Source organism: Phyllobates terribilis, unplaced genomic scaffold (assembly GCF_046119375.1).
Source record: "Phyllobates terribilis strain yellow unplaced genomic scaffold, ASM4611937v1 Scaffold_2348__1_contigs__length_138815, whole genome shotgun sequence".
Lineage (NCBI taxonomy): Eukaryota > Metazoa > Chordata > Amphibia > Anura > Dendrobatidae > Phyllobates > Phyllobates terribilis.
This window is the reverse complement of record NW_027365106.1, coordinates 1-138,816: the sequence shown is the minus strand read 5'-3', so window position 1 is coordinate 138,816 and position 138,816 is coordinate 1. Positions and strand designations below refer to the sequence as shown.

The 138,816-nt window shown below is 46.5% G+C and overlaps 50 non-coding genes and 6 pseudogenes across 50 annotated transcripts; all 56 read right to left on the bottom strand.

Annotated features, from left to right (window-relative positions):
• Nucleotides 1-24,724: 24,724 nt before the first annotated feature.
• LOC141246218 (U2 spliceosomal RNA) lies at nucleotides 24,725-24,923 on the bottom strand. The gene has a single exon (XR_012309832.1). It is a non-coding gene; the product is annotated as a U2 spliceosomal RNA (small nuclear RNA).
• A 6,097-nt stretch (nucleotides 24,924-31,020) lies between these two features.
• On the bottom strand, nucleotides 31,021-31,211 carry LOC141246198 (U2 spliceosomal RNA). Its single transcript, XR_012309813.1, has one exon. It is a non-coding gene; the product is annotated as a U2 spliceosomal RNA (small nuclear RNA).
• Nucleotides 31,212-32,320: 1,109 nt separating this feature from the next.
• LOC141246166 (U2 spliceosomal RNA) lies at nucleotides 32,321-32,519 on the bottom strand. Its single transcript, XR_012309788.1, has one exon. It is a non-coding gene; the product is annotated as a U2 spliceosomal RNA (small nuclear RNA).
• Nucleotides 32,520-34,956: 2,437 nt separating this feature from the next.
• On the bottom strand, nucleotides 34,957-35,176 carry LOC141246224 (U2 spliceosomal RNA; annotated as a pseudogene).
• Nucleotides 35,177-41,280: 6,104 nt separating this feature from the next.
• On the bottom strand, nucleotides 41,281-41,471 carry LOC141246197 (U2 spliceosomal RNA). The gene has a single exon (XR_012309812.1). It is a non-coding gene; the product is annotated as a U2 spliceosomal RNA (small nuclear RNA).
• A 1,114-nt stretch (nucleotides 41,472-42,585) lies between these two features.
• LOC141246203 (U2 spliceosomal RNA) lies at nucleotides 42,586-42,776 on the bottom strand. The gene has a single exon (XR_012309817.1). It is a non-coding gene; the product is annotated as a U2 spliceosomal RNA (small nuclear RNA).
• Nucleotides 42,777-43,891: 1,115 nt separating this feature from the next.
• LOC141246216 (U2 spliceosomal RNA) lies at nucleotides 43,892-44,086 on the bottom strand. The gene has a single exon (XR_012309830.1). It is a non-coding gene; the product is annotated as a U2 spliceosomal RNA (small nuclear RNA).
• Nucleotides 44,087-52,154: 8,068 nt separating this feature from the next.
• LOC141246195 (U2 spliceosomal RNA) lies at nucleotides 52,155-52,345 on the bottom strand. Its single transcript, XR_012309810.1, has one exon. It is a non-coding gene; the product is annotated as a U2 spliceosomal RNA (small nuclear RNA).
• Nucleotides 52,346-53,460: 1,115 nt separating this feature from the next.
• Nucleotides 53,461-53,651, bottom strand: LOC141246205 (U2 spliceosomal RNA). The gene has a single exon (XR_012309819.1). It is a non-coding gene; the product is annotated as a U2 spliceosomal RNA (small nuclear RNA).
• A 1,115-nt stretch (nucleotides 53,652-54,766) lies between these two features.
• Nucleotides 54,767-54,957, bottom strand: LOC141246204 (U2 spliceosomal RNA). Its single transcript, XR_012309818.1, has one exon. It is a non-coding gene; the product is annotated as a U2 spliceosomal RNA (small nuclear RNA).
• A 1,115-nt stretch (nucleotides 54,958-56,072) lies between these two features.
• On the bottom strand, nucleotides 56,073-56,263 carry LOC141246209 (U2 spliceosomal RNA). Its single transcript, XR_012309823.1, has one exon. It is a non-coding gene; the product is annotated as a U2 spliceosomal RNA (small nuclear RNA).
• A 1,115-nt stretch (nucleotides 56,264-57,378) lies between these two features.
• On the bottom strand, nucleotides 57,379-57,569 carry LOC141246200 (U2 spliceosomal RNA). The gene has a single exon (XR_012309815.1). It is a non-coding gene; the product is annotated as a U2 spliceosomal RNA (small nuclear RNA).
• Nucleotides 57,570-58,684: 1,115 nt separating this feature from the next.
• On the bottom strand, nucleotides 58,685-58,875 carry LOC141246194 (U2 spliceosomal RNA). Its single transcript, XR_012309809.1, has one exon. It is a non-coding gene; the product is annotated as a U2 spliceosomal RNA (small nuclear RNA).
• Nucleotides 58,876-59,990: 1,115 nt separating this feature from the next.
• LOC141246193 (U2 spliceosomal RNA) lies at nucleotides 59,991-60,181 on the bottom strand. The gene has a single exon (XR_012309808.1). It is a non-coding gene; the product is annotated as a U2 spliceosomal RNA (small nuclear RNA).
• A 1,115-nt stretch (nucleotides 60,182-61,296) lies between these two features.
• On the bottom strand, nucleotides 61,297-61,487 carry LOC141246192 (U2 spliceosomal RNA). The gene has a single exon (XR_012309807.1). It is a non-coding gene; the product is annotated as a U2 spliceosomal RNA (small nuclear RNA).
• Nucleotides 61,488-62,602: 1,115 nt separating this feature from the next.
• On the bottom strand, nucleotides 62,603-62,793 carry LOC141246190 (U2 spliceosomal RNA). The gene has a single exon (XR_012309806.1). It is a non-coding gene; the product is annotated as a U2 spliceosomal RNA (small nuclear RNA).
• Nucleotides 62,794-63,908: 1,115 nt separating this feature from the next.
• Nucleotides 63,909-64,099, bottom strand: LOC141246189 (U2 spliceosomal RNA). The gene has a single exon (XR_012309805.1). It is a non-coding gene; the product is annotated as a U2 spliceosomal RNA (small nuclear RNA).
• Nucleotides 64,100-65,214: 1,115 nt separating this feature from the next.
• LOC141246201 (U2 spliceosomal RNA) lies at nucleotides 65,215-65,405 on the bottom strand. Its single transcript, XR_012309816.1, has one exon. It is a non-coding gene; the product is annotated as a U2 spliceosomal RNA (small nuclear RNA).
• A 1,115-nt stretch (nucleotides 65,406-66,520) lies between these two features.
• Nucleotides 66,521-66,711, bottom strand: LOC141246188 (U2 spliceosomal RNA). Its single transcript, XR_012309804.1, has one exon. It is a non-coding gene; the product is annotated as a U2 spliceosomal RNA (small nuclear RNA).
• Nucleotides 66,712-67,829: 1,118 nt separating this feature from the next.
• On the bottom strand, nucleotides 67,830-68,020 carry LOC141246213 (U2 spliceosomal RNA). The gene has a single exon (XR_012309827.1). It is a non-coding gene; the product is annotated as a U2 spliceosomal RNA (small nuclear RNA).
• Nucleotides 68,021-69,135: 1,115 nt separating this feature from the next.
• On the bottom strand, nucleotides 69,136-69,326 carry LOC141246187 (U2 spliceosomal RNA). The gene has a single exon (XR_012309803.1). It is a non-coding gene; the product is annotated as a U2 spliceosomal RNA (small nuclear RNA).
• A 1,115-nt stretch (nucleotides 69,327-70,441) lies between these two features.
• Nucleotides 70,442-70,632, bottom strand: LOC141246186 (U2 spliceosomal RNA). The gene has a single exon (XR_012309802.1). It is a non-coding gene; the product is annotated as a U2 spliceosomal RNA (small nuclear RNA).
• Nucleotides 70,633-71,747: 1,115 nt separating this feature from the next.
• On the bottom strand, nucleotides 71,748-71,938 carry LOC141246184 (U2 spliceosomal RNA). Its single transcript, XR_012309801.1, has one exon. It is a non-coding gene; the product is annotated as a U2 spliceosomal RNA (small nuclear RNA).
• Nucleotides 71,939-73,053: 1,115 nt separating this feature from the next.
• Nucleotides 73,054-73,245, bottom strand: LOC141246167 (U2 spliceosomal RNA). The gene has a single exon (XR_012309789.1). It is a non-coding gene; the product is annotated as a U2 spliceosomal RNA (small nuclear RNA).
• A 6,155-nt stretch (nucleotides 73,246-79,400) lies between these two features.
• On the bottom strand, nucleotides 79,401-79,591 carry LOC141246182 (U2 spliceosomal RNA). Its single transcript, XR_012309799.1, has one exon. It is a non-coding gene; the product is annotated as a U2 spliceosomal RNA (small nuclear RNA).
• Nucleotides 79,592-80,706: 1,115 nt separating this feature from the next.
• On the bottom strand, nucleotides 80,707-80,897 carry LOC141246181 (U2 spliceosomal RNA). Its single transcript, XR_012309798.1, has one exon. It is a non-coding gene; the product is annotated as a U2 spliceosomal RNA (small nuclear RNA).
• A 1,115-nt stretch (nucleotides 80,898-82,012) lies between these two features.
• LOC141246180 (U2 spliceosomal RNA) lies at nucleotides 82,013-82,203 on the bottom strand. The gene has a single exon (XR_012309797.1). It is a non-coding gene; the product is annotated as a U2 spliceosomal RNA (small nuclear RNA).
• Nucleotides 82,204-83,318: 1,115 nt separating this feature from the next.
• LOC141246222 (U2 spliceosomal RNA) lies at nucleotides 83,319-83,508 on the bottom strand. The gene has a single exon (XR_012309836.1). It is a non-coding gene; the product is annotated as a U2 spliceosomal RNA (small nuclear RNA).
• Nucleotides 83,509-84,295: 787 nt separating this feature from the next.
• Nucleotides 84,296-84,387, bottom strand: LOC141246173 (U2 spliceosomal RNA; annotated as a pseudogene).
• A 1,115-nt stretch (nucleotides 84,388-85,502) lies between these two features.
• On the bottom strand, nucleotides 85,503-85,693 carry LOC141246179 (U2 spliceosomal RNA). Its single transcript, XR_012309796.1, has one exon. It is a non-coding gene; the product is annotated as a U2 spliceosomal RNA (small nuclear RNA).
• Nucleotides 85,694-86,808: 1,115 nt separating this feature from the next.
• LOC141246178 (U2 spliceosomal RNA) lies at nucleotides 86,809-86,999 on the bottom strand. Its single transcript, XR_012309795.1, has one exon. It is a non-coding gene; the product is annotated as a U2 spliceosomal RNA (small nuclear RNA).
• A 1,115-nt stretch (nucleotides 87,000-88,114) lies between these two features.
• Nucleotides 88,115-88,305, bottom strand: LOC141246177 (U2 spliceosomal RNA). The gene has a single exon (XR_012309794.1). It is a non-coding gene; the product is annotated as a U2 spliceosomal RNA (small nuclear RNA).
• Nucleotides 88,306-89,420: 1,115 nt separating this feature from the next.
• On the bottom strand, nucleotides 89,421-89,610 carry LOC141246221 (U2 spliceosomal RNA). Its single transcript, XR_012309835.1, has one exon. It is a non-coding gene; the product is annotated as a U2 spliceosomal RNA (small nuclear RNA).
• Nucleotides 89,611-90,397: 787 nt separating this feature from the next.
• Nucleotides 90,398-90,489, bottom strand: LOC141246171 (U2 spliceosomal RNA; annotated as a pseudogene).
• Nucleotides 90,490-91,604: 1,115 nt separating this feature from the next.
• LOC141246176 (U2 spliceosomal RNA) lies at nucleotides 91,605-91,795 on the bottom strand. Its single transcript, XR_012309793.1, has one exon. It is a non-coding gene; the product is annotated as a U2 spliceosomal RNA (small nuclear RNA).
• Nucleotides 91,796-92,910: 1,115 nt separating this feature from the next.
• Nucleotides 92,911-93,101, bottom strand: LOC141246175 (U2 spliceosomal RNA). The gene has a single exon (XR_012309792.1). It is a non-coding gene; the product is annotated as a U2 spliceosomal RNA (small nuclear RNA).
• A 1,115-nt stretch (nucleotides 93,102-94,216) lies between these two features.
• On the bottom strand, nucleotides 94,217-94,406 carry LOC141246220 (U2 spliceosomal RNA). The gene has a single exon (XR_012309834.1). It is a non-coding gene; the product is annotated as a U2 spliceosomal RNA (small nuclear RNA).
• Nucleotides 94,407-95,193: 787 nt separating this feature from the next.
• On the bottom strand, nucleotides 95,194-95,285 carry LOC141246170 (U2 spliceosomal RNA; annotated as a pseudogene).
• A 1,115-nt stretch (nucleotides 95,286-96,400) lies between these two features.
• LOC141246174 (U2 spliceosomal RNA) lies at nucleotides 96,401-96,591 on the bottom strand. The gene has a single exon (XR_012309791.1). It is a non-coding gene; the product is annotated as a U2 spliceosomal RNA (small nuclear RNA).
• A 1,115-nt stretch (nucleotides 96,592-97,706) lies between these two features.
• On the bottom strand, nucleotides 97,707-97,916 carry LOC141246223 (U2 spliceosomal RNA; annotated as a pseudogene).
• Nucleotides 97,917-108,942: 11,026 nt separating this feature from the next.
• LOC141246165 (U2 spliceosomal RNA) lies at nucleotides 108,943-109,133 on the bottom strand. Its single transcript, XR_012309787.1, has one exon. It is a non-coding gene; the product is annotated as a U2 spliceosomal RNA (small nuclear RNA).
• A 1,115-nt stretch (nucleotides 109,134-110,248) lies between these two features.
• Nucleotides 110,249-110,439, bottom strand: LOC141246199 (U2 spliceosomal RNA). Its single transcript, XR_012309814.1, has one exon. It is a non-coding gene; the product is annotated as a U2 spliceosomal RNA (small nuclear RNA).
• A 1,115-nt stretch (nucleotides 110,440-111,554) lies between these two features.
• On the bottom strand, nucleotides 111,555-111,745 carry LOC141246207 (U2 spliceosomal RNA). Its single transcript, XR_012309821.1, has one exon. It is a non-coding gene; the product is annotated as a U2 spliceosomal RNA (small nuclear RNA).
• A 1,115-nt stretch (nucleotides 111,746-112,860) lies between these two features.
• Nucleotides 112,861-113,051, bottom strand: LOC141246212 (U2 spliceosomal RNA). The gene has a single exon (XR_012309826.1). It is a non-coding gene; the product is annotated as a U2 spliceosomal RNA (small nuclear RNA).
• A 1,115-nt stretch (nucleotides 113,052-114,166) lies between these two features.
• LOC141246206 (U2 spliceosomal RNA) lies at nucleotides 114,167-114,357 on the bottom strand. Its single transcript, XR_012309820.1, has one exon. It is a non-coding gene; the product is annotated as a U2 spliceosomal RNA (small nuclear RNA).
• Nucleotides 114,358-115,472: 1,115 nt separating this feature from the next.
• On the bottom strand, nucleotides 115,473-115,663 carry LOC141246172 (U2 spliceosomal RNA). The gene has a single exon (XR_012309790.1). It is a non-coding gene; the product is annotated as a U2 spliceosomal RNA (small nuclear RNA).
• A 1,115-nt stretch (nucleotides 115,664-116,778) lies between these two features.
• LOC141246219 (U2 spliceosomal RNA) lies at nucleotides 116,779-116,969 on the bottom strand. Its single transcript, XR_012309833.1, has one exon. It is a non-coding gene; the product is annotated as a U2 spliceosomal RNA (small nuclear RNA).
• A 1,115-nt stretch (nucleotides 116,970-118,084) lies between these two features.
• Nucleotides 118,085-118,275, bottom strand: LOC141246208 (U2 spliceosomal RNA). Its single transcript, XR_012309822.1, has one exon. It is a non-coding gene; the product is annotated as a U2 spliceosomal RNA (small nuclear RNA).
• A 1,115-nt stretch (nucleotides 118,276-119,390) lies between these two features.
• Nucleotides 119,391-119,572, bottom strand: LOC141246214 (U2 spliceosomal RNA). The gene has a single exon (XR_012309828.1). It is a non-coding gene; the product is annotated as a U2 spliceosomal RNA (small nuclear RNA).
• A 1,115-nt stretch (nucleotides 119,573-120,687) lies between these two features.
• Nucleotides 120,688-120,878, bottom strand: LOC141246196 (U2 spliceosomal RNA). Its single transcript, XR_012309811.1, has one exon. It is a non-coding gene; the product is annotated as a U2 spliceosomal RNA (small nuclear RNA).
• A 1,115-nt stretch (nucleotides 120,879-121,993) lies between these two features.
• LOC141246210 (U2 spliceosomal RNA) lies at nucleotides 121,994-122,184 on the bottom strand. The gene has a single exon (XR_012309824.1). It is a non-coding gene; the product is annotated as a U2 spliceosomal RNA (small nuclear RNA).
• A 1,115-nt stretch (nucleotides 122,185-123,299) lies between these two features.
• On the bottom strand, nucleotides 123,300-123,490 carry LOC141246211 (U2 spliceosomal RNA). The gene has a single exon (XR_012309825.1). It is a non-coding gene; the product is annotated as a U2 spliceosomal RNA (small nuclear RNA).
• A 1,115-nt stretch (nucleotides 123,491-124,605) lies between these two features.
• On the bottom strand, nucleotides 124,606-124,789 carry LOC141246217 (U2 spliceosomal RNA). The gene has a single exon (XR_012309831.1). It is a non-coding gene; the product is annotated as a U2 spliceosomal RNA (small nuclear RNA).
• A 6,191-nt stretch (nucleotides 124,790-130,980) lies between these two features.
• Nucleotides 130,981-131,175, bottom strand: LOC141246215 (U2 spliceosomal RNA). Its single transcript, XR_012309829.1, has one exon. It is a non-coding gene; the product is annotated as a U2 spliceosomal RNA (small nuclear RNA).
• Nucleotides 131,176-136,719: 5,544 nt separating this feature from the next.
• Nucleotides 136,720-136,817, bottom strand: LOC141246168 (U2 spliceosomal RNA; annotated as a pseudogene).
• A 1,112-nt stretch (nucleotides 136,818-137,929) lies between these two features.
• On the bottom strand, nucleotides 137,930-138,120 carry LOC141246183 (U2 spliceosomal RNA). Its single transcript, XR_012309800.1, has one exon. It is a non-coding gene; the product is annotated as a U2 spliceosomal RNA (small nuclear RNA).
• Between the last annotated feature and the right edge of the window lie 696 nt (nucleotides 138,121-138,816).

The window sequence follows — 138,816 nt, the reverse complement described above, 5'->3', positions numbered from 1 at the left end:
CTGACACCTTTTGATTATATAATACAGACCAAAAGTTTGGACACACCTTCTCATTTAAAGATTTTTCCGTATTTTAATGACTAAGAAAATTGTACATTCGCACTGAAGGCATCAAAACTATGAATTAACACATGTGGAATTATACACTTAACAAAAAAGTGTTAAACAACAGAAAATATGTCTTATATTCTAGGTTCTTAAAAGTCGCAGGTTAACAGCAGCTCAGATTAGAGACCAGGTCAATGCCGCACAGAGTTCTATCAGCAGACACATCTCTACAACAACTGTTAAGAGGAGACTTTGTGCAGCAGGCCTTCATGGTAAAATAGCTGCTAGGAAACCACTGCTAAGGACAGGCAACAAGCAGAAGAGACTTGTTTGGGCTAAAGAACACAAGGAATGGACATTAGAGCAGTGGAAATCTGTGCTTTGGTCTGATGAGTCCAAATTTGAGATCTTTGGTTCCAGCCACCGTGTCTTTGTGCGACGCAGAAAAGGTGAACGGATGGACTCTACATGCCTGGTTCCCACAGTGAAGCATGGAGGTGTGATGGTGTAGGGGTGCTTTGCTGGTGACACTGTTTGGGATTTATTCAAAATTGAAGGCATACTGAACCAGCATGGCTACCACAGCATCTTGCAGCGGCATGCTATTCCATCCAGTTTGCATTTAGTTGGACCATCATTTATTTTTCAAAAGGACAATGACCCCAACACACCTCCAGGCTGTGTAAGGGCTATTTGACCAAGAAGGAGAGTGATGGGGTGCTACGCCAGATGACCTGGCCTCCACAGTCACCAGACCTGAACCCAATCGAGATGGTTTGGGGTGAGCTGGACCGCAGAGTGAAGGCAAAAGGGCCAACAAGTGCTAAGCATCTCTGGGAACTCCTTCAAGATTGTTGGAAGACCATTTCAGGTGACTACCTCTTGAAGATCATCAAGAGAATGCCAAGAGTGTGCAAAGCGGTCATCAAAGCGAAAGGTGGCTACTTTGAAGAACCTAGAATATAAGGCATATTTTCAGTTGTTTCACACTTTTTTGTTAAGTATATATTTTTTCACATAGTTAATTCATAGTTTTGATGCCTTCAGTGTGAATGTGCAATTTTCATAGTCATGAAAATACAGAAAATCTTTAAATGAGAAGGTGTGTCCAAACTTTTGGTCTGTACTGTATATACTTTTTTTTAGTTTTTCAAAGGGCTGGCATCATCGGGAGCATGGGCGTGTTTTGATGAGTTTAACCGTATTGAGCTGGAGGTGTTGTCCGTGGTGGCCCAACAGATTCTCCGCATCCAGAGAGCCATCCAGACGAAGATGGACATGTTCAACTTCGAAGGAACAGAACTGAAGCTTAACCCAAATTGCTTCGTAGCCATTACCATGAATCCTGGCTACGCCGGACGTTCTGAGCTGCCGGATAACCTCAAGGTAAAGAGTCCCAGTGCTTTGCATCGGGTCCTTCCACAACATTTCTATAGGATTCAGCTCAGGACTATGACTCGGCCATTCCAAAACTTTATGTTTATTCAACCATTCTTTTGTAGAACGACTTGTGTCTTTGGGCCATTGTCTTGCTGCATGACCCACGTTTTCTTGAGATTCAGTACATGAACTGATATCCTGATATTTTCCTTTAGCATTTGCTGATAGATTTTAGAATTCATTGTTCCATCAATGATGGCAGCCGTCCTTGGCCAAGTGCAGCAAAACAGGCCCAAAGCATGTTACGATTACCATCTTTGTGTTTCATAGATGATAGGAGGTTCTTATGCTGTAATGCAGTATTTTCTTTCTGCAAACATATAGCTTTTCACTTAAAATCTCTATCTTGGCCTCATCCTTCCACAAAGCATTATTCCAGTTACCTATTGATGTGCCCAGGTGAGTTTTAGCAGTGACATTTTAAATCGCATTGCCGTTCTCATTGCAATCCTGCCATGCTCGCCATTGTTGTTCATTGTCCTTCTGATGGTGGACTCATGAACAATTACATTAGCTAATGTGAGGAGAGGCCTTTAGTTGCTTAGAGGTTACCTTGAGTTCCTTTGTGACCTCACAGACTGATGTAGCTTTAACCACTTCGCTCCAGAGCCTGTTTTTGCCTTCGTGACCGGGCCAATTTTTTCAATTCTGACCACTGTCACTTTATGAGGTAATTACTCTGGAACGCTTCAACGGATTCCCCTGATTCTGAGATTGTTTTTTCGTGACATATTGTACTTCATGATAGTGGTAAAATTTCTTCGATATCACTTGCGTTTATTTGTGAAAAAATCGGAAATTTGGTGAAAATTTTGAAAATTTTGCAATTTTCAAACTTTGAATTTTCATGCCCTTAAATCAGAGAGATATGTCACACAAAATAGTTAATAAATAACATTTCCCACATGTCTACTTTACATCAGCACAATTTTGGAACGAAAATTTTTTTTTGTTAGGGAGCTATAAGGGTTAAAATTTGACCAGCGATTTCTCATTTTTCCAGCAAAATTTACAAAAACATTTTTTTATGGACCACATCATATTTGAAGTCACTTTGAGGGGTCTTTATGACAGAAAATACCCAAAAGTGACACCATTCTAAAAACTGCACCCCTCAAGTTGCTCAAGACCACATTGAAGAACTTTATTAACCCTTCAGGTGCTTCACAGGAATTTTTGGAATGTGGAAGAAAAAAATTAACATTTAACTTTTTTCGCAAAAATGTTACTTTAGACCCAATTTTTTTTATTTTCGCAGGGGTAACAGGAAAAAATGAACCCCAACATTTTTTGTGCAATTTCTCTTGAGCGCGTTGATACCCCACCAGTTTGTAAACTAGACCCCTCAGGGAACTTATCTAGATGTGTGGTGAGCACCTTGAACCCCCAGGTGCTTCACAGAAGTATGGAACATTGAGCCGTAAATATAAAATTTTCACATTTTTGCAACAAAAATGTTTTTCAGCCTCCAATTTTGCATTTTCATAAGGGTAACAGGAGAAATTGCTCCATGCAATTGTTTGTGCAATTCCTCCTGAGCACGCTGATACCCCATATGTGGGGGAAAACCACTGTTTGGGCGCACGGCAGGGCTCGGAAGGGAAGGCGTGCCATTTGACTTTTTGAATGTAAAATTTGCTTGAATAATTAACAGACACCATGTTGCTTTTGGAGAGCCCCTAATGCGCCTAAACAGTGGAAACCCCCCACAACTGACCCCATTTTTGAAACTAGACCCCTTAGGGAACTTATCTAGATGTGTGGTGAGCACCTTGCACCCCCAGGTGCTTCACAGAAGTTTATAATATTGAGCCGTAAAAATAAAATTTTCACATTTTTCCCACAAAAAATGTTTTTCATCCCCTAATTTTGCATTATCATAAGGGTAACAGGAGAAATTGCACCATTAAATTTGCTGTGCAATTTCTCCTGAGTATGTCGATACCCCATATGTGGGGGAAAACCACTATTTGGGTACACTGCAGGGTTCGGAAGGGAAGGAGCACCATTTGACTTTTTGAATGTAAAATTTGTTTGAATAATTAGCGGACCCCATGTTGCATTTGGAGAGCTCCTGATGTGCCTAAACAGTGGAAACCCCCCACAAGTGATACCATTATGTAAACTAGACCCCTTAGGGAACTTATCTAGATGTGTGGTGAGCACATTGGGAGACATAATAAACAAATCAGTAGCAGGTGAAGAATTGGTTTTATTTTTTACGCCATTCCTCGTGCGGTATAAGTGATGAGATTACTTTATTCTTTGGGTCGGTGCGATTACAGAGATACCAGATTTATATCGGGTTTTTATGATTGACAGCTGTCACTCACTAAAAGACGCTTTTTTTTTGCAAAATCTAGTTTTTGCATCGCCATATTTTGAGAGCTATAATTTTTCCATATTTCGGCTGACAGAGTCATGTGACGGCTTGTTTTTTGCGGGACGAGTTGACATTTTTATTGTTACCATTTTTGGGTACGTGACATTTTTTGATCGCTTTCTATTCCATTTTTTGGGAGGTAAAATTAACAAAAACCAACAATTCATTGTTTTTTGAGGTTTTTTTTTATGCCGTTCTGCGTGTGGTAAAAGTGATAAGGCAGCATTATTCTTCGGGTCAGTAGGTTTACAGCGATACTACACGTACTGTATATTTTTTTTATGTTTTGGCGCTTTTACACAATAAAACAATTTTATAGAAAAAATATTTTTTTTGCATCACTTTATTCTGAGCGCTATAACATTTTTATTTTTCGGCTAATGGAGCTGTATGGCGGCTTTTTTTTTGTGGAACAAGATGACGTTTTCAGCGGTACCATTTTTATTTCCATTTTGCTTTTTGATCGCATTTTTTTCCACTTTTTGTTTGGCGATATGAGGAAAAAGCATAGTTTTTTGCTCCGTTTTTTATTTATTTTTAATTACGGTGTGCACAGAAGGAGTTAATTAGTGTGACAGTTTTATAGCTCGGGTTGTTTCGGACACGGCGATACCAAATATGTGTACTTTTTTTGTTTTTGCATAAATATACGGATTTATCGGTTTAATATTTTCTTTATTTATTTTTATTTATTTTGTGAATTTTTTTTTAACAATTTCAAAACATTTTTTTTACTTTTTTTTTACATTTTTACTTAGTCCCTGTATGGGAAATTAATTTTTATATTTCTGATCACTGATCTCATGTAATGTAATAGACATATATTACATTACATGAGATCTTTGCTGACTGTTTCACAGTCAGAGTCTCCTGCCAGGCTTCTGCTGCAGGCTGAGCCAGGCAGGACACCATATATGGCAGATCTGGAGGCGGTCATGTGACCTCCAGCTGCCATAGCAATGTCAGGTCCTGGAAGTATCAGGGGTCTTCGGAGAGGTAAGTATACGACCCCCTCTCCTCCTGCTGTCTTCTATATGCCGCGATCACTATAGATCGCGGCATATAGAAGACAGCAAAGGGTTAACATCACTGGGACCTGATCCAATCAGGTCCCGATGATGTTCCCTGTCAGAGCTATCGCTCTGCACCGCTCCCCCAGAACTTGCAGGACCCTCGGGGTCCTGAGCGCTGCGGGACCACTCACCGTTTTTAAACGTCGGCGCTGCACAGAGCCCAGGCAGCGCCGACGTTTATCTACAGTGGGCCGTCGCGAAGCGGTTAAGTCAAACTTATGCAGTAATACAGAAATTTTTGAGGGGTTCACAAACTTTCAAGTAAATACTAGGTTTACAAAAGAAACATAAGATTTCATCAAAGGGATTATTCTCCCCCAAACCTCTATGAGATTGTACAATTCCAATGTATAATCACAACACCTGATGCCCTCATTTCTGCAAGCTCCTTAATATTGATGTCCCATTCTCCTATTTTCCAAAATGGACACAGTAGAGGTGTGGAGAGAGATTTGGAAAGTGTTAAAGGAGCATTCCCATCTCCAAGATTCTATCCCAAATATGTAATAGGTGTAATAATAATATTAATAGCAAATACCTCCAATTGGAAATGTAGTATAGTTCTTCTGATTAGCTATGTTGCTTAACCCATGTGCAGGGCATAGCAGTAGCTTAGGTATCCATGGTTACGACCACTAGCAAGTAACTAACTGTTACTATGAGTGGTCGTAACCATGGATACCTAAGCTACTGCAATGTCCTGCACATGGGGGTAAGAAACATAGCTAATCAGAAGAACTATACTACATTTCTAATTGGAGATATTTGCAAACATTAATATTATTATACCTATTACATATTGGGACAGGATCTTGGAGATGGGAATACCCCTTTAACCACACTTTGACTGACTTTCCTCTGATGTGGAATAGACACATCACTTTTAGGTCTGGGGTGGAGGATAGTGTAAATGGACATAATGGGTTCCCCGGCTCTATGCCTGGTTTACAGTAATTTAGTTTCATTTGTTGACTGACCCATCTGGTTTGCGCATTTCAGGTTCTTTTCCGGACTGTAGCAATGATGGCCCCCAACTATGCTCTGATTGTGGAGATCTGCCTTTATTCTTACGGTTTTCTGCACGCTAAACCTCTAAACATTTACAAACTCCCCGTCAGCCAGCAAAAACGAGTTCACTGACAGTATCTCACTTAACTCATTCTGCAGCCGGCAATTAACAGTGCAACACAGAGGCCACATGTATTCCCTATGGAAAAACAATTCTGCAGCATATTTTAGTGCAACTCAGCAGCGTTCCATTCCTCTTTTATCATTCCTGGAAATGTAGGAATTAATTGAAATCTGTCAATAACGAGTACCCTACACAGTCTGACAATGTCACCACTGTTTGGGCACAGTCAGATTGTATAGGGTTGTCCCCTATATAGATTATATATATGACGCGCCCCCTGGGCCATGTTCAGGGGATACCCGGAGCCGGATCTGGATAGGGGTAGTAGTCCTTGTGGCGGTGACCCGGTCCGTGCCCAGGGTGTCAAACTAGGAGGCAGTATATTAGCAGTAGATGTAGGACGACTACGCCACCCGTTGAATGCAGCTATGGAGCTGCCGCTGCAGGGCAGACCGCTGAGGCCGGTGGAAGGATGGTGCAGCGTGGATGGTATAACCCCCAACGGGAGGGGTATGGCCTCAGGGCAGCCGACGTGGATGATGGGGGTAGCAGGAACCACTCAGAGACGATGCGGTGTAGTTCAGGGTCTTTACTGGTGACAAAGATAGACCCTCCCGGAGTACTTGCTAGCAATCGGGGCCTGGTCAGTCCTTGAGCAGATGGGATTTCCCCTGGCCAGGCGGAGTTGTAGGCCTTCCCAACTAACTGTACTCTTCTGGCTACCTTGCTAGAGGCGGGTAAAAGTAGCCCACGTCCCTGAGTGTACCGTGTGGTGCTCACCCGTATGGCCGGTGACTCGGGGCCTTCTAATGGCTTCCGCTCCACGACGGCGGTGCTGGTCCCACGCGTGTGACCGTGCCTTCGGGTTTCTGGGCCAGAGGACCTGCAATCCCCTGCCGGTCGGTTTCTGCTGCTGGGTAAAGATTAGTCCCCACAGCCTCGGACTCCGGGTCCGGTGATAACTTCTCAGTCAGGGCGAGCTCTGCAGCTGCCAGCCCCTGACTCCTTGTAGCACTGCTCCCACAGAGCTCCTGTTGTTTCTTCCTATGGCTGCTTCTCTTCTCTCTACTCTAGTCTCTAACCCTGCCTCAGCCCCAGGTTTATATAGGGGAAGTTCTTCCCCTCCCAGGACTGGGCAGGAGGTGTGGCATGCATAGGATTCCTGACCAAGAGACCTCCCACCTGCTCTCAGACATAATATTGCTATTATTGTGGAGACCAGACCCCTGGGGTGCCACATTCCCCCCTAGTGAAATTTAGTACTCCGGGACTAAACATATTTTTGTATACATAACAGGGTATAACAACAACAATAAAATACATTAAATGGTCACGGCGTGTCCGCAACCGGGTGCAGTCTTTGAAGAAAACAAAGGTGTCCATTTCACCAAAACAGGGAGACGTAACCAGGTAGGGGTCTGTCCTGCCCCGAGTCCTTAACAGTCTTTAGTCCGTCCTGGGTTACGCTCCAACTATACACAAAGGATTCCCGGTAAATCCACCAAAGACTCCTATAAATAACTAGAAACACAAAATTATACACAAGCAACAATAAACAGGTAAACATTAATAAAACAGCTTAAACACTTAGATCCTCCACCGTACGGGCAACTGGCCTCTAGTGACCCTAGTGGACCTACGGAGCTGGCTGACTGGTCCTGAGCTACAGGGTATAGGAGCTGTCAAGGGTAAACTGGGCAGCCGTCTACGGACTCTTTGGGTCACTAGGGGTATGGCAGGCTCACTATAAGCAGAGGGTTGATCCTCCTGATCTGCTTGTGTGGAGTCTTCTGCCTCCTGGACCGGCTGTTCTTCCAGCTCTACCGGTTGCTCCGTAAGTACTTGGGATGCTGGTTGGAGGAACGTGAGGACGGGTACCACAACTGCACCATTGACTTGAGTCCAGGACCGAGGGAAGTCTCCGAGCACAGTACTAACCATATCTTCCCTTTCCTCTACGGGTCGAGGGTCTTCTTGTTCCTCTTCAGGGTTCCGTAGCTGTTCGGGACACTTCTTCAGGTGATCCCGGGATACAATGGCTGTGGTTTCCCCTCCGTCTTTGCTGATGGTACAGACCTTCGGGTTGTCGTGGCTTGAGGGCAGTACGGTGTACGGGTACTTCTCCCACTGGTCGTCCAACTTGTGGAGCCGTCTTTTCCTCTTCAAGACCTGCTCTCCGGGCACCAGGGGAACAGCGGGAGCATACTGGTTGTAAGTTTTCTCTTGTCTTTCCCTAGCTTGACAGAGACTACGCTCCACGCTCTCCTGTACTTTCCGGTACTGCTGCTGCCTCTCTGTATCCCAGTCTGCTTCTGGTGAAGTGTCCTCGGGTGTCAGGACTCCCATCTCCAGGTCAACAGGTAGCTTACCAGGTCTTGCCCTCATCAGGTAAGCCGGGGTACAGTTGGTGGAACCTACCGGGATGTGGTTGTATAGGTCCACTAGGTCGGGCAGCCTCTCGGGCCACAGACTGCGTTCTTCCAGGGGCAATGTTTTCAGAAGATCTATCACCACCTGGTTCATTTTCTCACAAAGTCCATTAATTTGCGGATGATAGGGTGTCGTCCTTATCTTCCGGCAGCCATACAGAGTGCAGAATTCTTGGAAGACCTCCGCTTCAAAGGCAGGTCCCTGATCCGTCAACACTTGGTCCGGGTACCCGTGTGGACGGCAGAAATGCTGCTGGAAGGCTCTAGCTGCTGTTCGAGCTGTTAAGTCCTTGACGGGGACGACAACCAAGAACCGGGAGTAGTGATCCACGATGGTTAGCGCGTAGACGTAGCCACTTCTGCTTGGGGTCAGTTTTACATGATCCAAGGCTACCAGTTCCAACGGCTGCCGGGTGACGATGGACTGCAGGGGAGTCTTCTGGCTGGCACGGTCCTTCCTTCTTAGGTTGCACGGGCCACAGTCTCTGCACCACCTCTCGATGGTTCCCCTCATGCCTACCCAATGGAACCGCCCGCGCAGCAGGAACTCCAGCTTCTTCCATCCGAAGTGCCCAGCTCCGTCGTGGTATGCCTCCATCACCATAGCTGCGTCTCTTCTTGGCACCACTACTTGCCAGATTAGTTCATGCGTCCGGGAGTTAACCATTCTGCGGCACAACTTCCCCTTGTAAAGGAACAGTCGACTCTTCTCAGCCCACAGTTGCTTGGCTTCCTCCGGAGCGTCTGGGTCAAGGCGTGCATCTGGCCGAGTCAGCATCTCCTTTACCAGTCGGACGGGAGGGTCACTGTCTTGCGTCTCCGCCCAGTTGTAATGAGGTAAAGGGTTGAACGTAGCGGATTTACTCCTTACACGGTGGGAATACTGGATAGTCCCATGACGGTGGAATGCGGGGAGTTCAACTTCTTCCAGTCCCTCTGAATCTTCCCCTACGTCCGGTAGATTTGGCATCCTGGACAGGGCGTCCGCGTTGGTATTGGAGCGTCCTGCCCGGTACTTGATTGTGAACTCATAGTTGGACAAGCGGGCCATCCATCTCTGCTCTAGGGCACCGAGTCTTGCAGTGTCCAGGTGTGTCAACGGGTTGTTATCCGTGTACACGGTGAACCGGGAAGAAGCGAGGTAGTGCTTAAAGCGTTCGGTGACTGCCCACACCACTGCCAGGAACTCTAGCTTAAATGAGCTGTAATTTTCAGGGTTTCTTTCGGTGGGTCGCAGTTTTCGGCTGGCGTAAGCAATTACCCGTTCTTTCCCCTGCTGGATCTGGGACAGTACGGCTCCTAGCCCGATGTTACTGGCGTCGGTGTAGATGATAAAGGGCTGGCTATAATCAGGGTATGCCAGGATTTCATCCCCCGTGAGGGCCATCTTCAGCTGGCGGAAGGACTCTTCTTCTAGCTTCTCCCATCTGAAGGGTGGCTTCTGGTTCTTGGCCTTCCTGGACTGGCCTATCAGGAGGTCCTGCATAGGAGCTGCCTTTTTGGTGAAACCGGGAATAAACCTTCGGTAGTAGCCTACCAACCCGAGGAACTGCCTCACTTCCTTTACGCTGGAGGGGCTTGGCCATTCCTTAATTGCGGTGATCTTATCAGGGTCGGGAGCCACTCCGTCAGCACTCACCACGTGTCCCAGGTACTGCACCTTTGGCTTCAGGAGGTGACACTTAGAGGGTTTCACCTTCAGGCCGTAACTTGCCAGGGCTTCGAACACTTCCGCCAGGTGTTTCAGGTGGTCCTCATAAGTCTTGGAATATACGATGACATCGTCCAGGTACAACAGGACCGTCTCGAAGTTTCTGTGTCCCAGACAGCACTTCATTAATCGTTGGAAGGTTCCTGGTGCATTGCAGAGTCCGAACGGCATACAAGTAAACTCGCTGAGTCCCATCGGGGTGGTGAATGCGGTTTTCTCCCGGTCCGCCTCTGCTACAGGAACCTGCCAGTACCCGCTAGTGAGATCCAAGGTAGAGAAGAAGTTAGCAGATCTTAAAGCAGCCAAAGACTCCTCTATCCTTGGTAAGGGGTACGCATCCTTGTGTGTGATACGGTTGATTTTCCGGTAATCTACACACATCCTCATGGTGTTGTCTTTCTTTTTGACTAAGACTAGTGGGGCTGCCCAGGGGCTACAGCTATCCCTGATTACCCCAACCTCCTTCATGTCTCTAAGCATCCCCTTGGCGTGTTGGTAGTGTGCAGGGGGTTCGGGTCGATACCTCTCTTTTATGGGAGGATGGTCTCCCGTGGGGATGTGGTGTTCTACCCCCTTGACTCGCCCGAAGTCTAACGGGTGTTTACTAAACACTCTCTCGTACTCTTGAACCACCCGGTAGACTCCCTGTTTCTGGTTGGAGGGAGTGGAGTCAGTACCCAAATGTAGTTGCTGACACCAATCCTCCATTATTTTCTTAGAGCCGTTACCTTCCTCCGGGTGAGATGGAGGCAAGGGTTCCACAGACTCTATAGAGTTTTGGTTGATGGTATATAATTTGGCTAGCGTGGCATACCGGGGCAGGTATACTTCCCTTTTCCCGATATTTATTATGCGAACGGGCACCCTCCCATGGCGTACATCAACTACCCCCCGGGCTGTCAAAATGGTGGGCCTACTGTCTGAATAGACTGGTTCTACCATTGCCTGGTAATCTCTACCTCTCAGACCAATAGCTGCCCGGCACCAAATCATCATTTCACTTTTCGGGAGCATAGCAATAGGGAAAGGGTCACACATTCTTACGCTACCAATCTCACCGCCGGAGAGTTCCACCTGTTGCCGTCGCATCAGTGCCCGGATCTCTTTCTGGAGCACTCGCTGCTGGCCGGAGCTGGCGTTCTTGGCAACCTGCTGTAAAATGAAAATCACCTCTGCAAGACAATTTTCAATCACATTAGTTCCTAAAGTTATCTTTGGGTGACTCTCGCGCTTGTCAATGTCTACAATGATCAGTCCCTGTGCTGCCAGTTCGACTCTACCGATTTTAATGGTCATCTCTTTAAATCCGATCTGCGGCACGGGTTGACCATTGCTGGCGATGATACTCAAGTCGTCGTCAGGGTAGCGGGTTATATCCGAGTCATTCCAGTACTGCTTGAAGAGCACGTACGGGATGGTGGTGACCTGTGACCCGGTGTCCAGTAGGGCACTCATAGGAATGCCATCCAGTACCACAGGCAAGACTGGACGTCCTCCTACATATTTGTCGCGCCAGTTCGATGGGCCTGGTGATCTTTTTAGTGGGGGTTGGCCCTCTACCCCAGGTTGTGCCAGTTTAAAGGACAGTACCTTGCCATATGTCCGGGTTGATTGCAGCGGCGGCAGATGGGTTGTCTGTCCTCGTTGTACCTGTCGCTGGGTCTTCCTCTGGCCGGTGGGGTCCTCTTTGGTCGACGCCACGGGATGTCCTCCGGTCCGGATGCCAGCTGGATCTTCCCTGGAGTGGAAACCTGTAAAGACTGCACAGTTCGGGTTAGCGCAGCAACGCTTTTAGCTAGCTCTTGGACCTGATGGTGCAGGTCTGGAGCCGGGTCATTGTTCAAAGCCTGCGCATCAGCTCCCACTGGCCCTGCCGACAAGGGTGTCGCCTCCTGGTGGTAAGCGGTAGCAGGGCGCCTGTGGGCCACAACGCCACCCGGTGCCGGTTCTCGGAGCACCCGGATGGCTCTGTCCTTGAACTGTGCAAAGTCCAGATGAGGATCCTGTAAGGCTATGGCCCGCAACTGGGTTCGGTAGACATTGCAATATAGTCCCTCTATAAATTGTTCGGTCAACAGCCTGTCCTCGTTTCCCACGCTGTCAGGGTCGGTCTGCTTAATGGCTCTCAGGGCCTCTTGTAGGTTGAGTGCATAGTCCCTTATACTCTCATGTGCTCGCTGCTTGCACCCATAGAATCTAAGCTTAATCTCGGCTGAGGTGCGGGTATCAAAGGTGTCCCTCAGCCGGGTTAGTATCCCTGCGACAGTCCTCCTCCCAGGTGGCCAGGACTTTACCTCCCTTTGGGCTGCCCCGGTTAGTTGGGCCACCAGGATGCTCACTTTTTGCTCTTCTGTGAGGGGGTACACCTGGAAGAGGCTATCCAGCTTCTCTCTAAAGTCATTCAGGGTATGTGACTCCCCTGAGTATTGGGGTAGCCAGGCTGCTCCCGGGATATAGGGCATGGTGAAAGGCATGACTGCAGCAGCGCTGGCGCTGGCGGGGGTTGAGGCAGTGAAGCTCTCCTCCGTATCCGACATCTTCCTCCCCCCTAGTGGACCGTGGCCTACCTTGCGATGATCCTCTTCCGTAGGCCGCGGTTCCGCAGTGGATCGTCAGGGTTGAGGACCTTCCGTCGCGCTCCTGTGACGTCAGCGTCTGCTGGGCTCCTTCCAGGACCTTACGCGACGTCCGGACGTGAGGCGGGGCTTCAGTTCTCGCGCGCTTTCGGAGTCCACGCCCCTCTTCTTCCCGCGCGGCGTCTTCAAGATGGCGTCCAACGGCGGGAAAACTCCACGGATAGCGGGAAGAAGGCTGAAGATGGCGCCGGATGGCGGGAAAACTTCACGGATGGCGGGAAGAAGGCTGAAAATGGCGCCGGATGGCGGGAATCTTCACCGATGGCGGGAAGAAGGCTGAAGATGGCGCCGGATGGCGGGAATCTTTACCACAGGTAAGTTTTAAAAGTCTCTTTTTCAGGCACGCAGTACCCGGTGGTTGCGGGCACGAAATCCTGCCGACTACGCCAAAAGTTGACGCGCCCCCTGGGCCATGTTCAGGGGATACCCGGAGCCGGATCTGGATAGGGGTAGTAGTCCTTGTGGCGGTGACCCGGTCCGTGCCCAGGGTGTCAAACTAGGAGGCAGTATATTAGCAGTAGATGTAGGACGACTACGCCACCCGTTGAATGCAGCTCTGGAGCTGCCGCTGCAGGGCAGACCGCTGAGGCCGGTGGAAGGATGGTGCAGCGTGGATGGTATAACCCCCAACGGGAGGGGTATGGCCTCAGGGCAGCCGACATGGATGATGGGGGTAGCAGGAACCACTCAGAGACGATGCGGTGTAGTTCAGGGTCTTTACTGGTGACAAAGATAGACCCTCCCGGAGTACTTGCTAGCGATCGGGGCCTGGTCAGTCCTTGAGCAGATGGGATTTCCCCTGGCCAGGCGGAGTTGTAGGCCTTCCCAACTAACTGTACTCTTCTGGCTACCTTGCTAGAGGCGGGTAAAAGTAGCCCACGTCTCTGAGTGTACCGTGTGGTGCTCACCCGTATGGCCGGTGACTCGGGGCCTTCTAATGGCTTCCGCTCCACGATGGCGGTGCTGGTCCCACGCGTGTGACCGTGCCTTCGGGTTTCTGGGCCAGAGGACCTGCAATCCCCTGCCGGTCGTTTTCTGCTGCTGGGTAAAGATTAGTCCCCACAGCCTCGGACTCCGGGTCCGGTGATAACTTCTCAGTCAGGGCGAGCTCTGCAGCTGCCAGCCCCTGACTCCTTGTAGCACTGCTCCCACAGAGCTCCTGTTGTTTCTTCCTATGGCTGCTTCTCTTCTCTCTACTCTAGTCTCTAACCCTGCCTCAGCCCCAGGTTTATATAGGGGAAGTTCTTCCCCTCCCAGGACTGGGCAGGAGGTGTGGCATGCATAGGATTCCTGACCAAGAGACCTCCCACCTGCTCTCAGACATAATATTGCTATTATTGTGGAGACCAGACCCCTGGGGTGCCACATATACATTATATATCATTTACACATACATTTCCAGGAGGTATAACAGAGGGACGATACAATGTAGCGTTTTAGGAAAAGAGGTTTCATACTTATTTTTTGGAGAATACTATTCTTTACTAATACAGATGTGACACCCCAGGGGTCTGGTTGCCACAGTGATAGAGATATTATGTCTGAGAGCAGGTGGGAGGTCCTTTGGTCAGGGATCCTGTGCATGCCACACCTCCTGCCCAGTCTTGGGAGGGGAAGAACTTCCCCTGTATAAACCCGGGGCTGAGGCAGGGTGAGTGAGACAAGGAGAGTGGAGAAGAGAAGCAGCATAGGAAACAGCAGAGTTACAAGGAGTCAGGGGCTGGCAGCTGCAGAGCTCGCCCTGACTAAGAAGATTCTTTACCGGACCCGGAGTCCGAGGCTGTGGGGACTAACTCCTACCCAGCAGCAGAATCCGTCGGGCAGGGGATTTCAGGTCCTCTGGCCCAGAAGCCCGAAGGCACGGTCACACGCGTGGGACCAGCACCGCCATCGTGGAGCGGAAGCCATTAGAAGGCCCCGAGTCACCGGCCATACGGGTGAGCACCACACGGTACACTCAGGGACGTGGGCTACTTACATCAGCTTCTAGCAAGGTAGCCAGAAGAGTACAGTCAGTTTGGGAGGCCTACAACTACGCCTGGCCAGGGGAGATCCCATCTGCTCAAAGACTGACCAGGCCCCGTTTGCTAGCAAGTACTCCGGGAGGGTCTGTCGTTGTTACCAGTAAAGACCCTGAACTACACCGTACCGTCTCTGAGTGGTTCCTGCTACCCCCATCATCCACGTCGGCTGCCCTGAGGCCATACCCCTCCCGTTGGGGGTTATACTATCACGCTGCACAATCCTACCATCGGCCTCAGCGGTCTGCCCTGCAGCAGCAGCTTCCTGGCTGCACTCAACGGGTGGCGTAGTCATCAACTATTTACTACTAATAGACTGCCGTCTAGTTTGACTCCCTGGGCACGGACCGGGTCACCGCCACGAGATTACAACCCTCCACGGATCCGGCTCCGGGTAAGCTCCCGCGTGCGCACCGCAGCACGACACAGGCCCAGGGGCGCGTCAATTTTGGCGTAGTCGGCAGGATTTCGTGCCCGCAACCACCGGGTACTGCGTGCCTGAAAAGCAAAGACTGTTCAAACTTACCAGTGGTGAAGGTTTCCCGCCATCCGGCGCCATCTTCTACCTTCTTCCCGCCATCCGCGAAGTTTTCCCGCCATCCGGCGCCATCTTCGACCTTCTTCCCGCCATCCGTGGAGTTTTCCCGCCATTGGACGCCATCTTGAGGACGCCGCGCGGGAAGAAGAGGGGCGTGGACTCCGAAAGCGCGCGAGAACTGAAGCCCCGCCTCACGTCCGGACGTTGCGTAAGGTCCTGGAAGGAGCCCAGCAGACGCCGACGTCACAGGAGCGCGACGGAAGGTCCTCAACCCTGACGATCCACTGCGGAGCCGCGGCCTACGGAAGAGGATCATCGCAAGGTAGGCCACGGTCCACTAGGGGGGAGGAAGATGTCGGATACGGAGGAGAGCTTCACTGCCTCAACCCCCGCCAGCGCTACCGCTGCTGCAGTTATGCCCTTCACCATGCCCTATATCCCGGGAGCAGCTTGGCTACCCCAGTACTCAGGGGAGTCACATACCCTGCATGACTTTAGAGAAAAGCTGGATAGCCTCTTCCAGGTGTACCCCCTCACAGAAGAGCAAAAAGTGAGCATCCTGGTGGCCCAACTAACCGGGGCAGCCAAAAGGGAAGTAAAATCCTGGCCACCTGGGAGGAAGACTGTCGCAGGGATACTAACCCGGCTGAAGGACACCTTTGATACCCGCACCTCAGCCGAGATTAAGCTTAGATTCTACGGGTGCAAGCAGCGACCGCATGAGAGTATAAGGGACTATGCACTAAACCTACAAGAGGCCCTGAGGGCCATAAAGCAGACCGACCCTGATGGGGTGGGAAACGAGGACAGGCTGTTGACTGAACAATTTATAGAGGGTTTATATTGCAATGCCCACCGAACCCAGTTGCGGGCAATGGCCTTACAGGATCCCCATCTGGACTTTGCACAGTTCAAGGACAGAGCCATCCGGGTGCTCCGAGAACCGGCACCAGGTGGCGTTGTGACCCACAGACGCCCCACTACCACTTACTACCAGGAGGCGGCGCCCTTGTCAGCAGGGCCTGTGGGAGCTGATGCGCAGGCTTTGGACAATGACCCGGCTCCAGACCTACACCATCAGGTCCAAGAGCTAGCTAAGAGCGTTGCTGCGCTAACCCGAACTGTGCAGTCTTTACAGGTTTCCACCCCAGGGAAGATCCAGCTGGCATCCGGACCGGAGGACATCCCGTGGAGTCGACCAAGGAGGACCCCACCGGCCAGAGGAAGACCCAGTGACCGATACAGTGAGGACGGACGACCCATCTGCCGCCGCTGCAATCAACCCGGACATATGGCAAGGTACTGTTCTTTAAACGGGCACAACCTGGGGTAGAGGGCCAACCCCCAGGAAAAAGATCACCAGGCCCATCGAACTGGCGCGACAGATATGTGGGAGGACGTCCAGTCTTGCCTGTGGTACTGGATGGCATTCCCATGAGTGCCCTACTGGACACCGGGTCACAGGTCACCACCATCCCGTACGTGCTCTTCAAGCAGTACTGGAATGACTCGGATATTACCCGCTACCCCGACGACGACTTGAGTATCATCGCCAGCAATGGTCAGCCCGTGCCACAGATCGGATTTAAAGAGGTGACCATCAAAATTGGTAGAGTCGAACTGGCCGCACAGGGACTGATCATTGTAGATATCGATAAACATGAGAGTCACCCAAAAATAACTCTAGGAACTAATGTAATTGAAAATTGTCTTGCAGAGGTGATTTTCCTTTTACAGCAGGTTGCCAAGAATGCCAGCTCCGGCGAGCAGCGGGTGCTCCAGAAAGAGATCCGGGCACTGATGCAACGGCAACAAGTGGAACTCTCCGGCGGTGAGATTGGTAGCGTAAGAATGTGTGACCCTTTTCCTATTGCCATGCCCCCAAAAAGTGAAATGATGATTTGGTGCCGGGCAGCTATTGGTCTGAGAGGTAGAGATTACCAGGCAATGGTAGAACCAGTTTACTCAGACAGTAGGCCCACCATTTTGACAGCACGGGGGGTGGTCAATGTACGCCATGGGAGGGTGCCCATTCGCATAATAAATATCGGGGAGAGGGAAGTGTACCTGCCCCGGTATGCCACGCTAGCCAAATTATATACCACTAATCAAAGTTCTATACAATCTGTGGAACCCTTGCCTCCATCTCACCCGGAGGAAGGTAACGGCTCTAAGAAAGACATGGAGGACTGGTGTCAGCAACTACATTTGGGTACTGACTCCACTCCCTCACATCAGAAACAAGGAGTCTATCGGGTGGTTCAAGAGTATGAGAGAGTGTTTAGTAAACACCCGTTAGACTTCGGGCGAGTCAAGGGGGTAGAACATCGCATCCCCACGGGAGATCATCCTCCCATAAAAGAGAGGTATCGACCCGTACCCCCTGCACATTACCAACACGCCAAGGGGATGCTTAGAGATATGAAGGAGGCTGGGGTAATCCGGGATAGTTGTAGCCCCTGGGCAGCCCCATTAGTTTTAGTCAAAAAGAAAGACAACACCATGAGGATGTGTGTAGATTACCGGAAAATCAACCGTATCACACACAAGGATGCGTACCCCTTACCAAGGATAGAGGAGTCATTGGCTGCTTTAAGATCTGCTAACTTCTTCTCTACCTTGGATCTCACTAGCGGGTACTGGCAGGTTCCTGTAGCAGAGGCGGACCGGGAGAAGACCGCATTCACCACCCCGATGGGACTTAGCGAGTTCACCTGCATGCCGTTCGGACTCTGCAACGCACCAGGAACCTTCCAACGCCTAATGGAGTGTTGTCTGGGCCACAGAAACTTCGAGACGGTCCTGTTGTACCTGGACGATGTCATCGTATATTCCAAGACGTATGAGGACCACCTGAAACACCTGGCGGAAGTGTTCGAGGCTCTGGCGAGTTACGGCCTAAAGGTGAAACCCTCCAAGTGTCACCTCCTGAAACCAAAGGTGCAGTACCTGGGACACGTGGTGAGCGCTGACGGAGTGGCTCCCGACCCCGATAAGATCACCGCAATTAAGGGATGGCCAAGCCCCTCCAGCGTAAAAGAAGTGCGGCAGTTCCTCGGGTTGGTAGGCTACTACCGAAGGTTTATTCCCGGTTTCACCAAAAAGGCAGCACCTATGCAGGACCTCCTGATAGGCCAGTCCCGGAAGGCCAAGAACCAGAAGCCGCCCTTCAAATGGGAAGAGCTGGAAGAAGAGTCCTTCCGCCAGCTGAAGATGGCCCTCACGGGGGACGAAATCCTGGCGTACCCGGATTATAGCCAGCCCTTTATCCTCTACACCGACGCCAGTAACATCGGGCTAGGAGCCGTACTGTCCCAGATCCAGCAGGGGAAGGAACGAGTAATCGCCTACGCCAGCCGAAAACTGCGACCCACCGAAAGGAACCCCGAGAATTACAGCTCATTTAAGTTAGAGTTCCTGGCCGTAGTATGGGCAATCACTGAGCGCTTTAAGCATTACCTCGCTTCTTCCCGGTTCACCTTGTACACGGATAACAACCCGCTGACACACCTGGACACGGCAAGACTCGGTGCCCTGGAGCAGAGGTGGATGGCCCGTCTGTCCAACTACGAGTTCACAATTAAATACCGGGCAGGACGCTCCAATACCAACGCGGAGCCCTGTCCAGGATGCCCAACCTGCCGGACGGAGGAGAAGATCCGGAGGGACTGGAAGAAGTTGAACTCCCTGCGTTCCACCGTCATGGGACTATTCAGTATTCCCACCGGGTAAGGAGTAAGCAGGCTGCTACGTTGAACCCCTTACCCCACTACAACTGGGCGGAAACGCAAGACAGCGACCCTGTCGTCCGACTGGTGAAGGAGATGCTGACTCGGCCGGAGGCTCGCCTTGAACCAGACGCTCCGGAGGAAGCCAAACAACTATGGGCAGAGAAGAGTCGACTGTTCCTTTACAAAGGGAAGTTGTGCCGCAGAATGGTTAACTCCCGGACGCATGAATTACTCTGGCAAGTAGTGGTGCCACGAAGAGACGCAGCCATGGTGATGGAGGCATACCACGACGGAGCTGGACACTTTGGGTGGAAAAAGCTGGAGTTCCTGCTGCGCGAGCGGTTCCACTGGGTAGGCATGAGGGGAACCATCGAGAAGTGGTGCAGAGATTGTGGCCCGTGCAACCTGAGAAGGAAGGACCGAGCCAGCCAGAAGACTCCCCTGCAGTCCATCGTCACCCGGCAACCGTTGGAACTGGTAGCCTTGGATCATGTAAAACTGACCCCAAGCAGAAGTGGCTACGTCTACGCGTTAACCATCGTGGATCATTACTCCCGGTTCTTGGTTGTCGTCCCCGTCAAGGACTTAACGGCTCAAACAGCAGCTAGAGCCTTTCAGCAGCACTTCTGCCGTCCACACGGGTACCCGGACCAAGTGCTGACGGACCAGGGACCTGCCTTTGAAGCGGAGGTCTTTCAGGAATTCTGCAATCTGTATGGCTGCCGGAAGATAAGGACGACACCCTACCATCCGCAGACTAATGGACTTTGTGAAAAAATGAACCAGGTGGTAATGGATCTTCTAAAAACGTTGCCCCTGGAAGAATGCAGTCTGTGGCCTGAAAAGTTGCCCGATCTGGTGGACCTATACAACCACATCCCGGTAGGTTCCACCAACTGTACCCCGGCTTACCTAATGAGGGCAAGACCTGGTAAGTTACCTGTTGACCTGGAAATGGGAGTCCTGACCCCCGAGGACACTTCACCAGAAACAGACTGGGACACAGAGAGGCAGCAGCAGTACCGGAGAGTACAGGAGAGCGTGGAGCGAAGTCTCTGTCAGGCTAGGGAAAGACAAGAGAAAACTTACAACCAGTATGCTCCCGCTGTTCCCCTGGTACCCGGAGAGCAGGTCTTGAAGAGGAAGAGACGGCTCCACAAGTTGGACGACCAGTGGGAGAAGGACCCGTACACCGTACTGCCCTCAAGCCACGAGAACCCGAAGGTCTGTACCATCAGTAAAGACGGAGGGGAAACCACAGCCATTGTATCCCGGGACCACCTGAAGAAGTGTCCCGAACAACTGAGGAACCCTGAAGAGGAACAAGAAGACCATCGACCCGTGGAAGAAAGGGAAGATATGGTTAGTACCGTGCTCGGGGACTTTCCTCAGTCTTGGACTCAAGTCAATGGTGCAGTTGTGGTACCCGTACTCACCTTCCTCCAACCATCATCCCAAGAACCTACGGAGCAACGGGTAGAGCTGGAAGAACAGCCGGTCCAGGAGGCAGAAGACTCCACACAAGCAGAACAGGAGAATCAACCCTCTGCTTATAGTGAGCCTGCCGTACCCCTAGTGAGACAAAGAGCCGGTAGACAGCTGCCCAGTTTACCCTTGACAGCTCCTACACCCTGTAGTTCAGGGCCAGACAGTCAGCTCCGTAGGTCCACTCGGGCCACTAGAGGCCAGTTACCCGCACGCTGGAGAATTTAAAGTGTATAAATTGTTTTATCTATGTTTTTCTGTGTCTTGTTGCTTGTGTATAATTTTGTGTTTCTAGTTAATTTTAGGAAACCTTGGTGGATTTACCGGGAATCCTTGTATATAGTTGGAGCGTAACCCAGGATGGACTAGAGACTGTTAAGGACTCGGGGTAGGACAGACCCCTACCTGGTTACGTCTCCCTGTGTTGGTGAAATGGACACCTTTGCTTTTCTTCAAAGACTGCATCCGGTTGCGGACACGCCGTAACCATCTTATGTGTTTTTCTTATAGTATTGTTATTGTTATATTTTGTTATGTTTTTCTAAATGTGTTTAGTCCCGGAGTACTAAATTTCACTAGGGGGGAATGTGACACCCCAGGTTTCTGGTTGCCACAGTGATAGAGATATTATGTCTGAGAGCAGGTGGGAGGTCCTTTGGTCAGGGATCCTGTGCATGCCACACCTCCTGCCCAGTCTTGGGAGGGGAAGAACTTCCCCTGTATAAACCCGGGGCTGAGGCAGGGTGAGTGAGACAAGGAGAGTGGAGAAGAGAAGCAGCATAGGAAACAGCCGAGTTACAAGGAGTCAGGGGCTGGCAGCTGCAGAGCTCGCCCTGACTAAGAAGATTCTTTACCGGACCCGGAGTCCGAGGCTGTGGGGACTAACTCCTACCCAGCAGCAGAATCCGTCGGGCAGGGGATTTCAGGTCCTCTGGCCCAGAAGCCCGAAGGCACGGTCACACGCGTGGGACCAGCACCGCCATCGTGGAGCGGAAGCCATTAGAAGGCCCCGAGTCACCGGCCATACGGGTGAGCACCACACGGTACACTCAGGGACGTGGGCTACTTACATCAGCTTCTAGCAAGGTAGCCAGAAGAGTACAGTCAGTTTGGGAGGCCTACAACTACGCCTGGCCAGGGGAGATCCCATCTGCTCAAAGACTGACCAGGCCCCGTTTGCTAGCAAGTACTCCGGGAGGGTCTGTCGTTGTTACCAGTAAAGACCCTGAACTACACCGTACCGTCTCTGAGTGGTTCCTGCTACCCCCATCATCCACGTCGGCTGCCCTGAGGCCATACCCCTCCCGTTGGGGGTTATACTATCACGCTGCACAATCCTACCACCGGCCTCAGCGGTCTGCCCTGCAGCAGCAGCTTCCTGGCTGCACTCAACGGGTGGCGTAGTCATCAACTATTTACTACTAATAGACTGCCGTCTAGTTTGACTCCCTGGGCACGGACCGGGTCACCGCCACGAGATTACAACCCTCCACGGATCCGGCTCCGGGTAAGCTCCCGCGTGCGCACCGCAGCGCGACACAGGCCCAGGGGCGCGTCACAGACATACCACAAGAACTGACTGCTCCTTTGTAATGGGGTTCTTCACTTTTAATATTGTTTCATGTCATATTGTATATGAATTATTTTATCATTTAATCCTTTTTCATTCTATTTAGCTCTTGCGGTCAATTAAGGATGTAAACGAACCCAAATTTTTGTCTCATGATATTCCTCTGTTCAATGGGATTACCAGTGACCTGTTCCCTGGCATTCAACTTCCGGAAGCCGACTATAAGGTATTAAAATATAATAGTGTCTTAAAGGGGTTTTCCAAGACTTAAAGAGGACTTGTCCCTCGCCATAAATATGTAAATGCCGCTGTTCTCCTGACTCCGGCATTGTTTTTCTTTTCTTCCTGCTCCTCTCCGTTCCTGACATCTGTCACTCTCCTCTAGCCCTTTAAGCCAACTGGGCAAGGCCTTCCTGAAGACTCCCACAGAGAGGACTTGATGACCACGCCCACTTGGCTATTAAAATTATGAACTACATTTCTATAAAGCGGCTATATCTCAGGAATGGAGAGACGCAGGAGCAAAAGAAAAACAACACCGAATTCAGGAGAACAGCGGCATTTACACCAGGTAATAAAATTGCATATTAATGGCAAGTGATAGGTCCTATATAGCGGGCCAGCTATCATTAGGATGACAGTTATCTTTCCCGGCTCCCCCATATTCAGGAATGCTCATTCCTGTTTTCTCTAAGACAGAGTCGCTGCCAGAATCTTATGTCAGCTGCTAATTTCAGGGTCAGAAAGTAAGGATTGGGTGATTAAATTCCAACCGCCCGATTTTTATGTCCCCCAACATAATCTGTCATGAGGCCCCCATACACAGTAGAGGGTAGACCAATCCCATTGAAATCACCCAATCCTGGTCCACTGCTTTGGAATTGGGTTACATGACCTTGTCACTCATCGTCCGGTCCCATTAGTGCAACCTGGGCAGCTGCACAGGGGCACCAGAGGTAAGGGGGCTCACGTATACCTCCAATGCAGGATGATCTGATGTAGAAAAAAAATGGTTAAAACATCTGTGAGTGATTTATCGCTAGTTTAGTTGTAGGTTATGGAGACATTTTTTTTTAGATGAATGAATCGATTCGCAGGAGACTGATCCAATGGCCAGGTGTCATGGGTGCGTCAGATGTGACAGACAGTCGCCCTGCAGTTGGTTGCAGGAGATCCCTTCGTTTGGCATTACGGACATCTTCTTAGCGGTCTCACTGTAGGACCCAGCGGCTACCTCCCTCCTGTTCTAATTGACAATCAGGCCTGGGTGTTTAAATATTTCCAGGTTGCTACACAGAGGTGCCAGTGATATTCACATGACCCCTTGTGAAGGCTTGGAGCAAGTGCAGTTCTTACTTCCTCTCTGGTGCTAAGAGGATGTGTGTGCCATCTCTCTGAAGTCGACTCAAGCTAAGCTACTTCCCCTGTGTCTGTCTCCCCTTGCTGTCTTTAGTTGTCAGTGGGGATCGACTAGTGCTCACCCCCCTTCCCTATCCAGGGTCAAGCGCTAAGGAAATACAGGGATAGGTTCCTGTGCGGCAATTGGTGAGGAACCAATATAGAGTCGGTAGGGGAGACAGGGTGATTGCAGATCAGCCTAGGAGGTCTCCATTTCCCCCTTTCCCTAGTATCTGGGCTCCCTTCCCCTCATCCCTTTGTGTCGCACTTTGTCTTTCCTACACTGTGCGTGACATCAGGTCAGTGGTGGGCACTGAATGAGACCCCTGAGAGCCACCTTATTTCTTCCTGCCCCCCGTCTCTTCTTCAGATTAGCCGGCCTGGCATGACAGTATGGTTGCAGCATGATGTACACCAGGCCATATAATCAGAAGAGGAGCCGGGGATGCCGGCAGCTAAGAGGCGGCTCTCATGGGTCCTGTCCAGCGGCCACAGAATACTGATCTGGGTCCTGAAAATGTATTCTCCCACCTCTAATTGGATCCACTGTAAACAGACTGATGAAATATTTTACCTTCCTTTTGCTCAGGATTTACTGGAATGCGCACAGGAGAGCTGTGCTGGACACAACATCCAGCCCGAGAAGGTCTTCCTGGAGGAAATGATCCAGACGTATGAGATGATGATTGTCAGAAACGGGTAAGCTGTAACTACAGAAGTCCATGGGACGGGGGATTTATTCTTCGCTGTTTCCATTTTATACAATGGACCATGCTGCATTTTGTTTATCCCGTACAGTTTTATGTTGGTTGGAGAGCCGTTCTCTGGAAAAACGAAGGTCCTCCACGTCCTCGCTGATACGCTGTCTCTTATGAATGAGCGAGGGTGCGAAGAAGAAAAAGTGATTTACCGGACAGTGAACCCTAAAGCCATCACCATGGGGCAGCTGTTCGGGCAGTTTGATCCAGTGTCACATGAGGTTTGTCTATGATTGGAATTATTGTTTACTAGATGGTGGCCCGATTCTAACGCATTGTGTATTCTAGAATATGACAAAATCCGACAAACAAGCAAAATGAACAAAAAGCATTGAATTCAATTCTTTCTGATTTTAGAAACTGCATTAAAGAAGGGGTGCACCGGTCCTGGAGATACTGCAATACCAGGTCAATGCGTGGAGTGGACAGAGCAAGCTCTTTTTCCATCTCCCTGTTCTAAAAATCCATTTAATATATGGTCCCCAGATAGGGGACGTATCAGATATTAAACTGATAAGAACAGATTTTTTTATTTTTTTTATTTTTTTTATACTATTCAGTAAAATTTTTCAAGCAACAATCAATAGTATAAAAACTCACACTACGTTGCCCAGTCTTACATCATAATGGTACTTTCTTTATTTCATATTTATAACTTTATACTGAAACAGTTGTAAGACCTTTTGAATGGACAAAAACTATAAAAACATACCATTGTCATAAAAAATGACAGATCACAACACTTAAACAAGGACTTACTGGTACTTTACCAGTGACCTCCATTTTTTGACTTTCCAAAAACCTTCTGAATCAGAGCCACCACCGCCACGGCTATCCCATAAATAAACTATGTATAACCTTGACAAAACCATCCTAACACAATTATTAACTGAGATTATTTTCCTTTTAAATAAACACAAATTCCTAACGTCCCACAGACTTTCTATTACACATGCCATTATCAACCACAACAATCTCTCTTTCACCCGGCTACTTGCACCCATCCCAAACATTACCACTCTCCAATTTATAAAATTCACGCCCGCTAGTTCCTTGCATAAACCACCCACTCCCTTCCAAACACTCTGAGCATAATCACAATTCCAAACCAAATGCATAACAGTTTCACTCGCCCCACATCCATCCCTCGGACATACCTCTGTTCTAATCAGATCCCTCCTCTTCTGTACCTCTCTCACAGGCAAAATCTCATGCAAACTCATCCATACGATATCACGCTGCCTATTCGATATTCCTTTTATACTCAGGTTCCTCCATACACACAACGCTTCACTCGATCTCAAGCCCCTAATGTTACATTCAAACTCTCTAACTCGCATCCTTCTCCTTACATTCCTTATCACTTTGAAATCACCCATAGGAACATCCAACAAATCATGCTTGACAACAAATTTTTCAACAAACTCATACCACACTGGACATTTAAACGAAACAGGCACTCTTGCATCCCTTCTCATCCATTTCAACCCAAACAACATCCATCCAGCCATATATTTAATCATATAAGCCGTCTTGTTATCCCTACCTAACAGAACAACCACTGTTTTAATAAAATTTAAACCAAGACAAATTTCAAAATTTGGGAAATCCATTCCCCCATGTTCACGTAACTTACACAAATATTCCCTTTTAAGTTTTTCCATCTTACTTCCCCAATAAAACGTAAAAATTAGCTTCTCAATCCGCCTAAAACCCCTATAAGGGGCTGGAAAAACCACTGACACAAAAAGTAACATAGGAAGAATCACTGACTTAATAATAAGGACTTTGCCTGACAATGTCAAGTCCCGCAACCTCCAAAAATTTAACTTCTGTTCAATCCTCTTACCGCATTCATCCCATCTCTCATTCCCTTTCAGATCTTTGTTAAACCACACCCCCAAAACCTTAATAGCACCTTCTTCACATATCACACCATCCATCCTAACACTCGAATCCCCGAAACACTTAAAGCTACACTTCCCCCAATTCACCCTAAAACCAGATGCACCACAAAAGAAATCTAAAAGCAACCTTGCTCGATTCATAGCAGCCATATTATCACTCACCACAACAACATCGTCCATATACCCCATTACCTTTACAGTCTTTCCACCACTCCCTGGGATCAGAAGACCATTCATCACTTTCTCTTTCCGAATCATGCACAACAGGGGCTCAATCACACTTATAAACAGGACAGGGGACAACGGACACCCCTGCCTGACCCCTGATTTTATGCACACCTTCTCACTCAAACATCCATTCACTAACACTTCACTCACCACACCATCATACAAACACCTTATGGCATTCACAAAAACACTAGGAAAACCCATCCTAACTAACACCTCAAACATAAACGCATGCGACACTCTATCAAAAGCTTTCTCAAAATCCACACAAAAAACCATACATTTCCCCTTCCTAAACATACAATCTCCAATTACGTCCCTCAACAACAAGAGGTTATCAGTCATACACCTACCTGGCACCGCGCACACTTGATCATCACCAACCACACTTCCAATCACCCCACGCATACGGTTAGCCAGAATTTTGCTAAAGACTTTATAATCTGCATTGAGTAATGTAATCGGCCTCCAATTACGCAAATTCTTTTTCTCACCCTTCTTATATAGTAAACAACTACTCCTTCTTTCATGGAATTACAAAGTACACCATTCATCCACATATATTGACATACCTCCACAAAATCAACACCAATCACATCCCATGCTTTTACATAAAACTCCACAGGCAACCCATCTTTCCCAGGTGTTTTATTCTTTTTCGCACCATCCACCGCCTTTTTAACCTCATCAAAAACAATATCTTCACTCAAACACTCACGTTCCCCTGATTCAAGCTGACTCTCCAACATACCTAACACATGCTTTTTCAAACCCCCATCCACCCATTTAGACTCAAATAAACTACTATAGAAACTATGTACCTCATCCAACACTTCCCTTCCAACCACAGTCATACCATTATCATTTACAACCTCATCCAACTCATCTTTTTTACTGCACATTTTTTTTAAAAAAGTACCTCGTACACTTCTCATCCATATCCAAATGCTCAACTCTCGTCCTAAAACTAATTTCCTTCCCACGCTTTTCCAAAACACGCTTCATCTCATCTCTCGCTCCTCTGAGTTGATCACTAACATCAATTCCTTTCATACTCATTTTATGTAACCACTCAATCCTCATATTTAAATCTTTAAATCTGCCTCTTTCAATTGCTGCTTTTTTATAACCCCACCTCCTAAAAAAAATCTTAATTTCCACTTTCACCCAATCCCACCATACAGTCACATCCACAAAATTATTTTTCCTAGACCTCCACCATTCATACTTACTTTCGAAGTCTCTCATAACCCTAACATCCTCTAACAACCTAACATTTAGCTTCCATACCCCAACACCATGCACCATTTTTTTATCACCTTCAAACATACCCCACAAACATTCATGGTCTGTGAAAGAAAAAACATGCTGTTTAAAAAATTTACACACCAAACCTCTATTTGTATACAGCATGCGGTCAATCCTGGACACTATTCCTCCCCTATCAGCTCTATATGTGGCCGGTGGTGGCTTACTCAAAAATTCCGCTGCATCTAAAAAAGAAAAATCAGATGTAATTTGATTAAGGACCTTACCCGTGACATCAATTTCCCCTTCAGAAACACAATTGAAATCACCAACTAATAATATTGGAATCCTTCCAGGCAAAAATAAACGTATTTTCTCTAATAGTGCTAACCTATCCCCTTTGTTAATTGGACAATACACGTTAACAATTTTCACCCTCCACCCTCTCCCCTTAACCACTGCCATTATACAACGACCTGGCTCCACCACCATATAATTTTCAAAACTTAAATCCCTATTCCCCAACAAAATCCCCACACCATCATTTTTGTTTGTCATTGAACCTGACCAAATGCTATACCCATATACCCAGTCCTTTTCAGGAGGTGACTCTTCAATTCCGCACTCTTGCAGACAGTAAATATTTGCTCCAAGATTTTTTAGTTCTTCCAGTATAGCCAATCTTCTAGGCTTAGATTTTATAAGCCTTACATTTATTGACAGTACACTACAGCCCACGTTGGAGCCCATTTTTTAACCATATTCGGTAAAAAAGAACATACCCCCCACCGAAGAGTCAACCTTTCTCGTCTTGAAACTCGATTCCTGATGTTAAGCAGAGAATGCTGGCCCCCTCCTCCAAAAAAGACCTCCTAGGAGAGGCACTGTAGCTCTCGGGATAGCTCCTATCACTTAAGGGGCTGATGCTCCCAATACTGGCAGGTGAAAAATCTGGCCGGAACTTCTTTGCAGAAGACACATCAGAGTCCTCATCAGGGGGCCTCACCACAGCCCCGGTGAAGTCACCCTGGCCACCACCACCTTCATGAATTGCCTCTGAGCTTTCCAAAGCCAACACCGGCGTTGTGGAGAGTGAACCGCTCACTTCTCCCTCACCACTCACATCAAGCAGAATTGACATATCTGCAGGCTCTATCTCAACAGCGCTTCCACCAGCAGGATCGGGTGCTTGCTCCATCTCTTCCATGAAGTTCCTTACTGCCTCGATCGCCTCACCAATAGTGGCGGCAGTAGTAGGACGTGGGGACACGGCCTCTGCATATGACCTGGAACGATGGGGACAGTCCTTGAAAGCGTGTCCCTCCTCGCCACATGCATTACAAACCATGGAGTTAGTACACTCCATTGCCAGATGACCCTCTTTATTGCATTTCCCACAAAACTTCTCCACCGTGCAGTCCTCTTGGTAGTGTCCAAAGGATTTACACTTCCTGCAAAAACGCGGAGCACCAGGAAAATACATATACCCTCTATCCCTCCCGATGGCAAAACTGAGGGGAGGGTAGTGGATACCCCCAGGTCCCTGGGGGTCCTCCTGGAACCGTACAAAAAATTTGTGTTTGCCAGTCCACAAGCCCACCTCATTCCTCACCTTGTGTGAGTAGGACACATAGCTGCAATGACGGTTCAGGAATCTAGTAATGTCCTCCACATCCACAAGGGGGTTGTGCATAAACACAATAACTGGCACTTCCCCCTTAGTATACAATACCGTGAATGTAAGCCCATCAAGAGCCGGATGATCCAAGGCTTGCTGATCCTTTAGAGTCTTGAAAAGATTCTGGCAAGCTGCCATACGATCAAGGACTAAAACGTACCGGCCATTCTTTGGGAACTCCTGTAGGCAAATGATGTCTCCACGACCAACATTCAAAATCTTGAAGATGACGACTTCCACCAAGAACCGCAGGTTAAAGAAATTCCTCCTCGACTCCTCAATATCAATGCGAAAAGCATTTTTGACCCGAATATCATCGGTCCCGGCATAGCGAATCTTGACGCCCATTATCACCTCTCGTTTCCTCTGGACCCCCCCCAATAGCAGCAGGCAGCTTAAGCCACCTAAGTGGCGATGCTGCAAGGCCGAGGGGGAGACACTATAGGATCCTTTTGACCAGATACAAGATCTAAGCCAAAAGGCCGAGAAGCGATAACCAGAATTGGTTTCGGACTACGGTGCCACCCAAGGATCCTGAAAAGTCCATTTGTGGAGATGTCCACCTGGACTCCCGTTAAGAAGACATGCTGTCAACCTCTAGATCCCTTACATGCCTGCACTTTTCAGCTTGCTGCTGCTGCAATCCACGCGTTTTAGATCTGCATAACTCCACCTCTTTTAGCACAGCACCCTCACCCCCGGCTGTTCCCACCCGCCTCAACACCGTTGGAAGGGAGGAGAACCAATTAAGGCGGGGGGGGGGGTGGAACGAGCAGCTGTCTACCCTTAGCAGGAGGGTTGCTGATTACTTACCTTTCCTGCTGCTGCTGCTGGCTGTCCAGCAGCAGACTGAAGGTGGCTGCTGCTGTGCGCAGGTATATAAAGGCTCAGAGCCTATTATGACACGCGCAGCCAGCGTTCCATTGCCACATTCCATCTACTGCAGGCGGGATACCTGGATGGCTGAATGTCACTGAGAAGCTCACAGAGACCGCCATAAGCAACAGTTTAAAAGAATGCCACAGACTAATCAACCAAACTTTTTGGGTTGGTTTCTCTTTTATAGTCTGCAGGCATTAAATGAAAGAAGTCAGTGTTCCAGCAGAGGGAGACAACGTTTCACAAAAGGCATTGTAGCAAACCAAAAAAGAAATTTTAAGCGCAGCAGAGTAACCAGCTCACATACCTGTTAGCTCAGGTGAGTTTAAAAGGCTGCTGTTGATAACAAGGGCATTTGCTAAATAGATGGTGTGTGTGCAACAATATACTGAAAGGTCAATTATATTGTGCAGCTTATCTCACCACCTGTAGTTATTTAGGTGAAAGCTCCAAAATGCTTGCCTAATATGTCTGTTTATCCAAAAGGAAGTAAAGAGGGAGAGCTAGATAGATAGCATTGCATTACATTACATGGCAATGCAATGCACAGTTGCTGAAGTTGAACCAAAATGAGCTTGTCATCTGGCATCTGCAACTTTTAACGTGAAAAATCCAATGAGGAGAAGAAAAGCAAAGCCAAAGAGTCCATCCCAAAATCCGACAAACAAGCAAAATGAACAAAAAGCATTGAATTCAATTCTTTCTGATTTCAGAAACTGCATTAAAGAAGGGGTGCACCGGTCCTGGAGATACTGCAATACCAGGTCAATGCGTGGAGTGGACAGAGCAAGCTCTTTTTCCATCTCCCTGTTCTAAAAATCCATTTAATATATGGTCCCCAGATAGGGGACGTATCAGATATTAAACTGATAAGAACAGATACTACACTTGATCTTAGCCAAAAGGCCGAGAAGCGATAACCAGAATTGGTTTCGGACTACGGTGCCACCCAAGGATCCTGAAAAGTCCATTTGTGGAGATGGCCACCTGGACTCCCGTTAAGAAGACATGTTGTCAACCTCTAGATCCCTCACATGCCTGCACTTTTCGGCTTGCTGCTGCTGCAATCCACGCGTTTTAGATCTGCATAACTCCACCTCTTTTAGCACAGCACCCTCACCCCCGGCTGTTCCCACCCGCCTCAACACCGTTGGAAGGGAGGAGAACCAATTAAGGCGGGGGGTGGGGTGGAACGAGCAGCTGTCTACCCTTAGCAGGAGGGCTGCTGATTACTTACCTCTCCTGCTGCTGCTGGCTGTCCAGCAGCAGACTGAAGGTGGCTGCTGCTGTGCGCAGGTATATAAAGGCTCAGAGCCTATTATGACACGCGCAGCCAGCGTTCCATTGCCACATTCCATCTACTGCAGGCAGGATACCTGGCTGGCTGAATGTCGCTGAGAAGCTCACAGAGACCGCCATAAGCAACAGTTTAACAGAATGCCACAGACTAATCAACCAAACTTTTTGGGTTGGGTTCTCTTTTATAGTCTGCAGGCATTAATTGAAAGAAGTCAGTGTTCCAGCAGAGGGAGACAACGTTTCAGAAAAGGCATTGTAGCAAACCAAAAAAGAAATTTTAAGCGCAGCAGAGTAACCAGCGCACATACCTGTTAGCTCAGGTGAGTTTAAAAGGCTGCTGTTGATAACAAGGGCATTTGCTAAATAGATGGTGTGTGTGCAACAATATACTGAAAGGTCAATTATATTGTGCAGCTTATCTCACCACCTGTAGTTATTTAGGTGAAAGCTCCAAAATGCTTGCCTAATATGTCTGTTTATCCAAAAGGAAGTAAAGAGGGAGAGCTAGAAAGATAGCATTGCGTTACATTACATGGCAATGCAATGCACAGTTGCTGAAGTTGAACCAAAATGAGCTTGTAATCTGGCTTCTGCAACTTTGAACATGAAAAATCCAATGAGGAGAAGAAAAGCAAAGCCAAAGAGTCCATCCCAAAATTCGACAAACAAGCAAAATGAACAAAAAACATTGAATTCAATACTTTCTGATTTTAGAAACTGCATTAAAGAAGGGGTGCACCGGTCCTGGAGATACTGCAATACCAGGTCAATGCGTGGAGTGGACAGAGCAAGCTCTTTTTCCATCTCCCTGTTCTAAAAATCCATTTAATATATGGTCCCCAGATAGGGGACGTATCAGATATTAAACTGATAAGAACAGATTTTTTTTTTTTTTTTTTTTTTTTTCCAAACACTCAGAAATTAAGTTTTATAATCTTAAATCATATATCACCAAACTCAAGATTTTAGTTCCATCATCGTGTTTAGATATTATATTTATATTTTTTCATTTGAATTAATATATATAAAGTTAAACATAACAATTCGTTTGCAGTTTCAACAGTTTCCAAACAAATCACAACTGACATTACTTCACCCGGTTTTCCAAACTAAATATCCCCTTTTTCTCTTTTACTTTCCTCCCAACAAAACCCCTTAACTTCTTTTCTTCCTCCTCATGCTCTAACCGCATCTGTTCCCAATCATACTCTTCCTCATCATCTCTGAAAGTCACCACCTTCTCCAACACTTTACCCTTTTCCTCTTTTACTTCTTTCTTTTCACCAGATACTTTCCTTGATCCACAATTTTCCTGTACCGTTACCTTTTTCTTCAATTTCACCTTTAAACTTTCAACTTCTTTTCCCTGCTTATTCTCCTCTATAATTATCGCATCAACTTCCTTCTTCATTTTATCACCAATATCTTCCTTTTGTCCTCCAAAGTTCTTTTCAAAAGTTCCTTTGCTGCTTTCCATGTAACAATACCCAGAACTCCCGTTTACCATAATCCTCCCATTATGCAAATTTTCTTCTCCTGTTGTCCACACCAAAAAACGTCTCTTTCCGTTCCAAATACCAACTTTGTTCCTGTATAATTTCTGAAACTTTACCATCTTACATTTAGATTCCAAAAAAACCATTATCTCCTCTATTTCCACAAACGGATTGTCCATGTAAATTATCACACTCTTCGGTTTCCCCATGAATGATGCACTTACTCCAATTTTCCCAGAATCCTCTTCACTCCAGCCTTTGAAAAAATGAATGCACTTTTCCTCAGAAACTAGAGTCACATCACAAACTTTACCTTGCTTTATTTCTTGCATACAGTAGATATCCTTCTCCAAAACTTCATATTTCCTCAAAATTTCCAGAATCCATTTTTCTTCCAAAAAAGTTTCTTCCGTCTCCCGTTTCACAAAAAAACGTAAGCATCTCTTCTTTTTCCAAAACTCCATCTCAACGATCCGTTTTCCTTCCGTTTTTTCCTTTTAATCCTCCAAATGTTGCCACCACAGCTATGTGTGGCGACAGTTGCCCCCCACAGCTATGTGTGGTGACAAGGTGATCGCCTCTCGTTGCCCAGGGACTAATCCGACTCCCTAATAGCAGCAGGGGGGTTTAGCTCCACCGATAAGTGTAGCGATCCCCCCAGGCCAAGGAGCCGGGTACCCCAAGCGCCTCCCAGCCAAGACCAAGGCAGAAACCGCTAGATCACTGCACTTGATCTTAGCCAAAAGGCCGAGAAGCGATAACCAGAATTGGTTTCGAACTACGGAGCCACCCAAGGATCCTGAAGAGTCCATTTGTGGAGATGAGCTCCTGGACTCCCGTTAAGAAGACATGTTGTCAACCTCTAGATCCCTTACATGCCTGCACTTTTCGGCTTGCTGCTGCTGCAATCCACGCGTTTTAGATCTGCATAACTCCACCTCTTTAAACACAGCACCTTCACCCCCTGCTGTTCCCACCCGCCTCAACACCATTGGAAGGGAGGAGAACCAATTAAGGCGGGGGGTGGGGTGGAACGAGCAGCTGTCTACCCTTAGCAGGAGGGCTGCTGATTACTTACCTCTCCTGCTGCTGCTGGCTGTCCAGCAGCAGACTGAAGGTGGCTGCTGCTGTGCACAGGTATATAAAGGCTCAGAGCCTATTATGACACGCGCAGCCAGCGTTCCATTGCCACATTCCATCTACTGCAGGCAGGATACCTGGCTGGCTGAATGTCGCTGAGAAGCTCATAGAGACCGCCATAAGCAACAGTTTAACAGAATGCCACAGACTAATCAACCAAACTTTTTGGGTTGGGTTCTCTTTTATAGTCTGCAGGCATTAATTGAAAGAAGTCAGTGTTCCAGCAGAGGGAGACAACGTTTCAGAAAAGGCATTGTAGCAAACCAAAAAGGAAATTTTAAGCGCAGCAGAGTAACCAGCGCACATACCTGTTAGCTCAGGTGAGTTTAAAAGGCTGCTGTTGATAACAAGGGCATTTGCTAAATAGATGGTGTGTGTGCAACAATATACTGAAAGGTCAATTATATTGTGCAGCTTATCTCACCACCTGTAGTTATTTAGGTGAAAGCTCCAAAATGCTTGCCTAATATGTCTGTTTATCCAAAAGGAAGTAAAGAGGGAGAGCTAGAAAGATAGCATTGCGTTACATTACATGGCAATGCAATGCACAGTTGCTGAAGTTGAACCAAAATGAGCTTGTAATCTGGCTTCTGCAACTTTGAACATGAAAAATCCAATGAGGAGAAGAAAAGCAAAGCCAAAGAGTCCATCCCAAAATCCGACAAACAAGCAAAATGAACAAAAAACATTGAATTCAATACTTTCTGATTTTAGAAACTGCATTAAAGAAGGGGTGCACCGGTCCTGGAGATACTGCAATACCAGGTCAATGCGTGGAGTGGACAGAGCAAGCTCTTTTTCCATCTCCCTGTTCTAAAAATCCATTTAATATATGGTCCCCAGATAGGGGACGTATCAGATATTAAACTGATAAGAACAGATTTTTTTTTTTTTTTTTTTTTTTTTTTTTTTTTAACCACTCAGGTTTAGATATAAGCAAACAGTTAACCAGACTTCGTCATAAGTTATACTGCCACTTCATAAACATCATTGTGGTTTCTTTATTAAAGTATTATTCAACAAAAATACAAACAAGTAATCCTATGCCAGAGACATTTCCAGAAAAAATATCAACGGTATTTAACCATATCCTGCCACTTAAGGTATTTCCACACACCTTCAGAATCTGTTCCACCACCACCACCTTCTCTTGTATCCCACAAATAGATTACATATAGTTTTGCTAAGATCAACCTAATACAATCATTTACTGTTAAATTTACCTTTTTAAACACACACAAATTTCTCACATCCCATAAGCTCTCCTGCACACACACCATAATAAACCACATCATCCTTTCTAGGCCACGACGACTAGCACCAAAACCAAACATAGCCACTCTCCAATCAATAAACTTCACACCAGCAATCCCTTTACACAGTCCACCCACACCTTTCCACACATCATACGCAAAATTACAATCCCACATAAGGTGCCTCACCGTCTCATTCGCTCCACAACCATCCCTTGGACATACTGCAGATCTTATGAGATCTCTTTTCTTCTGAAAATCCCTCACTGGCAAAATATTATGAAGGCCCATCCAAACTATATCTCGCTGTCTATTCGACACACCTTGAATGCTTAACTTCTTCCATACCCGCGCAACTTCCATAGAACGCAATCCCACCACATTACTCTCACACTCATTCACACACATCTTCCCCATCACCTTCTTAACAAACGTAAAGTCTTTCATTGCAACTGCTAACAAATCATTCTTCCTCACAAACTTCTCAATCAAACCATACCACTCAGGACACTTAAAAGCAACAGGCACATTCTTATCACGCTTCACCCAATTCAGACCATACAGCATCCATCCAGCCAAATACTTACACATAAATGCCCCTTTATTATTCTTCCCAATCAAAATGACCGTAGTCTTAATAAAATGCAATGTTAGAAACACTTCAATATTCGGAAACTTCAGTCCCCCATACAAATATTGCTTAAACAAAATCTCTCTCTTAAGTCTTTCCATCCTACTGCCCCAAAAAAACACAAAAATTAGTTTCTCCACTTTTTTAATTTTCCTATAGGGCACTGGAAAAATACAAGAAACATAAAGCAAAATAGGGAGAATAACAGCCTTAATAATAAGAACCTTCCCTACCAAAGACAAAGAACGTAACTTCCAAAAATTCATCTTCCGCACAATCCGCTCACCACATTCATCCCAACTCTCATAACCTTTCAAATCATCATTAAAAAAAACTCCCAACACTTTAATTGCACCATCCACACCAGCCACACCATCCATCTTAATCCTATTGTCACCAAAACATTTAAACATGCATTTGTTCCAATTCACACGAAACGCTGACGCGCCACAAAAAAAATTCAACAACAATTTTACTCTCTCCATAGAGGCCACACTCTCACTCACCACTACTACATCATCCATACATCCTAACACTTTCACAGTCATTCCACCACTCCCCGGCACTAACAAACCACGCACCACTTTCTCTTTCCGAATCATACACAGCAGTGGCTCAATCACACACACAAATAATACCGGTGACATGGGACAACCTTGCCTCACACCAGACCTAATACACACTTTCTCACTCAAAAACCCATTCACCAGAAATTCACTCACCACCTCCCCATACAATCCTCTCACGGCACGCACAAATTTCTCCGGAAAACCCATTCTACGCAAAACCTCAAATAGAAACACATGAGACACGCGATCAAACGCCTTTTCAAAGTCAACAGCCATCACCATACACTTCTGCTTTCTTACTTTACAATCCCACAACACATCTCTTAAAAGACACAGATTATCTGTCATACATCTACCAGGCACTGCACACACTTGATCTTTACCAATCACATCAGCTATAACCACACGCATCCGACACGCCAAAATTTTACTGAATATCTTGTAATCGGCGTTCAGAAGCGTAATTGGCCTCCAATTACTCAAACACCTTTTATCCCCTTTCTTATGGATTAAGACCACCACTCCCTCCTTCATTGAACCCGCAAGCATCCCATTCTCCCACATAAACTGACACACTTCCACTAAATCCATACCCATCACTTCCCACATCATAACATATAGCTCCACAGGCAAACCATCCTTCCCAGGCGTCACATTTTTCCTTGCACCAAACACCGCTTTCTTAACTTCCTCCTCAATCACTGCCTCACATAGACCAGAACATCCATCCTTATCCACCTTACAATCCAAAGTCTTAAGCACTTCTTCTTTCAAACTCTCATCCACCCACTTCCTGCCAAACAACTCAGCATAAAACGTGACCACTTCCTTCATTACATCCTCGCCACTCACACAAACACCATCCACATCAAAAATCTCCTCCATACCCTCCTTCTTACCATTTATTTTTTTAAAGAAATATCTTGAACACTTTTCATCTTTATCAAGATGGACCACCTTTGACCTAAAAATTATTTCCCTTCCCTTCCTCTCCAAAGTCCTCTTCAAATCCTCTCTCGCACTTCTTAACAAATCATCCACATCCACACCACACATCCTCATTTTCTCCAGCCATTCCACCCTCATCATTAAATCTTTATATTGACTCCTAACCATGGCAGCCTTTTTATAGCCCCATCGACGAAAAAACTTTTGCACTTCATACTTCATCCAATCCCACCACACCAACACACTTTCAAACTTACTCTTTTGAGATTTACACCAACTATATTTTTTCTGAAAATCATTCACAATTCTCTCATCCTCAAGCAAACTCACATTCAATTTCCACACACCTCTCCCATGCACCCGCCTTAAATCCCCTCTAAACTCACCTTTCAGGCACACATGGTCCGAAAAAGGAACTGAAAATTGAGAAAAACCATCACATATTATATTTTTAGAAAAAAACATCCTATCAATCCTAGATGTTATCCCACCCCTGTCAGCTTTATAGGTTGGTGGTGGTGGCTTCCCCAAATAAACCTCAGCAGCATCAAAAAAGAAAAAATCAGAAATAATGTTTGCCAATTTTTTTCCTGAGGCATCAACTTTCCCCTCAGTTACACAGTTAAAATCACCTGTTACTATCACAGGGATCCTACCAGGTAATTCTAAACATAATTTATCTAATAAACTTAACCTGTCTTCTTTTTTTGTAGGACCATAAATATTTATAATTTTAACTTTCCACCCCCTCCCACACACAACTGCAGAGATGCAACGACCCACCTCTATTACCTTACAATATTCAAAAACAAAATTTCTATTATTTAATACTATCCCAACTCCATCATTTTTATTCCCACTAGAGCCAGACCAGATATGCTGGCCATATGGCCAATCAGCGTCTTCCAGGGGTTCTTCTATACCACACTCCTGTAGACACATAATATCAAAAGAATGGTTATGTAAGAAGTCCAGAATCACAGATCTTCTAACTCTAGACTTTAAAAGTCTTACATTAAGGGACGCAATGTCCCAATTTGGATTAGAGACCATTCTTTGGCTCAAAAACCAGAAACACCAGTCTCAGCAAAAAAACATGCCTTCCTTATCCTTTGTCATCCGGCGAACTCCCACTTAGCTGAAAGATAGTGGACTCCAAATTCTCCTCCAGGTAAGCCGTTGACGCAGGAGAAAGAGAAACCACTGGGTAATCCCGCTCACTCACCGGACTTGCCACGCATTGGCTACTTGATGGTTCAGACAACCGGGCCCTTTTATTCTTAGCGCGGTCCGGTTCCTCAGAAGACCTCACCCCAGTCTCAGTGAAGTCTCCTTGACCTCCAGCTCCCTCTTCATCCATACTTTCACTGCTCCAACTGAGAGCCGGGTCCCCTGGGATTTCCAAGGCTCCCTCACGTTCTTCACAAAAGGAGTCAATGAAACCCCCCTGATAGGAAGAAATGTCCATCTCAGCTGCCAGAACCTCTTCCACTCTCCCGGGCTCCACCAGTAGGTCAGCAGACGCCCTCACTGGAGCAGTCTCCACACGCTGTTCCACTACCTTCACCCTGGAAGAAACTGCGGCCTCAGGTGCCACACTCTTAGGCCTCGGAGAGTTCGAGACCACCTCAGAGTATGCCCTTGCCTTGCCCTCGTTCGCACGACGAGTACAATCCTTAAAGGCATGCCCCTCCATACCACAAGCATTGCAAACAATTGGATTGGTACAGTCCTTAGCAACATGCCCACTTTGGTTGCACTTGGAGCAAACAGGCACAGCAGTACAAACCTCTTGTAAGTGTCCGTACTTCTTACATTTCCTGCAAAAAACTGGGGCCTCAGGAAAGAAGAGAATACCCCTATCTCTCCCGATAGAGAAACTTTGGGGAGGGTAATGAACACCTCCAGGCTCCGAAGAACTTTCCCCAAATCTGACAAAATATCTGTATTTGCCAGTCCATAAGTTCTCCTCGTTCATGATTTTGTGACTGTTGCTCACAAAGTCACAATGCCTCTTAAGAAAAGTCGCAATGTCATGTTCGTGCACAAAGGGAATATACATAAATATGACTAGGGGAACATCACCTTTGGAGTACAAGACTGTAAAAGTCAAACCATGCAAGGTTGGATTCTTCTCCTGCTCCCTCAACTTCTTATACAGGTTCCGGCAAGCCGCCATAGATTGCAACACCAAGACATACCATCCTTCTTTCCGGGATTCCTGCAGGCAGACGATGTTTTCTCTTGTCACTTCCAGGATTTTGAAGATCACCTCGTGCACCATATACGACAGATTGAAACGCTCTCTGACAGCAGCATCAACTTCAATGCGGAATGCATTGCGAACCCGATTGTCATCGGTCCCAGCATAGCGTATCTTCACGCCCATTATGATCACTCTCTCGTTCCTCCTCGTTCTCCCCCTAAAGCAGCAACCGGCTTAAGCCATCAAGATGGCGATGCCGGAAGGCCAAGGGAAAACACTCAAGGACCCCAGACAAGACACTTGGTCTTAGCCAAAAGGCCGAGAAGCGATAACCAGAATTGGTTTCAAACTACGGAGCCACCCAAGGATCCTGAAAAGTCCATTTGTGGAGATGAGCTCCTGGACTCCCGTTAAGAAGACATGTTGTCAACCTCTAGATCCCTTACATGCCTGCACTTTTCGGCTTGCTGCTGCTGCAATCCACGCGTTTTAGATCTGCATAACTCCACCTCTTTAAACACAGCACCTTCACCCCCTGCTGTTCCCACCCGCCTCAACACCATTGGAAGGGAGGAGAACCAATTAAGGCGGGGGGTGGGGTGGAACGAGCAGCTGTCTACCCTTAGCAGGAGGGCTCCTGATTACATACCTCTCCTGCTGCTGCTGCTGCTGGCTGTCCAGCAGCAGACTGAAGGTGGCTGCTGCTGTGCACAGGTATATAAAGGCTCAGAGCCTATTATGACACGCGCAGCCAGCGTTCCATTGCCACATTCCATCTACTGCAGGCAGGATACCTGGCTGGCTGAATGTCGCTGAGAAGCTCACAGAGACCGCCATAAGCAACAGTTTAACAGAATGCCACAGACTAATCAACCAAACTTTTTGGGTTGGGTTCTCTTTTATAGTCTGCAGGCATTAAATGAAAGAAGTCAGTGTTCCAGCAGAGGGAGACAACGTTTCAGAAAAGGCATTGTAGCAAACCAAAAAAGAAATTTTAAGCGCAGCAGAGTAACCAGCGCACATACCTGTTAGCTCAGGTGAGTTTAAAAGGCTGCTGTTGATAACAAGGGCATTTGCTAAATAGATGGTGTGTGTGCAACAATATACTGAAAGGTCAATTATATTGTGCAGCTTATCTCACCACCTGTAGTTATTTAGGTGAAAGCTCCAAAATGCTTGCCTAATATGTCTGTTTATCCAAAAGGAAGTAAAAAGGGAGAGCTAGAAAGATAGCATTGCATCACATTACATGGCAATGCAATGCACAGTTGCTGAAGTTGAACCAAAATGAGCTTGTAATCTGGCTTCTGCAACTTTGAACATGAAAAATCCAATGAGGAGAAGAAAAGCAAAGCCAAAGAGTCCATCCCAAAATCCGACAAACAAGCAAAATGAACAAAAAACATTGAATTCAATTCTTTCTGATTTTAGAAACTGCATTAAAGAAGGGGTGCACCGGTCCTGGAGATACTGCAATACCAGGTCAATGCGTGGAGTGGACAGAGCAAGCTCTTTTTCCATCTCCCTGTTCTAAAAATCCATTTAATATATGGTCCCCAGATAGGGGACGTATCAGATATTAAACTGATAAGAACAGATACTACACTTGATCTTAGCCAAAAGGCCGAGAAGCGATAACCAGAATTGGTTTCAAACTACGGAGCCACCCAAGGATCCTGAAAAGTCCATTTGTGGAGATGAGCTCCTGGACTCCCGTTAAGAAGACATGTTGTCAACCTCTAGATCCCTTACATGCCTGCACTTTTCGGCTTGCTGCTGCTGCAATCCACGCGTTTTAGATCTGCATAACTCCACCTCTTTAAACACAGCACCTTCACCCCCTGCTGTTCCCACCCGCCTCAACACCGTTGGAAGGGAGGAGAACCAATTAAGGCGGGGGTGGTGTGGAACGAGCAGCTGTCTACCCTTAGCAGGAGGGCTCCTGATTACATACCTCTCCTGCTGCTGCTGCTGCTGGCTGTCCAGCAGCAGACTGAAGGTGGCTGCTGCTGTGCACAGGTATATAAAGGCTCAGAGCCTATTATGACACGCGCAGCCAGCGTTCCATTGCCACATTCCATCTACTGCAGGCAGGATACCTGGCTGGCTGAATGTCGCTGAGAAGCTCACAGAGACCGCCATAAGCAACAGTTTAACAGAATGCCACAGACTAATCAACCAAACTTTTTGGGTTGGGTTCTCTTTTATAGTCTGCAGGCATTAAATGAAAGAAGTCAGTGTTCCAGCAGAGGGAGACAACGTTTCAGAAAAGGCATTGTAGCAAACCAAAAAAGAAATTTTAAGCGCAGCAGAGTAACCAGCGCACATACCTGTTAGCTCAGGTGAGTTTAAAAGGCTGCTGTTGATAACAAGGGCATTTGCTAAATAGATGGTGTGTGTGCAACAATATACTGAAAGGTCAATTATATTGTGCAGCTTATCTCACCACCTGTAGTTATTTAGGTGAAAGCTCCAAAATGCTTGCCTAATATGTCTGTTTATCCAAAAGGAAGTAAAAAGGGAGAGCTAGAAAGATAGCATTGCATCACATTACATGACAATGCAATGCACAGTTGCTGAAGTTGAACCAAAATGAGCTTGTAATCTGGCTTCTGCAACTTTGAACATGAAAAATCCAATGAGGAGAAGAAAAGCAAAGCCAAAGAGTCCATCCCAAAATCCGACAAACAAGCAAAATGAACAAAAAACATTGAATTCAATTCTTTCTGATTTTAGAAACTGCATTAAAGAAGGGGTGCACCGGTCCTGGAGATGCTGCAATACCAGGTCAATGCGTGGAGTGGACAGAGCAAGCTCTTTTTCCATCTCCCTGTTCTAAAAATCCATTTAATATATGGTCCCCAGATAGGGGACGTATCAGATATTAAACTGATAAGAACAGATACTACACTTGATCTTAGCCAAAAGGCCGAGAAGCGATAACCAGAATTGGTTTCAAACTACGGAGCCACCCAAGGATCCTGAAAAGTCCATTTGTGGAGATGAGCTCCTGGACTCCCGTTAAGAAGACATGTTGTCAACCTCTAGATCCCTTACATGCCTGCACTTTTCGGCTTGCTGCTGCTGCAATCCACGCGTTTTAGATCTGCATAACTCCACCTCTTTAAACACAGCACCTTCACCCCCTGCTGTTCCCACCCGCCTCAACACCGTTGGAAGGGAGGAGAACCAATTAAGGCGGGGGGTGGGGTGGAACGAGCAGCTGTCTACCCTTAGCAGGAGGGCTCCTGATTACATACCTCTCCTGCTGCTGCTGCTGCTGGCTGTCCAGCAGCAGACTGAAGGTGGCTGCTGCTGTGCACAGGTATATAAAGGCTCAGAGCCTATTATGACACGCGCAGCCAGCGTTCCATTGCCACATTCCATCTACTGCAGGCAGGATACCTGGCTGGCTGAATGTCGCTGAGAAGCTCACAGAGACCGCCATAAGCAACAGTTTAACAGAATGCCACAGACTAATCAACCAAACTTTTTGGGTTGGGTTCTCTTTTATAGTCTGCAGGCATTAAATGAAAGAAGTCAGTGTTCCAGCAGAGGGAGACAACGTTTCAGAAAAGGCATTGTAGCAAACCAAAAAAGAAATTTTAAGCGCAGCAGAGTAACCAGCGCACATACCTGTTAGCTCAGGTGAGTTTAAAAGGCTGCTGTTGATAACAAGGGCATTTGCTAAATAGATGGTGTGTGTGCAACAATATACTGAAAGGTCAATTATATTGTGCAGCTTATCTCACCACCTGTAGTTATTTAGGTGAAAGCTCTAAAATGCTTGCCTAATATGTCTGTTTATCCAAAAGGAAGTAAAAAGGGAGAGCTAGAAAGATAGCATTGCATCACATTACATGGCAATGCAATGCACAGTTGCTGAAGTTGAACCAAAATGAGCTTGTAATCTGGCTTCTGCAACTTTGAACATGAAAAATCCAATGAGGAGAAGAAAAGCAAAGCCAAAGAGTCCATCCCAAAATCCGACAAACAAGCAAAATGAACAAAAAACATTGAATTCAATTCTTTCTGATTTTAGAAACTGCATTAAAGAAGGGGTGCACCGATCCTGGAGATACTGCAATACCAGGTCAATGCGTGGAGTGGACAGAGCAAGCTCTTTTTCCATCTCCCTGTTCTAAAATTCCATTTAATATATGGTCCCCAGATAGGGGACGTATCAGATATTAAACTGATAAGAACAGATTTTTTTTGATTGAATATATCTTTTATTAGCACAAAAAATAAGTTAACAGACAGTGTACAGTGCCGCAGCCCAGTACACACAGAATTCTACATCATATTTACATAGCATGAGGATACGACGCACTAACTAGACACATCACACCCCTATGCTACACAAAACACTCAATATGAAAGAAAAAGCATGTCAATCAATACAGTACGACGAACCGTGATAAGGGATGGGGATTGGGAAAAAGGGGATGGGGAGGGGAAAATCACAGGCCCGAAGCTTTATTGAAAGACAAGACACATAAGGGGAGAGGGGGAGGAGGGGTTTAGTCCTCGTCCTCGTCCTCCGGACCGTCCATGATGGAATAGTCTCTGAGCAGGCTGTGGATCAGCCTGCGGCAGTCCTGGATGGACATCCTCTCCCTCCTCAAGATGAGCCGGTTCCTGGCGACCCAAACGGCATCCTTGAAGCAGTTCATAAGGCGCCAAGCCTCCTGGATGGCTCCGACGGTATGAACCCCAGGGAAGAGTCCGTAAAGCACAGAATGGTGCGATAGGCTCGCCCTGGGGACAGAGTTCCTCAGGTCGTCCTCAAGTGCAGTCAATAGGCGCTGTGCAAATCCGCAGTCCCAAAAAGTGTGCAAAGATGTTTCCTCCACGAAGGGGCACCTTGGGCAGTACCGGGTCTTGCACAGGTTCCGGGCATGCATGAATGACCGGACGGGCAGTCCGCCCTGAATCGCCATCCACGACAAGTCCTTGTGCCCGTTGGTCAGCCTGTCAGACGACACATTTGTCCACACAGTCTCCAGCGTGTCCTGGTGAAGTCCTGTGATGTTCTCCACGTCATCCTTGGCTCTGATTAGCTTGTGGATAGTTTTGGGCTTCCACAAGTCGGGCTTGAGTCCCTCCAGTTGATGCTCCCCCACAAATCGAACGACGTCTCCGTAGAACCATGGCGTCGTCCAGTTGTAGGGGAAGGAGCTGTCCCACTTGTCCCAGCCGAGTCGCCTCCAAAGAGGAAGCAGGAAGAAGCGAGACATGGACCTGCCCGCGGAGCCATTCTTGACTTGAAAAGTCCGGCGGACACAATCACACACAAAAGAGGATCGCAGGAGGGTGGGGATATCTGGAACGCCCTTCCCACCCTTGCGAGGCTCCTTGTACATGACGGCCCGCCTGACTCTGTCCATCTTGGATCCCCAGACAAAGTGAAACACTGTCCTGGTAATGGCCCTGCACACAGTGACGTGTGGGGGCCAGGCCTGCGCCGTGTACTGCAAGACGGGCAGGACCTCATTACGCAGGACGAGTGCCTTACCCTCACAAGTGAGGTGTCTGAGGCTCCAGAGTCCGATCCGTTGCTTCACCTTGGCCAAGCGTTCTTGCCAGGACTTGAGGGCCGCTCCTTCCTTCCCGAACCAGACTCCCAGCACCTTGAGGAAATCCGGTTGAATGTTGAAGGGGAAGGGGGCGGAGGAGGCCGGCTGCCAATCCCCGAAGAGCATGGCTTCCGACTTCCTGCAGTTGACTTTGGCCCCTGAAGCCCGGCCGAACCTCTCACATGTCTGGACGAGGGCGTCGACTGAACCACGATCAGCGCAGAAGACGGTGACGTCGTCCATGTAGAGCGAGCACTTGACCTCGTGTCGTCCCGGACCCGGTGCGGTGATCCCTCTGATCTCTCCATTCTGCCGGATAGCCTCTGCGAAGAGTTCTATAACACAAACAAAAAGAAGAGGTGATAGAGGGCAGCCTTGTCTGACCCCAGAGAGGACAGGGAAGGGGTCAGTCTTCCAGCCGTTCACCAACATCGAGCTGTGGATATCAAAATACATCAGACGGACATACGAACAAAACATGTTACCCAAACCTAACCGGTGCAGAGCTCGGCCCATGAACTGAACAGATCAGGTTTCAACATAATTTATTAAGTGCGTAAAAGATGGTTTACAATCAAAAACAACAACACAAACAGTACATTATTAAAACACAGAATTCCACCCATAAAAACCCCATATACGATTAGCATCCCTCCTCCCAATACATTTGACATCCCTCAAGTAATAAATATACATCTGGCTAAAAGCAATTTTAAGACAATCCTTCACAGAAATAGCATCACGTTTAAAAAGTAAAATATTGCGTGCCTTCCAAAGGGCGTCTTTAAAACAGTTAATCATACACCAACATATACAATACTGTTGAGGGGTCGGACATTTAAAAAGGCCATATAAAACATATTCATGGTTAAAATCTCTTAAACCGCAAGTCCATTTTAAAAGAATCCCAACTTTGTGCCAAAGTTCCTGTGCAAATGGGCAATTCCACATAAGGTGCAAGGTGGTTTCGTCATTAACACATGAGTCTCTGGGGCATTTGGCTCTGGCCACCAGGCCTCTCCTGTGTTGAAACTCTCTGGTGGGGAGGCACTGGTGGACCACCATCCATGCGATGTCCTTATGTCCATTTGCTAAGAATTTCCCGAAGACATTCTTCCAAACTTGCTTCGATCTCTCTTCTGAGAAATTTACTATGGGGGTCACATCTTCATTCCTCCTCAGAAAAGATAAAAGCTTCTTGCGGTCTTTAAAAATGTCCATATTAAAATCACCAAGGCTATAAAATCGAACAGTCTTTTCTAAGATTGCTTGGTGTTTGGGGGGGCATAGTAAAACAGGGGAATTCAACGACAACTTAAACCATCTTTTAAAAATCATCCCACAAGTATATTTTAAAAAATAACTTAGCGCACTATTACCATTAAAATGTTTGAAACAAAAGCAGAAATAATTTAAATACAAATAAATATGTAAGTCGGGGACATCCCTTCCGCCGTTCATTTTATTCTTCCTCATTATTTCTCTCCTTAATTTTTCCATTTTGGAGTTCCATAAAAACATAAAGATCATCCTAGTCATTTTTTTAATTAAAACATCAGAGGGGGGGTACACCATAGCTATATACAGTATGAGGGGTAACAACACTGATTTTATAATTAAAATTTTCCCCTCCATTGTTAGGGACCTCAAACCCCAAAATGATATTTTCTTTGACATTTTTTCTATGACATTCTCCCAGCTTTGAGTTCCCACATTCTCCTCGTTAAAAACAACTCCAAGAATTTTTACATTGTCTCGTTTTATAGTGAGCTGCGGGAGTTGGGCGGTGTCCCAGGATCCCAAAGTCAGACATTCAGATTTATTTAAATTAAGTTTAAACCCGGATGCCTGGGAAAAAAATTCAATGCGCAACACCGCCCTCCGGAGGGAAGCAGGGTCCACGCACACAACCGTCACGTCATCCATGTAGCCAAAGACTCTCACATCACTGCCACCTCCGCCAGGAACAGGAACCCCTCTAATCACTTTGTCTTTCCTTATTGCGCTCAGCAGGGGCTCCATGGCGCAGATGAACAGGATGGGCGACAAGGGGCATCCCTGCTTCACTCCGGACTCAAGGGGAACTCCATCTGTTAAAAAGCCATTAAGAGAAATTTGACTAAAACAATTTTTATATAAAATCTTAATACAATTTAAAAGCATATTAGGGATACCCATTCTTTTTAAAACTCTAAAAAGAAATCTATGAGAGACTCTATCGAAAGCTTTTTCAAAATCTAGGGCTAAAAGAGCTACATTTTGACCCCGGTCTCTGGAATACCAAATTACATCCCTTAATACGTTTAAAACCTCTGAAATACTTCTGCCTGGTACACTACAAACCTGCTCAGGCTGGATTAGTTTGGCAATGACACTCCTGAGCCGGTCTGCAACCACCTTAGCAAGTACCTTGTAATCAACATTTAGGAGAGTTATGGGTCTCCAATTCGCTAGAGCACTGCGATCACCTTTTTTATATATCAAAGACACCACTCCTCTCCTCCACGAAAATGGCAACTGTTCACAAATAAAAACTTCTTTAAAAAGCATAAAAAGGTCCTCTTTTAAAATGTCCCAAAAAGTAAGATAAAACTCTACAGGTAGTCCATCACACCCAGGTGCTTTACCCTTAGAGAAACTTTTAAAAACATAAAATAATTCCTCTAAAACAATATCGCGTTCTAAAAACTCCTGGTCTGTAAAATTTAACTTAAAATCGAGATCATTAAGAGCATCAGATAAAAAGGACTCATCTATACACTTTTTACTAAAAAGATGCTTATAAAAGTTAAAAGTAGCATTCAACATTCCCTGCATAGATGTTTCACCCTCTAGATTTGTGATCACTTCTCTTTTATCCATGACTTTTTTGAAGAAGAAGCGAGAGCACTTCTCCCCCTCCTCCAAGTGCTGCACTCTAGAGTTAAAAATAATCTCTTTCCCCTTTGTGTCTATGCAGTTCTGGATTTCAGTTTTTAGGCTAGCAATATCATCTCCCACCTCCACCCCTAGCTCTTTGAATTTAAAAAGTGTTTGTAGTTTGGTATTAAGATCACTAAAACATCTTTTTTTCTCTCTAGCTTTACGTCTCCCTGCTTTTATAAAAAACATTCTGACTTTTTTTTTCAAATTTTCCCACCAGGTTACCATAGGGGCATCAGAAGGTTTTTGTCGCCGCCAGGCTTGATAGGCTTTACCAAAGTCTTGTCGAATCAGAGGGTCCTCCAGCAGGTAAGTACTTAGACGCCAGAGGCCCCTGTTGACCCTCTGTTCATCCCGGTATTCTAGGTGCACCTCCAAGCCCTTATGGTCAGAAAATATATTTGATGTTAAAACACATTTTACAGGGTTAAAATCATCTGATAGGAAAATAAAATCGATCCTGGAGGACACCCCTCTTCCGGACCACGTATAACCAGGGTCCGTCGGCAGGAGTGACCTCCACGCATCGCATAATTTAAAATCAGTTATAAAATCTTTCAATAGATGACATGACTTATCCAATTTGCGTAAAGGGTCACCCCCCGCTCATTGTTCACTAGCACAAAGACAATTAAAATCACCCCCTACGATCAGGGGAGATGACCCAGTACAGTACAATGGCAATATCCCAAATAAATTAATTCTCTCTTGCTTATCAGGGGGAGCATAAATATTCATTACACGTAGGGTAAAACCATTAAATTTAAAATGCACTAAAACCACTCTGCCTGGTACTATTTCTGTGACAGCATTTACAGTAATATTTCTCCCACGACAGAGGAAGCCCACCCCCGCTGACTTGTTGTCATTGGAGCCAGACCAGATGGAGGGCCCCAGTCTCCAATCTGTCTTGATGTCATTATAATTTAGTGCATGTTGTATCCCGCATTCCTGTAATAAACATATGTCAAAGTCAGTGGTTTCTAAGTACTTAAATAGAGCAGCCCTACGAACTGGGCTCTTTAATGACCTCACATTCAGTGAGACAAGTCTTAATGTCGGCATTCATAGGTCAGGGTGGTGGATCTTCCATGAGGACACCTGACTCAAAGCCCTGTATGTCAAATTGCTCCAGGACATCCGGGCTAGAGGACCCAAACGACTTGATATTCTGTGAGCCGGCGGTTGCCCCCTCGTAGGTCACGGTTCCCAGCCACATTCCAGGAGACGCTGGGGCTTCGACATTCCGTCTCTTTTTCGGGGCAGACTCCACTAGGTCACTGGTGCAGTCCTCCTCTTCCTCCACCTCCTCCAGGGGGAGAGACTGGTCCATCAGGATAAGATCACCAACACCGATTCCCTGATGTTCGCCACCTAGAAGCAAAGCCCCCTCATCTGGCTGGCTAATCGCACTGGAAGATCCTGAGGCCATCGCTGCGTGGTCCCCTGTAGCCAACCGCACAGGGGCACCACCCTCCAGCCCAACAGGATCGGTATCGGGAACCATCGACACGGAGGGTACCCTCCCAGAAGGAGGACCCCTCCGCTCCGGTCCATGCGAGGAACGCCCATCGTTAAGGGACTTCGATGCAGGGGCCGCCCCAGAGGGGCCTCCGGCTCCCTGCTCCATCCCAGCCTTCTCGCCCTTCGAACCGCCCTCCGACGCCGGCCCGCCAGTGAAGACCGGCGGGCGCATCGGCTCAGCTGCAGAAGATGCAGCTTCTGCGTAGGTCCTGGTCCTGGTCCTGTTGGGGCATCCTCGGAACATGTGCCCCGCCTCACCACAAAGATTGCATTTCCTCCCAGCGGGACAGTCCTTCATTAAATGTCCGTAACAGCTGCAATTATTGCAGCGGTCTACTTTCCTGCCCGTGCAGGACGTTTGGGTATGACTCATTTGTCCACAGTTCCTGCAACATACCGGCATTCCAGGGTAAAATAAGTAGCCTCTGATCTTACCGATCACAAATGTTGAGGGAGGGTGTAGCATTCCTCCCACTCCGCTTGGGTCCCTCTTTAGACGGGCCATGTACCTCCTCTTGCCGCACCAGAAGCCTACCGCGTTCTTCACAGTGCCCAGGTATCTCAGATCGTCACAATAACGGATAAGGTAGGTCGAGATGTCTGCAGCTTCCACAAAGGGGTTCGGGAAATGCACCACGATAGGGATCTCGTCATAGGCATACAAGAGACAAAAGGTTAGTCCATCCAATTCATCCAAGTAGTTTTTCTCATTTACCTTTTGTACAAGTTGGTGACAGCATCCCTGGCTCTTGAAGGTGATGGTGTAAGTCCCCTTGTACTCATTGTCCTGGAAGCAGAATATGTCTTCCCGCCGAAACTCCAGAACTCCAAGCAGAATCCTATGGCAGATGTAATCCAAATTCTTCTCCGTCCTCGATCCTGCTCCAACTTCAATCCTCACGGTGTTCCGCATCCGGGCATCACCCGATGAATATGTGAGCGCTGCCGGCATCCTTCACTCAGGAACGTACCGACTCTTCTCTCTGAAAGGCGCAAGCCTTCATGGGATCCCTTCCCGTTGCTCCCGGACTAATCCTTCCTCCCAATAGCAGCAGGGGGGTTAAGTCCCTCCGAAAAGGAACGATCCCCCCAGGCCGAGAGAAAGGGTACCAAGATCACCTCACAGGCAAGACCACACAGGTAAACCTGATAGATCGTGCCAAAAGGCCGAGAAGCGATAACCAGAATTGGTTTCAAACTACGGAGCCACCCAAGGATCCTGAAAAGTCCATTTGTGGAGATGAGCTCCTGGACTCCCGTTAAGAAGACATGTTGTCAACCTCTAGATCCCTTACATGCCTGCACTTTTCGGCTTGCTGCTGCTGCAATCCACGCGTTTTAGATCTGCATAACTCCACCTCTTTAAACACAGCACCTTCACCCCCTGCTGTTCCCACCCGCCTCAACACCGTTGGAAGGGAGGAGAACCAATTAAGGCGGGGGGTGGGGTGGAACGAGCAGCTGTCTACCCTTAGCAGGAGGGCTCCTGATTACATACCTCTCCTGCTGCTGCTGCTGCTGGCTGTCCAGCAGCAGACTGAAGGTGGCTGCTGCTGTGCACAGGTATATAAAGGCTCAGAGCCTATTATGACACGCGCAGCCAGCGTTCCATTGCCACATTCCATCTACTGCAGGCAGGATACCTGGCTGGCTGAATGTCGCTGAGAAGCTCACAGAGACCGCCATAAGCAACAGTTTAACAGAATGCCACAGACTAATCAACCAAACTTTTTGGGTTGGGTTCTCTTTTATAGTCTGCAGGCATTAAATGAAAGAAGTCAGTGTTCCAGCAGAAGGAGACAACGTTTCAGAAAAGGCATTGTAGCAAACCAAAAAAGAAATTTTAAGCGCAGCAGAGTAACCAGCGCACATACCTGTTAGCTCAGGTGAGTTTAAAAGGCTGCTGTTGATAACAAGGGCATTTGCTAAATAGATGGTGTGTGTGCAACAATATACTGAAAGGTCAATTATATTGTGCAGCTTATCTCACCACCTGTAGTTATTTAGGTGAAAGCTCCAAAATGCTTGCCTAATATGTCTGTTTATCCAAAAGGAAGTAAAAAGGGAGAGCTAGAAAGATAGCATTGCATCACATTACATGGCAATGCAATGCACAGTTGCTGAAGTTGAACCAAAATGAGCTTGTAATCTGGCTTCTGCAACTTTGAACATGAAAAATCCAATGAGGAGAAGAAAAGCAAAGCCAAAGAGTCCATCCCCAAATCCGACAAACAAGCAAAATGAACAAAAAACATTGAATTCAATTCTTTCTGATTTTAGAAACTGCATTAAAGAAGGGGTGCACCGGTCCTGGAGATACTGCAATACCAGGTCAATGCGTGGAGTGGACAGAGCAAGCTCTTTTTCCATCTCCCTGTTCTAAAAATCCATTTAATATATGGTCCCCAGATAGGGGACGTATCAGATATTAAACTGATAAGAACAGATACTACACTTGATCTTAGCCAAAAGGCCGAGAAGCGATAACCAGAATTGGTTTCAAACTACGGAGCCACCCAAGGATCCTGAAAAGTCCATTTGTGGAGATGAGCTCCTGGACTCCCGTTAAGAAGACATGTTGTCAACCTCTAGATCCCTTACATGCCTGCACTTTTCGGCTTGCTGCTGCTGCAATCCACGCGTTTTAGATCTGCATAACTCCACCTCTTTAAACACAGCACCTTCACCCCCTGCTGTTCCCACCCGCCTCAACACCGTTGGAAGGGAGGAGAACCAATTAAGGCGGGGGGTGGGGTGGAACGAGCAGCTGTCTACCCTTAGCAGGAGGGCTCCTGATTACATACCTCTCCTGCTGCTGCTGCTGCTGGCTGTCCAGCAGCAGACTGAAGGTGGCTGCTGCTGTGCACAGGTATATAAAGGCTCAGAGCCTATTATGACACGCGCAGCCAGCGTTCCATTGCCACATTCCATCTACTGCAGGCAGGATACCTGGCTGGCTGAATGTCGCTGAGAAGCTCACAGAGACCGCCATAAGCAACAGTTTAACAGAATGCCACAGACTAATCAACCAAACTTTTTGGGTTGGGTTCTCTTTTATAGTCTGCAGGCATTAAATGAAAGAAGTCAGTGTTCCAGCAGAAGGAGACAACGTTTCAGAAAAGGCATTGTAGCAAACCAAAAAAGAAATTTTAAGCGCAGCAGAGTAACCAGCGCACATACCTGTTAGCTCAGGTGAGTTTAAAAGGCTGCTGTTGATAACAAGGGCATTTGCTAAATAGATGGTGTGTGTGCAACAATATACTGAAAGGTCAATTATATTGTGCAGCTTATCTCACCACCTGTAGTTATTTAGGTGAAAGCTCCAAAATGCTTGCCTAATATGTCTGTTTATCCAAAAGGAAGTAAAAAGGGAGAGCTAGAAAGATAGCATTGCATCACATTACATGGCAATGCAATGCACAGTTGCTGAAGTTGAACCAAAATGAGCTTGTAATCTGGCTTCTGCAACTTTGAACATGAAAAATCCAATGAGGAGAAGAAAAGCAAAGCCAAAGAGTCCATCCCCAAATCCGACAAACAAGCAAAATGAACAAAAAACATTGAATTCAATTCTTTCTGATTTTAGAAACTGCATTAAAGAAGGGGTGCACCGGTCCTGGAGATACTGCAATACCAGGTCAATGCGTGGAGTGGACAGAGCAAGCTCGTTTTCCATCTCCATGTTCTAAAAATCCATTTAATATATGGTCCCCAGATAGGGGACGTATCAGATATTAAACTGATAAGAACAGATACTACACTTGATCTTAGCCAAAAGGCCGAGAAGCGATAACCAGAATTGGTTTCAAACTACGGAGCCACCCAAGGATCCTGAAAAGTCCATTTGTGGAGATGAGCTCCTGGACTCCCGTTAAGAAGACATGTTGTCAACCTCTAGATCCCTTACATGCCTGCACTTTTCGGCTTGCTGCTGCTGCAATCCACGCGTTTTAGATCTGCATAACTCCACCTCTTTAAACACAGCACCTTCACCCCCTGCTGTTCCCACCCGCCTCAACACCGTTGGAAGGGAGGAGAACCAATTAAGGCGGGGGGTGGGGTGGAACGAGCAGCTGTCTACCCTTAGCAGGAGGGCTCCTGATTACATACCTCTCCTGCTGCTGCTGCTGCTGGCTGTCCAGCAGCAGACTGAAGGTGGCTGCTGCTGTGCACAGGTATATAAAGGCTCAGAGCCTATTATGACACGCGCAGCCAGCGTTCCATTGCCACATTCCATCTACTGCAGGCAGGATACCTGGCTGGCTGAATGTCGCTGAGAAGCTCACAGAGACCGCCATAAGCAACAGTTTAACAGAATGCCACAGACTAATCAACCAAACTTTTTGGGTTGGGTTCTCTTTTATAGTCTGCAGGCATTAAATGAAAGAAGTCAGTGTTCCAGCAGAAGGAGACAACGTTTCAGAAAAGGCATTGTAGCAAACCAAAAAATAAATTTTAAGCGCAGCAGAGTAACCAGCGCACATACCTGTTAGCTCAGGTGAGTTTAAAAGGCTGCTGTTGATAACAAGGGCATTTGCTAAATAGATGGTGTGTGTGCAACAATATACTGAAAGGTCAATTATATTGTGCAGCTTATCTCACCACCTGTAGTTATTTAGGTGAAAGCTCCAAAATGCTTGCCTAATATGTCTGTTTATCCAAAAGGAAGTAAAAAGGGAGAGCTAGAAAGATAGCATTGCATCACATTACATGGCAATGCAATGCACAGTTGCTGAAGTTGAACCAAAATGAGCTTGTAATCTGGCTTCTGCAACTTTGAACATGAAAAATCCAATGAGGAGAAGAAAAGCAAAGCCAAAGAGTCCATCCCCAAATCCGACAAACAAGCAAAATGAACAAAAAACATTGAATTCAATTCTTTCTGATTTTAGAAACTGCATTAAAGAAGGGGTGCACCGGTCCTGGAGATACTGCAATACCAGGTCAATGCGTGGAGTGGACAGAGCAAGCTCGTTTTCCATCTCCATGTTCTAAAAATCCATTTAATATATGGTCCCCAGATAGGGGACGTATCAGATATTAAACTGATAAGAACAGATACTACACTTGATCTTAGCCAAAAGGCCGAGAAGCGATAACCAGAATTGGTTTCAAACTACGGAGCCACCCAAGGATCCTGAAAAGTCCATTTGTGGAGATGAGCTCCTGGACTCCCGTTAAGAAGACATGTTGTCAACCTCTAGATCCCTTACATGCCTGCACTTTTCGGCTTGCTGCTGCTGCAATCCACGCGTTTTAGATCTGCATAACTCCACCTCTTTAAACACAGCACCTTCACCCCCTGCTGTTCCCACCCGCCTCAACACCGTTGGAAGGGAGGAGAACCAATTAAGGCGGGGGGTGGGGTGGAACGAGCAGCTGTCTACCCTTAGCAGGAGGGCTCCTGATTACATACCTCTCCTGCTGCTGCTGCTGCTGGCTGTCCAGCAGCAGACTGAAGGTGGCTGCTGCTGTGCACAGGTATATAAAGGCTCAGAGCCTATTATGACACGCGCAGCCAGCGTTCCATTGCCACATTCCATCTACTGCAGGCAGGATACCTGGCTGGCTGAATGTCGCTGAGAAGCTCACAGAGACCGCCATAAGCAACAGTTTAACAGAATGCCACAGACTAATCAACCAAACTTTTTGGGTTGGGTTCTCTTTTATAGTCTGCAGGCATTAAATGAAAGAAGTCAGTGTTCCAGCAGAAGGAGACAACGTTTCAGAAAAGGCATTGTAGCAAACCAAAAAATAAATTTTAAGCGCAGCAGAGTAACCAGCGCACATACCTGTTAGCTCAGGTGAGTTTAAAAGGCTGCTGTTGATAACAAGGGCATTTGCTAAATAGATGGTGTGTGTGCAACAATATACTGAAAGGTCAATTATATTGTGCAGCTTATCTCACCACCTGTAGTTATTTAGGTGAAAGCTCCAAAATGCTTGCCTAATATGTCTGTTTATCCAAAAGGAAGTAAAAAGGGAGAGCTAGAAAGATAGCATTGCATCACATTACATGGCAATGCAATGCACAGTTGCTGAAGTTGAACCAAAATGAGCTTGTAATCTGGCTTCTGCAACTTTGAACATGAAAAATCCAATGAGGAGAAGAAAAGCAAAGCCAAAGAGTCCATCCCCAAATCCGACAAACAAGCAAAATGAACAAAAAACATTGAATTCAATTCTTTCTGATTTTAGAAACTGCATTAAAGAAGGGGTGCACCGGTCCTGGAGATACTGCAATACCAGGTCAATGCGTGGAGTGGACAGAGCAAGCTCTTTTTCCATCTCCCTGTTCTAAAAATCCATTTAATATATGGTCCCCAGATAGGGGACGTATCAGATATTAAACTGATAAGAACAGATACTACACTTGATCTTAGCCAAAAGGTCGAGAAGCGATAACCAAAATTGGTTTCAAACTACGGAGCCACCCAAGGATCCTAAAAAGTCCATTTGTGGAGATGAGCTCCTGGACTCCCGTTAAGAAGACATGTTGTCAACCTCTAGATCCCTTACATGCCTGCACTTTTCGGCTTGCTGCTGCTGCAATCCACGCGTTTTAGATCTGCATAACTCCACCTCTTTAAACACAGCACCTTCACCCCCTGCTGTTCCCACCCGCCTCAACACCGTTGGAAGGGAGGAGAACCAATTAAGGCGGGGGGTGGGGTGGAACGAGCAGCTGTCTACCCTTAGCAGGAGGGCTCCTGATTACATACCTCTCCTGCTGCTGCTGCTGCTGGCTGTCCAGCAGCAGACTGAAGGTGGCTGCTGCTGTGCACAGGTATATAAAGGCTCAGAGCCTATTATGACACGCGCAGCCAGCGTTCCATTGCCACATTCCATCTACTGCAGGCAGGATACCTGGCTGGCTGAATGTCGCTGAGAAGCTCACAGAGACCGCCATAAGCAACAGTTTAACAGAATGCCACAGACTAATCAACCAAACTTTTTGGGTTGGGTTCTCTTTTATAGTCTGCAGGCATTAAATGAAAGAAGTCAGTGTTCCAGCAGAAGGAGACAACGTTTCAGAAAAGGCATTGTAGCAAACCAAAAAAGAAATTTTAAGCGCAGCAGAGTAACCAGCGCACATACCTGTTAGCTCAGGTGAGTTTAAAAGGCTGCTGTTGATAACAAGGGCATTTGCTAAATAGATGGTGTGTGTGCAACAATATACTGAAAGGTCAATTATATTGTGCAGCTTATCTCACCACCTGTAGTTATTTAGGTGAAAGCTCCAAAATGCTTGCCTAATATGTCTGTTTATCCAAAAGGAAGTAAAAAGGGAGAGCTAGAAAGATAGCATTGCATCACATTACATGGCAATGCAATGCACAGTTGCTGAAGTTGAACCAAAATGAGCTTGTAATCTGGCTTCTGCAACTTTGAACATGAAAAATCCAATGAGGAGAAGAAAAGCAGAGCCAAAGAGTCCATCCCAAAATCCGACAAACAAGCAAAATGAACAAAAAACATTGAATTCAATTCTTTCTGATTTTAGAAACTGCATTAAAGAAGGGGTGCACCGGTCCTGGAGATACTGCAATACCAGGTCAATGCGTGGAGTGGACAGAGCAAGCTCTTTTTCCATCTCCCTGTTCTAAAAATCCATTTAATATATGGTCCCCAGATAGGGGACGTATCAGATATTAAACTGATAAGAACAGATACTACACTTGATCTTAGCCAAAAGGCTGAGAAGCGATAACCAGAATTGGTTTCAAACTACGGAGCCACCCAAGGATCCTAAAAAGTCCATTTGTGGAGATGAGCTCCTGGACTCCCGTTAAGAAGACATGTTGTCAACCTCTAGATCCCTTACATGCCTGCACTTTTCGGCTTGCTGCTGCTGCAATCCACGCGTTTTAGATCTGCATAACTCCACCTCTTTAAACACAGCACCTTCACCCCCTGCTGTTCCCACCCGCCTCAACACCGTTGGAAGGGAGGAGAACCAATTAAGGCGGGGGGTGGGGTGGAACGAGCAGCTGTCTACCCTTAGCAGGAGGGCTCCTGATTACATACCTCTCCTGCTGCTGCTGCTGCTGGCTGTCCAGCAGCAGACTGAAGGTGGCTGCTGCTGTGCACAGGTATATAAAGGCTCAGAGCCTATTATGACACGCGCAGCCAGCGTTCCATTGCCACATTCCATCTACTGCAGGCAGGATACCTGGCTGGCTGAATGTCGCTGAGAAGCTCACAGAGACCGCCATAAGCAACAGTTTAACAGAATGCCACAGACTAATCAACCAAACTTTTTGGGTTGGGTTCTCTTTTATAGTCTGCAGGCATTAAATGAAAGAAGTCAGTGTTCCAGCAGAAGGAGACAACGTTTCAGAAAAGGCATTGTAGCAAACCAAAAAAGAAATTTTAAGCGCAGCAGAGTAACCAGCGCACATACCTGTTAGCTCAGGTGAGTTTAAAAGGCTGCTGTTGATAACAAGGGCATTTGCTAAATAGATGGTGTGTGTGCAACAATATACTGAAAGGTCAATTATATTGTGCAGCTTATCTCACCACCTGTAGTTATTTAGGTGAAAGCTCCAAAATGCTTGCCTAATATGTCTGTTTATCCAAAAGGAAGTAAAAAGGGAGAGCTAGAAAGATAGCATTGCATCACATTACATGGCAATGCAATGCACAGTTGCTGAAGTTGAACCAAAATGAGCTTGTAATCTGGCTTCTGCAACTTTGAACATGAAAAATCCAATGAGGAGAAGAAAAGCAGAGCCAAAGAGTCCATCCCAAAATCCGACAAACAAGCAAAATGAACAAAAAACATTGAATTCAATTCTTTCTGATTTTAGAAACTGCATTAAAGAAGGGGTGCACCGGTCCTGGAGATACTGCAATACCAGGTCAATGCGTGGAGTGGACAGAGCAAGCTCTTTTTCCATCTCCCTGTTCTAAAAATCCATTTAATATATGGTCCCCAGATAGGGGACGTATCAGATATTAAACTGATAAGAACAGATACTACACTTGATCTTAGCCAAAAGGCCGAGAAGCGATAACCAGAATTGGTTTCAAACTACGGAGCCACCCAAGGATCCTAAAAAGTCCATTTGTGGAGATGAGCTCCTGGACTCCCGTTAAGAAGACATGTTGTCAACCTCTAGATCCCTTACATGCCTGCACTTTTCGGCTTGCTGCTGCTGCAATCCACGCGTTTTAGATCTGCATAACTCCACCTCTTTAAACACAGCACCTTCACCCCCTGCTGTTCCCACCCGCCTCAACACCGTTGGAAGGGAGGAGAACCAATTAAGGCGGGGGGTGGGGTGGAACGAGCAGCTGTCTACCCTTAGCAGGAGGGCTCCTGATTACATACCTCTCCTGCTGCTGCTGCTGCTGGCTGTCCAGCAGCAGACTGAAGGTGGCTGCTGCTGTGCACAGGTATATAAAGGCTCAGAGCCTATTATGACACGCGCAGCCAGCGTTCCATTGCCACATTCCATCTACTGCAGGCAGGACACCTGGCTGGCTGAATGTCGCTGAGAAGCTCACAGAGACCGCCATAAGCAACAGTTTAACAGAATGCCACAGACTAATCAACCAAACTTTTTGGGTTGGGTTCTCTTTTATAGTCTGCAGGCATTAAATGAAAGAAGTCAGTGTTCCAGCAGAAGGAGACAACGTTTCAGAAAAGGCATTGTAGCAAACCAAAAAATAAATTTTAAGCGCAGCAGAGTAACCAGCGCACATACCTGTTAGCTCAGGTGAGTTTAAAAGGCTGCTGTTGATAACAAGGGCATTTGCTAAATAGATGGTGTGTGTGCAACAATATACTGAAAGGTCAATTATATTGTGCAGCTTATCTCACCACCTGTAGTTATTTAGGTGAAAGCTCCAAAATGCTTGCCTAATATGTCTGTTTATCCAAAAGGAAGTAAAAAGGGAGAGCTAGAAAGATAGCATTGCATCACATTACATGGCAATGCAATGCACAGTTGCTGAAGTTGAACCAAAATGAGCTTGTAATCTGGCTTCTGCAACTTTGAACATGAAAAATCCAATGAGGAGAAGAAAAGCAGAGCCAAAGAGTCCATCCCAAAATCCGACAAACAAGCAAAATGAACAAAAAACATTGAATTCAATTCTTTCTGATTTTAGAAACTGCATTAAAGAAGGGGTGCACCGGTCCTGGAGATACTGCAATACCAGGTCAATGCGTGGAGTGGACAGAGCAAGCTCTTTTTCCATCTCCCTGTTCTAAAAATCCATTTAATATATGGTCCCCAGATAGGGGACGTATCAGATATTAAACTGATAAGAACAGATACTACACTTGATCTTAGCCAAAAGGCCGAGAAGCGATAACCAGAATTGGTTTCAAACTACGGAGCCACCCAAGGATCCTAAAAAGTCCATTTGTGGAGATGAGCTCCTGGACTCCCGTTAAGAAGACATGTTGTCAACCTCTAGATCCCTTACATGCCTGCACTTTTCGGCTTGCTGCTGCTGCAATCCACGCGTTTTAGATCTGCATAACTCCACCTCTTTAAACACAGCACCTTCACCCCCTGCTGTTCCCACCCGCCTCAACACCGTTGGAAGGGAGGAGAACCAATTAAGGCGGGGGGTGGGGTGGAACGAGCAGCTGTCTACCCTTAGCAGGAGGGCTCCTGATTACATACCTCTCCTGCTGCTGCTGCTGCTGGCTGTCCAGCAGCAGACTGAAGGTGGCTGCTGCTGTGCACAGGTATATAAAGGCTCAGAGCCTATTATGACACGCGCAGCCAGCGTTCCATTGCCACATTCCATCTACTGCAGGCAGGATACCTGGCTGGCTGAATGTCGCTGAGAAGCTCACAGAGACCGCCATAAGCAACAGTTTAACAGAATGCCACAGACTAATCAACCAAACTTTTTGGGTTGGGTTCTCTTTTATAGTCTGCAGGCATTAAATGAAAGAAGTCAGTGTTCCAGCAGAAGGAGACAACGTTTCAGAAAAGGCATTGTAGCAAACCAAAAAATAAATTTTAAGCGCAGCAGAGTAACCAGCGCACATACCTGTTAGCTCAGGTGAGTTTAAAAGGCTGCTGTTGATAACAAGGGCATTTGCTAAATAGATGGTGTGTGTGCAACAATATACTGAAAGGTCAATTATATTGTGCAGCTTATCTCACCACCTGTAGTTATTTAGGTGAAAGCTCCAAAATGCTTGCCTAATATGTCTGTTTATCCAAAAGGAAGTAAAAAGGGAGAGCTAGAAAGATAGCATTGCATCACATTACATGGCAATGCAATGCACAGTTGCTGAAGTTGAACCAAAATGAGCTTGTAATCTGGCTTCTGCAACTTTGAACATGAAAAATCCAATGAGGAGAAGAAAAGCAAAGCCAAAGAGTCCATCCCCAAATCCGACAAACAAGCAAAATGAACAAAAAACATTGATTTCAATTCTTTCTGATTTTAGAAACTGCATTAAAGAAGGGGTGCACCGGTCCTGGAGATACTGCAATACCAGGTCAATGCGTGGAGTGGACAGAGCAAGCTCTTTTTCCATCTCCCTGTTCTAAAAATCCATTTAATATATGGTCCCCAGATAGGGGACGTATCAGATATTAAACTGATAAGAACAGATACTACACTTGATCTTAGCCAAAAGGCCGAGAAGCGATAACCAGAATTGGTTTCAAACTACGGAGCCACCCAAGGATCCTAAAAAGTCCATTTGTGGAGATAAGCTCCTGGACTCCCGTTAAGAAGACATGTTGTCAACCTCTAGATCCCTTACATGCCTGCACTTTTCGGCTTGCTGCTGCTGCAATCCACGCGTTTTAGATCTGCATAACTCCACCTCTTTAAACACAGCACCTTCACCCCCTGCTGTTCCCACCCGCCTCAACACCGTTGGAAGGGAGGAGAACCAATTAAGGCGGGGGGTGTGGTGGAACGAGCAGCTGTCTACCCTTAGCAGGAGGGCTCCTGATTACATACCTCTCCTGCTGCTGCTGCTGCTGGCTGTCCAGCAGCAGACTGAAGGTGGCTGCTGCTGTGCACAGGTATATAAAGGCTCAGAGCCTATTATGACACGCGCAGCCAGCGTTCCATTGCCACATTCCATCTACTGCAGGCAGGATACCTGGCTGGCTGAATGTCGCTGAGAAGCTCACAGAGACCGCCATAAGCAACAGTTTAACAGAATGCCACAGACTAATCAACCAAACTTTTTGGGTTGGGTTCTCTTTTATAGTCTGCAGGCATTAAATGAAAGAAGTCAGTGTTCCAGCAGAAGGAGACAACGTTTCAGAAAAGGCATTGTAGCAAACCAAAAAAGAAATTTTAAGCGCAGCAGAGTAACCAGCGCACATACCTGTTAGCTCAGGTGAGTTTAAAAGGCTGCTGTTGATAACAAGGGCATTTGCTAAATAGATGGTGTGTGTGCAACAATATACTGAAAGGTCAATTATATTGTGCAGCTTATCTCACCACCTGTAGTTATTTAGGTGAAAGCTCCAAAATGCTTGCCTAATATGTCTGTTTATCCAAAAGGAAGTAAAAAGGGAGAGCTAGAAAGATAGCATTGCATCACATTACATGGCAATGCAATGCACAGTTGCTGAAGTTGAACCAAAATGAGCTTGTAATCTGGCTTCTGCAACTTTGAACATGAAAAATCCAATGAGGAGAAGAAAAGCAGAGCCAAAGAGTCCATCCCAAAATCCGACAAACAAGCAAAATGAACAAAAAACATTGAATTCAATTCTTTCTGATTTTAGAAACTGCATTAAAGAAGGGGTGCACCGGTCCTGGAGATACTGCAATACCAGGTCAATGCGTGGAGTGGACAGAGCAAGCTCTTTTTCCATCTCCCTGTTCTAAAAATCCATTTAATATATGGTCCCCAGATAGGGGACGTATCAGATATTAAACTGATAAGAACAGATACTACACTTGATCTTAGCCAAAAGGCCGAGAAGCGATAACCAGAATTGGTTTCAAACTACGGAGCCACCCAAGGATCCTAAAAAGTCCATTTGTGGAGATGAGCTCCTGGACTCCCGTTAAGAAGACATGTTGTCAACCTCTAGATCCCTTACATGCCTGCACTTTTCGGCTTGCTGCTGCTGCAATCCACGCGTTTTAGATCTGCATAACTCCACCTCTTTAAACACAGCACCTTCACCCCCTGCTGTTCCCACCCGCCTCAACACCGTTGGAAGGGAGGAGAACCAATTAAGGCGGGGGGTGGGGTGGAACGAGCAGCTGTCTACCCTTAGCAGGAGGTCTCCTGATTACATACCTCTCCTGCTGCTGCTGCTGCTGGCTGTCCAGCAGCAGACTGAAGGTGGCTGCTGCTGTGCACAGGTATATAAAGGCTCAGAGCCTATTATGACACGCGCAGCCAGCGTTCCATTGCCACATTCCATCTACTGCAGGCAGGATACCTGGCTGGCTGAATGTCGCTGAGAAGCTCACAGAGACCGCCATAAGCAACAGTTTAACAGAATGCCACAGACTAATCAACCAAACTTTTTGGGTTGGGTTCTCTTTTATAGTCTGCAGGCATTAAATGAAAGAAGTCAGTGTTCCAGCAGAAGGAGACAACGTTTCAGAAAAGGCATTGTAGCAAACCAAAAAAGAAATTTTAAGCGCAGCAGAGTAACCAGCGCACATACCTGTTAGCTCAGGTGAGTTTAAAAGGCTGCTGTTGATAACAAGGGCATTTGCTAAATAGATGGTGTGTGTGCAACAATATACTGAAAGGTCAATTATATTGTGCAGCTTATCTCACCACCTGTAGTTATTTAGGTGAAAGCTCCAAAATGCTTGCCTAATATGTCTGTTTATCCAAAAGGAAGTAAAAAGGGAGAGCTAGAAAGATAGCATTGCATCACATTACATGGCAATGCAATGCACAGTTGCTGAAGTTGAACCAAAATGAGCTTGTAATCTGGCTTCTGCAACTTTGAACATGAAAAATCCAATGAGGAGAAGAAAAGCAGAGCCAAAGAGTCCATCCCAAAATCCGACAAACAAGCAAAATGAACAAAAAACATTGAATTCAATTCTTTCTGATTTTAGAAACTGCATTAAAGAAGGGGTGCACCGGTCCTGGAGATACTGCAATACCAGGTCAATGCGTGGAGTGGACAGAGCAAGCTCTTTTTCCATCTCCCTGTTCTAAAAATCCATTTAATATATGGTCCCCAGATAGGGGACGTATCAGATATTAAACTGATAAGAACAGATACTACACTTGATCTTAGCCAAAAGGCCGAGAAGCGATAACCAGAATTGGTTTCAAACTACGGAGCCACCCAAGGATCCTAAAAAGTCCATTTGTGGAGATGAGCTCCTGGACTCCCGTTAAGAAGACATGTTGTCAACCTCTAGATCCCTTACATGCCTGCACTTTTCGGCTTGCTGCTGCTGCAATCCACGCGTTTTAGATCTGCATAACTCCACCTCTTTAAACACAGCACCTTCACCCCCTGCTGTTCCCACCCGCCTCAACACCGTTGGAAGGGAGGAGAACCAATTAAGGCGGGGGGTGGGGTGGAACGAGCAGCTGTCTACCCTTAGCAGGAGGGCTCCTGATTACATACCTCTCCTGCTGCTGCTGCTGCTGGCTGTCCAGCAGCAGACTGAAGGTGGCTGCTGCTGTGCACAGGTATATAAAGGCTCAGAGCCTATTATGACACGCGCAGCCAGCGTTCCATTGCCACATTCCATCTACTGCAGGCAGGATACCTGGCTGGCTGAATGTCGCTGAGAAGCTCACAGAGACCGCCATAAGCAACAGTTTAACAGAATGCCACAGACTAATCAACCAAACTTTTTGGGTTGGGTTCTCTTTTATAGTCTGCAGGCATTAAATGAAAGAAGTCAGTGTTCCAGCAGAAGGAGACAACGTTTCAGAAAAGGCATTGTAGCAAACCAAAAAAGAAATTTTAAGCGCAGCAGAGTAACCAGCGCACATACCTGTTAGCTCAGGTGAGTTTAAAAGGCTGCTGTTGATAACAAGGGCATTTGCTAAATAGATGGTGTGTGTGCAACAATATACTGAAAGGTCAATTATATTGTGCAGCTTATCTCACCACCTGTAGTTATTTAGGTGAAAGCTCCAAAATGCTTGCCTAATATGTCTGTTTATCCAAAAGGAAGTAAAAAGGGAGAGCTAGAAAGATAGCATTGCATCACATTACATGGCAATGCAATGCACAGTTGCTGAAGTTGAACCAAAATGAGCTTGTAATCTGGCTTCTGCAACTTTGAACATGAAAAATCCAATGAGGAGAAGAAAAGCAGAGCCAAAGAGTCCATCCCAAAATCCGACAAACAAGCAAAATGAACAAAAAACATTGAATTCAATTCTTTCTGATTTTAGAAACTGCATTAAAGAAGGGGTGCACCAGTCCTGGAGATACTGCAATACCAGGTCAATGCGTGGAGTGGACAGAGCAAGCTCTTTTTCCATCTCCCTGTTCTAAAAATCCATTTAATATATGGTCCCCAGATAGGGGACGTATCAGATATTAAACTGATAAGAACAGATACTACACTTGATCTTAGCCAAAAGGCCGAGAAGCGATAACCAGAATTGGTTTCAAACTACGGAGCCACCCAAGGATCCTAAAAAGTCCATTTGTGGAGATGAGCTCCTGGACTCCCGTTAAGAAGACATGTTGTCAACCTCTAGATCCCTTACATGCCTGCACTTTTCGGCTTGCTGCTGCTGCAATCCACGCGTTTTAGATCTGCATAACTCCACCTCTTTAAACACAGCACCTTCACCCCCTGCTGTTCCCACCCGCCTCAACACCGTTGGAAGGGAGGAGAACCAATTAAGGCGGGGGGTGGGGTGGAACGAGCAGCTGTCTACCCTTAGCAGGAGGGCTCCTGATTACATACCTCTCCTGCTGCTGCTGCTGCTGGCTGTCCAGCAGCAGACTGAAGGTGGCTGCTGCTGTGCACAGGTATATAAAGGCTCAGAGCCTATTATGACACGCGCAGCCAGCGTTCCATTGCCACATTCCATCTACTGCAGGCAGGATACCTGGCTGGCTGAATGTCGCTGAGAAGCTCACAGAGACCGCCATAAGCAACAGTTTAACAGAATGCCACAGACTAATCAACCAAACTTTTTGGGTTGGGTTCTCTTTTATAGTCTGCAGGCATTAAATGAAAGAAGTCAGTGTTCCAGCAGAAGGAGACAACGTTTCAGAAAAGGCATTGTAGCAAACCAAAAAAGAAATTTTAAGCGCAGCAGAGTAACCAGCGCACATACCTGTTAGCTCAGGTGAGTTTAAAAGGCTGCTGTTGATAACAAGGGCATTTGCTAAATAGATGGTGTGTGTGCAACAATATACTGAAAGGTCAATTATATTGTGCAGCTTATCTCACCACCTGTAGTTATTTAGGTGAAAGCTCCAAAATGCTTGTATAATATGTCTGTTTATCCAAAAGGAAGTAAAAAGGGAGAGCTAGAAAGATAGCATTGCATCACATTACATGGCAATGCAATGCACAGTTGCTGAAGTTGAACCAAAATGAGCTTGTAATCTGGCTTCTGCAACTTTGAACATGAAAAATCCAATGAGGAGAAGAAAAGCAGAGCCAAAGAGTCCATCCCAAAATCCGACAAACAAGCAAAATGAACAAAAAACATTGAATTCAATTCTTTCTGATTTTAGAAACTGCATTAAAGAAGGGGTGCACCGGTCCTGGAGATACTGCAATACCAGGTCAATGCGTGGAGTGGACAGAGCAAGCTCTTTTTCCATCTCCCTGTTCTAAAAATCCATTTAATATATGGTCCCCAGATAGGGGACGTATCAGATATTAAACTGATAAGAACAGATACTACACTTGATCTTAGCCAAAAGGCCGAGAAGCGATAACCAGAATTGGTTTCAAACTACGGAGCCACCCAAGGATCCTAAAAAGTCCATTTGTGGAGATGAGCTCCTGGACTCCCGTTAAGAAGACATGTTGTCAACCTCTAGATCCCTTACATGCCTGCACTTTTCGGCTTGCTGCTGCTGCAATCCACGCGTTTTAGATCTGCATAACTCCACCTCTTTAAACACAGCACCTTCACCCCCTGCTGTTCCCACCCGCCTCAACACCGTTGGAAGGGAGGAGAACCAATTAAGGCGGGGGGTGGGGTGGAACGAGCAGCTGTCTACCCTTAGCAGGAGGGCTCCTGATTACATACCTCTCCTGCTGCTGCTGCTGCTGCTGGCTGTCCAGCAGCAGACTGAAGGTGGCTGCTGCTGTGCACAGGTATATAAAGGCTCAGAGCCTATTATGACACGCGCAGCCAGCGTTCCATTGCCACATTCCATCTACTGCAGGCAGGATACCTGGCTGGCTGAATGTCGCTGAGAAGCTCACAGAGACCGCCATAAGCAACAGTTTAACAGAATGCCACAGACTAATCAACCAAACTTTTTGGGTTGGGTTCTCTTTTATAGTCTGCAGGCATTAAATGAAAGAAGTCAGTGTTCCAGCAGAAGGAGACAACGTTTCAGAAAAGGCATTGTAGCAAACCAAAAAAGAAATTTTAAGCGCAGCAGAGTAACCAGCGCACATACCTGTTAGCTCAGGTGAGTTTAAAAGGCTGCTGTTGATAACAAGGGCATTTGCTAAATAGATGGTGTGTGTGCAACAATATACTGAAAGGTCAATTATATTGTGCAGCTTATCTCACCACCTGTAGTTATTTAGGTGAAAGCTCCAAAATGCTTGCCTAATATGTCTGTTTATCCAAAAGGAAGTAAAAAGGGAGAGCTAGAAAGATAGCATTGCATCACATTACATGGCAATGCAATGCACAGTTGCTGAAGTTGAACCAAAATGAGCTTGTAATCTGGCTTCTGCAACTTTGAACATGAAAAATCCAATGAGGAGAAGAAAAGCAGAGCCAAAGAGTCCATCCCAAAATCCGACAAACAAGCAAAATGAACAAAAAACATTGAATTCAATTCTTTCTGATTTTAGAAACTGCATTAAAGAAGGGGTGCACCGGTCCTGGAGATACTGCAATACCAGGTCAATGCGTGGAGTGGACAGAGCAAGCTCTATTTCCATCTAACTGTTCTAAAAATCCATTTAATATATGGTCCCCAGATAGGGGACGTATCAGATATTAAACTGATAAGAACAGATACTACACTTGATCTTAGCCAAAAGGCCGAGAAGCGATAACCAGAATTGGTTTCAAACTACGGAGCCACCCAAGGATCCTAAAAAGTCCATTTGTGGAGATGAGCTCCTGGACTCCCGTTAAGAAGACATGTTGTCAACCTCTAGATCCCTTACATGCCTGCACTTTTCGGCTTGCTGCTGCTGCAATCCACGCGTTTTAGATCTGCATAACTCCACCTCTTTAAACACAGCACCTTCACCCCCTGCTGTTCCCACCCGCCTCAACACCGTTGGAAGGGAGGAGAACCAATTAAGGCGGGGGGTGGGGTGGAACGAGCAGCTGTCTACCCTTAGCAGGAGGGCTCCTGATTACATACCTCTCCTGCTGCTGCTGCTGCTGGCTGTCCAGCAGCAGACTGAAGGTGGCTGCTGCTGTGCACAGGTATATAAAGGCTCAGAGCCTATTATGACACGCGCAGCCAGCGTTCCATTGCCACATTCCATCTACTGCAGGCAGGATACCTGGCTGGCTGAATGTCGCTGAGAAGCTCACAGAGACCGCCATAAGCAACAGTTTAACAGAATGCCACAGACTAATCAACCAAACTTTTTGGGTTGGGTTCTCTTTTATAGTCTGCAGGCATTAAATGAAAGAAGTCAGTGTTCCAGCAGAAGGAGACAACGTTTCAGAAAAGGCATTGTAGCAAACCAAAAAATAAATTTTAAGCGCAGCAGAGTAACCAGCGCACATACCTGTTAGCTCAGGTGAGTTTAAAAGGCTGCTGTTGATAACAAGGGCATTTGCTAAATAGATGGTGTGTGTGCAACAATATACTGAAAGGTCAATTATATTGTGCAGCTTATCTCACCACCTGTAGTTATTTAGGTGAAAGCTCCAAAATGCTTGCCTAATATGTCTGTTTATCCAAAAGGAAGTAAAAAGGGAGAGCTAGAAAGATAGCATTGCATCACATTACATGGCAATGCAATGCACAGTTGCTGAAGTTGAACCAAAATGAGCTTGTAATCTGGCTTCTGCAACTTTGAACATGAAAAATCCAATGAGGAGAAGAAAAGCAGAGCCAAAGAGTCCATCCCAAAATCCGACAAACAAGCAAAATGAACAAAAAACATTGAATTCAATTCTTTCTGATTTTAGAAACTGCATTAAAGAAGGGGTGCACCGGTCCTGGAGATACTGCAATACCAGGTCAATGCGTGGAGTGGACAGAGCAAGCTCTTTTTCCATCTCCCTGTTCTAAAAATCCATTTAATATATGGTCCCCAGATAGGGGACGTATCAGATATTAAACTGATAAGAACAGATACTACACTTGATCTTAGCCAAAAGGCCGAGAAGCGATAACCAGAATTGGTTTCAAACTACGGAGCCACCCAAGGATCCTAAAAAGTCCATTTGTGGAGATGAGCTCCTGGACTCCCGTTAAGAAGACATGTTGTCAACCTCTAGATCCCTTACATGCCTGCACTTTTCGGCTTGCTGCTGCTGCAATCTACGCGTTTTAGATCTGCATAACTCCACCTCTTTAAACACAGCACCTTCACCCCCTGCTGTTCCCACCCGCCTCAACACCGTTGGAAGGGAGGAGAACCAATTAAGGCGGGGGGTGGGGTGGAACGAGCAGCTGTCTACCCTTAGCAGGAGGGCTCCTGATTACATACCTCTCCTGCTGCTGCTGCTGCTGGCTGTCCAGCAGCAGACTGAAGGTGGCTGCTGCTGTGCACAGGTATATAAAGGCTCAGAGCCTATTATGACACGCGCAGCCAGCGTTCCATTGCCACATTCCATCTACTGCAGGCAGGATACCTGGCTGGCTGAATGTCACTGAGAAGCTCACAGAGACCGCCATAAGCAACAGTTTAACAGAATGCCACAGACTAATCAACCAAACTTTTTGGGTTGGGTTCTCTTTTATAGTCTGCAGGCATTAAATGAAAGAAGTCAGTGTTCCAGCAGAAGGAGACAACGTTTCAGAAAAGGCATTGTAGCAAACCAAAAAAGAAATTTTAAGCGCAGCAGAGTAACCAGCGCACATACCTGTTAGCTCAGGTGAGTTTAAAAGGCTGCTGTTGATAACAAGGGCATTTGCTAAATAGATGGTGTGTGTGCAACAATATACTGAAAGGTCAATTATATTGTGCAGCTTATCTCACCACCTGTAGTTATTTAGGTGAAAGCTCCAAAATGCTTGCCTAATATGTCTGTTTATCCAAAAGGAAGTAAAAAGGGAGAGCTAGAAAGATAGCATTGCATCACATTACATGGCAATGCAATGCACAGTTGCTGAAGTTGAACCAAAATGAGCTTGTAATCTGGCTTCTGCAACTTTGAACATGAAAAATCCAATGAGGAGAAGAAAAGCAGAGCCAAAGAGTCCATCCCAAAATCCGACAAACAAGCAAAATGAACAAAAAACATTGAATTCAATTCTTTCTGATTTTAGAAACTGCATTAAAGAAGGGGTGCACCGGTCCTGGAGATACTGCAATACCAGGTCAATGCGTGGAGTGGACAGAGCAAGCTCTTTTTCCATCTCCCTGTTCTAAAAATCCATTTAATATATGGTCCCCAGATAGGGGACGTATCAGATATTAAACTGATAAGAACAGATACTACACTTGATCTTAGCCAAAAGGCCGAGAAGCGATAACCAGAATTGGTTTCAAACTACGGAGCCACCCAAGGATCCTAAAAAGTCCATTTGTGGAGATGAGCTCCTGGACTCCCGTTAAGAAGACATGTTGTCAACCTCTAGATCCCTTACATGCCTGCACTTTTCGGCTTGCTGCTGCTGCAATCCACGCGTTTTAGATCTGCATAACTCCACCTCTTTAAACACAGCACCTTCACCCCCTGCTGTTCCCACCCGCCTCAACACCGTTGGAAGGGAGGAGAACCAATTAAGGCGGGGGGTGGGGTGGAACGAGCAGCTGTCTACCCTTAGCAGGAGGGCTCCTGATTACATACCTCTCCTGCTGCTGCTGCTGCTGGCTGTCCAGCAGCAGACTGAAGGTGGCTGCTGCTGTGCACAGGTATATAAAGGCTCAGAGCCTATTATGACACGCGCAGCCAGCGTTCCATTGCCACATTCCATCTACTGCAGGCAGGATACCTGGCTGGCTGAATGTCGCTGAGAAGCTCACAGAGACCGCCATAAGCAACAGTTTAACAGAATGCCACAGACTAATCAACCAAACTTTTTGGGTTGGGTTCTCTTTTATAGTCTGCAGGCATTAAATGAAAGAAGTCAGTGTTCCAGCAGAAGGAGACAACGTTTCAGAAAAGGCATTGTAGCAAACCAAAAAAGAAATTTTAAGCGCAGCAGAGTAACCAGCGCACATACCTGTTAGCTCAGGTGAGTTTAAAAGGCTGCTGTTGATAACAAGGGCATTTGCTAAATAGATGGTGTGTGTGCAACAATATACTGAAAGGTCAATTATATTGTGCAGCTTATCTCACCACCTGTAGTTATTTAGGTGAAAGCTCCAAAATGCTTGCCTAATATGTCTGTTTATCCAAAAGGAAGTAAAAAGGGAGAGCTAGAAAGATAGCATTGCATCACATTACATGGCAATGCAATGCACAGTTGCTGAAGTTGAACCAAAATGAGCTTGTAATCTGGCTTCTGCAACTTTGAACATGAAAAATCCAATGAGGAGAAGAAAAGCAGAGCCAAAGAGTCCATCCCAAAATCCGACAAACAAGCAAAATGAACAAAAAACATTGAATTCAATTCTTTCTGATTTTAGAAACTGCATTAAAGAAGGGGTGCACCGGTCCTGGAGATACTGCAATACCAGGTCAATGCGTGGAGTGGACAGAGCAAGCTCTTTTTCCATCTCCCTGTTCTAAAAATCCATTTAATATATGGTCCCCAGATAGGGGACGTATCAGATATTAAACTGATAAGAACAGATACTACACTTGATCTTAGCCAAAAGGCCGAGAAGCGATAACCAGAATTGGTTTCAAACTACGGAGCCACCCAAGGATCCTAAAAAGTCCATTTGTGGAGATGAGCTCCTGGACTCCCGTTAAGAAGACATGTTGTCAACCTCTAGATCCCTTACATGCCTGCACTTTTCGGCTTGCTGCTGCTGCAATCCACGCGTTTTAGATCTGCATAACTCCACCTCTTTAAACACAGCACCTTCACCCCCTGCTGTTCCCACCCGCCTCAACACCGTTGGAAGGGAGGAGAACCAATTAAGGCGGGGGGTGGGGTGGTACGAGCAGCTGTCTACCCTTAGCAGGAGGGCTCCTGATTACATACCTCTCCTGCTGCTGCTGCTGCTGGCTGTCCAGCAGCAGACTGAAGGTGGCTGCTGCTGTGCACAGGTATATAAAGGCTCAGAGCCTATTATGACACGCGCAGCCAGCGTTCCATTGCCACATTCCATCTACTGCAGGCAGGATACCTGGCTGGCTGAATGTCGCTGAGAAGCTCACAGAGACCGCCATAAGCAACAGTTTAACAGAATGCCACAGACTAATCAACCAAACTTTTTGGGTTGGGTTCTCTTTTATAGTCTGCAGGCATTAAATGAAAGAAGTCAGTGTTCCAGCAGAAGGAGACAACGTTTCAGAAAAGGCATTGTAGCAAACCAAAAAAGAAATTTTAAGCGCAGCAGAGTAACCAGCGCACATACCTGTTAGCTCAGGTGAGTTTAAAAGGCTGCTGTTGATAACAAGGGCATTTGCTAAATAGATGGTGTGTGTGCAACAATATACTGAAAGGTCAATTATATTGTGCAGCTTATCTCACCACCTGTAGTTATTTAGGTGAAAGCTCCAAAATGCTTGCCTAATATGTCTGTTTATCCAAAAGGAAGTAAAAAGGGAGAGCTAGAAAGATAGCATTGCATCACATTACATGGCAATGCAATGCACAGTTGCTGAAGTTGAACCAAAATGAGCTTGTAATCTGGCTTCTGCAACTTTGAACATGAAAAATCCAATGAGGAGAAGAAAAGCAGAGCCAAAGAGTCCATCCCAAAATCCGACAAACAAGCAAAATGAACAAAAAACATTGAATTCAATTCTTTCTGATTTTAGAAACTGCATTAAAGAAGGGGTGCACCGGTCCTGGAGATACTGCAATACCAGGTCAATGCGTGGAGTGGACAGAGCAAGCTCTTTTTCCATCTCCCTGTTCTAAAAATCCATTTAATATATGGTCCCCAGATAGGGGACGTATCAGATATTAAACTGATAAGAACAGATTTTTTTTTTTTTTTTTTTTTCTCCTCAGACGAGGAAATTCCACAGTCTATGGAAACCAGACAAAGGAAAATTCCATCAAAACAGCTGCGTCAAATCCAATACGCAATTTGCTGTCCCCATCATCATCGGAAATATTTATTTCATATTTCAAAACAACAATAACAAAAATCAAGAGGTACTAACAATATATCTCCACTTTTTAACTTTCCATATTCCCTCCGCATCCACTTCCCCTCTCCTCTTTTTGTCCCATAGGAAACACACATACATCTTCCCCAAAATCACCTTCACACTATCCTTTACAGCAATTTCCTTCCTTTTAAACACATACACATTCCTCACATCCCATAACACTTCCTTTATACACGCAAGCATCAACCACAAGACTCTTTCCTTCGTCCCATCACATATTCCCAAACCAAACATAAACAACTCAAAAGACAACAAATTCACACCACACAATTCTTTACACAAAGGCCCCATTCTCCCAATCACATCTCTAGCATACTGGCAATTCCAAAAAACATGCAACACACTTTCCCTTCCACCACAGCCATTTCTTGGACGCATTTCACTCCTCACCAAACCTCTATTCCTCTGAAACTCTCTCACAGGTAATACTCCATGTAAAGACTGCCACACAACTTCACTCTGTTTGTTGGTCATACCACTCATCCGCACTTTCTTCCAAACCTTCTGCACATCACCACCCCTAACCATATTTATTCCACATTCTACCTCTCTACATTCAATCATCCTATACACAGCCTTCTTATTCTCCAGCAATCTCACATCTGCATCACACAGTTCATACCTCACCAAAAACTTATAAACCCACACATACCATACAGGCACCTCAAAAGCAATCGGACATCGCAAATCCCTTTCTTGCCACTTTAAACGAAACAAATACGCTCCAAATAAATACCTACACATAGATGAAAACTTTCCATCCGCCCTAATCACTTTCAAAACAAACACAACGATATTCACACCAAAAAACACGTCCAAATTCGGAAAACCCAAACCACCTTTTTCCACTCTTTTAACCAAAATTTCTCTCCTAGCTCTCTCCATTTTCGAGTTCCACAAAAAAACAAATAAAATTCTATTCAAGCTTCTCATACACATATATCCTGGTGGAAATACTACCGCAATATATAAAAATATTGGCAACACCACACTCTTAACAATTAAAATCTTCCCAAAAAAGAATAAACTCCTCAATTTCCAAAAATTCAACTTCTGCTCAACTTTTCCTTTCGCATCATCCCAACTTTCTTTCCCATCCAAACTCTCTGAAAACTTCACACCCAAAACTTTAATAGGTCCATTCACTACATTCACACCTACATCCCTACTTAAACTTCCGCCTCCAAAACCCTTACACTCACTCTTTTCCCAATTCACTTTAAACGCAGATGCACCACAAAAAATAGACACTAACAACTTCACCCGCCTCACCGAACATTCAGAATCACATAATACACACACGTCATCCATATAACCACTCACCTTCCATTCTTTTCCTCCACCTCCCGGCACTTGCACACCACGAATTACCTTATCTTTCCTCAGCATACACAACAATGGCTCAATTGCACAAATAAATGCTACAGGGGACAAAGGACACCCCTGTCGCACACCCGAAAACACATTCACTTTCCTACCCACATACCCATTCATTAAAACACAGCTATAAACACCCGCATACAAACTTCTCACTCGCCCAACAAAATCAGCCGGAAAACCCATTTTTAACAACACTCTGAACAAAAAACCATGCGACAACCTATCATAAGCCTTTTCAAAATCCAAACTTAACAAAAATACACTCTTCTTACGACCCATGCAATCCCATAGACAATCTCTTAACATACACACACACTCATGAATCCGCCTCCCAGGTACCGCACAACACTGCTCATCCCCAATCACACTCTCTATCACATCACGCATCCTATTAGCCATAAGTTTTGCATAGATTTTATAATCACAATTAAGTAACGTTATTGGCCTCCAATTCCTCAGACTTTTCAAATCCCCTTTCTTAGGAATTAACACAACCAAACCTGCACGCATACTCTCAGCCACCTCCATGTTTCCCCACATATACTTACATACATCCACAAAGTCCTTACCAATCACACCCCACATCACACGATAAAATTCTACTGGGAGGCCATCCTCCCCCGGCGTCTTATTCAAAGCCATACTACACATAACCTTCCATACCTCATCACCAGTCACCTCACCCATCACTCTCTCTCTTTCTGCTTCACTCAACTTACTCTCTAACACACTCAAAACATCATTCTCCAAACATTCATCCCTCTGTTTCACTGCATACAGATCCTCATAAAACTTAGCCACCTCTTCACACATATCCTCTCCACTCACCTCACTTCCATCTGCTCCATACACCACGCTCATACTCTGTTTCTTTCCAAAAACTTTTTTAAAGAAAAACCGAGAACATTTCTCATCCTGCTCCATCTTATCAATCTTTGCCCTAAACACTATGCTTCTCCCTCTCTCCAACAAAAACTCACTAATCTCCTTTTTTACCTCTAAAATATCCTCCTCCACCTCAACTCCTCCTTCCCTTAACTTATACAAAACGCTCAACCGCGCGTTCAGTTTAACAAAACTCTCTCTTTTAATTGCTGCATACTTGTATCCTAAATTTTTAAAGAACATTTTTGTTTGTTTCTTCACCCAGTCCCACCACTCACAAACATTCCCAAACTCATTTTTATGCTTACACCATTCTTCATACCGCCTTTCATACTCCTTTCTCACATCTTCATTCTCTAACAGTTTAACATTTAACTTCCACAATCCTCTCCCAAACACTCCATCAACTTTTATATCCAACTCACACAACATACACACATGATCTGAAAAAAGAACGTTTTCCTGCCTATAATTAACAGAAACCATATTTTTAGAAATAAAACAATAATCCAATCTGGATTGTACCCTACCACTCTCAGAAAAGAAAGTGTTCAACAAAGGATTCATGTTACACACGCGCTGCATATCACACAACCCAAAATCATTCACTAACTCCAATAATGCTTTCCCAGACACATCCACATTCACTCTCCCCACATCACAGTTCATATCACCCACAATTACCACAGGTATTCTTCCTGGAACAAAAAGCTTAATTTTTTCAAATAAATTTTTGCGCTCATTTTTTTCAACTGGCGCATAAACATTAATAACACAAAACTTTACATTCTTGTATACAAAATTAGCAAGGATACATCTCCCCACCTCAATAACCAAATAATCACTCAAAACAACCTCCCTTCCTTTAACCAAAATACCCACACCATCATTCTTATTACATGCACTCCCCGACCACACAGACGCTCCATAAGACCATTCATCCCCTTTCACACCATCCACTACCCCACATTCTTGTAAACAAAAAATAGATGCATTTTGCATAGCTAAAAACTCAAAAATAGCAGCTCTTCTTACTTTACTTTTAAACACTCTTACGTTTTGGGACACTATGGTAAATCCCATAATACTTCTACTCCTTCACCAATTACACAAAGAAATAGCCTTTGGCCTAAACCAAAGCTCACAAGAGGACAAAAAGAAAAAACATTTACAATATTATATGGTGACACTATCCAGCACCACCACTATCCTCCTCCGCCATCAGAACAGAACAGCTGGTTTCCGACCCGCTGGCTTCACCAGCCACACTCCTCATTCTGGCAGTTCTGATCTTCCTCTGAGGCTCACTAAAATCTGCATCATCACTGCCCCCACCATCCTCCCTACGACTCTTCTTTGCACCCCTATCATCCTCCGAAGAAAAATCTTCAATGTTTTCAGGACCCGAAGGGTGTTCAGGACTGTCGGGTTCCGAGATTTGCACTTCACATCCTGTTGCGTCCATTGCCTCTCCAAAAGTCATCATCTCAGGCAGCTCTGCTTCCACCACTTTCCTAGATATTCTCGCAGACACTGCCTTTTTCTCCACCTTTGCCACTTCCCTCCAGAACTCCTTTTCTTCCCTCCGCTTCTTCCTCATTTCTTCAGCAGAAGAAGAACATGGTCTCAGGGACACCTCCTCTGGCGCCGTAGAGGGAGAGGCTCTACCAGTTTCCCGCCTCCTTCCCTCTCTCTCCTCCCTCTCCAATCTTTCCAGCACTTTCAGTGCGCTTGCCATCTGCCTCCTCTCCAGCTCCTCCTCCTTCTGTTCTTTATCAGAACGTCTAGGTGCACTCATAGGACAGTCCTTATACATGTGATCACTACTCCCACAGACATCACAGGACTTGGCCTCTGGACACTGGTTGGCCATATGCCCCTCCTTTCTGCAATTTCAGCAACACTGCCCTTTAAGGCATGTTACCATGGTATGTCCGAAAGAAAAGCATCTACGGCAAAACATGGGCTGGCCTGGGTAAAAGAGGAAACCTCTATGGCCTGCAACGGAAAAATTTGATGGAGGGTGTCTAAAGCCCCCCACACTGTCAGGATCCCTTTTCAATTTCACACGGAATTTATACTGACAGTTAAAGATTCCTAGACAATTGACTTGCTTCACTCCCTTCCGCACATATTCACAGTAGCGAGAGAGGAAGCACTCCAGCAGCTCAGGGTCTGTAAAAGGGTTATAGACAGTCACAGTCACCTCCTTTTCTTGCAGACCAAACAAAGGTTCCCATCTAACTCCTTCCAAGCAGGGGTCACTAGAGTGACCACGGAGCCATTCAAAGACATTAAGGCAAACATCCTGGTCCATAAAGGTAACGTCATAATTACCTTGACGTGAAAATTCGTTGACACTGAAGATCTCAGAACGTCTTGCTCCAGCTTTGCCTTCAACGATGTCTTGGACAATGAAAACCACGTTGTTCTTGTTCTGGTCAGATGGATCCACGGACAAACGGATGGTGTTCTTCACAAAAGACATCTTGGATTCTGTCGGTATGGAATACCACAGGAAAAAGCAGAAAATCCTCCACAAAAGGGTCCGGATTCCTCCAGGAGACTCGCACCAATCAAGGTACAGTCATACGATCGCAGCCAAAAGGCCGAGAAGCGATAACCAGAATTGGTTTCAAACTACGGAGCCACCCAAGGATCCTGAAAAGTCCATTTGTGGAGATGAGCTCCTGGACTCCCGTTAAGAAGACATGTTGTCAACCTCTAGATCCCTTACATGCCTGCACTTTTCGGCTTGCTGCTGCTGCAATCCACGCGTTTTAGATCTGCATAACTCCACCTCTTTAAACACAGCACCTTCACCCCCTGCTGTTCCCACCCGCCTCAACACCGTTGGAAGGGAGGAGAACCAATTAAGGCGTGGGGTGGGGTGGAACGAGCAGCTGTCTACCCTTAGCAGGAGGGCTCCTGATTACATACCTCTCCTGCTGCTGCTGCTGCTGGCTGTCCAGCAGCAGACTGAAGGTGGCTGCTGCTGTGCACAGGTATATAAAGGCTCAGAGCCTATTATGACACGCGCAGCCAGCGTTCCATTGCCACATTCCATCTACTGCAGGCAGGATACCTGGCTGGCTGAATGTCGCTGAGAAGCTCACAGAGACCGCCATAAGCAACAGTTTAACAGAATGCCACAGACTAATCAACCAAACTTTTTGGGTTGGGTTCTCTTTTATAGTCTGCAGGCATTAAATGAAAGAAGTCAGTGTTCCAGCAGAAGGAGACAACGTTTCAGAAAAGGCATTGTAGCAAACCAAAAAAGAAATTTTAAGCGCAGCAGAGTAACCAGCGCACATACCTGTTAGCTCAGGTGAGTTTAAAAGGCTGCTGTTGATAACAAGGGCATTTGCTAAATAGATGGTGTGTGTGCAACAATATACTGAAAGGTCAATTATATTGTGCAGCTTATCTCACCACCTGTAGTTATTTAGGTGAAAGCTCCAAAATGCTTGCCTAATATGTCTGTTTATCCAAAAGGAAGTAAAAAGGGAGAGCTAGAAAGATAGCATTGCATCACATTACATGGCAATGCAATGCACAGTTGCTGAAGTTGAACCAAAATGAGCTTGTAATCTGGCTTCTGCAACTTTGAACATGAAAAATCCAATGAGGAGAAGAAAAGCAGAGCCAAAGAGTCCATCCCAAAATCCGACAAACAAGCAAAATGAACAAAAAACATTGAATTCAATTCTTTCTGATTTTAGAAACTGCATTAAAGAAGGGGTGCACCGGTCCTGGAGATACTGCAATACCAGGTCAATGCGTGGAGTGGACAGAGCAAGCTCTTTTTCCATCTCCCTGTTCTAAAAATCCATTTAATATATGGTCCCCAGATAGGGGACGTATCAGATATTAAACTGATAAGAACAGATACTACACTTGATCTTAGCCAAAAGGCCGAGAAGCGATAACCAGAATTGGTTTCAAACTACGGAGCCACCCAAGGATCCTAAAAAGTCCATTTGTGGAGATGAGCTCCTGGACTCCCGTTAAGAAGACATGTTGTCAACCTCTAGATCCCTTACATGCCTGCACTTTTCGGCTTGCTGCTGCTGCAATCCACGCGTTTTAGATCTGCATAACTCCACCTCTTTAAACACAGCACCTTCACCCCCTGCTGTTCCCACCCGCCTCAACACCCTTGGAAGGGAGGAGAACCAATTAAGGCGGGGGGTGGGGTGGAACGAGCAGCTGTCTACCCTTAGCAGGAGGGCTCCTGATTACATACCTCTCCTGCTGCTGCTGCTGCTGGCTGTCCAGCAGCAGACTGAAGGTGGCTGCTGCTGTGCACAGGTATATAAAGGCTCAGAGCCTATTATGACACGCGCAGCCAGCGTTCCATTGCCACATTCCATCTACTGCAGGCAGGATACCTGGCTGGCTGAATGTCGCTGAGAAGCTCACAGAGACCGCCATAAGCAACAGTTTAACAGAATGCCACAGACTAATCAACCAAACTTTTTGGGTTGGGTTCTCTTTTATAGTCTGCAGGCATTAAATGAAAGAAGTCAGTGTTCCAGCAGAAGGAGACAACGTTTCAGAAAAGGCATTGTAGCAAACCAAAAAAGAAATTTTAAGCGCAGCAGAGTAACCAGCGCACATACCTGTTAGCTCAGGTGAGTTTAAAAGGCTGCTGTTGATAACAAGGGCATTTGCTAAATAGATGGTGTGTGTGCAACAATATACTGAAAGGTCAATTATATTGTGCAGCTTATCTCACCACCTGTAGTTATTTAGGTGAAAGCTCCAAAATGCTTGCCTAATATGTCTGTTTATCCAAAAGGAAGTAAAAAGGGAGAGCTAGAAAGATAGCATTGCATCACATTACATGGCAATGCAATGCACAGTTGCTGAAGTTGAACCAAAATGAGCTTGTAATCTGGCTTCTGCAACTTTGAACATGAAAAATCCAATGAGGAGAAGAAAAGCAGAGCCAAAGAGTCCATCCCAAAATCCGACAAACAAGCAAAATGAACAAAAAACATTGAATTCAATTCTTTCTGATTTTAGAAACTGCATTAAAGAAGGGGTGCACCGGTCCTGGAGATACTGCAATACCAGGTCAATGCGTGGAGTGGACAGAGCAAGCTCTTTTTCCATCTCCCTGTTCTAAAAATCCATTTAATATATGGTCCCCAGATAGGGGACGTATCAGATATTAAACTGATAAGAACAGATACTACACTTGATCTTAGCCAAAAGGCCGAGAAGCGATAACCAGAATTGGTTTCAAACTACGGAGCCACCCAAGGATCCTAAAAAGTCCATTTGTGGAGATGAGCTCCTGGACTCCCGTTAAGAAGACATGTTGTCAACCTCTAGATCCCTTACATGCCTGCACTTTTCGGCTTGCTGCTGCTGCAATCCACGCGTTTTAGATCTGCATAACTCCACCTCTTTAAACACAGCACCTTCACCCCCTGCTGTTCCCACCCGCCTCAACACCGTTGGAAGGGAGGAGAACCAATTAAGGCGGGGGGTGGGGTGGAACGAGCAGCTGTCTACCCTTAGCAGGAGGGCTCCTGATTACATACCTCTCCTGCTGCTGCTGCTGCTGGCTGTCCAGCAGCAGACTGAAGATGGCTGCTGCTGTGCACAGGTATATAAAGGCTCAGAGCCTATTATGACACGCGCAGCCAGCGTTCCATTGCCACATTCCATCTACTGCAGGCAGGATACCTGGCTGGCTGAATGTCGCTGAGAAGCTCACAGAGACCTCCATAAGCAACAGTTTAACAGAATGACACAGACTAATCAACCAAACTTTTTGGGTTAGGTTCTCTTTTATAGTCTGCAGGCATTAAATGAAAGAAGTCAGTGTTCCAGCAAAAGGAGACAACGTTTCAGAAAAGGCATTGTAGCAAACCAAAAAAGAAATTTTAAGCGCAGCAGAGTAACCAGCGCACATACCTGTTAGCTCAGGTGAGTTTAAAAGGCTGCTGTTGATAACAAGGGCATTTGCTAAATATATGGTGTGTGTGCAACAATATACTGAAAGGTCAATTATATTGTGCAGCTTATCTCACCACCTGTAGTTATTTAGGTGAAAGCTCCAAAATGCTTGCCTAATATGTCTGTTTATCCAAAAGGAAGTAAAAAGGGAGAGCTAGAAAGATAGCATTGCATCACATTACATGGCAATGCAATGCACAGTTGCTGAAGTTGAACCAAAATGAGCTTGTAATCTGGCTTCTGCAACTTTGAACATGAAAAATCCAATGAGGAGAAGAAAAGCAGAGCCAAAGAGTCCATCCCAAAATCCGACAAACAAGCAAAATGAACACAAAACATTGAATTCAATTCTTTCTGATTTTAGAAACTGCATTAAAGAAGGGGTGCACCGGTCCTGGAGATACTGCAATACCAGGTCAATGCGTGGAGTGGACAGAGCAAGCTCTTTTTCCATCTCCCTGTTCTAAAAATCCATTTAATATATGGTCCCCAGATAGGGGACGTATCAGATATTAAACTGATAAGAACAGATACTACACTTGATCTTAGCCAAAAGGCCGAGAAGCGATAACCAGAATTGGTTTCAAACTACGGAGCCACCCAAGGATCCTAAAAAGTCCATTTGTGGAGATGAGCTCCTGGACTCCCGTTAAGAAGACATGTTGTCAACCTCTAGATCCCTTACATGCCTGCACTTTTCGGCTTGCTGCTGCTGCAATCCACGCGTTTTAGATCTGCATAACTCCACCTCTTTAAACACAGCACCTTCACCCCCTGCTGTTCCCACCCGCCTCAACACCGTTGGAAGGGAGGAGAACCAATTAAGGCGGGGGGTGGGGTGGAACGAGCAGCTGTCTACCCTTAGCAGGAAGGCTCCTGATTACATACCTCTCCTGCTGCTGCTGCTGCTGGCTGTCCAGCAGCAGACTGAAGGTGGCTGCTGCTGTGCACAGGTATATAAAGGCTCAGAGCCTATTATGACACGCGCAGCCAGCGTTCCATTGCCACATTCCATCTACTGCAGGCAGGATACCTGGCTGGCTGAATGTCGCTGAGAAGCTCACAGAGACCGCCATAAGCAACAGTTTAACAGAATGCCACAGACTAATCAACCAAACTTTTTGGGTTGGGTTCTCTTTTATAGTCTGCAGGCATTAAATGAAAGAAGTCAGTGTTCCAGCAGAAGGAGACAACGTTTCAGAAAAGGCATTGTAGCAAACCAAAAAAGAAATTTTAAGTGCAGCAGAGTAACCAGCGCACATACCTGTTAGCTCAGGTGAGTTTAAAAGGCTGCTGTTGATAACAAGGGCATTTGCTAAATAGATGGTGTGTGTGCAACAATATACTGAAAGGTCAATTATATTGTGCAGCTTATCTCACCACCTGTAGTTATTTAGGTGAAAGCTCCAAAATGCTTGCCTAATATGTCTGTTTATCCAAAAGGAAGTAAAAAGGGAGAGCTAGAAAGATAGCATTGCATCACATTACATGGCAATGCAATGCACAGTTGCTGAAGTTGAACCAAAATGAGCTTGTAATCTGGCTTCTGCAACTTTGAACATGAAAAATCCAATGAGGAGAAGAAAAGCAGAGCCAAAGAGTCCATCCCAATATCCGACAAACAAGCAAAATGAACAAAAAACATTGAATTCAATTCTTTCTGATTTTAGAAACTGCATTAAAGAAGGGGTGCACCGGTCCTGGAGATACTGCAATACCAGGTCAATGCGTGGAGTGGACAGAGCAAGCTCTTTTTCCATCTCCCTGTTCTAAAAATCCATTTAATATATGGTCCCCAGATAGGGGACGTATCAGATATTAAACTGATAAGAACAGATTTTTTTTTTTTTTTTTTTGAAAGCCCGAAATCGTGTACAAAACCCGAGTGCGCTTAAAAAAGTGACAAGTGCCACAAAAAAAGTGCACTAGGATGCTGGTCTTCTTGAAACCCTCTCCAAAAGGAGAAGGGTCCCCCAAACCATTCCCCGTCCCTCCGAGCCAAAAGGCCACAGCGAGGAACAGGGACAAAAAGCCACCTCCAGCCGAAGCCAGAGGCGACCCAATCTTACCCCCAGCACCTGCCCGAGTTCTCACCCGAGCAAGGCACTGGGAGCCAAAGACTGTGCTCCCCTCCCGGAAGAGGGGAGCCAACAACGCTCTCCTCCCGAAAGAGGAGAGCCAGGGGGGTTCAGGGGGGAGCGGAACCTGATGGCCACACACTCCCCCCCTAGACCTGCCAAGAGAGGAACCCGTAAGGGAACCGCATCCCGACAAAATCCTAGTAGGACGTGACACACGTGAATAAGTGGACACACAGTGACAAAGAAATTAAATAAATAGTGAATGTTTCACAGTATAATACTGCCCGGACCTTCGACCGGGAATTGAAAAATTCCCCATCCTAAGGCCAGAAGGCCCGGAATAAGGGTGTGTGCGAAGAAAGAAAATTTGAAGTGCTTGTGCAAATGTGCCATAAACTCAAGTGGGGTTCCCAATCCCAGTGAGTTAAGGCACCCCAGGGTCACCACTCCTGGGGCACTTCACACTTCGGGCTTTCGATCTTCCCCGGCCCAATGGCGTCGATCCTGGGGGGCCATGCTTTCCACCATATGACTATATTAGCCACCTGGCGTACTAACAAGCGCCTAAACCCCAGTGTGCATAATGTATCAATCTACTAGGGCGGCCAACATCCAAAACCGCCTTTTCGAAAGATACTACACTTGATCTTAGCCAAAAGGCCGAGAAGCGATAACCAGAATTGGTTTCAAACTACGGAGCCACCCAAGGATCCTAAAAAGTCCATTTGTGGAGATGAGCTCCTGGACTCCCGTTAAGAAGACATGTTGTCAACCTCTAGATCCCTTACATGCCTGCACTTTTCGGCTTGCTGCTGCTGCAATCCACGCGTTTTAGATCTGCATAACTCCACCTCTTTAAACACAGCACCTTCACCCCCTGCTGTTCCCACCCGCCTCAACACCGTTGGAAGGGAGGAGAACCAATTAAGGCGGGGGGTGGGGTGGAACGAGCAGCTGTCTACCCTTAGCAGGAGGGCTCCTGATTACATACCTCTCCTGCTGCTGCTGCTGCTGGCTGTCCAGCAGCAGACTGAAGGTGGCTGCTGCTGTGCACAGGTATATAAAGGCTCAGAGCCTATTATGACACGCGCAGCCAGCGTTCCATTGCCACATTCCATCTACTGCAGGCAGGATACCTGGCTGGCTGAATGTCGCTGAGAAGCTCACAGAGACCGCCATAAGCAACAGTTTAACAGAATGCCACAGACTAATCAACCAAACTTTTTGGGTTGGGTTCTCTTTTATAGTCTGCAGGCATTAAATGAAAGAAGTCAGTGTTCCAGCAGAAGGAGACAACGTTTCAGAAAAGGCATTGTAGCAAACCAAAAAAGAAATTTTAAGCGCAGCAGAGTAACCAGCGCACATACCTGTTAGCTCAGGTGAGTTTAAAAGGCTGCTGTTGATAACAAGGGCATTTGCTAAATAGATGGTGTGTGTGCAACAATATACTGAAAGGTCAATTATATTGTGCAGCTTATCTCACCACCTGTAGTTATTTAGGTGAAAGCTCCAAAATGCTTGCCTAATATGTCTGTTTATCCAAAAGGAAGTAAAAAGGGAGAGCTAGAAAGATAGCATTGCATCACATTACATGGCAATGCAATGCACAGTTGCTGAAGTTGAACCAAAATGAGCTTGTAATCTGGCTTCTGCAACTTTGAACATGAAAAATCCAATGAGGAGAAGAAAAGCAGAGCCAAAGAGTCCATCCCAAAATCCGACAAACAAGCAAAATGAACAAAAAACATTGAATTCAATTCTTTCTGATTTTAGAAACTGCATTAAAGAAGGGGTGCACCGGTCCTGGAGATACTGCAATACCAGGTCAATGCGTGGAGTGGACAGAGCAAGCTCTTTTTCCATCTCCCTGTTCTAAAAATCCATTTAATATATGGTCCCCAGATAGGGGACGTATCAGATATTAAACTGATAAGAACAGATACTACACTTGATCTTAGCCAAAAGGCCGAGAAGCGATAACCAGAATTGGTTTCAAACTACGGAGCCACCCAAGGATCCTAAAAAGTCCATTTGTGGAGATGAGCTCCTGGACTCCCGTTAAGAAGACATGTTGTCAACCTCTAGATCCCTTACATGCCTGCACTTTTCGGCTTGCTGCTGCTGCAATCCACGCGTTTTAGATCTGCATAACTCCACCTCTTTAAACACAGCACCTTCACCCCCTGCTGTTCCCACCCGCCTCAACACCCTTGGAAGGGAGGAGAACCAATTAAGGCGGGGGGTGGGGTGGAACGAGCAGCTGTCTACCCTTAGCAGGAGGGCTCCTGATTACATACCTCTCCTGCTGCTGCTGCTGCTGGCTGTCCAGCAGCAGACTGAAGGTGGCTGCTGCTGTGCACAGGTATATAAAGGCTCAGAGCCTATTATGACACGCGCAGCCAGCGTTCCATTGCCACATTCCATCTACTGCAGGCAGGATACCTGGCTGGCTGAATGTCGCTGAGAAGCTCACAGAGACCGCCATAAGCAACAGTTTAACAGAATGCCACAGACTAATCAACCAAACTTTTTGGGTTGGGTTCTCTTTTATAGTCTGCAGGCATTAAATGAAAGAAGTCAGTGTTCCAGCAGAAGGAGACAACGTTTCAGAAAAGGCATTGTAGCAAACCAAAAAAGAAATTTTAAGCGCAGCAGAGTAACCAGCGCACATACCTGTTAGCTCAGGTGAGTTTAAAAGGCTGCTGTTGATAACAAGGGCATTTGCTAAATAGATGGTGTGTGTGCAACAATATACTGAAAGGTCAATTATATTGTGCAGCTTATCTCACCACCTGTAGTTATTTAGGTGAAAGCTCCAAAATGCTTGCCTAATATGTCTGTTTATCCAAAAGGAAGTAAAAAGGGAGAGCTAGAAAGATAGCATTGCATCACATTACATGGCAATGCAATGCACAGTTGCTGAAGTTGAACCAAAATGAGCTTGTAATCTGGCTTCTGCAACTTTGAACATGAAAAATCCAATGAGGAGAAGAAAAGCAGAGCCAAAGAGTCCATCCCAAAATCCGACAAACAAGCAAAATGAACAAAAAACATTGAATTCAATTCTTTCTGATTTTAGAAACTGCATTAAAGAAGGGGTGCACCGGTCCTGGAGATACTGCAATACCAGGTCAATGCGTGGAGTGGACAGAGCAAGCTCTTTTTCCATCTCCCTGTTCTAAAAATCCATTTAATATATGGTCCCCAGATAGGGGACGTATCAGATATTAAACTGATAAGAACAGATACTACACTTGATCTTAGCCAAAAGGCCGAGAAGCGATAACCAGAATTGGTTTCAAACTACGGAGCCACCCAAGGATCCTAAAAAGTCCATTTGTGGAGATGAGCTCCTGGACTCCCGTTAAGAAGACATGTTGTCAACCTCTAGATCCCTTACATGCCTGCACTTTTCGGCTTGCTGCTGCTGCAATCCACGCGTTTTAGATCTGCATAACTCCACCTCTTTAAACACAGCACCTTCACCCCCTGCTGTTCCCACCCGCCTCAACACCGTTGGAAGGGAGGAGAACCAATTAAGGCGGGGGGTGGGGTGGAACGAGCAGCTGTCTACCCTTAGCAGGAGGGCTCCTGATTACATACCTCTCCTGCTGCTGCTGCTGCTGGCTGTCCAGCAGCAGACTGAAGATGGCTGCTGCTGTGCACAGGTATATAAAGGCTCAGAGCCTATTATGACACGCGCAGCCAGCGTTCCATTGCCACATTCCATCTACTGCAGGCAGGATACCTGGCTGGCTGAATGTCGCTGAGAAGCTCACAGAGACCTCCATAAGCAACAGTTTAACAGAATGACACAGACTAATCAACCAAACTTTTTGGGTTAGGTTCTCTTTTATAGTCTGCAGGCATTAAATGAAAGAAGTCAGTGTTCCAGCAAAAGGAGACAACGTTTCAGAAAAGGCATTGTAGCAAACCAAAAAAGAAATTTTAAGCGCAGCAGAGTAACCAGCGCACATACCTGTTAGCTCAGGTGAGTTTAAAAGGCTGCTGTTGATAACAAGGGCATTTGCTAAATATATGGTGTGTGTGCAACAATATACTGAAAGGTCAATTATATTGTGCAGCTTATCTCACCACCTGTAGTTATTTAGGTGAAAGCTCCAAAATGCTTGCCTAATATGTCTGTTTATCCAAAAGGAAGTAAAAAGGGAGAGCTAGAAAGATAGCATTGCATCACATTACATGGCAATGCAATGCACAGTTGCTGAAGTTGAACCAAAATGAGCTTGTAATCTGGCTTCTGCAACTTTGAACATGAAAAATCCAATGAGGAGAAGAAAAGCAGAGCCAAAGAGTCCATCCCAAAATCCGACAAACAAGCAAAATGAACACAAAACATTGAATTCAATTCTTTCTGATTTTAGAAACTGCATTAAAGAAGGGGTGCACCGGTCCTGGAGATACTGCAATACCAGGTCAATGCGTGGAGTGGACAGAGCAAGCTCTTTTTCCATCTCCCTGTTCTAAAAATCCATTTAATATATGGTCCCCAGATAGGGGACGTATCAGATATTAAACTGATAAGAACAGATACTACACTTGATCTTAGCCAAAAGGCCGAGAAGCGATAACCAGAATTGGTTTCAAACTACGGAGCCACCCAAGGATCCTAAAAAGTCCATTTGTGGAGATGAGCTCCTGGACTCCCGTTAAGAAGACATGTTGTCAACCTCTAGATCCCTTACATGCCTGCACTTTTCGGCTTGCTGCTGCTGCAATCCACGCGTTTTAGATCTGCATAACTCCACCTCTTTAAACACAGCACCTTCACCCCCTGCTGTTCCCACCCGCCTCAACACCGTTGGAAGGGAGGAGAACCAATTAAGGCGGGGGGTGGGGTGGAACGAGCAGCTGTCTACCCTTAGCAGGAAGGCTCCTGATTACATACCTCTCCTGCTGCTGCTGCTGCTGGCTGTCCAGCAGCAGACTGAAGGTGGCTGCTGCTGTGCACAGGTATATAAAGGCTCAGAGCCTATTATGACACGCGCAGCCAGCGTTCCATTGCCACATTCCATCTACTGCAGGCAGGATACCTGGCTGGCTGAATGTCGCTGAGAAGCTCACAGAGACCGCCATAAGCAACAGTTTAACAGAATGCCACAGACTAATCAACCAAACTTTTTGGGTTGGGTTCTCTTTTATAGTCTGCAGGCATTAAATGAAAGAAGTCAGTGTTCCAGCAGAAGGAGACAACGTTTCAGAAAAGGCATTGTAGCAAACCAAAAAAGAAATTTTAAGTGCAGCAGAGTAACCAGCGCACATACCTGTTAGCTCAGGTGAGTTTAAAAGGCTGCTGTTGATAACAAGGGCATTTGCTAAATAGATGGTGTGTGTGCAACAATATACTGAAAGGTCAATTATATTGTGCAGCTTATCTCACCACCTGTAGTTATTTAGGTGAAAGCTCCAAAATGCTTGCCTAATATGTCTGTTTATCCAAAAGGAAGTAAAAAGGGAGAGCTAGAAAGATAGCATTGCATCACATTACATGGCAATGCAATGCACAGTTGCTGAAGTTGAACCAAAATGAGCTTGTAATCTGGCTTCTGCAACTTTGAACATGAAAAATCCAATGAGGAGAAGAAAAGCAGAGCCAAAGAGTCCATCCCAATATCCGACAAACAAGCAAAATGAACAAAAAACATTGAATTCAATTCTTTCTGATTTTAGAAACTGCATTAAAGAAGGGGTGCACCGGTCCTGGAGATACTGCAATACCAGGTCAATGCGTGGAGTGGACAGAGCAAGCTCTTTTTCCATCTCCCTGTTCTAAAAATCCATTTAATATATGGTCCCCAGATAGGGGACGTATCAGATATTAAACTGATAAGAACAGATTTTTTTTTTTTTTTTTTTGAAAGCCCGAAATCGTGTACAAAACCCGAGTGCGCTTAAAAAAGTGACAAGTGCCACAAAAAAAGTGCACTAGGATGCTGGTCTTCTTGAAACCCTCTCCAAAAGGAGAAGGGTCCCCCAAACCATTCCCCGTCCCTCCGAGCCAAAAGGCCACAGCGAGGAACAGGGACAAAAAGCCACCTCCAGCCGAAGCCAGAGGCGACCCAATCTTACCCCCAGCACCTGCCCGAGTTCTCACCCGAGCAAGGCACTGGGAGCCAAAGACTGTGCTCCCCTCCCGGAAGAGGGGAGCCAACAACGCTCTCCTCCCGAAAGAGGAGAGCCAGGGGGGTTCAGGGGGGAGCGGAACCTGATGGCCACACACTCCCCCCCTAGACCTGCCAAGAGAGGAACCCGTAAGGGAACCGCATCCCGACAAAATCCTAGTAGGACGTGACACACGTGAATAAGTGGACACACAGTGACAAAGAAATTAAATAAATAGTGAATGTTTCACAGTATAATACTGCCCGGACCTTCGACCGGGAATTGAAAAATTCCCCATCCTAAGGCCAGAAGGCCCGGAATAAGGGTGTGTGCGAAGAAAGAAAATTTGAAGTGCTTGTGCAAATGTGCCATAAACTCAAGTGGGGTTCCCAATCCCAGTGAGTTAAGGCACCCCAGGGTCACCACTCCTGGGGCACTTCACACTTCGGGCTTTCGATCTTCCCCGGCCCAATGGCGTCGATCCTGGGGGGCCATGCTTTCCACCATATGACTATATTAGCCACCTGGCGTACTAACAAGCGCCTAAACCCCAGTGTGCATAATGTATCAATCTACTAGGGCGGCCAACATCCAAAACCGCCTTTTCGAAAGATACTACACTTGATCTTAGCCAAAAGGCCGAGAAGCGATAACCAGAATTGGTTTCAAACTACGGAGCCACCCAAGGATCCTAAAAAGTCCATTTGTGGAGATGAGCTCCTGGACTCCCGTTAAGAAGACATGTTGTCAACCTCTAGATCCCTTACATGCCTGCACTTTTCGGCTTGCTGCTGCTGCAATCCACGCGTTTTAGATCTGCATAACTCCACCTCTTTAAACACAGCACCTTCACCCCCTGCTGTTCCCACCCGCCTCAACACCGTTGGAAGGGAGGAGAACCAATTAAGGCGGGGGGTGGGGTGGAACGAGCAGCTGTCTACCCTTAGCAGGAGGGCTCCTGATTACATACCTCTCCTGCTGCTGCTGCTGCTGGCTGTCCAGCAGCAGACTGAAGGTGGCTGCTGCTGTGCACAGGTATATAAAGGCTCAGAGCCTATTATGACACGCGCAGCCAGCGTTCCATTGCCACATTCCATCTACTGCAGGCAGGATACCTGGCTGGCTGAATGTCGCTGAGAAGCTCACAGAGACCGCCATAAGCAACAGTTTAACAGAATGCCACAGACTAATCAACCAAACTTTTTGGGTTGGGTTCTCTTTTATAGTCTGCAGGCATTAAATGAAAGAAGTCAGTGTTCCAGCAGAAGGAGACAACGTTTCAGAAAAGGCATTGTAGCAAACCAAAAAAGAAATTTTAAGCGCAGCAGAGTAACCAGCGCACATACCTGTTAGCTCAGGTGAGTTTAAAAGGCTGCTGTTGATAACAAGGGCATTTGCTAAATAGATGGTGTGTGTGCAACAATATACTGAAAGGTCAATTATATTGTGCAGCTTATCTCACCACCTGTAGTTATTTAGGTGAAAGCTCCAAAATGCTTGCCTAATATGTCTGTTTATCCAAAAGGAAGTAAAAAGGGAGAGCTAGAAAGATAGCATTGCATCACATTACATGGCAATGCAATGCACAGTTGCTGAAGTTGAACCAAAATGAGCTTGTAATCTGGCTTCTGCAACTTTGAACATGAAAAATCCAATGAGGAGAAGAAAAGCAGAGCCAAAGAGTCCATCCCAAAATCCGACAAACAAGCAAAATGAACAAAAAACATTGAATTCAATTCTTTCTGATTTTAGAAACTGCATTAAAGAAGGGGTGCACCGGTCCTGGAGATACTGCAATACCAGGTCAATGCGTGGAGTGGACAGAGCAAGCTCTTTTTCCATCTCCCTGTTCTAAAAATCCATTTAATATATGGTCCCCAGATAGGGGACGTATCAGATATTAAACTGATAAGAACAGATACTACACTTGATCTTAGCCAAAAGGCCGAGAAGCGATAACCAGAATTGGTTTCAAACTACGGAGCCACCCAAGGATCCTAAAAAGTCCATTTGTGGAGATGAGCTCCTGGACTCCCGTTAAGAAGACATGTTGTCAACCTCTAGATCCCTTACATGCCTGCACTTTTCGGCTTGCTGCTGCTGCAATCCACGCGTTTTAGATCTGCATAACTCCACCTCTTTAAACACAGCACCTTCACCCCCTGCTGTTCCCACCCACCTCAACACCGTTGGAAGGGAGGAGAACCAATTAAGGCGGGGGGTGGGGTGGAACGAGCAGCTGTCTACCCTTAGCAGGAGGGCTCCTGATTACATACCTCTCCTGCTGCTGCTGCTGCTGGCTGTCCAGCAGCAGACTGAAGGTGGCTGCTGCTGTGCACAGGTATATAAAGGCTCAGAGCCTATTATGACACGCGCAGCCAGCGTTCCATTGCCACATTCCATCTACTGCAGGCAGGATACCTGGCTGGCTGAATGTCGCTGAGAAGCTCACAGAGACCGCCATAAGCAACAGTTTAACAGAATGCCACAGACTAATCAACCAAACTTTTTGGGTTGGGTTCTCTTTTATAGTCTGCAGGCATTAAATGAAAGAAGTCAGTGTTCCAGCAGAAGGAGACAACGTTTCAGAAAAGGCATTGTAGCAAACCAAAAAAGAAATTTTAAGCGCAGCAGAGTAACCAGCGCACATACCTGTTAGCTCAGGTGAGTTTAAAAGGCTGCTGTTGATAACAAGGGCATTTGCTAAATAGATGGTGTGTGTGCAACAATATACTGAAAGGTCAATTATATTGTGCAGCTTATCTCACCACCTGTAGTTATTTAGGTGAAAGCTCCAAAATGCTTGCCTAATATGTCTGTTTATCCAAAAGGAAGTAAAAAGGGAGAGCTAGAAAGATAGCATTGCATCACATTACATGGCAATGCAATGCACTTTTGCTGAAGTTGAACCAAAATGAGCTTGTAATCTGGCTTCTGCAACTTTGAACATGAAAAATCCAATGAGGAGAAGAAAAGCAGAGCCAAAGAGTCCATCCCAAAATCCGACAAACAAGCAAAATGAACAAAAAACATTGAATTCAATTCTTTCTGATTTTAGAAACTGCATTAAAGAAGGGGTGCACCGGTCCTGGAGATACTGCAATACCAGGTCAATGCGTGGAGTGGACAGAGCAAGCTCTTTTTCCATCTCCCTGTTCTAAAAATCCATTTAATATATGGTCCCCAGATAGGGGACGTATCAGATATTAAACTGATAAGAACAGATACTACACTTGATCTTAGCCAAAAGGCCGAGAAGCGATAACCAGAATTGGTTTCAAACTACGGAGCCACCCAAGGATCCTAAAAAGTCCATTTGTGGAGATGAGCTCCTGGACTCCCGTTAAGAAGACATGTTGTCAACCTCTAGATCCCTTACATGCCTGCACTTTTCGGCTTGCTGCTGCTGCAATCCACGCGTTTTAGATCTGCATAACTCCACCTCTTTAAACACAGCACCTTCACCCCCTGCTGTTCCCACCCGCCTCAACACCGTTGGAAGGGAGGAGAACCAATTAAGGCGGGGGGTGGGGTGGAACGAGCAGCTGTCTACCCTTAGCAGGAGGGCTCCTGATTACATACCTCTCCTGCTGCTGCTGCTGCTGGCTGTCCAGCAGCAGACTGAAGGTGGCTGCTGCTGTGCACAGGTATATAAAGGCTCAGAGCCTATTATGACACGCGCAGCCAGCGTTCCATTGCCACATTCCATCTACTGCAGGCAGGATACCTGGCTGGCTGAATGTCGCTGAGAAGCTCACAGAGACCGCCATAAGCAACAGTTTAACAGAATGCCACAGACTAATCAACCAAACTTTTTGGGTTGGGTTCTCTTTTATAGTCTGCAGGCATTAAATGAAAGAAGTCAGTGTTCCAGCAGAAGGAGACAACGTTTCAGAAAAGGCATTGTAGCAAACCAAAAAAGAAATTTTAAGCGCAGCAGAGTAACCAGCGCACATACCTGTTAGCTCAGGTGAGTTTAAAAGGCTGCTGTTGATAACAAGGGCATTTGCTAAATAGATGTTGTGTGTGCAACAATATACTGAAAGGTCAATTATATTGTGCAGCTTATCTCACCACCTGTAGTTATTTAGGTGAAAGCTCCAAAATGCTTGCCTAATATGTCTGTTTATCCAAAAGGAAGTAAAAAGGGAGAGCTAGAAAGATAGCATTGCATCACATTACATGGCAATGCAATGCACAGTTGCTGAAGTTGAACCAAAATGAGCTTGTAATCTGGCTTCTGCAACTTTGAACATGAAAAATCCAATGAGGAGAAGAAAAGCAGAGCCAAAGAGTCCATCCCAAAATCCGACAAACAAGCAAAATGAACAAAAAACATTGAATTCAATTCTTTCTGATTTTAGAAACTGCATTAAAGAAGGGGTGCACCGGTCCTGGAGATACTGCAATACCAGGTCAATGCGTGGAGTGGACAGAGCAAGCTCTTTTTCCATCTCCCTGTTCTAAAAATCCATTTAATATATGGTCCCCAGATAGGGGACGTATCAGATATTAAACTGATAAGAACAGATTTTTTTTTTTTTTTTTTTGAAAGCCCGAAATCGTGTACAAAACCCGAGTGCGCTTAAAAAAGTGACAAGTGCCACAAAAAAAGTGCACTAGGATGCTGGTCTTCTTGAAACCCTCTCCAAAAGGAGAAGGGTCCCCCAAACCATTCCCCGTCCCTCCGAGCCAAAAGGCCACAGCGAGGAACAGGGACAAAAAGCCACCTCCAGCCGAAGCCAGAGGCGACCCAATCTTACCCCCAGCACCTGCCCGAGTTCTCACCCGAGCAAGGCACTGGGAGCCAAAGACTGTGCTCCCCTCCCGGAAGAGGGGAGCCAACAACGCTCTCCTCCCGAAAGAGGAGAGCCAGGGGGGTTCAGGGGGGAGCGGAACCTGATGGCCACACACTCCCCCCCTAGACCTGCCAAGAGAGGAACCCGTAAGGGAACCGCATCCCGACAAAATCCTAGTAGGACGTGACACACGTGAATAAGTGGACACACAGTGACAAAGAAATTAAATAAATAGTGAAGGTTTCACAGTATAAAACTGCCCGGACCTTCGACCGGGAAATGAAAAATTCCCCATCCTAAGGCCAGAAGGCCCGGAATAAGGGTGTGTGCGAAGAAAGAAAATTTGAAGTGCTTGAGCAAATGTGCCATAAACTCAAGTGGGGTTCCCAATCCCAGTGAGTTAAGGCACCCCAGGGTCACCACTCCTGGGGCACTTCACACTTCGGGCTTTCGATCTTCCCCGGCCCAATGGCGTCGATCCTGGGGGGCCATGCTTTCCACCATATGACTATATTAGCCACCTGGCGTACTAACAAGCGCCTAAACCCCAGTGTGCATAATGTATCAATCTACTAGGGCGGCCAACATCCAAAACCGCCTTTTCGAAAGATACTACACTTGATCTTAGCCAAAAGGCCGAGAAGCGATAACCAGAATTGGTTTCAAACTACGGAGCCACCCAAGGATCCTAAAAAGTCCATTTGTGGAGATGAGCTCCTGGACTCCCGTTAAGAAGACATGTTGTCAACCTCTAGATCCCTTACATGCCTGCACTTTTCGGCTTGCTGCTGCTGCAATCCACGCGTTTTAGATCTGCATAACTCCACCTCTTTAAACACAGCACCTTCACCCCCTGCTGTTCCCACCCGCCTCAACACCGTTGGAAGGGAGGAGAACCAATTAAGGCGGGGGGTGGGGTGGAACGAGCAGCTGTCTACCCTTAGCAGGAGGGCTCCTGATTACATACCTCTCCTGCTGCTGCTGCTGCTGGCTGTCCAGCAGCAGACTGAAGGTGGCTGCTGCTGTGCACAGGTATATAAAGGCTCAGAGCCTATTATGACACGCGCAGCCAGCGTTCCATTGCCACATTCCATCTACTGCAGGCAGGATACCTGGCTGGCTGAATGTCGCTGAGAAGCTCACAGAGACCGCCATAAGCAACAGTTTAACAGAATGCCACAGACTAATCAACCAAACTTTTTGGGTTGGGTTCTCTTTTATAGTCTGCAGGCATTAAATGAAAGAAGTCAGTGTTCCAGCAGAAGGAGACAACGTTTCAGAAAAGGCATTGTAGCAAACCAAAAAAGAAATTTTAAGCGCAGCAGAGTAACCAGCGCACATACCTGTTAGCTCAGGTGAGTTTAAAAGGCTGCTGTTGATAACAAGGGCATTTGCTAAATAGATGGTGTGTGTGCAACAATATACTGAAAGGTCAATTATATTGTGCAGCTTATCTCACCACCTGTAGTTATTTAGGTGAAAGCTCCAAAATGCTTGCCTAATATGTCTGTTTATCCAAAAGGAAGTAAAAAGGGAGAGCTAGAAAGATAGCATTGCATCACATTACATGGCAATGCAATGCACAGTTGCTGAAGTTGAACCAAAATGAGCTTGTAATCTGGCTTCTGCAACTTTGAACTTGAAAAATCCAATGAGGAGAAGAAAAGCAGAGCCAAAGAGTCCATCCCAAAATCCGACAAACAAGCAAAATGAACAAAAAACATTGAATTCAATTCTTTCTGATTTTAGAAACTGCATTAAAGAAGGGGTGCACCGGTCCTGGAGATACTGCAATACCAGGTCAATGCGTGGAGTGGACAGAGCAAGCTCTTTTTCCATCTCCCTGTTCTAAAAATCCATTTAATATATGGTCCCCAGATAGGGGACGTATCAGATATTAAACTGATAAGAACAGATACTACACTTGATCTTAGCCAAAAGGCCGAGAAGCGATAACCAGAATTGGTTTCAAACTACGGAGCCACCCAAGGATCCTAAAAAGTCCATTTGTGGAGATGAGCTCCTGGACTCCCGTTAAGAAGACATGTTGTCAACCTCTAGATCCCTTACATGCCTGCACTTTTCGGCTTGCTGCTGCTGCAATCCACGCGTTTTAGATCTGCATAACTTCACCTCTTTAAACACAGCACCTTCACCCCCTGCTGTTCCCACCCGCCTCAACACCGTTGGAAGGGAGGAGAACCAATTAAGGCGGGGGGTGGGGTGGAACGAGCAGCTGTCTACCCTTAGCAGGAGGGCTCCTGATTACATACCTCTCCTGCTGCTGCTGCTGCTGGCTGTCCAGCAGCAGACTGAAGGTGGCTGCTGCTGTGCACAGGTATATAAAGGCTCAGAGCCTATTATGACACGCGCAGCCAGCGTTCCATTGCCACATTCCATCTACTGCAGGCAGGATACCTGGCTGGCTGAATGTCGCTGAGAAGCTCACAGAGACCGCCATAAGCAACAGTTTAACAGAATGCCACAGACTAATCAACCAAACTTTTTGGGTTGGGTTCTCTTTTATAGTCTGCAGGCATTAAATGAAAGAAGTCAGTGTTCCAGCAGAAGGAGACAACGTTTCAGAAAAGGCATTGTAGCAAACCAAAAAAGAAATTTTAAGCGCAGCAGAGTAACCAGCGCACATACCTGTTAGCTCAGGTGAGTTTAAAAGGCTGCTGTTGATAACAAGGGCATTTGCTAAATAGATGGTGTGTGTGCAACAATATACTGAAAGGTCAATTATATTGTGCAGCTTATCTCACCACCTGTAGTTATTTAGGTGAAAGCTCCAAAATGCTTGCCTAATATGTCTGTTTATCCAAAAGGAAGTAAAAAGGGAGAGCTAGAAAGATAGCATTGCATCACATTACATGGCAATGCAATGCACTTTTGCTGAAGTTGAACCAAAATGAGCTTGTAATCTGGCTTCTGCAACTTTGAACATGAAAAATCCAATGAGGAGAAGAAAAGCAGAGCCAAAGAGTCCATCCCAAAATCCGACAAACAAGCAAAATGAACAAAAAACATTGAATTCAATTCTTTCTGATTTTAGAAACTGCATTAAAGAAGGGGTGCACCGGTCCTGGAGATACTGCAATACCAGGTCAATGCGTGGAGTGGACAGAGCAAGCTCTTTTTCCATCTCCCTGTTCTAAAAATCCATTTAATATATGGTCCCCAGATAGGGGACGTATCAGATATTAAACTGATAAGAACAGATTTTTTTTTTTTTTTTTTTTTTTAAACCATTCAGTTTAGTTTTTTAGCAAACAGTATGAATTTCTCCAAAATTTGCTACTTAAAACTTCTCATCATCATGGTTCTATTTATTTAGCAGTAGTATAAGACGAAATATAATCACAAGGGAACATCCTTTACGTAACACAAATGCAGAAACTTCAAGGAATCACAAAGAAAAAAATCACTGGTATTTGATAAGGTAATGCCACTTTTTAAATTTCCAAATCCCTTCGGCATCTGTGCCACCACCGCCTCTGCTGTCCAACTTATATATCAGGTATAGTCTTGAAAGAATAAGTCTAACACATTCATTCACTGATAAAGATTTCCTTTTGAAAAGTCCAAGGTTCCTTGCATCCCACAAACTCTCCATCACACAAGCCATTATCAACCATAAAATTCTATCTTTAGACCGACTACACGCACCAATTCCAAACATCGCCACACGCCAATCCACAAAATTCACGCCTGCTAAACCCTTACACAATCCACCTACACACTTCCACACACTGTACGCGTACTCACAATCCCACATAACATGCCTGACAGTCTCACAACCACCACATCCCACTCTCGGACACACATCTGTTCTTATCAACTCTCTTTTCTTCTGCACTTCTCTCACAGGTAAAATATTATGTAAAGTCATCCACACAACATCCTTCTGTTTGTTTGACATCCCATACGTATCTAACTTCTTCCATGCATCTGAAACCTCATTCCCTCTCAACCCAACAATATTACACTCTACCTCATTTGCACTCATTCTTTTCACCACATTCTTGGTCATTCTAAAATCATTCATTCCCACACTCAACAAATCATGCTTTCTCACAAATTTCTCAATCACCTCATACCAAACAGGACACTTAAAGGCCACAGGCACACTCGCATCTCTCTTCCTCCAGCATAACCCATACAACATCCATCCAGCAGAATAATTAGCCATAAAAGCACCTTTATTGCCTTTACCCAGCAAAATAACCACAGTCTTAATATAATTAAGGCCTAAAAAAACTTCAATATTGGGAAAGGCCAGCCCACCATGCTGACAAGCCTTAAAAAGGCTCTCCCGCTTCAACTTCTCCATCTTACTACACCACAGGAATGTGAATACCAACTTCTCTATTCTCTTAATTTTCCTGTAAGGAGAAGGAAAAACAGTCGCCACATAAAGCAGGATAGGGAGAATCACTGCTTTGATAATTAACACCTTACCACGCAGAGTCAATTCTCTCATTCGCCAAAAATTCAATTTACGTTCAACCCGCATACCACACTCTTCCCAACTTTCATTCCCTTTTAAGTCATCATTAAATAATACGCCCAAAATCTTGATTGCACCCTCTTCACACTTTACACCATCCATACGAATACTACTATCTCCAAAACATTTAAAACTACATTTATTCCAATTTACCCTAAAACCAGACGCACCAACAAAAAAATCCAAAAGCAATTTAATTCTACGCAAAGAAGCCATACTTTCACTCACAACCACAACATCATCCATATAACCTAACACTTTCACATGCTTACCACCACTACCAGGCACCAACAAACCTCTCATCATTTTATCCCGTCTAATCAAACATAACAATGGTTCTATTACACATACAAATAAGACGGGGGACATAGGACACCCCTGCCTTACTCCTGACCTAATCTTCACTTTGTCACACAGCCACCCATTAACCAAGAACTCACTTGACACACAATCATACAATGATTTTACACAATTCACAAATTCTCTAGGAAACCCCATTCTTTCCAGTACTTTAAACAAAAACACATGCGAAACCCTGTCAAACGCCTTCTCAAAATCAATAGCTAAAGTCATACATTTCTGCTTTCTATCCTTGCAATCCCCAATCATATCTCTCAACAATAACAAGTTATCACTCATACTTCTTCCAGGCACTGCACATACTTGGTCCTCCTCCACAACACTACCAATCACTTCACGCATACGATTTGCCAGTAACTTACTGTAGACCTTATAATCCGAATTCAGCAGTGTTATTGGTCTCCAGTTTTCCAAACGTTTCCTCTCACCCTTTTTATACACAAGCACAACCACTCCTTCTTTCATTGATTCACACAACCTACCATTCACCCACATATACTTACATACCTCAGTCAAATCTGTTCCCAAAACTTCCCATGCTTTCACATACAACTCTACAGGTATACCATCTTTCCCAGGAGTCTTACTCTTTTTAGCACTCCACACCACATTCTTCACTTCATCCAGAACTACATCCTCACACAATAGATCACGCTCCTCAGAATCAAGTTTTTTCTCCACACCATTCAGAACATATGACACAAGCCCAGAGTCAATCCATTTCTCATCATACAACTTGCTATAAAACCTATTCACTTCTTTCAGCACATCCTCACCCATACAGTTGGTTCCACTTTCATTCACAACTTCATTCATATCAGTCTTCCTACCATTCATTTTTTTAAAAAAGAACCTCGTACACTTCTCATTTTTCTCCAGGTGCTCAATTTTAGTACGATATATAATTTCCTTTCCTTTCTCATCCAACACACGCTTCAATTCATTCTTAGCCTCAGTAAGTTGATCAGACATCTCCAAACCACTTGCAACACACTTTCTCAACCAGTCAATCCGTCTATTAAGGTCATTAAACCTATTCCTATATCTGGCAGCTTTTCTATAGCCCCACTTTTTGAAGAAAGTTTTAAATTGCACTTTCACCCAGTCCCACCAGTCAAGAACACACACAAAATCCTTCTTACGCATTCTCCATCTTTCATACTTTACATTAAACTCATTCATCACCTCATCATCCTCTAACAGCCTTGCATTCAACTTCCATACCCCACCGCCATACACTTGGTCACCATTCGCACAAAACACGCCTCTCAAACATTCATGGTCCGAAAAAGGTACCTTTTGTTGAGAAAAATCCAAACATACCATATTTTTAGAAAATAACATTAAATCAATTCTGGAATGAATCTCACCACGGTCAGCATGGTATGTCGGCGGTGGTGGCATGCCAAGAACAACAACTGCTGCATCTAAAAAGGAAAAATCACAAATTAAATGGGACAATTTCTTTCCTGTTATGTCACACTTTCCTTCTGTGACACAATTAACGTCCCCAACAAAAATAGTGGGAGATTTCCCTGGAAGAAAAAAACTTAATTTTTCAAGAAGAGCAAGCCGCTCTTCCTTCCCTGTAGGGCAATATAAATTAATAATTCTGACCCGCCACCCTCTATAACTCAAAAATGCAATTAAACATCGGCCCACCTCCACCACAATATAACTATCAATAGAGATTTCTTTATTCCCAACTAATATCCCCACCCCATCATTTTTATTATGATTAGACCCTGACCAGATATGCTGTCCGTAAGGCCAGTCTTTGTCACAAGGAGCATCCTGAATCCCACACTCCTGAAGGCAAAAAACATCAGCACCTAAATGTTTCAGGTAGTCCAGAACAGTTGTTCTTCTGATTTTAGATCTGATCTGCCTTACATTTAGGCACACTACATCCCAACCAGATTGGCAAGACATTAATTAATGAAAAGAAATACATGACTCAATGTTGATCACACCATACTCATCCATTATCATCAGACTGGGAAAGCACCCCAAAGGTGTTGATGCTCTTAGGGATGCCAAGGTAAGGAGCATCAGGGGAGAAGACATCCTGCGGGTAAATGCGGTCACTTGCAGGACTGTCGCACCCTCCGCTGGCAGGTGAGTACTCTCGTCTGGGTTTTTTATTGGCCAGTTCAGGAGTATCATCATCATCAAAAGACCTCCCAGAAGTAAAGTCTCCTTGGCCACCATCCCTGGCCACCTCTTCGTCTGTAGCACCCCAGGACAATGCAGGGGTTCGAGCTAGAGACACATCCATGTCACCCTCACCACATATTTCGGACTGATGAGGGAGGTCCACATCCAACTCGGAGATCTCCATACCTGGCCCAGCAGGGGCCGGAGGGTCCAACAGGTTCTGGGCCTCACCCACCAGATCTTCAACCTCAGGGGGCTCCGTCTCAGCATTGATCTCTGCAGTAGTCACCTGTGGGGTAACAGCAGGGACAGTAGGCTTACCTTTGGTCACTTCGGAGAAGGACCTAGGCTTGACTTTAGCCTTACAATCCCGAATCACATGTCCTTCCTCCCCGCAGGCATCACATACCACCGGGTTGGAACAATCCTTCGCCAGATGACCGTACTTGTTGCACTTTCTACAGTTTGGCAATTGCTTGCAGAAATCCTGGATATGCCCGAACATGTTGCATCTCCTGCAGAACAATGGCGCCTCGGGAAAAAACAGATATCCAGAGTCTCTTCCAATTGTAAAGTTCAGGGGAGGATAGTGAATACCTCCAGGACCATGAGGGTCTATCCCAAACCTCACAAAGTATTTATACTTCCCAGTCCACAGCCCTTCTCCATTTAAGATTTTATGGGAGAATTGCACAAAAATGCAGTGTCTTCTCAGGAATGCAGTGATATCATCCCGGGAGATAAAGGGGTTGTGCATGAATATTACCACCGGGATATCCCCCTTAGAGTAGAGTACAGTGAAGATAAGTCCATCCAGCTGAGGGTGCTCTGAAAGGACTTGAAGAGTTTTGAAAAGGTTTTGGCAAGCCGCCATAGAAGAAAGCACCAAGACGTACCTATGCTCCCTTCTGAACTCCTGCAAACAGATGATCTCCGACTTCTGGATCTTCAGGATTTCATAGAAAATGGCGTTGACCAGGTATGACAACGAGAAATGGTCCTTCTTCTCCTCAGAGACGTCGATACGGAAAGCATTCTTGACCCGGGGATCCCCGGTCCCAGCAAAACGAAGCTTGACACCCATGGTCGCTTCAGGAATCGCCTTCTCGTTTCCTCCTCACTCTCCCCCTATAGCAGCATCCAGCTTAAGCCACCGAAGTGGCGATGCTGGAAGGCCGAGGGCTAGTACACAAGGAACCTCTTGTCCAAACACTAGGTCTGAGCCAAAAGGCCGAGAAGCGATAACCAGAATTGGTTTCAAACTACGGAGCCACCCAAGGATCCTAAAAAGTCCATTTGTGGAGATGAGCTCCTGGACTCCCGTTAAGAAGACATGTTGTCAACCTCTAGATCCCTTACATGCCTGCACTTTTCGGCTTGCTGCTGCTGCAATCCACGCGTTTTAGATCTGCATAACTCCACCTCTTTAAACACAGCACCTTCACCCCCTGCTGTTCCCACCCGCCTCAACACCGTTGGAAGGGAGGAGAACCAATTAAGGCGGGGGGTGGGGTGGAACGAGCAGCTGTCTACCCTTAGCAGGAGGGCTCCTGATTACATACCTCTCCTGCTGCTGCTGCTGCTGGCTGTCCAGCAGCAGACTGAAGGTGGCTGCTGCTGTGCACAGGTATATAAAGGCTCAGAGCCTATTATGACACGCGCAGCCAGCGTTCCATTGCCACATTCCATCTACTGCAGGCAGGATACCTGGCTGGCTGAATGTCGCTGAGAAGCTCACAGAGACCGCCATAAGCAACAGTTTAACAGAATGCCACAGACTAATCAACCAAACTTTTTGGGTTGGGTTCTCTTTTATAGTCTGCAGGCATTAAATGAAAGAAGTCAGTGTTCCAGCAGAAGGAGACAACGTTTCAGAAAAGGCATTGTAGCAAACCAAAAAAGAAATTTTAAGCGCAGCAGAGTAACCAGCGCACATACCTGTTAGCTCAGGTGAGTTTAAAAGGCTGCTGTTGATAACAAGGGCATTTGCTAAATAGATGGTGTGTGTGCAACAATATACTGAAAGGTCAATTATATTGTGCAGCTTATCTCACCACCTGTAGTTATTTAGGTGAAAGTGACGCACCCCCTGGGACATATTCCTTTTTGAGGGGAATACCCGGCACCGGATCAGATGGGGGGTTGTAGTCTCCGAGCGGCTGTGACCCGGCCCGTGCCCAGGGCGTCAAACTCAGTGTTGTGTGGCAGTCTTACAGATCTTATTAAGAGTTCTTTTGTGTCGACTACGCCACCCGTTGTGATGCGGTCACTGTGGCCGCCGCTGCAGCAGGGTCCGCTGAGGCTGATGGTGGGTGCGCAGCTTGGTGGGATAACCCCCAACGGGAGGGGTATAGCCTCAGGGGGGACAGGTGTAGAGGATGGGGGTTGTGGTAGTGCAGTGCAGACGGCAATGAAGACAGAGTCGGGTTGTGCAGTTAAGGGTGTTTACTTACTGCAGATGTTGTACTGGTCACTCCAGCTTTGAGTGACCACCCGAGCCGTGCTGCGTCCACCAGGTCCTGGATCCAGCCAACCCCCAAACAAGTCCGGAGCGTGGCCCTGAGCTCTCCTTCTGTCCCGTTCTCTGGCCGTCCCCACCAGTGATCCACCTAGGTCCAGCTCCCTCGGGCCTTCTGTTGGGACACCCTTGGCCTTGGGTTCCCTGACCCTTCATGTGGTGTGCCTTCAAGGTGGATGTGATGGGTGACCGTGACAAAGGCTGCCCACGGTCTCCGGTCTCTGGCTGGGGAGTGTTTTTACCCCCACCAGCTTGGGTTCCGGTACCCTGTGCCGACTCCTCACCCGGTGCTTTAATTTGGGTTCTTGGGTCCTCTCTGCTGTTTCCCCCCTCTGGGTCTTTCTCTCTCTTCTCCTCTCTCACTCTGGGTCCTTCTTCTCCTCTGCTCCTGACTTGTTCTCTGCATCTGACCCTGATCTTAGTTGGTGCCCACCTTATATACACCCTCTATGTGTGAGCTCAGGTGACCAGCACCCAATGAGCTCCTAACTTTACCCAGGCTGCTCCCCCTATCTGCCCCTACACTACTTGGGATGTACCACCCCCCTCCCACTCCAGCCAGGAACAGACTCGGTCGTACCTGCACATTTCTAAGTGGGAGTACCGTCGGTCTGCTCCTCGGAAATGGGATGTGTGTAGTGCATGCAGCCTACCGAGCTCAGATCCACACTCCATCCTTGCCCGGGAGTGGAATATCACACCTCTGGGTTGAGGTGCAATACCCCTGTAGCAGCCGAATCCTCAGGGTGCTACATTCCCCCCTGGTAAATCACAGCACGTCCTCGGGCTGTAAGAACAAAACACCAAAACATACAATTTTTGCATAACCATCATAATAAAACATCATATAAAACATTGTATATATATATATATCAATAAAACTTTTTCATATCAACATTCTCGTCGTCTCTTGTTTCAGGTTCCTCCTCCGGACACTGTGCAACGTGTGTCCGGGAAAAGTGCGACAGTCTCTTAGAAAAACTGGTTTTCTTATAAAACCGGTAGGGGGCGCTTTAGGAAGCGCAACTATATACAGGGGAAGTTGGCCGCTCTCAGTCCTCGGCCAGGTAGAGGGAAGGGAATGGCTGCTCACAGTCCTCAGCCTGTGGGATGAAGGGGTTAACGGGTAAACAGTTCACTCAGCTGGTCCCAACGGGGACTATATATATTTAGCAACAGTCTCTTTATACCCCGGTCGGGTAACTATTTACATCACTGCTCTGCCGCACTCAACGGCGTCTTCCTCCCGCTCTTTGCTTTTTGCTGGTGGTAACTTCAGACCCGTCCGGGTCCTCTTGCTCCTCCTCCTCGCACCGCAACTCCTCCTCCGTCAGGCGGTGTACGTGGAGGGCGTAAGGTCCTTTGGCACACTTGTGCCGGGTAAAGGTGACCTCGTCTCCGATGTAGAGGTCACGACCTCTGTGCCCCTCCGGCAGATGGGACTCCACATCTCTGCGCGTGACAAAGACGTCGCCGGGGGTGTTGTTGTCTCTAATGAAGCCCCACCCGTGCTGCTGGTTGAACTTTATCACTGTTCCGATGGTGCGGGGACAATGCGCTGCACGGGGGTCCCTCCTGGTCCGGCTCTTCTGCTCCGCGCTCCTCACTTGAGCTTGCTGTTCCCGGACCCGCCTCTCTCTCCGCTCCCTTGCAAACGCCTCGAGCTGTTGGCGGCAGCACTCAGCACGCTCCGCTGCAGCCGCCCTGGTTTCCTGAGTGAACCCCATTAGATCTTCTCCGCTGGGGTCCCACTCAAACTGCGCTTCCGCTAGCGGGGGCGAGATCCTTATTACGGGCTTCGGAGCCGGAATCAGGGGTGCACACATGGCCCCAACCCTCCTCTGGTGCTCCAGTTCGTAATACTTCTGGGGCCAGATGAAAGGCTGCCCGTCCGGCCACGTGTGCTGGGCAAACAAGTCCTCTCCCAGACGCGGCACCCTTGGTTTTACGGGTGCGGGCGCGGTGGTGGTGGCGCCCGGGTTGCCCAGGCCTTGCGGCCAGGCCTGGGGCACCTGGAAGGTGAAGGGCACCGTTAGGACGGCGGCGCCCTGGGCTACCTGGCCTTGCGACCAGGCCGGAGGCTCCGCGGAGGTAGGGGGCGCTGTTGGTGATGCGACGCCCGGGAATTCTAGGCCCTGCGACCAGGCTGGTGGTACTTCCTGCTTGGTCACGCTCGGGGTCGAGGCGTGTGACGTCACAGGGGTCGCGGCGGCGGCTTCCGGTTGGGGCCTAGTCTGCGTCGGTGACATGGCGTTTTCGGGCACAGCAGGGGGACTTTCGGGCTCTGCGACGGGGAGCTGGGGCAGGTAAGCGGTGTCTCGGCTTGGGGTATAGGCGTCCCCTTTACCTGCCTCCATGCGTTCGGCTCCCTCCTCGGCGCCGTCTCCGGCCTTGGGTCCTCCCGCGCCATCCTCAGAGGCGGTCTCCTTCCTCATCTCGGCTGGCGTGCTCCGGGTCTTGGTTTCAGCTTGCGTCTTGGTTTCAGCTTGCTGGGCCATCTCCCGGCTCCATTCCGCCAATATCTCGCGCTGTACCCGGGCCATCCTCCGTGCGAGGCCCTCCAGGGCAGTCTGTGCACACTCCCGGTCTCGGGGGAGCTGTGCAAGGACCTCCACTAGGCCTAGTGGGGTCGTGGTGTCCAGCAGGCTCCTGACCAACGGGTCGGTGCTGCTCTGCTCTTCTTCCAGCAGGCTCCTGGCCAGCGGGCCGGTGCTGCTCTGCTCTCTGGACATCTCCGGGTGAGCTTCTCTGCTACTCCTCGTTAGACTTCTTGCCTCCGGGTGCGCTCGCTCCAGACTGCTCCAGGCGGCACCCATCCTCGTTCCTTTCTTTCGTCTCCTCCCACTTCGAGGGCGGTCCCGGGGCAACTCGGTGACTGTCAGCTCCAGGGGTAGTTCTTTCACGCTGACAGACACCTCCAGCATCACAGTCTCTGTTGGTGGGGGCGGTTTCCACTTTTGGCGCCATTTTCTGTCCCGGCCCACGATGGGAGGCGGCCTCTCGCCCTCCTTTGGCACGCCCATAATGGCGTCCGCTGCTCTTCCAAGGCGGGAAATCTTCGGATTTGGCGGGAAGCGTCGCCCAGTGGCGGGAAACTCTGCAGATGGCGGGAACAAGCTGGAAATGGCGGACAATCGGCGGGAATCGACTGGTGATGGAGTCCGATGGCGTGGACCCTTCGGAACCGGCAGGAGACTTCTTTCTGAGGTAAACTTGCACTTTTCTTCAGGCACGCAGTACCCGGGTGTTGCGGGCACGTAATCCTGCCGACTACGCCAAAGTTGACGCACCCCCTGGGACATATTCCTTTTTGAGGGGAATACCCGGCACCGGATCAGATGGGGGGTTGTAGTCTCCGAGCGGCTGTGACCCGGCCCGTGCCCAGGGCGTCAAACTCAGTGTTGTGTGGCAGTCTTACAGATCTTATTAAGAGTTCTTTTGTGTCGACTACGCCACCCGTTGTGATGCGGTCACTGTGGCCGCCGCTGCAGCAGGGTCCGCTGAGGCTGATGGTGGGTGCGCAGCTTGGTGGGATAACCCCCAACGGCAGGGGTATAGCCTCAGGGGGGACAGGTGTAGAGGATGGGGGTTGTGGTAGTGCAGTGCAGACGGCAATGAAGACAGAGTCGGGTTGTGCAGTTAAGGGTGTTTACTTACTGCAGATGTTGTACTGGTCACTCCAGCTTTGAGTGACCACCCGAGCCGTGCTGCGTCCACCAGGTCCTGGATCCAGCCAACCCCCAAACAAGTCCGGAGCGTGGCCCTGAGCTCTCCTTCTGTCCCGTTCTCTGGCCGTCCCCACCAGTGATCCACCTAGGTCCAGCTCCCTCGGGCCTTCTGTTGGGACACCCTTGGCCTTGGGTTCCCTGACCCTTCATGTGGTGTGCCTTCAGGGTGGATGTGATGGGTGACCGTGACAAAGGCTGCCCACGGTCTCCGGTCTCTGGCTGGGGAGTGTTTTTACCCCCACCAGCTTGGGTTCCGGAACCCTGTGCCGACTCCTCACCCGGTGCTTTAATTTGGGTTCTTGGGTCCTCTCTGCTGTTTCCCCCCTCTGGGTCTTTCTCTCTCTTCTCCTCTCTCACTCTGGGTCCTTCTTCTCCTCTGCTCCTGACTTGTTCTCTGCATCTGACCCTGATCTTAGTTGGTGCCCACCTTATATACACCCTCTATGTGTGAGCTCAGGTGACCAGCACCCAATGAGCTCCTAACTTTACCCAGGCTGCTCCCCCTATCTGCCCCTACACTACTTGGGATGTACCACCCCCCTCCCACTCCAGCCAGGAACAGACTCGGTCGTACCTGCACATTTCTAAGTGGGAGTACCGTCGGTCTGCTCCTCGGAAATGGGATGTGTGTAGTGCATGCAGCCTACCGAGCTCAGATCCACACTCCATCCTTGCCCGGGAGTGGAATATCACACCTCTGGGTTGAGGTGCAATACCCCTGTAGCAGCCGAATCCTCAGGGTTCTACAAAAGCTCCAAAATGCTTGCCTAATATGTCTGTTTATCCAAAAGGAAGTAAAAAGGGAGAGCTGGAAAGATAGCATTGCATCACATTACATGGCAATGCAATGCACAGTTGCTGAAGTTGAACCAAAATGAGCTTGTAATCTGGCTTCTGCAACTTTGAACATGAAAAATCCAATGAGGAGAAGAAAAGCAGAGCCAAAGAGTCCATCCCAAAATCCGACAAACAAGCAAAATGAACAAAAAACATTGAATTCAATTCTTTCTGATTTTAGAAACTGCATTAAAGAAGGGGTGCACCGCTCCTGGAGATACTGCAATACCAGGTCAATGCGTGGAGTGGACAGAGCAAGCTCTTTTTCCATCTCCCTGTTCTAAAAATCCATTTAATATATGGTCCCCAGATAGGGGACGTATCAGATATTAAACTGATAAGAACAGATACTACACTTGATCTTAGCCAAAAGGCCGAGAAGCGATAACCAGAATTGGTTTCAAACTACGGAGCCACCCAAGGATCCTAAAAAGTCCATTTGTGGAGATGAGCTCCTGGACTCCCGTTAAGAAGACATGTTGTCAACCTCTAGATCCCTTACATGCCTGCACTTTTCGGCTTGCTGCTGCTGCAATCCACGCGTTTTAGATCTGCATAACTCCACCTCTTTAAACACAGCACCTTCACCCCCTGCTGTTCCCACCCGCCTCAACACCGATGGAAGGGAGGAGAACCAATTAAGGCGGGGGGTGGGGTGAAACAAGCAGCTGTCTACCCTTAGCAGGAGGGCTCCTGATTATATACCTCTCCTGCTGCTGCTGCTGCTGGCTGTCCAGCAGCAGACTGAAGGTGGCTGCTGCTGTGCACAGGTATATAAAGGCTCAGAGCCTATTATGACACGCGCAGCCAGCGTTCCATTGCCACATTCCATCTACTGCAGGCAGGATACCTGGCTGGCTGAATGTCGCTGAGAAGCTCACAGAGACCGCCATAAGCAACAGTTTAACAGAATGCCACAGACTAATCAACCAAACTTTTTGGGTTGGGTTCTCTTTTATAGTCTGCAGGCATTAAATGAAAGAAGTCAGTGTTCCAGCAGAAGGAGACAACGTTTCAGAAAAGGCATTGTAGCAAACCAAAAAAGAAATTTTAAGCGCAGCAGAGTAACCAGCGCACATACCTGTTAGCTCAGGTGAGTTTAAAAGGCTGCTGTTGATAACAAGGGCATTTGCTAAATAGATGGTGTGTGTGCAACAATATACTGAAAGGTCAATTATATTGTGCAGCTTATCTCACCACCTGTAGTTATTTAGGTGAAAGCTCCAAAATGCTTGCCTAATATGTCTGTTTATCCAAAAGGAAGTAAAAAGGGAGAGCTAGAAAGATAGCATTGCATCACATTACATGGCAATGCAATGCACAGTTGCTGAAGTTGAACCAAAATGAGCTTGTAATCTGGCTTCTGCAACTTTGAACATGAAAAATCCAATGAGGAGAAGAAAAGCAGAGCCAAAGAGTCCATCCCAAAATCCGACAAACAAGCAAAATGAACAAAAAACATTGAATTCAATTCTTTCTGATTTTAGAAACTGCATTAAAGAAGGGGTGCACCGGTCCTGGAGATATTGCAATACCAGGTCAATGCGTGGAGTGGACAGAGCAAGCTCTTTTTCCATCTCCCTGTTCTAAAAATCCATTTAATATATGGTCCCCAGATAGGGGACGTATCAGATATTAAACTGATAAGAACAGATACTACACTTGATCTTAGCCAAAAGGCCGAGAAGCGATAACCAGAATTGGTTTCAAACTACGGAGCCACCCAAGGATCCTAAAAAGTCCATTTGTGGAGATGAGCTCCTGGACTCCCGTTAAGAAGACATGTTGTCAACCTCTAGATCCCTTACATGCCTGCACTTTTCGGCTTGCTGCTGCTGCAATCCACGCGTTTTAGATCTGCATAACTCCACCTCTTTAAACACAGCACCTTCACCCCCTGCTGTTCCCACCCGCCTCAACACCGTTGGAAGGGAGGAGAACCAATTAAGGCGGGGGGTGGGGTGGAACGAGCAGCTGTCTACCCTTAGCAGGAGGGCTCCTGATTACATACCTCTCCTGCTGCTGCTGCTGCTGGCTGTCCAGCAGCAGACTGAAGGTGGCTGCTGCTGTGCACAGGTATATAAAGGCTCAGAGCCTATTATGACACGCGCAGCCAGCGTTCCATTGCCACATTCCATCTACTGCAGGCAGGATACCTGGCTGGCTGAATGTCGCTGAGAAGCTCACAGAGACCGCCATAAGCAACAGTTTAACAGAATGCCACAGACTAATCAACCAAACTTTTTGGGTTGGGTTCTCTTTTATAGTCTGCAGGCATTAAATGAAAGAAGTCAGTGTTCCAGCAGAAGGAGACAACGTTTCAGAAAAGGCATTGTAGCAAACCAAAAAAGAAATTTTAAGCGCAGCAGAGTAACCAGCGCACATACCTGTTAGCTCAGGTGAGTTTAAAAGGCTGCTGTTGATAACAAGGGCATTTGCTAAATAGATGGTGTGTGTGCAACAATATACTGAAAGGTCAATTATATTGTGCAGCTTATCTCACCACCTGTAGTTATTTAGGTGAAAGCTCCAAAATGCTTGCCTAATATGTCTGTTTATCCAAAAGGAAGTAAAAAGGGAGAGCTAGAAAGATAGCATTGCATCACATTACATGGCAATGCAATGCACTTTTGCTGAAGTTGAACCAAAATGAGCTTGTAATCTGGCTTCTGCAACTTTGAACATGAAAAATCCAATGAGGAGAAGAAAAGCAGAGCCAAAGAGTCCATCCCAAAATCCGACAAACAAGCAAAATGAACAAAAAACATTGAATTCAATTCTTTCTGATTTTAGAAACTGCATTAAAGAAGGGGTGCACCGGTCCTGGAGATACTGCAATACCAGGTCAATGCGTGGAGTGGACAGAGCAAGCTCTTTTTCCATCTCTCTGTTCTAAAAATCCATTTAATATATGGTCCCCAGATAGGGGACGTATCAGATATTAAACTGATAAGAACAGATACTACACTTGATCTTAGCCAAAAGGCCGAGAAGCGATAACCAGAATTGGTTTCAAACTACGGAGCCACCCAAGGATCCTAAAAAGTCCATTTGTGGAGATGAGCTCCTGGACTCCCGTTAAGAAGACATGTTGTCAACCTCTAGATCCCTTACATGCCTGCACTTTTCGGCTTGCTGCTGCTGCAATCCACGCGTTTTAGATCTGCATAACTCCACCTCTTTAAACACAGCACCTTCACCCCCTGCTGTTCCCACCCGCCTCAACACCGTTGGAAGGGAGGAGAACCAATTAAGGCGGGGGGTGGGGTGGAACGAGCAGCTGTCTACCCTTAGCAGGAGGGCTCCTGATTACATACCTCTCCTGCTGCTGCTGCTGCTGGCTGTCCAGCAGCAGACTGAAGGTGGCTGCTGCTGTGCACAGGTATATAAAGGCTCAGAGCCTATTATGACACGCGCAGCCAGCGTTCCATTGCCACATTCCATCTACTGCAGGCAGGATACCTGGCTGGCTGAATGTCGCTGAGAAGCTCACAGAGACCGCCATAAGCAACAGTTTAACAGAATGCCACAGACTAATCAACCAAACTTTTTGGGTTGGGTTCTCTTTTATAGTCTGCAGGCATTAAATGAAAGAAGTCAGTGTTTCAGCAGAAGGAGACAACGTTTCAGAAAAGGCATTGTAGCAAACCAAAAAAGAAATTTTAAGCGCAGCAGAGTAACCAGCGCACATACCTGTTAGCTCAGGTGAGTTTAAAAGGCTGCTGTTGATAACAAGGGCATTTGCTAAATAGATGGTGTGTGTGCAACAATATACTGAAAGGTCAATTATATTGTGCAGCTTATCTCACCACCTGTAGTTATTTAGGTGAAAGCTCCAAAATGCTTGCCTAATATGTCTGTTTATCCAAAAGGAAGTAAAAAGGGAGAGCTAGAAAGATAGCATTGCATCACATTACATGGCAATGCAATGCACAGTTGCTGAAGTTGAACCAAAATGAGCTTGTAATCTGGCTTCTGCAACTTTGAACATGAAAAATCCAATGAGGAGAAGAAAAGCAGAGCCAAAGAGTCCATCCCAAAATCCGACAAACAAGCAAAATGAACAAAAAACATTGAATTCAATTCTTTCTGATTTTAGAAACTACATTAAAGAAGGGGTGCACCGGTCCTGGAGATACTGCAATACCAGGTCAATGCGTGGAGTGGACAGAGCAAGCTCTTTTTCCATCTCCCTGTTCTAAAAATCCATTTAATATATGGTCCCCAGATAGGGGACGTATCAGATATTAAACTGATAAGAACAGATACTACACTTGAACTTAGCCAAAAGGCCGAGAAGCGATAACCAGAATTGGTTTCAAACTACGGAGCCACCCAAAGATCCTAAAAAGTCCATTTGTGGAGATGAGCTCCTGGACTCCCGTTAAGAAGACATGTTGTCAACCTCTAGATCCCTTACATGCCTGCACTTTTCGGCTTGCTGCTGCTGCAATCCACGCGTTTTAGATCTGCATAACTCCACCTCTTTAAACACAGCACCTTCACCCCCTGCTGTTCCCACCCGCCTCAACACCGTTGGAAGGGAGGAGAACCAATTAAGGCGGGGGGTGGGGTGGAACGAGCAGCTGTCTACCCTTAGCAGGAGGGCTCCTGATTACATACCTCTCCTGCTGCTGCTGCTGCTGGCTGTCCAGCAGCAGACTGAAGGTGGCTGCTGTTGTGCACAGGTATATAAAGGCTCAGAGCCTATTATGACACGCGCAGCCAGCGTTCCATTGCCACATTCCATCTACTGCAGGCAGGATACCTGGCTGGCTGAATGTCGCTGAGAAGCTCACAGAGACCGCCATAAGCAACAGTTTAACAGAATGCCACAGACTAATCAACCAAACTTTTTGGGTTGGGTTCTCTTTTATAGTCTGCAGGCATTAAATGAAAGAAGTCAGTGTTCCAGCAGAAGGAGACAACGTTTCAGAAAAGGCATTGTAGCAAACCAAAAAAGAAATTTTAAGCGCAGCAGAGTAACCAGCGCACATACCTGTTAGCTCAGGTGAGTTTAAAAGGCTGCTGTTGATAACAAGGGCATTTGCTAAATAGATGGTGTGTGTGCAACAATATACTGAAAGGTCAATTATATTGTGCAGCTTATCTCACCACCTGTAGTTATTTAGGTGAAAGCTCCAAAATGCTTGCCTAATATGTCTGTTTATCCAAAAGGAAGTAAAAAGGGAGAGCTAGAAAGATAGCATTGCATCACATTACATGGCAATGCAATGCACAGTTGCTGAAGTTGAACCAAAATGAGCTTGTAATCTGGCTTCTGCAACTTTGAACATGAAAAATCCAATGAGGAGAAGAAAAGCAGAGCCAAAGAGTCCATCCCAAAATCCGACAAACAAGCAAAATGAACAAAAAACATTGAATTCAATTCTTTCTGATTTTAGAAACTGCATTAAAGAAGGGGTGCAACGGTCCTGGAGATACTGCAATACCAGGTCAATGCGTGGAGTGGACAGAGCAAGCTCTTTTTCCATCTCCCTGTTCTAAAAATCCATTTAATATATGGTCCCCAGATAGGGGACGTATCAGATATTAAACTGATAAGAACAGATACTACACTTGATCTTAGCCAAAAGGCCGAGAAGCGATAACCAGAATTGGTTTCAAACTACGGAGCCACCCAAGGATCCTAAAAAGTCCATTTGTGGAGATGAGCTCCTGGACTCCCGTTAAGAAGACATGTTGTCAACCTCTAGATCCCTTACATGCCTGCACTTTTCGGCTTGCTGCTGCTGCAATCCACGCGTTTTAGATCTGCATAACTCCACCTCTTTAAACACAGCACCTTCACCCCCTGCTGTTCCCACCCGCCTCAACACCGTTGGAAGGGAGGAGAACCAATTAAGGCGGGGGGTGGGGTGGAACGAGCAGCTGTCTACCCTTAGCAGGAGGGCTCCTGATTACATACCTCTCCTGCTGCTGCTGCTGCTGGCTGTCCAGCAGCAGACTGAAGGTGGCTGCTGCTGTGCACAGGTATATAAAGGCTCAGAGCCTATTATGACACGCGCAGCCAGCGTTCCATTGCCACATTCCATCTACTGCAGGCAGGATACCTGGCTGGCTGAATGTCGCTGAGAAGCTCACAGAGACCGCCATAAGCAACAGTTTAACAGAATGCCACAGACTAATCAACCAAACTTTTTGGGTTGGGTTCTCTTTTATAGTCTGCAGGCATTAAATGAAAGAAGTCAGTGTTCCAGCAGAAGGAGACAACGTTTCAGAAAAGGCATTGTAGCAAACCAAAAAAGAAATTTTAAGCGCAGCAGAGTAACCAGCGCACATACCTGTTAGCTCAGGTGAGTTTAAAAGGCTGCTGTTGATAACAAGGGCATTTGCTAAATAGATGGTGTGTGTGCAACAATATACTGAAAGGTCAATTATATTGTGCAGCTTATCTCACCACCTGTAGTTATTTAGGTGAAAGCTCCAAAATGCTTGCCTAATATGTCTGTTTATCCAAAAGGAAGTAAAAAGGGAGAGCTAGAAAGATAGCATTGCATCACATTACATGGCAATGCAATGCACAGTTGCTGAAGTTGAACCAAAATGAGCTTGTAATCTGGCTTCTGCAACTTTGAACATGAAAAATCCAATGAGGAGAAGAAAAGCAGAGCCAAAGAGTCCATCCCAAAATCCGACAAACAAGCAAAATGAACAAAAAACATTGAATTCAATTCTTTCTGATTTTAGAAACTGCATTAAAGAAGGGGTGCACCGGTCCTGGAGATACTGCAATACCAGGTCAATGCGTGGAGTGGACAGAGCAAGCTCTTTTTCCATCTCCCTGTTCTAAAAATCCATTTAATATATGGTCCCCAGATAGGGGACGTATCAGATATTAAACTGATAAGAACAGATACTACACTTGATCTTAGCCAAAAGGCCGAGAAGCGATAACCAGAATTGGTTTCAAACTACGGAGCCACCCAAGGATCCTAAAAAGTCCATTTGTGGAGATGAGCTCCTGGACTCCCGTTAAGAAGACATGTTGTTAACCTCTAGATCCCTTACATGCCTGCACTTTTCGGCTTGCTGCTGCTGCAATCCACGCGTTTTAGATCTGCATAACTCCACCTCTTTAAACACAGCACCTTCGCCCCCTGCTGTTCCCACCCGCCTCAACACCGTTGGAAGGGAGGAGAACCAATTAAGGCGGGGGGTGGGGTGGAACGAGCAGCTGTCTACCCTTAGCAGGAGGGCTCCTGATTACATACCTCTCCTGCTGCTGCTGCTGCTGGCTGTCCAGCAGCAGACTGAAGGTGGCTGCTGCTGTGCACAGGTATATAAAGGCTCAGAGCCTATTATGACACGCGCAGCCAGCGTTCCATTGCCACATTCCATCTACTGCAGGCAGGATACCTGGCTGGCTGAATGTCGCTGAGAAGCTCACAGAGACCGCCATAAGCAACAGTTTAACAGAATGCCACAGACTAATCAACCAAACTTTTTGGGTTGGGTTCTCTTTTATAGTCTGCAGGCATTAAATGAAAGAAGTCAGTGTTCCAGCAGAAGGAGACAACGTTTCAGAAAAGGCATTGTAGCAAACCAAAAAAGAAATTTTAAGCGCAGCAGAGTAACCAGCGCACATACCTGTTAGCTCAGGTGAGTTTAAAAGGCTGCTGTTGATAACAAGGGCATTTGCTAAATAGATGGTGTGTGTGCAACAATATACTGAAAGGTCAATTATATTGTGCAGCTTATCTCACCACCTGTAGTTATTTAGGTGAAAGCTCCAAAATGCTTGCCTAATATGTCTGTTTATCCAAAAGGAAGTAAAAAGGGAGAGCTAGAAAGATAGCATTGCATCACATTACATGGCAATGCAATGCACAGTTGCTGAAGTTGAACCAAAATGAGCTTGTAATCTGGCTTCTGCAACTTTGAACATGAAAAATCCAATGAGGAGAAGAAGAGCAGAGCCAAAGAGTCCATCCCAAAATCCGACAAACAAGCAAAATGAACAAAAAACATTGAATTCAATTCTTTCTGATTTTAGAAACTGCATTAAAGAAGGGGTGCACCGGTCCTGGAGATACTGCAATACCAGGTCAATGCGTGGAGTGGACAGAGCAAGCTCTTTTTCCATCTCCCTGTTCTAAAAATCCATTTAATATATGGTCCCCAGATAGGGGACGTATCAGATATTAAACTGATAAGAACAGATACTACACTTGATCTTAGCCAAAAGGCCGAGAAGCGATAACCAGAATTGGTTTCAAACTACGGAGCCACCCAAGGATCCTAAAAAGTCCATTTGTGGAGATGAGCTCCTGGACTCCCGTTAAGAAGACATGTTGTCAACCTCTAGATCCCTTACATGCCTGCACTTTTCGGCTTGCTGCTGCTGCAATCCACGCGTTTTAGATCTGCATAACTCCACCTCTTTAAACACAGCACCTTCACCCCCTGCTGTTCCCACCCGCCTCAACACCGTTGGAAGGGAGGAGAACCAATTAAGGCGGGGGGTGGGGTGGAACGAGCAGCTGTCTACCCTTAGCAGGAGGGCTCCTGATTACATACCTCTCCTGCTGCTGCTGCTGCTGGCTGTCCAGCAGCAGACTGAAGGTGGCTGCTGCTGTGCACAGGTATATAAAGGCTCAGAGCCTATTATGACACGCGCAGCCAGCGTTCCATTGCCACATTCCATCTACTGCAGGCAGGATACCTGGCTGGCTGAATGTCGCTGAGAAGCTCACAGAGACCGCCATAAGCAACAGTTTAACAGAATGCCACAGACTAATCAACCAAACTTTTTGGGTTGGGTTCTCTTTTATAGTCTGCAGGCATTAAATGAAAGAAGTCAGTGTTCCAGCAGAAGGAGACAACGTTTCAGAAAAGGCATTGTAGCAAACCAAAAAAGAAATTTTAAGCGCAGCAGAGTAACCAGCGCACATACCTGTTAGCTCAGGTGAGTTTAAAAGGCTGCTGTTGATAACAAGGGCATTTGCTAAATAGATGGTGTGTGTGCAACAATATACTGAAAGGTCAATTATATTGTGCAGCTTATCTCACCACCTGTAGTTATTTAGGTGAAAGCTCCAAAATGCTTGCCTAATATGTCTGTTTATCCAAAAGGAAGTAAAAAGGGAGAGCTAGAAAGATAGCATTGCATCACATTACATGGCAATGCAATGCACAGTTGCTGAAGTTGAACCAAAATGAGCTTGTAATCTGGCTTCTGCAACTTTGAACATGAAAAATCCAATGAGGAGAAGAAAAGCAGAGCCAAAGAGTCCATCCCAAAATCCGACAAACAAGCAAAATGAACAAAAAACATTGAATTCAATTCTTTCTGATTTTAGAAACTGCATTAAAGAAGGGGTGCACCGGTCCTGGAGATACTGCAATACCAGGTCAATGCGTGGAGTGGACAGAGCAAGCTCTTTTTCCATCTCCCTGTTCTAAAAATCCATTTAATATATGGTCCCCAGATAGGGGACGTATCAGATATTAAACTGATAAGAACAGATACTACACTTGATCTTAGCCAAAAGGCCGAGAAGCGATAACCAGAATTGGTTTCAAACTACGGAGCCACCCAAGGATCCTAAAAAGTCCATTTGTGGAGATGAGCTCCTGGACTCCCGTTAAGAAGACATGTTGTCAACCTCTAGATCCCTTGCATGCCTGCACTTTTCGGCTTGCTGCTGCTGCAATCCACGCGTTTTAGATCTGCATAACTCCACCTCTTTAAACACAGCACCTTCACCCCCTGCTGTTCCCACCCGCCTCAACACCGTTGGAAGGGAGGAGAACCAATTAAGGCGGGGGGTGGGGTGGAACGAGCAGCTGTCTACCCTTAGCAGGAGGGCTCCTGATTACATACCTCTCCTGCTGCTGCTGCTGCTGGCTGTCCAGCAGCAGACTGAAGGTGGCTGCTGCTGTGCACAGGTATATAAAGGCTCAGAGCCTATTATGACACGCGCAGCCAGCGTTCCATTGCCACATTCCATCTACTGCAGGCAGGATACCTGGCTGGCTGAATGTCGCTGAGAAGCTCACAGAGACCGCCATAAGCAACAGTTTAACAGAATGCCACAGACTAATCAACCAAACTTTTTGGGTTGGGTTCTCTTTTATAGTCTGCAGGCATTAAATGAAAGAAGTCAGTGTTCCAGCAGAAGAAGACAACGTTTCAGAAAAGGCATTGTAGCAAACCAAAAAAGAAATTTTAAGCGCAGCAGAGTAACCAGCGCACATACCTGTTAGCTCAGGTGAGTTTAAAAGGCTGCTGTTGATAACAAGGGCATTTGCTAAATAGATGGTGTGTGTGCAACAATATACTGAAAGGTCAATTATATTGTGCAGCTTATCTCACCACCTGTAGTTATTTAGGTGAAAGCTCCAAAATGCTTGCCTAATATGTCTGTTTATCCAAAAGGAAGTAAAAAGGGAGAGCTAGAAAGATAGCATTGCATCACATTACATGGCAATGCAATGCACAGTTGCTGAAGTTGAACCAAAATGAGCTTGTAATCTGGCTTCTGCAACTTTGAACATGAAAAATCCAATGAGGAGAAGAAAAGCAGAGCCAAAGAGTCCATCCCAAAATCCGACAAACAAGCAAAATGAACAAAAAACATTGAATTCAATTCTTTCTGATTTTAGAAACTGCATTAAAGAAGGGGTGCACCGGTCCTGGAGATACTGCAATACCAGGTCAATGCGTGGAGTGGACAGAGCAAGCTCTTTTTCCATCTCCCTGTTCTAAAAATCCATTTAATATATGGTCCCCAGATAGGGGACGTATCAGATATTAAACTGATAAGAACACTTGATCTTAGCCAAAAGGCCGAGAAGCGATAACCAGAATTGGTTTCAAACTACGGAGCCACCCAAGGATCCTAAAAAGTCCATTTGTGGAGATGAGCTCCTGGACTCCCGTTAAGAAGACATGTTGTCAACTTCTAGATCCCTTACATGCCTGCACTTTTCGGCTTGCTGCTGCTGCAATCCACGCGTTTTAGATCTGCATAACTCCACCTCTTTAAACACAGCACCTTCACCCCCTGCTGTTCCCACCCGCCTCAACACCGTTGGAAGGGAGGAGAACCAATTAAGGCGGGGGGTGGGGTGGAACGAGCAGCTGTCTACCCTTAGCAGGAGGGCTCCTGATTACATACCTCTCCTGCTGCTGCTGCTGCTGGCTGTCCAGCAGCAGACTGAAGGTGGCTGCTGCTGTGCACAGGTATATAAAGGCTCAGAGCCTATTATGACACGCGCAGCCAGCGTTCCATTGCCACATTCCATCTACTGCAGGCAGGATACCTGGCTGGCTGAATGTCGCTGAGAAGCTCACAGAGACCGCCATAAGCAACAGTTTAACAGAATGCCACAGACTAATCAACCAAATTTTTTGGGTTGGGTTCTCTTTTATAGTCTGCAGGCATTAAATGAAAGAAGTCAGTGTTCCAGCAGAAGGAGACAACGTTTCAGAAAAGGCATTGTAGCAAACCAAAAAAGAAATTTTAAGCGCAGCAGAGTAACCAGCGCACATACCTGTTAGCTCAGGTGAGTTTAAAAGGCTGCTGTTGATAACAAGGGCATTTGCTAAATAGATGGTGTGTGTGCAACAATATACTGAAAGGTCAATTATATTGTGCAGCTTATCTCACCACCTGTAGTTATTTAGGTGAAAGCTCCAAAATGCTTGCCTAATATGTCTGTTTATCCAAAAGGAAGTAAAAAGGGAGAGCTAGAAAGATAGCATTGCATCACATTACATGGCAATGCAATGCACAGTTGCTGAAGTTGAACCAAAATGAGCTTGTAATCTGGCTTCTGCAACTTTGAACATGAAAAATCCAATGAGGAGAAGAAAAGCAGAGCCAAAGAGTCCATCCCAAAATCCGACAAACAAGCAAAATGAACAAAAAACATTGAATTCAATTCTTTCTGATTTTAGAAACTGCATTAAAGAAGGGGTGCACCGGTCCTGGAGATACTGCAATACCAGGTCAATGCGTGGAGTGGACAGAGCAAGCTCTTTTTCCATCTCCCTGTTCTAAAAATCCATTTAATATATGGTCCCCAGATAGGGGACGTATCAGATATTAAACTGATAAGAACAGATACTACACTTGATCTTAGCCAAAAGGCCGAGAAGCGATAACCAGAATTGGTTTCAAACTACGGAGCCACCCAAGGATCCTAAAAAGTCCATTTGTGGAGATGAGCTCCTGGACTCCCGTTAAGAAGACATGTTGTCAACCTCTAGATCCCTTACATGCCTGCACTTTTCGGCTTGCTGCTGCTGCAATCCACGCGTTTTAGATCTGCATAACTCCACCTCTTTAAACACAGCACCTTCACCCCCTGCTGTTCCCACCCGCCTCAACACCGTTGGAAGGGAGGAGAACCAATTAAGGCGGGGGGTGGGGTGGAACGAGCAGCTGTCTACCCTTAGCAGGAGGGCTCCTGATTACATACCTCTCCTGCTGCTGCTGCTGCTGGCTGTCCAGCAGCAGACTGAAGGTGGCTGCTGCTGTGCACAGGTATATAAAGGCTCAGAGCCTATTATGACACGCGCAGCCAGCGTTCCATTGCCACATTCCATCTACTGCAGGCAGGATACCTGGCTGGCTGAATGTCGCTGAGAAGCTCACAGAGACCGCCATAAGCAACAGTTTAACAGAATGCCACAGACTAATCAACCAAACTTTTTGGGTTGGGTTCTCTTTTATAGTCTGCAGGCATTAAATGAAAGAAGTCAGTGTTCCAGCAGAAGGAGACAACGTTTCAGAAAAGGCATTGTAGCAAACCAAAAAAGAAATTTTAAGCGCAGCAGAGTAACCAGCGCACATACCTGTTAGCTCAGGTGAGTTTAAAAGGCTGCTGTTGATAACAAGGGCATTTGCTAAATAGATGGTGTGTGTGCAACAATATACTGAAAGGTCAATTATATTGTGCAGCTTATCTCACCACCTGTAGTTATTTAGGTGAAAGCTCCAAAATGCTTGCCTAATATGTGTGTTTATCCAAAAGGAAGTAAAAAGGGAGAGCTAGAAAGATAGCATTGCATCACATTACATGGCAATGCAATGCACAGTTGCTGAAGTTGAACCAAAATGAGCTTGTAATCTGGCTTCTGCAACTTTGAACATGAAAAATCCAATGAGGAGAAGAAAAGCAGAGCCAAAGAGTCCATCCCAAAATCCGACAAACAAGCAAAATGAACAAAAAACATTGAATTCAATTCTTTCTGATTTTAGAAACTGCATTAAAGAAGGGGTGCACCGGTCCTGGAGATACTGCAATACCAGGTCAATGCGTGGAGTGGACAGAGCAAGCTCTTTTTCCATCTCCCTGTTCTAAAAATCCATTTAATATATGGTCCCCAGATAGGGGACGTATAAGATATTAAACTGATAAGAACAGATACTACACTTGATCTTAGCCAAAAGGCCGAGAAGCGATAACCAGAATTGGTTTCAAACTACGGAGCCACCCAAGGATCCTAAAAAGTCCATTTGTGGAGATGAGCTCCTGGACTCCCGTTAAGAAGACATGTTGTCAACCTCTAGATCCCTTACATGCCTGCACTTTTCGGCTTGCTGCTGCTGCAATCCACGCGTTTTAGATCTGCATAACTCCACCTCTTTAAACACAGCACCTTCACCCCCTGCTGTTCCCACCCGCCTCAACACCGTTGGAAGGGAGGAGAACCAATTAAGGCGGGGGGTGGGGTGGAACGAGCAGCTGTCTACCCTTAGCAGGAGGGCTCCTGATTACATACCTCTCCTGCTGCTGCTGCTGCTGGCTGTCCAGCAGCAGACTGAAGGTGGCTGCTGCTGTGCACAGGTATATAAAGGCTCAGAGCCTATTATGACACGCGCAGCCAGCGTTCCATTGCCACATTCCATCTACTGCAGGCAGGATACCTGGCTGGCTGAATGTCGCTGAGAAGCTCACAGAGACCGCCATAAGCAACAGTTTAACAGAATGCCACAGACTAATCAACCAAACTTTTTGGGTTGGGTTCTCTTTTATAGTCTGCAGGCATTAAATGAAAGAAGTCAGTGTTCCAGCAGAAGGAGACAACGTTTCAGAAAAGGCATTGTAGCAAACCAAAAAAGAAATTTTAAGTGCAGCAGAGTAACCAGCGCACATACCTGTTAGCTCAGGTGAGTTTAAAAGGCTGCTGTTGATAACAAGGGCATTTGCTAAATAGATGGTGTGTGTGCAACAATATACTGAAAGGTCAATTATATTGTGCAGCTTATCTCACCACCTGTAGTTATTTAGGTGAAAGCTCCAAAATGCTTGCCTAATATGTCTGTTTATCCAAAAGGAAGTAAAAAGGGAAAGCTAGAAAGATAGCATTGCATCACATTACATGGCAATGCAATGCACAGTTGCTGAAGTTGAACCAAAATGAGCTTGTAATCTGGCTTCTGCAACTTTGAACATGAAAAATCCAATGAGGAGAAGAAAAGCAGAGCCAAAGAGTCCATCCCAAAATCCGACAAACAAGCAAAATGAACAAAAAACATTGAATTCAATTCTTTCTGATTTTAGAAACTGCATTAAAGAAGGGGTGCACCGGTCCTGGAGATACTGCAATACCAGGTCAATGCGTGGAGTGGACAGAGCAATCTCTTTTTCCATCTCCCTGTTCTAAAAATCCATTTAATATATGGTCCCCAGATAGGGGACGTATCAGATATTAAACTGATAAGAACAGATACTACACTTGATCTTAGCCAAAAGGCCGAGAAGCGATAACCAGAATTGGTTTCAAACTACGGAGCCACCCAAGGATCCTAAAAAGTCCATTTGTGGAGATGAGCTCCTGGACTCCCGTTAAGAAGACATGTTGTCAACCTCTAGATCCCTTACATGCCTGCACTTTTCGGCTTGCTGCTGCTGCAATCCACGCGTTTTAGATCTGCATAACTCCACCTCTTTAAACACAGCACCTTCACCCCCTGCTGTTCCCACCCGCCTCAACACCGTTGGAAGGGAGGAGAACCAATTACGGCGGGGGGTGGGGTGGAACGAGCAGCTGTCTACCCTTAGCAGGAGGGCTCCTGATTACATACCTCTCCTGCTGCTGCTGCTGCTGGCTGTCCAGCAGCAGACTGAAGGTGGCTGCTGCTGTGCACAGGTATATAAAGGCTCAGAGCCTATTATGACACGCGCAGCCAGCGTTCCATTGCCACATTCCATCTACTGCAGGCAGGATACCTGGCTGGCTGAATGTCGCTGAGAAGCTCACAGAGACCGCCATAAGCAACAGTTTAACAGAATGCCACAGACTAATCAACCAAACTTTTTGGGTTGGGTTCTCTTTTATAGTCTGCAGGCATTAAATGAAAGAAGTCAGTGTTCCAGCAGAAGGAGACAACGTTTCAGAAAAGGCATTGTAGCAAACCAAAAAAGAAATTTTAAGCGCAGCAGAGTAACCAGCGCACATACCTGTTAGCTCAGGTGAGTTTAAAAGGCTGCTGTTGATAACAAGGGCATTTGCTAAATAGATGGTGTGTGTGCAACAATATACTGAAAGGTCAATTATATTGTGCAGCTTATCTCACCACCTGTAGTTATTTAGGTGAAAGCTCCAAAATGCTTGCCTAATATGTCTGTTTATCCAAAAGGAAGTAAAAAGGGAGAGCTAGAAAGATAGCATTGCATCACATTACATGGCAATGCAATGCACAGTTGCTGAAGTTGAACCAAAATGAGCTTGTAATCTGGCTTCTGCAACTTTGAACATGAAAAATCCAATGAGGAGAAGAAAAGCAGAGCCAAAGAGTCCATCCCAAAATCCGACAAACAAGCAAAATGAACAAAAAACATTGAATTCAATTCTTTCTGATTTTAGAAACTGCATTAAAGAAGGGGTGCACCGGTCCTGGAGATACTGCAATACCAGGTCAATGCGTGGAGTGGACAGAGCAAGCTCTTTTTCCATCTCCCTGTTCTAAAAATCCATTTAATATATGGTCCCCAGATAGGGGACGTATCAGATATTAAACTGATAAGAACAGATTTTTTTTTTTTTTTTTTAACCAAATCAGATAGGCCGGAGCATAAGCTCAATCAAATCGACTTACAAAAGCCTTTCATTGACACTTAGCCTTTCATCACACTTGGTATATAATCAAAAATAAAACCGAACCTTATCATCATGTACATTATACACTACTAATTAAACTTTACGAAAAACCTCCACTTTTTAAACTTCCAGATCCCTTCAGCATCTATAATACTTCCACGTTCCTGATCCCAGAGGTATATTACATACATACGTGACAGAATCAATCTCAAACATTCATTAACTGACATTTTCTTCCTTTTAAAAACTAACAAATTCCTCGCATCCCACAAACTTTCAATTACACACACCACCAACAACCATAAAATCCTATCCTTAATTCTACTACATGCACCCATCCCAAACATAGCAAGTTTCCAATTAACATACTTTACACCCACCAATTCCTTGCAAAGTCCCCCTATACCCTTCCATACATCATATGCAAAATCACAATCCCATACCATATGTCTAACATGCTCTCTCAAACCACATCCATCCCTCGGGCATACCTCAGATTTAACTAAATCCCTCTTCTTTTGCACATCTCTAACAGGCAAAATGTCATGCAATATCATCCAAGCGATATCTCTCTGTCTGTTAGTCACACCATCTATACTTAATTTTCTCCACATCTCGGTTACTTCCTCCCCTCTCAACCCATTGATATTACATACCACCTCACGCTCACGCACCATCCTAATGACTTTCTTCTTTTGCCTAAAATCACTCATGTTAACGGACAACAAATCATACTTCCTTACAAATTTCTCAACACAACCATACCATACAGGACACTTAAAAGCAACAGGCACTCTAGCATCCCTTTTGACCCACTTTAAGCCATAAAGCATCCATCCAGCCGAATACTTCATCATATGAGCACACTTATTACTTTTCCCTAGAACCACCACCACCATTTTCACGTAACTAATCCCTAAAAAGAAATCAATATTTGGAAAATCCAAACCACCATTTACACATAACTTATAGACATATTCCCGTTTCAATTTCTCCATGCGACTTCCCCAAAGAAAATTAAAGATGAATTTCTCAGTTTTCCTAATTTTCTTAAAAGCAGCAGGATATACATTCGCAACAAACAACAAAATAGGCAAAATAACCGCCTTAATAATCAGAACTTTCCCAGTCAGAGTTAGTTCTCTCATTCGCCAAAAATTCAACTTGCGCACCACTCTCACCCCACAATCTTCCCAACTCTCATTTCCTTTCAAATCATCATTAAACTTAATCCCAAGCACCTTTATTGCACCATCCTCACACCTCACACCATCCATCCGTACATTCCTCTCACCAAAACATTTAAAGGAACTCTTAGTCCAATTGACCTTAAAAGCTGAGACACTACAAAACAAACTTAATATCAACCTTGCCCTACTCATCGCAGCCATATTCCCACTCACAATCACTACATCATCCATGTAACCTAGAATTCTCACATCCTTTCCATTACTCCCAGGAATCATCACACCTCTCATAACCTTATCCTTCCTAACCATACACATCAACACTTCAATCACACTAATAAACAAAAAAGGGGACATAGGGCACCCCTGACGCACTCCTGATTTAATTCTCACTTTCTCACTCAACCACCCATTCACCAAAAATTCACTTGAAACATTACAATACAAACTCCTAACACAGTTTACAAAATTCCTGGAATAACCCATCTTAGACAAAACCTTAAACATAAAGCTATGTGACACACGGTCAAAAGCTTTTTCAAAATCAACCGAAAACAACAAACATTTCTGCTTACGACTCATACAATCCCCAATCACATCACGCAACAACACCAAATTTTCAGTCATACTTCTCCCAGGCACTGCACACACTTGATCTTCATCCACCACACCGCCAATCACTTCCCGCATCTGGCTAGCCAACAATTTACTAAACACCTTATAGTCTGCATTCAAAAGGGTGATTGGCCTCCAATTCCCCAAATCCTTTTTATCACCTTTCTTATGAACCAAAACCACCACCCCATCTCTCATAGATTCACTCAACATATTCTCCGTGAACATATACTGGCACACCTCCAATAAGTCATTTCCCATCGTGTCCCATTCCTTAACATATAACTCCACGGGCAGTCCATCCTTCCCAGGTGTTTTATTCTTACTCGCAGACATCACCACTTTTTTAACTTCATCCAACACAATTACATCATCCAATATTTCACGTTCATCCTCACCCAAACAACCTTCTAAACACCCCAAAGCATCAGTCAACATCCTATCATCAACCCATTTTTCCCCATACAACTCCTTATAAAACAACACCACCTCCTGCATCACATCCTTCCCACTCACACACACCACATCACCATTCACCACCTCATCCATATCTACTTTCTTCCCAAAAACTTTTTTGAAAAAAAACCTTGTGCATTTCTCATTTTTCTCCAAATGTTCAATCTTAGAACGGTAAATAATTTCTTTCCCTTTACCCTCAATATATTTCTTAATCTCTTCTTTCACTTGACACATCAAAACATCCACATCCACTCCAATCATCCTTAACTTCCTCAGCCACTCCAGTCTAGAGCTTAAATCATTAAATTTTGCTCTATTCATTGCTGCTTTCCTCCTGCCCCTTTTTCTAAAGAAAAAACCAATCTCACTCTTCATCCAGTCCCACCACTCAAGCACATTCCTGAAATCACTTTTTTTATCCCTCCACCTAACATACATTCGCCTAAAATCACGCATGATCCTATTATCTTCCAGCAAACGCACATTAAGTTTCCACACGCCACCACCATATACAAAGGAAATCTTACCTTCTAGACGTGCCCTCAAACACACATGGTCAGAGAAGGGAACATCTTCCTGCTGGAAATTCCTACAAATAACATTTTGTGAAGAAAAGAAGATACGGTCTATTCTAGACTCTATGCCTCCCCTGTCGGCCTTATAGGTCGCAGGAGGTGGATTACCTAAAAAAACTTCCGCAGCATCCTGTAAGGAAAAATCCGCCACAAGACTCTTGAGTCTTTTACCTGTAACATCCATCTTATCCCCCTCCGGCACACAATTGAAATCTCCAACAAAAATTATTGGCATTTTGCCAGATAAAAAAAAACATAATTTCTCAAAAATTTCCAGCCTCTCCCCTTTATCTATTGGTGCATACATATTTACCACCCTAACCCTCCACCCCCTACAATTTAACTCACATATTACACACCTCCCCGCCTCCACCACCATGTAACTTTCTATCTTAACACTATAACCCTTCACCAAACACCTACCCCACAATTTTTATTACATACAGAACCAGACCACACACTTTGACCTAAAGGCCATGCATTTTCACTTAAGGGATCGGAGATCCCACACTCCTGGACACAGTATACGTCCGCATCCAAGTTGCTCAAGTAGTCCAAAATTGCCACTCTTCTCGACTCAGATTTAATCAGCCTAACATTTAGCGACAAGATGCTGAGAGCAACTTGGGCACCCATCTATTAATTTGATGTGGCAGGTCACGACAACATGCCCACCTGTACATCATCCTAACCCTTCTGGGGGTAGGACGCTGGACGTGCAGATATCGTAGTTTGTGCCTTCCCCCAAAAAAGACACATCTTGGGGATCGGATGCAGTAGGGTACACCCGGGCTGGACTCACATTGCAGTCACTTAAAGGGGAAAAGGATGGTTCAGTTTTCTTCTTTTTCTTCACTGAAGCGCCTCCATCTTCATCTGAACTATAATCCCGCCGCTGGGGGTCAAAGTCCCCCTGACCTCCCTCCTCCTCAAGGTCAGAAACGACATCGCTCCAGGCCACATGCGGTGTTCTGGTCAGATCAGACTCCTCTTCCCCCTGCAATGTAACCATCATGTCTGGAATTTCAGCCTCCAGATCCTCCACCGGGGCCACTTCCATGCCTATACGATCATCAGTTATTGTCTCAGACTCACTGACATCTGAAGCCACAGACGCGGCCCTCTGCACCGGTGGCTCAGGTGCCAGCTCCATATTTCCTCTTACATTCACACGAACCAGTTCTGGAAAAGCAACCCGAGCCTCCTCCTCATCCAGGAAAGCCAGAGTAGATATCGGAACAGTCGGAGTTGCAGCAGTCGGAGTTGTAGCTGTGGGTGCAGGAGATTCATTTCTTCTCCTTCCCCTTCCCGCTGCCCCCGCATATGAACCAGGATGGAATATACAGTCTCTGAAGGCATGCCCCTTCTCTCCGCAGAGATTACAGACTATTTCATTTTTGCAATTATTGGAAGAATGACCCACCTCATTGCACTTCCTGCAAATAATCTGTCTGATGTCGCATGCTTCCTGAGTATGGCCATACCTCCTACAATGACGACAAAACCTGGGCGCATTGGGGAAGAACAGGTAACCCCGCTCACTCCCAATGGAAAAATTTGATGGAGGATAATGTATACCCCCTGGTTCATCAGGACTTTCCCGGAACTTGACCATGAAACGATATTTACCGGTCCATAGTTCCTCCTCATTCATGACTTTTACTGCCACCTTGGTAATATAGCAGTGCCTATTTAGAAAGGCATAAATCAAAGCCAAGTCCACATGTGGGTTGTACATGAAAACAGTCAGAGGTACCTCTTTGGAGCAATACAAGATGACAAAAGTCAGCCCATCCAAATATTGATTGTCCAGATTCTTTTTCAAACAATCATAGAAATTGTTGCAAACAGCCATAGAAGTAAATACAAGATTATACTTGCTTTTGAATTGCTGGAGGCACAAGATTTCTTCCTTCTTCACTTCAAGGAGTCCAAACAAAATCTCCTTCACCACGAAGCTGAGGGTAAAGATTCCTTCTTTGCCTTCTTCCACATCAATCTGGATTCCAAACTTCACTCGAGCCTCACCGGGCCCAGCGTATCGAATGCGTCCCATTATCGCTAGTCGTGTCTATTGGCCAACTCCTTATAGCAGCAAGTGGCTTAAGCCATAAAATGGCGATGCCACAGGGCCAAGAGTTAACGCACAGACAGCCAAATGACTAGACCCATTACAGATCTGAGCCAAAAGGCCGAGAAGCGATAACCAGAATTGGTTTCAAACTACGGAGCCACCCAAGGATCCTAAAAAGTCCATTTGTGGAGATGAGCTCCTGGACTCCCGTTAAGAAGACATGTTGTCAACCTCTAGATCCCTTACATGCCTGCACTTTTCGGCTTGCTGCTGCTGCAATCCACGCGTTTTAGATCTGCATAACTCCACCTCTTTAAACACAGCACCTTCACCCCCTGCTGTTCCCACCCGCCTCAACACCGTTGGAAGGGAGGAGAACCAATTAAGGCGGGGGGTGGGGTGGAACGAGCAGCTGTCTACCCTTAGCAGGAGGGCTCCTGATTACATACCTCTCCTGCTGCTGCTGCTGCTGGCTGTCCAGCAGCAGACTGAAGGTGGCTGCTGCTGTGCACAGGTATATAAAGGCTCAGAGCCTATTATGACACGCGCAGCCAGCGTTCCATTGCCACATTCCATCTACTGCAGGCAGGATACCTGGCTGGCTGAATGTCGCTGAGAAGCTCACAGAGACCGCCATAAGCAACAGTTTAACAGAATGCCACAGACTAATCAACCAAACTTTTTGGGTTGGGTTCTCTTTTATAGTCTGCAGGCATTAAATGAAAGAAGTCAGTGTTCCAGCAGAAGGAGACAACGTTTCAGAAAAGGCATTGTAGCAAACCAAAAAAGAAATTTTAAGCGCAGCAGAGTAACCAGCGCACATACCTGTTAGCTCAGGTGAGTTTAAAAGGCTGCTGTTGATAACAAGGGCATTTGCTAAATAGATGGTGTGTGTGCAACAATATACTGAAAGGTCAATTATATTGTGCAGCTTATCTCACCACCTGTAGTTATTTAGGTGAAAGCTCCAAAATGCTTGCCTAATATGTCTGTTTATCCAAAAGGAAGTAAAAAGGGAGAGCTAGAAAGATAGCATTGCATCACATTACATGGCAATGCAATGCACAGTTGCTGAAGTTGAACCAAAATGAGCTTGTAATCTGGCTTCTGCAACTTTGAACATGAAAAATCCAATGAGGAGAAGAAAAGCAGAGCCAAAGAGTCCATCCCAAAATCCGACAAACAAGCAAAATGAACAAAAAACATTGAATTCAATTCTTTCTGATTTTAGAAACTGCATTAAAGAAGGGGTGCACCGGTCCTGGAGATACTGCAATACCAGGTCAATGCGTGGAGTGGACAGAGCAAGCTCTTTTTCCATCTCCCTGTTCTAAAAATCCATTTAATATATGGTCCCCAGATAGGGGACGTATCAGATATTAAACTGATAAGAACAGATTTTTTTTGATTGAATATATCTTTTATTAGCACAAAAAATAAGTTAACAGACAGTGTACAGTGCCGCAGCCCAGTACACACAGAATTCTACATCATATTTACATAGCATGAGGATACGACGCACTAACTAGACACATCACACCCCTATGCTACACAAAACACTCAATCTGAAAGAAAAAGCATGTCAATCAATACAGTACGACGAACCGTGATAAGGGATGGGGATTGGGAAAAAGGGGATGGGGAGGGGAAAATCACAGGCCCGAAGCTTTATTGAAAGACAAGACACATAAGGGGAGAGGGGGAGGAGGGGTTTAGTCCTCATCCTCGTCCTCCGGACTGTCCACGATGGAATAGTCTCTGAGCAGGCTGTGGATCAGCCTGCGGCAGTCCTGGATGGACATCCTCTCCCTCCTCAAGATGAGCCGGTTCCTGGCGACCCAAACGGCATCCTTGAAGCAGTTCATAAGGCGCCAAGCCTCCTGGATGGCTCCGACGGTATGAACCCCAGGGAAGAGTCCGTAAAACACAGAATGGTGCGATAGGCTCGCCCTGGGGACAGAGTTCCTCAGGTCGTCCTCAAGGGCAGTCAACAGGCGCTGTGCAAATCCGCAGTCCCAAAAAGTGTGCAAAGATGTTTCCTCCACGAAGGGGCACCTTGGGCAGTACCGGGTCTTGCACAGGTTCCGGGCATGCATGAATGACCGGACGGGCAGTCCGCCCTGAATCGCCATCCACGACAAGTCCTTGTGCCCGTTGGTCAGCCTGTCAGACGACACATTTGTCCACACAGTCTCCAGCGTGTCCTGGTGAAGTCCTGTGATGTTCTCCACGTCATCCTTGGCTCTGATGAGCTTGTGGATAGTTTTGGGCTTCCACAAGTCGGGCTTGAGTCCCTCCAGTTGATGTTCCCCCACAAATCGAACGACGTCTCCGTAGAACCATGGCGTCGTCCAGTTGTAGGGGAAGGAGCTGTCCCACTTGTCCCAGCCGAGTCGCCTCCAAAGAGGAAGCAGGAAGAAGCGAGACATGGACCTGCCCGCGGAGCCATTCTTGACTTGCAAAGTCCGGCGGACACAATCACACACAAAAGAGGATCGCAGGAGGGTGGGGATATCTGGAACGCCCTTCCCACCCTTGCGAGGCTCCTTGTACATGACGGCCCGCCTGACTCTGTCCATCTTGGATCCCCAGACAAAGTGAAACACTGTCCTGGTAATGGCCCTGCACACAGTGACGTGTGGGGGCCAGGCCTGCGCCGTGTACTGCAAGACGGGCAGGACCTCATTACGCAGGACGAGTGCCTTACCCTCACAAGTGAGGTGTCTGAGGCTCCAGAGTCCGATCCGTTGCTTCACCTTGGCCAAGCGTTCTTGCCAGGACTTGAGGGCCGCTCCTTCCTTCCCGAACCAGACTCCCAGCACCTTGAGGAAATCCGGTTGAATGTTGAAGGGGAAGGGGGCGGAGGAGGCCGGCTGCCAATCCCCGAAGAGCATGGCTTCCGACTTCCTGCAGTTGACTTTGGCCCCTGAAGCCCGGCCGAACCTCTCACACGTCTGGACGAGGGCGTCGACTGAACCACGATCAGCGCAGAAGACGGTGACGTCGTCCATGTAGAGCGAGCACTTGACCTCGTGTCGTCCCGGACCCGGTGCGGTGATCCCTCTGATCTCTCCATTCTGCCGGATAGCCTCTGCGAAGAGTTCTATAACACAAACAAAAAGAAGAGGTGATAGAGGGCAGCCTTGTCTGACCCCAGAGAGGACAGGGAAGGGGTCAGTCTTCCCGCCGTTCACCAACACCGAGCTGTGGATATCAAAATACATCAGACGGACATACGAACAAAACATGTTACCCAAACCTAACCGGTGCAGAGCTCGGCCCATGAACTCGTGGGAAACCCGGTCGAAGGCCTTCTCCTGATCCAAGGAGACCAGGGCCGCGTGTGCGCGGCGGACCTTGATGTACTCGACCGTGTCCCGCACGAGAGCGAGGCTGTCTGCGATGCGACGTCCAGGGATGCCGCAGGTCTGGTCCGGGTGGATGATCCGTCCGATGACCGTCTTAAGTCGTGTCGCCATTGTCTTGGCCAGGATCTTGTAGTCCACGTTGAGCAGAGTGATGGGACGCCAATTCCTCAGGTCGCACCTCTCTCCCTTCCGCTTGTACAGGATCGTGACCATTCCTTCCCTCAAAGATGGAGGCATTCTACCCTCCACCACCATCTCCTCGTACAGGTCCAACAGGTCCGGACAGATGAGGTCTCCCAGCGCTACATAGAGCTCCGCTGGAAGACCATCACTGCCCGGGGTCCTGCCGGTCCTAAAGGATTTAGCGGCAGAGAGCAATTCGCCCACCATCAGAGGTTTGTCCAAGGCTGCCGTGCCTGCAGGATCAAGATGGTTAGTGATACCTGACAGGAACTTATCAGCAGCGTCGGGGTCGGTAGTCTTGTGGGAGTAGAGTTCGCTGTAGAAGTCGCTGACGACCTTCATCACGTCCTCCTTCCCACGTCGCATGTTTCCGCTCTCGTCTCGCAGCTCGTTCAGGGGCGTGTGACCGGCATGAAGTTTCCTGAAAAAGAATGAGTTACATTTCTCACCCTTCTCCAGATTCTCCACTTTGGAACGGAAGACGATTCGCTTGGACTCCTCCTCAAAGTGCCTTTTCAGGCTCTTCTTGGTCTCCTCCAGCTCCTCCCTCACGTCCCAGCCGCAGTGAAGAAGGTCCTGCAGCGACCGCAGCTCGCGCTGCAGCCCTCTGAAGTCCCTCCTCTTCTCACACGCCTGTTGTCGACCCTTGGCCTGAAAGAAACAGCGAAACTCAAGTTTAACATATTCCCACCAATCAGAGACTGTTTGGAAGCTACCCTTGTAGGACTGCCACATTGCGTAGGCTGCTCTCAGCTCCTCCACGACTTCATCCTGAGCCAGCAGAGCACAATTCAGCTTCCAGGAGCCGGGGCCGGACGGAAAACCGTCGCCGAGGACACCTTGTAAGTGAATGGCTCTGTGGTCGGAGAAGAAGCAGGGGACCATCGAGTGCCTACTCTGCCTGACTGCCCGAGAGGTGAACACAAAGTCAATCCTGGAGCGGAGTGAGCCATCGGGTCGGCTCCACGAATAGTTTGTGGAGCCTCTCCCCATGGAGCCCACCACATCCTGAAGAGAGGCCTCGGTTACCATCTCGATGAGCAGCTTGGACGTGATGTCCAACTTGGCAGATGTGCCAGAACTACGACCATCCTCCTCGATGGGGCAGTTGAAATCCCCGGCCATCACTAAGGTCCTGGTGGTGGCAAGCTGAAGCCGCAGGGTCTGGAAAAGCTCCAAACGCTCATTCTTCAGTGGGGACGCATACACGTTGATGAACCTGACAGGTTCTCCCGCCCAGTTGCCATCTACAACAAGAGCCCTGCCGCAGATGAGCTCCTGGACGGACTCAAGCGTGAATGCGCCCCCCCTGATCAGAATTGCGACCCCCGCAGACTTGCAGTCACCCCCACCGGACCAGTAGGATGGACCGTGGGACCACTCCCTGGCCAGATGTTTGAAGGACCTAGAGGAGGGAAGGGAACATTCCTGCAACATATAAACATCACACAACTGGGAAGTAAGGAAGGCATAAATAGTCTGACGTCTGAACTTGTCCTTGATGCTCCTGACATTAATGGAAAATAAGTTAATATTAGCCATCATGTAGGGAAAAAAGAAAAAGTTAGCGCAGGCAATACACCTTAGTTACCACTCCGGTCGGGTGGTCCCTCGTCGGTGTTGACTGCTGGTGACGGGATCACCAGCAGGCCCTCTTCCTCCATCTGGTCAAGCAGCGCGGCCTCGATCTCGGCGACCACCAGTTCCTCCTCTTCTGGCTCGGCCACCAGGGTCTCAACCATGTGCTCCATCTCTTCTGGCTCAGGGAGGGTATCCTCCTTTTCGCCTACGAAATCCAGAATCTTCTTTTTGGAGGATTCAGTAGCAGGGCTGTCCTCCACCTTCCTCTTTCCCCGAGTTGGAACTGGGGAGACAAGAAGGGGAAAATCCTCCTCGGAATAGATAGCGGCAGGTGGAGGAAAGGTTAATTCCACCGCTACCATGGTCTGGGGAGGGAGAGTGGCTGCCGGGGCAGGGGAAAGGACACCTGCTGAGGAGTAGGGGAAGGAGGAAGAGGAAGTGGAATCCTCAGCAGGGGTGGCCGGGGTGGGGGGGGATTGGACGGGGGTGGCAGGGGGAGGGATCGAGAGAGGGGTGACAGAACTCTTACCCTCCTTTGACTTTTTCTTCTGCTTCGGAGCTGCTGGGACCGTCGCTGGGGCTTTGGCCACCGACTCCTTGACCGCTTTGGCCTTGGTCGTCTCGGCCTTGGCCGCTGGGGCCTTGGTCGTCGCGTCCTTGACCTTCACAGGCCTGGTCGTCGGGGCCTTGTCCTCCGGAGCTGGGGTCGTCGCAACCACCGATGCCCAGGATCTCTCACGCTTGGGGCAATCCTTGTACAGATGAGCCGCCAGCCCACACAGGTTGCAGGACGTCTTCTTCGGGCAGTCCTTCGAGCTGTGTCCCGTCACTCAACAAATCCTGCAGGCATCCTCCTTGCAGTTCTTCATCTCGTGGCCGTTCTTGCCGCATCTCCTGCAGTTCCGCGGCATGTCCGGGTAATAGATGAGGCCGTAGGAGTTGCCCAGGGAGAATGTCGGGGGCAGGTGCCGAAGTCCGTCTGAGTACGCCAGGTCCCTGTGAAGTCTAACGGTCACCGACCACTTACCTGTCCAGAAGCCGAGTCCATTCAGGATGTGAGAGGGTTCCTTCACAACCAAACAGAAGCGTCTCAGGAAGGTACAGATGTCTTGGCCTGGGGTGTGCGGGTTGCGCATGGAGACCGTGATCCTCCTTTCGTCCCTCTGGATAGGGCAGCTACCTGTAAAGGCAGAGAAAGAATTATCCGGTCCTTTTGCGCTTACCATTTCCCAGAACCTCCTGCAGGTGTTCACAGTGGCGAAGGTGACGAAGAAGATCCCCGTCAAGAAGGTCTGGATGCTGAGGGTGTCCGACCTGGAGAAGCCTCGATCCAGCAGCATCTTCTGGCAGAACACGTCCGAGGACATGTGCGGCACCCTCCCATCCACTTCCTTCAGCTTCAGGGCCACCGTCTGCCGCATCCATGGCTCCAGGGCTGGAGCTTCGTGGCGGGGCTTCTGGGGTCCCTTCTGCTGGCCATTCGTGGAGGCAGAGTCCTTGGGGTCAGAATCGGCTCCTGGCTGGGCCCTCCTGGCTGTCCCCGGCTCCAGGCTCTTCTTTTCGGCCTTCCTCGCAGCGCTTGCCATGGCTTTCCTCCTGCAGTTACTTCTTGGAGCTGGATCTGGAACTCTTCCCGGAATGGGTGGAGCTATGCAGATTCTTCTCCCGTCGTGTTCTGGACAAATTCCCCGAAAGGTCTTTGTCTCGATGATTTTCTTCCTCGAAGATTCCACAGGACAGCCCAATTCTTCTACGAGTCTTCGTCTTCTTCTGGATTCTTTAGAGCTTCTTCCTCCCACCGATATCCGCCTTCCTTCTCCGATGTCAGCTGGGCTCCGAAGCTCTTCTCCTTCTGAGTTCGATCGCTCTCGTCAAGTGTAGATCGTAGCTCTTGTGTTCTTAAAAGAACAGATACTACACTTGATCTTAGCCAAAAGGCCGAGAAGCGATAACCAGAATTGGTTTCAAACTACGGAGCCACCCAAGGATCCTAAAAAGTCCATTTGTGGAGATGAGCTCCTGGACTCCCGTTAAGAAGACATGTTGTCAACCTCTAGATCCCTTACATGCCTGCACTTTTCGGCTTGCTGCTGCTGCAATCCACGCGTTTTAGATCTGCATAACTCCACCTCTTTAAACACAGCACCTTCACCCCCTGCTGTTCCCACCCGCCTCAACACCGTTGGAAGGGAGGAGAACCAATTAAGGCGGGGGGTGGGGTGGAACGAGCAGCTGTCTACCCTTAGCAGGAGGGCTCCTGATTACATACCTCTCCTGCTGCTGCTGCTGGCTGTCCAGCAGCAGACTGAAGGTGGCTGCTGCTGTGCACAGGTATATAAAGGCTCAGAGCCTATTATGACACGCGCAGCCAGCGTTCCATTGCCACATTCCATCTACTGCAGGCAGGATACCTGGCTGGCTGAATGTCGCTGAGAAGCTCACAGAGACCGCCATAAGCAACAGTTTAACAGAATGCCACAGACTAATCAACCAAACTTTTTGGGTTGGGTTCTCTTTTATAGTCTGCAGGCATTAAATGAAAGAAGTCAGTGTTCCAGCAGAAGGAGACAACGTTTCAGAAAAGGCATTGTAGCAAACCAAAAAAGAAATTTTAAGCGCAGCAGAGTAACCAGCGCACATACCTGTTAGCTCAGGTGAGTTTAAAAGGCTGCTGTTGATAACAAGGGCATTTGCTAAATAGATGGTGTGTGTGCAACAATATACTGAAAGGTCAATTATATTGTGCAGCTTATCTCACCACCTGTAGTTATTTAGGTGAAAGCTCCAAAATGCTTGCCTAATATGTCTGTTTATCCAAAAGGAAGTAAAAAGGGAGAGCTAGAAAGATAGCATTGCATCACATTACATGGCAATGCAATGCACAGTTGCTGAAGTTGAACCAAAATGAGCTTGTAATCTGGCTTCTGCAACTTTGAACATGAAAAATCCAATGAGGAGAAGAAAAGCAGAGCCAAAGAGTCCATCCCAAAATCCGACAAACAAGCAAAATGAACAAAAAACATTGAATTCAATTCTTTCTGATTTTAGAAACTGCATTAAAGAAGGGGTGCACCGGTCCTGGAGATACTGCAATACCAGGTCAATGCGTGGAGTGGACAGAGCAAGCTCTTTTTCCATCTCCCTGTTCTAAAAATCCATTTAATATATGGTCCCCAGATAGGGGACGTATCAGATATTAAACTGATAAGAACAGATACTACACTTGATCTTAGCCAAAAGGCCGAGAAGCGATAACCAGAATTGGTTTCAAACTACGGAGCCACCCAAGGATCCTAAAAAGTCCATTTGTGGAGATGAGCTCCTGGACTCCCGTTAAGAAGACATGTTGTCAACCTCTAGATCCCTTACATGCCTGCACTTTTCGGCTTGCTGCTGCTGCAATCCACGCGTTTTAGATCTGTATAACTCCACCTCTTTAAACACAGCACCTTCACCCCCTGCTGTTCCCACCCGCCTCAACACCGTTGGAAGGGAGGAGAACCAATTAAGGCGGGGGGTGGGGTGGAACGAGCAGCTGTCTACCCTTAGCAGGAGGGCTCCTGATTACATACCTCTCCTGCTGCTGCTGCTGCTGGCTGTCCAGCAGCAGACTGAAGGTGGCTGCTGCTGTGCACAGGTATATAAAGGCTCAGAGCCTATTATGACACGCGCAGCCAGCGTTCCATTGCCACATTCCATCTACTGCAGGCAGGATACCTGGCTGGCTGAATGTCGCTGAGAAGCTCACAGAGACCGCCATAAGCAACAGTTTAACAGAATGCCACAGACTAATCAACCAAACTTTTTGGGTTGGGTTCTCTTTTATAGTCTGCAGGCATTAAATGAAAGAAGTCAGTGTTCCAGCAGAAGGAGACAACGTTTCAGAAAAGGCATTGTAGCAAACCAAAAAAGAAATTTTAAGCGCAGCAGAGTAACCAGCGCACATACC